Genomic DNA, 144179 nt, shown 5'->3' with positions numbered 1-144179 from the left:
CAGCTCCCAGGCAAACTCCCGCTGTTAGCCTCTGCTGTTCGCCGCTCAGCTGGTTCGCTGCTGACTGCCCTTATATACCAGTCAGGCCCACTCAAGGCCCAGCTGGAACAAAGCACTCCCAATTCACACTTTTCAAACAAACAAGCAAGCAATCAAGCACACGGTCAAACTGACCAACTGTCCCAGCAGCAGACACTCAGATACTCACCAACACAGCCCCCCTAATGCAGCACTTAGCGTACCTCCTCTCGGACAGCTCCCAGGCAAACTCCCGCTGTTAGCCTCTGCTGTTCGCCGCTCAGCTGGTTCGCTGCTGACTGCCCTTATATACCAGTCAGGCCCACTCAAGGCCCAGCTGGAACAAAGCACTCCCAATTCACACTTTTCAAACAAACAAGCAAGCAATCAAGCACACGGTCAAACTGACCAACTGTCCCAGCAGCAGACACTCAGATACTCACCAACACAGCCCCCCTAATGCAGCACTTAGCGTACCTCCTCTCGGACAGCTCCCAGGCAAACTCCCGCTGTTAGCCTCTGCTGTTCGCCGCTCAGCTGGTTCGCTGCTGACTGCCCTTATATACCAGTCAGGCCCACTCAAGGCCCAGCTGGAACAAAGCACTCCCAATTCACACTTTTCAAACAAACAAGCAAGCAATCAAGCACACGGTCAAACTGACCAACTGTCCCAGCAGCAGACACTCAGATACTCACCAACACAGCCCCCCTAATGCAGCACTTAGCGTACCTCCTCTCGGACAGCTCCCAGGCAAACTCCCGCTGTTAGCCTCTGCTGTTCGCCGCTCAGCTGGTTCGCTGCTGACTGCCCTTATATACCAGTCAGGCCCACTCAAGGCCCAGCTGGAACAAAGCACTCCCAATTCACACTTTTCAAACAAACAAGCAAGCAATCAAGCACACGGTCAAACTGACCAACTGTCCCAGCAGCAGACACTCAGATACTCACCAACACAGCCCCCCTAATGCAGCACTTAGCGTACCTCCTCTCGGACAGCTCCCAGGCAAACTCCCGCTGTTAGCCTCTGCTGTTCGCCGCTCAGCTGGTTCGCTGCTGACTGCCCTTATATACCAGTCAGGCCCACTCAAGGCCCAGCTGGAACAAAGCACTCCCAATTCACACTTTTCAAACAAACAAGCAAGCAATCAAGCACACGGTCAAACTGACCAACTGTCCCAGCAGCAGACACTCAGATACTCACCAACACAGCCCCCCTAATGCAGCACTTAGCGTACCTCCTCTCGGACAGCTCCCAGGCAAACTCCCGCTGTTAGCCTCTGCTGTTCGCCGCTCAGCTGGTTCGCTGCTGACTGCCCTTATATACCAGTCAGGCCCACTCAAGGCCCAGCTGGAACAAAGCACTCCCAATTCACACTTTTCAAACAAACAAGCAAGCAATCAAGCACACGGTCAAACTGACCAACTGTCCCAGCAGCAGACACTCAGATACTCACCAACACAGCCCCCCTAATGCAGCACTTAGCGTACCTCCTCTCGGACAGCTCCCAGGCAAACTCCCGCTGTTAGCCTCTGCTGTTCGCCGCTCAGCTGGTTCGCTGCTGACTGCCCTTATATACCAGTCAGGCCCACTCAAGGCCCAGCTGGAACAAAGCACTCCCAATTCACACTTTTCAAACAAACAAGCAAGCAATCAAGCACACGGTCAAACTGACCAACTGTCCCAGCAGCAGACACTCAGATACTCACCAACACAGCCCCCCTAATGCAGCACTTAGCGTACCTCCTCTCGGACAGCTCCCAGGCAAACTCCCGCTGTTAGCCTCTGCTGTTCGCCGCTCAGCTGGTTCGCTGCTGACTGCCCTTATATACCAGTCAGGCCCACTCAAGGCCCAGCTGGAACAAAGCACTCCCAATTCACACTTTTCAAACAAACAAGCAAGCAATCAAGCACACGGTCAAACTGACCAACTGTCCCAGCAGCAGACACTCAGATACTCACCAACACAGCCCCCCTAATGCAGCACTTAGCGTACCTCCTCTCGGACAGCTCCCAGGCAAACTCCCGCTGTTAGCCTCTGCTGTTCGCCGCTCAGCTGGTTCGCTGCTGACTGCCCTTATATACCAGTCAGGCCCACTCAAGGCCCAGCTGGAACAAAGCACTCCCAATTCACACTTTTCAAACAAACAAGCAAGCAATCAAGCACACGGTCAAACTGACCAACTGTCCCAGCAGCAGACACTCAGATACTCACCAACACAGCCCCCCTAATGCAGCACTTAGCGTACCTCCTCTCGGACAGCTCCCAGGCAAACTCCCGCTGTTAGCCTCTGCTGTTCGCCGCTCAGCTGGTTCGCTGCTGACTGCCCTTATATACCAGTCAGGCCCACTCAAGGCCCAGCTGGAACAAAGCACTCCCAATTCACACTTTTCAAACAAACAAGCAAGCAATCAAGCACACGGTCAAACTGACCAACTGTCCCAGCAGCAGACACTCAGATACTCACCAACACAGTTATGCTCTGTTTTTAATTATAAGAGATCAGTACTTTAAAAATATGGCTCCTATCGTCGACTGATTGCAATGAAAGAAAGTTCAGCATAAAAGAGTCATTTAGACCAATATATGAAGGCAAAACCTAGAACATTTCTCTCCCACTGGCCAAAAAAACAAAAATCCGCCAAGCACAATGACAACAACAAACAAACAGCTACATAGTACAAGGTCAAATTGCTCTCAGACAGCTAGAATGTATGTGACAGCAGATAAGCCACGCAGACACTGCTCTTAGCAGCTGTACTGGGGCAATATTTGCATAAGGGGATAAACTGTTCTGAACATCTTTTGTTAGTTTTAATACTTTCTTTGAGAATTAGGCATGCATTTCATCTGGATCTACAGGGGCCAGAGCAGAGTGCCAGTTTAGAGCCTTTAATTATCTTTGCAATGAGAAAGGCCCCTTGATTTCTCTATTCCTTCTCTAACAATGTCAATCTCAACGCCCTGTGCAGCTCCTTCTTCCACTTCTGGCTTTGTCCTTGGTTGCATGGGATGTGTTCCCTCTTTTCTCCGTAGCACCACCACCCTTCAATCAGCTCTTAAAATGCCATTTTTCCCCAAAGCCTCCAAGAAAAACTAGACCAACCAAGAGGGAAAAAATCCATATTAAATTACTATCTAATCTGATTTTCACAGTGTGCCCTGTCTTCTATGTGCCTGCATTTCAGACTGTAAACTTCTTGGGGCAGGAACTGGCTATATTTTGCTACATTCTGTAGCACCAAGCACTGTTGTCACTAAACAAACAATCAACGGGTGTGCGAATGTGTAGAGTAAACTAATTCACCAACCTCCAGCTATTATTTTTTCTGTTTTCTTTCAATCTGTAGCAAAGAATATCAGCCAATATCCAAACACTCCTAATATTAGGCCAGATTCTGCCACTTGTACTCATGAGTATTTTACTCCTTGAGTAGTCCCCTTGCTCTTAATTGGATTGCTCATGAAGTAAAGTACAGTACTATTAGACTCATAGACTTTAAGGTCAGAAGGGACCATTATGATCATCTGGTCTGACCCCCTGCATGCTGCAGGCCATAAAACCGTCCCTACCCCTTCCCTGGACTCTGCTGTTGAAGTCCCCAATCCTGTTTTAGGTGACTTCAATTGGCAGAAACCCTCCTGCTAGAGATCCCTGCCCCATGCTGCGGAGGAAGGCGAAAAACCTCCAGAGGCTCAGCCAATCTGCCCTGGAGGAAAATTCCTTCCCGACCCCAAATATGGCGATCAGTAAGACCCCGAGCATATAGGCAAGAGTCTCCAGCCTGACCCCTGTCGGCCATTATACAATTTACCTACCATTTCTTGGTTTTCCTTGACTACTATGTTTTACCATTAAACCATTCCCTCCATAAATTTATCTAACTTAATCTTAAAACCAGACAGGTCCGTCGCCCCCACCGTTTCCCTCGGAAGGCCGTTCCAATATTTCACCCCTCTGACGGTCAGAAACCTGCGTCTAATTTCAAGCCTGAACCTCCCCACGGCCAGTTTATATCCATTCGTTCTCGTATCCACATTAGTACTAAGCTGGAATAATTCTTCTCCCTCCCTCGTATTAATCCCTCTAATATAGTTAAAGATAGCAATCATATCCCCCCTCAGCCTTCGCTTTGTCAGACTAAACAACCCAAGCTCCTCTAGTCTCTTTTCATACGACAGGTTTTCCATTCCTCTGATCATCCTAGTGGCCCTTCTCTGCACCCGTTCCAGTTTAAGTTCATCTTTTTTAAACATGGGAGACCAGAACTGCACACAGTACTCCAAATGAGGTCTCACCAGCGCCTTGTACAACGGAAGCAGGACCTCCTTATCCCTACTAGATATACCTCGCCTAATGCATCCCAAGACAGCATTGGCTTTTTTCACCGCCACGTCGCATTGTCGACTCATAGTCATCCTGCGGTCTACCAGGACCCCTAGGTCCTTCTCCTCTTCCGTTACTTCTAACCAATGCGTCCCCATCTTGTAACTAAAATTTTTATTAGTCATCCCCAAATGCATCACCTTACACTTTTTACTATTAAATTTCATCCTATTCCTGATACTCCAATTCACAAGCTCATTCAAGTCTCCCTGCAGGATATCCCTATCCTCCTCCGAATTTACAACGCCTCCCACCTTCGTATCATCCGCAAACTTTATCAGCCCACTCCTGCAATCGGTCCCGAGGTCAGTTATAAATAAATTAAATAAAATGGGTCCCAAAACCGAACCTTGAGGCACTCCACTAGTAACCTCCCTCCAACCCGACAGTTCACCCTTTAATACGACCCGCTGCATTCTCCCCATTAACCAATTCCTTATCCACCTCTGGATCTTCATATCGATCCCCATGTTTTTCAGTTTAACCAATAATTCCTCATGGGGTACAGTATCAAACGCTTTACTGAAATCCAGGTATATTAGGTCCACCGCATTTCCCTTATCTAATAAATCCGTTACTTTCTCAAAGAAGGAGATCAGATTCGTTTGGCACGATCTGCCCTTCGTAAAACCATGTTGTAATTTATCGCAATTGCCACTAACCTCCAGGTCCTCAACTAGTTTCTCTTTTAGAATTTTCTCTAACACCTTGCACACTACAGATGTTAAACTAACAGGCCTGTAGTTACCCGGATCACTTTTTTTCCCTTTCTTGAAAATAGGAACCACATTAGCTATTCTCCAGTCTAACGGGACCACCCCCGAGTTTACAGATACATTAAATATTATCGCTAACGGGCCTGCTATTTCCCGCGCCAATTCCTTCAATATTCTCGGATGAAAATCGTCCGGTCCTCCCGACTTAGCCCCATTAAGGCATTCAAGTTTTGTTTCTACCTCGGATACGGTAATCCCCCATCCTGAATGCCCCTCTGTAGTGATGCTAGCATCCCTAATACCTTCATTGGCCTCATTAAACACCGATGCAAAATATTCATTGAGATATTGCGCCATGCCTAGATTGTCTTTAATCTCCTCTCCGGCAATAGTCTTTCTATTCAGTGGATTAAGTGAGCATCAGGTTGAATCAGAAGATTAATAATGGCATATAGCCTTTCACCATGAGGTAACAGGTTCTGGAAGAGGCCCACTACACTAAAGTGACTAAAATTGTTTTCATATGATGATATATGTGAAAAGAGTTTGCTACAAACTGGATTGACACCAAGCAAATGTCTCACCACAAAAAGAAAAGCCATCAGAGTTTGCCCTAATTGGTGCAGTCTATTGGCCGCCTGAGCAAGGCCAAGAACCCAATGGAAAGGAAATAAGTTCTCATTCCTACATTTTTCCCTTCCAGACAGAGAGGAAGCATATTTGAAGTGTATCTTGTACTTGTTCTGTGGATAAACAGAGTGCTTCAGTCTCTAGGACCTTAGAAAAACAGAGTGACTGTAGGGTGATGGCAGTCTTTAAACCTTGATACTGGGCATTCGAATTTCCTAACAAGACTCCCACTGCTGGTGATAGACTAGCAGTGCAAAATGGTCCAAAACTTGTACAGCTTCATCTTCAAATTTCACCAAATTGCAACAAAGCTGTATTTTAGATTTTCCCTAAATTGTACTGTACCTTGATAAGTAACTGACAGGTAGCCAGCCTCATTCTAACCTACTGCAAGTGAAGAAGTTGCAGTTGCCCTAGTCATGTCGTTAATTGCAGAGTCTGACAAGTAGAACTGGTCAGGAAAGTTGTCCCTTTTTTTTTTTTTTTTTTTTTTTTCTCTCTGGGTTAAAACATTACAAAGTTTTACTTTTCAACCAGCTCTACTGCAAAGACACTTACAGTTTGTGTGTGAAAGCCCATCCAGCAAAGGGGCATGTCTCCCAGGTGAAGGGTAACCTAACTGCAGGAAATTTAAGCCATTGAATACCCCTCTTGTATTTTTTGGAATGATAACCATTACAATGATACCCTTTTAAAGCTGTTTACATGGCCTAGCACTTCCAGTGGGAGTGAATCTGCAGGAGAGGAAGGAAATGGTTACATGTAGGATAAACAGATTTTGAATCTGTGAGAGGAGCTATATCAAAATAAACAAACCTGGATATTTGTGTGATAATGCCTAGAAGCCCCAGTCAGTGCTTCTTTGTACCAAGATACTATTCAAACAACTAAAACAAGTCTCAGCTGTCACAAGTGGCCATCAGCCTGCCGAGGCCTGATGTTAGTGATTTGTAGACATCCTGGAAGAGGTGTGTTTCAAGAAAGGATTTAAAAGAGGATGAGGTGGTGGTTTTCTGCCCTTTCCTCAAACACTGGGTGCAGTTTGGGAGAAACCATGAAAGTGCTTGAGGGAGAAGCAGCGATGGCCCTTGCAGTAAAAAATTAGAGGTGCGATGGGGCTACATGGCACTCAAAGGTGAAGCAAGGCTTATGCTTGATGATCTTATGTCAAAACAAGCTACAAATTAGAAATGGGTTTAAAGAAATCATTCCCAATTGCCCATTTTAACATTTTTTTTTAAATCTTACAATCAATCAAAAATGGTGGTGATGCTTTGCAATTGCACCTTGTATTATGGATAGCAACATGAAATATACAGCCAGCATCTGATTCTTCTATCCTCTTCTGTCCTCTGAATTTAAAGGCTCAGTTCTCTGGCATTGAAAGCTAGGATTTGTAAAGGAGTTGAAGGGTGTTAGGTGCCCGACTCCTGCTTAAATTCAACTGAGGTGGTCGCCTAAGACTGGTAGGCCAAAGTGAACAGGGGCAGTATTAGGCCCTGGAAGCTTTAGAAAACCAGCCACAATTACATCACAAACTAAATGCACCACTCGGATTATCTGTTGTTTAAACGAGATGTCTTAAGTATGTTATCTATGTGCATAAAAGCATAAACATTTCAGCTATCAACTCATCAGAACTGCTTGAGCAAGCATAAAATATCATCTTGGCACAGGTAGTCACCCCACCCCCACCCCCAAATAGAGAGAGAAATCTAAGTTACTCTTCAGCTGCATGATAATGGGTCCCTCTTAAGATACTAAAGTGATGCATGTTTTTAATACCACTAACGGCTTTCCTTGCACTGGTGAGAGCTGCAGATTTTTAGCTGACAATACAATTTTAGGGCTATATGTCTATATTGTACATATTTGTTTAAAAAAACATGAAGTGAATAAGAATTCTGAACCACAAGTGACACTACATGGATGAATAAACTGAACCCAGAAAGAGTTAGCCCACTTTAGTGTTGCGAATGCAAGTGAAGCAGGCTGCATAATATAACAAAAACCCAGTTCTTACTCAACTGATTATTAAATATCCTTTATTCTCTCCTGTATTGTCAGTATTTGTACTCTTCTTTTCCCTTGGCACCGTAAACTGGAGCAGCTATCCCATGTCTATATTTTTGTCTTTTCATACAATCCATTGGGTTTTGATACATAGCTGTGTACTGGGCTGGGTTAGGCAATGCTTCCAGAGCTGCAGCTGTAGGGTGAGACCCTGGATGACCCCTGGAAACCCCACAAGTTGAAAGTCTAGCGTGCTGTTCACTGCTAATGATCAAGTGCCGCATGGCAGAGAGCTCGAGCTACTCCCTGCTAACAGAACTCATGGCAATAAGAGCCTGAACCACCCCGTGAAATCACTATGACTCCCCCTTAATCCCAGTCCTGGTTGGGACCTATCATCATAGGTTTCTCCTATTCCCACCATTAAAAATCCACTATTTCCATAACTCCCCATACCAGCACAGCTCTGAATTCTGTGTACTGAATTGTGTCTACATCACCTAATTGTGTGTACATCACCCTATATGCACACACTCTTCCCTTAGCTGGAGGGTAAAGGAATTTGGGGCAGGTGAGAGAAGAAAATTACACATTAAATCTTGGGCATTGCGGTGAGCAGGAGGGGTTAATAATGCTTTGTCAGGGGGCCCCACCTTGGCTTGACCTGCCTCTATTTGTGGAGCACGACATCTGATCACAGTTTTATTTTCAACTCAGTCAGCATCTAACTAGCTAAGGACTTCACTAATTTCAAGCCTTACTTTCACACTGTAAAGGACCATTAACTTCGTCTTTATTACCGTGGGTGCCATACCATAGAAGATCAATGAGAAATATAAGAGAAAGCCATACCTATTCTAGGTTACTTTGGTGAGATAATTCCTTCTGGATTTGTATCAAATTCCATTTAATGCCATCCATTTCTGAGGTCTTTTTCCCCTCCCACAGAAGTCTTCTCAGCTGTCCCACTGACAAGTCGGCCTTTTTCTGATGTCCCTAAGTGCCTGCACTGACATGGTATCAGATAAGCAGGGGGATGAGTGACTGGGTTAACTGATAAAATTGCTAATTAAAGCCCTGTTTTCAACACTCCTGAAAGATTAACTGGGCCAAAATTTAGAACACAGAGGAAGTTTTACTTTTAACAATGAACTCTGTTTGGTAAATAAAAGGCTCTAACAATTTCAAAGAAAGTCATGCCAAGAAGCTTGCAAAAACATTTTCCCTCTTGGAGAATTATACAAATGGTACAATTCACTTTAAAGCTTTGTAGGTTTAACTTTGCAAGCCTCTTGTTTGCCTGGTAAGTAAACATTGAGGCTAATTCACTGAATAGCTGCAGTGCTGAAAGCACAGTCATCCTCTCATCCGAACCACTCATTCTGATGACTTATTCCTAACATTTCAAACTGGCCTAAAATCAAAATTGCTGTAAAATTGGAAAGGGGTGAGGTGGATAGAAATAATTTCTTTATCTTGCCCAGCATAAGTCTAGATATAATGTTACTAGTCTGACTATACAAAAGAGATAATAAGGTATTAATATGGCAGTGACTATGGCCTAGATTCCAAAAGAACTTCAGCACTTAAACCCCTGATTTAGGCACCTAAATCCCAGTTTTGGACTCCATTGCAATTCACAAAGGTCCTGTCAAACCTATAAGTGCCTAAACTCACTCGGAGCCTAAGTTTTTGCAGTAAAAAGTTCCATAAGCACCTTCATTTCTGCTTCTGAACATGCACGCGGCTGCCTCCTCCTAAGCATCTGGCTGCCTAAGCCCCAGAGTGACGCACAAACCAGGGGAAGATAGATGTTTGGCTGCCTAAATTGCATGTAGGGCCTGACCTGGCAGGCATGTTCCCAAGGCCGTCTACTGGTTCGAGCCACTCAGGCGTGTTCACACAAAGCAGCCGAGGGGAAGGACATCTTCATAACTCATTGCCTAGTGGTTAGGATAACTCACCTGGGATGGGGGAGACTTCCAGTTCAAGTCCCCTCCACCTCAGGAAGGGAACAGGGATCTACCACCTCTCAGGAGAGAGCTGTAACCATTGTGCTATGGGATATTCTGATGTGGAGTTTCATCAATCTCCTGTTGAAGCTGTTGCACCCTGGATAAATAATTAGTCATTGGAACAGAAGGATTGGAGCCTGAGTGAGTGCTCTAACCACCAGGCTATAGAGTCATTCTCATGCTTGTTCTCACTCTCACCCAAATGACTGACTATTTATCCAGAATGGAACAGCTGTGGCAAGAGATAATGAGGCAGCCTCTCATCAGAACCACTGTCTATTGTAGCAAATATTACTGAAGTTCCAACCAGCTTCATCAGAAACATTGTTAGTGTTACAAATGTTCTGTAATGCCCCCAAAATAGATTTGCACACCTGTTTGTTACTTACATAGTTACCTGTTTAGAATATTCCCATATGATAGATGAGGAGCAGAGGAAAAGACCTATTTTTTAACACTTCACACCAATGCTCCTGGGAAAACTGCTCAGGAAACAGTGTGAGACACTAAATTGAATGCTGTCTTCTAAAGAGCATGAAAGATTCCCAGCCCGTGTTCGATTTAAATGCTGTGATACTGATTATTTATTGTAAAGCTAATTGAACAGACGGTGAATGCTTAGTTCAGTGATATTTACTGGTTGTGTTTGCAGCACATTATACCTTTTACTGGTGTTGAGGTAACAATGCTACATTGCACTTTTGGTGCTTGCTTCCATTTGTAGTGAATTAACACTGGGAAGTTGATAGCTAAGTGGGAAAGGGTTAGTACTGAAGGATTCCACTTATGCCTGCAGCCATACCACCTTGTGCTGTGGTCTGCTCAGATCTCATAATAAGCTAAATTGGGTCAAGCCAGGTCAGTATTTAGGTGGGAGACCTCCCAGGAATGATTAGATGCTGCAAAAAGTAGCATTCCCTTTGAATCGATACTAAGTCAATAAACTAGTACAGGTAGAGAGAGCAAAATCTGGGTTCAGGTCTCCATCTGACAACCCCCCCCCCCCCCCCCCCCCCCCCCCCAATATTAGAGGATGTCCAGATCAGAATTTTTATTTTGGCCCTTTATAAGAAGGCTTGGTAAGTTTGATTTTTTTTAATGATTTCCACAGATAATGCAGATGTTTATTTTTAAACATTTTTTAAATTTTTTATCAATTTAAACTTCCACAGTGGGGTGAGGAGTCAGACAAAGGGAGATCAGATGGATTATTGAATGACAATTGACATTGAGATAAGCTTTATGTCTGTTAAAACACCAATTGTCAATATCACATGTCAAAATATACAAATCAATACCCTTAAACTCTAAGTTCTGAAGCAGCATTTTTCTTATTATGCCTATCTGTAAATGTTGATTATTCTCAGTGGAAATAGTTTTCATCAGTTTGTGTATTCATGGTGAAATCAACATTTACCAATAAAAATCTAATCCTTCCAAGCCTAATTTAAAGGATCAGGTGTAGAATGCAACTCCACCCCCACCATCCCTGCTAAATTCCAAATGTGTTTGAAATAGATCTGTGAGAATAGCAGGATGAACTGAAAAAATGGGAAAAAATATTCATTTCGTCAACCCAAAACAATTTTTTCTATTTTTTCTGCAAACTGAAAAAGTGTAAAAAAAGTTCTTTTGGGGCTGAATAAAATGTTTTGTTTTCTGAGAAACAAAAATTTTATTGACTTTTTTTAAAAAAATTTTTTAAAGAACATTGAAGTAAAATTCAAAATGTCAAAATATTTAAGGTTGAAAATGTCAAAACAAAACATTTGGTGGTGGTTGTTGTTTTTAAAAAAAAATCCAGATGAAGCAATTTGGTAAATTCTAAACAAATTTGTGAAATGTTTGTTGACCCAAATATGTATAGGGGTGCGGAAGAGAGATGAGTTTCAGCCAAAAAAAATTCACACAGCTCTAGTTTGGATCCAAGCTTTTGTTTCAAACCCATCTTGAGTTCAGTGACCCTGTGCTTCTGGAGGCACCATCATTCAAAAGAGATGTAAAATCAAAGTCTTGATATTTGGTCTTTGAGGCCATGTCTACACCAGAGAGTTAAGTTGACTTAAGTCGACAATCATAAATGGCTGTAATTACATCACTTGTGCATGTTCACACAATGCTCCTTGCTCTAGCACCGACAGAGAGAGCAGTGCACGGTGGGTAGCTAGCTCACTATGAAAATCACCACATTCTCCCACTAGGAGTTCTGGGAATGGATTGCAGTTTATCATGAGAGTGGGATCACTGCCCCATGATGCACTTCTCTTCATCCCATAATTCCAAGGGCTTCCGACGGCATTTCACACCATTTTTCAACTGCCCTTGTAAACTTTGTGCCTGCCATCTCTGCCTGAAAGCATGGATCCTGCACTGCTCTCAGTCTTGTGATAAGCATTATGAACACAACGCAGCTGATCCTGCAGTATTTCATGAGTTAAGAATCTGAACAGGAATCTGTGGAAAGAAACAATTCAAGATTGATGTTGGCATTCACAAAGCAGCTGCCAACTGCTATGTGGACATAGCTATTGGGCTCGGGAAATAAGCACCAAGTGCTGGGATTGGATTGTGATGCAGGTATGGGATGAAGACAGGGCTGGCTCCAGGCACCAGCCTAGCAAGCAGGTGCCTGGGGTGGCCAATGAAGAGGGGGGAGCACGTCCGGCCATTCAGCAGCAATTCAGCGGCGGGGCCATCACTCCCTCTTGGAGCGAAGGACTTGCCGGCGATCGCAATTGCGATCGCAGCTTTTTTTTCTTTTCTTTTTTTTTTTGTGCTTGGGGTGGCAAAAATGCTAGCGCCAGCCCTGGATGAAGAGCAATGGTTTCAGAACTCTTGTATACACAAAGCCACCTTCCTTGAACTCTGCGGAGCTAGCCCCAACCTGCAGTGCAAACCACCAAAATGAGAGCTGCCCTCATGATGGAAAAGTGAGTGGTGGTTGCTGTGTGGAAGCTGGCAACTCCGGACTGTTACCGGTCAGTTGTGAATCAGTTTGGAGTTGGGAAGTCCACCGGGGGGGTTATAGTGATACAAGTGTGCAGGGCCATTAATAGCTTCTTGCTACGAAGGACTGTGACTCTGGGCAATGTGCATGAAATATTGGATGGCTTTGCAGCAATGGGATACCCTAACTGCAGCAGGGCGATGGACATCACACACATCCCAATTTTGGCCCCAGACCATATTGTGACAGAGTACATCAGCAGTAAGAGCTACTTCTCTATGGGATTGTAGGTGCCGGTGGATTACTGGGGTTGTTTCCCTGATATCAACACGGGGTGATCGGGGAAGGTGAATGACACATGCATCTTGAGAAACACTTGCCTGTATAGAAAGCTGCATGCAGGGACTTTCTTTCTAGACCAGAAGATTCCAATAGGGGATGTGAAAATGCTCATAGTGATCCTGGGAGACCCAGCCTACCCCTTACTCCTGTGGCGCATGAAGCCTTACACCAGAAACCTTGACGGCAGCAAGAAGCACTTCAACAACAGGCTCAGTAGGTGCTGAATGACCATAGAATGTGCGTTTGGTAGATTAAAAGTTTGCTGGCGCTGCCTATTTGGTGGGTTAGATCTCAATGAGGACAATATTCCCATGGGCATAGTAGCCTGCTGTGCTCTGCATAACATTTGTGAAGCCAGGGGGGAAAAGTTTCCCCAGAGGTGGAGCATTGAGCTGGAGCACCTGGCAGCTGATTTTGAGCAGCCAGACACTAGGGCTATTAGAGGGACTCAACAGGGGGATGCTTTGAAGCAGCATTTTGCCAATGAGCCCCAGTAATGTGTCTTTATGTAATGAATTGAGCCAGGCATTGTTTGCCACCTTGAATGACCCCTGTAATGATTACTACCTGAGCATTAATTGTAGTCTGCAAATGTGCCAATTGCCACTATGTATGAATTTCTGTTGCAACCACCCTGTGTAGGTCACAGTACTATTCAACATATTCATAAATGATCTGGGAAAAGGGGTAAACAGTGAGGTTGCAAAGTTTGCAGATGATACAAAACTACTCAACTATACATATAAAATTATGGGATATAAATTAGCTGTTACCCCTCAAGAAAGAGATCTTGGAGTCTTAGTTCTTCTTAGTCTTGGAGTCTTAGTTCTCTGAAAACATCCACTCAATGTGCAGCGGCAGTCAAAAAAGCGAACATAATGTTAGGAATCATTAAAAAAGGGATAAATAATAAGACAGAAACTATCATATTGCCTATATAAATCCATGGTATGTCCACATCTTGAATACTGTGTGCAGTTCTGGTCAATCCATCTCAAAAAAGATATATTGAATTGGAAAAGTTTCAAAAAAGGGCAACAAAAACTATTAAGGGTATGGAACAGCTTCCGTATGAGGAAAGATTAATAAGAGTGGGACTTTTCAGGTTGGAAAAGCGATGACTAAGGGGAGGATATGATAGAGGTCTATAAAATCATGACTAGTGTGGAGAAAGTAAATAAGGAAGTTTTATTTACTCCTTCTCATAACACAAGAACTAGGGGTCACCAAATGAAATTAACAGGCAGCAGGTTTAAAACAACAAAAGGAAATATTTCTTCACATGATGCACAGTCAACCTGTGGAACTCTTTGCCAGAGGATGTTGTGAAGGCCAAGACTATCTAGTTCTTTTTTGAATTCTGTTATAAGTTCATGGAGGATAGGTCCATCAATGGCTATTAGCCAGGATGGGCAGGGATAGTGTCCCTAGCCTCTGTTTGCAAGAAACTGGGAATAGGGGACATGGATGGATCACTTGATGGTTACCTGTTCTGTTCATTCCCTCTGGGGCACCTGGCATTGACCCCAGGTCAAAAGACAGAATACTGGGATAGATGGACCTTTGGTCTGACTCAGTTTGGCCATTCTTACATTCTAAAGAATCACTGTCTTTGTAAGACTAAATTTTTATTAAACAGCAATACACAGATTTACATTTCTTACAAGGGATGACAGTGAGTAGCACCCTCTAAAGTGAGGATCTCACAGGTGTGTGTGTGTAAGTCCAGCTGTCGTTATGGAAAATGTCCTTGGGGTGGAGCGCAAGGGGTACTGCGACGGGCCAGGAACATGTGAGGAACATGTGTGGGGAGTTTGGGGAGGGCAAGGAAGGCAGTTGCGTATGGGCTGCACTGGGAGTTGAGCATGCATGTGTTCTGCTTACAGTGCAATCAGGGATCTCAACATCTGTCTGATCCTCCATGAGCTTTATTATCCACTTCTGACCCTGTATTATCCACTTCTGGCTCTGGCTCTGGCTCTGGCTCTGGCACTGGCTCCTCTCCTGGCTGTTCATTTCTAATTTTTCGTTTGTCTCTCTCCATGTTTCATGCTCGCTATCAGCCAGATTTGATGATTGCAGCACTTTGTGAAACATGTCCTCCTTACTCCTCCTCATTTGCCTCCTTATCTGTCAGGCGCTTCACCTGTGTGTAGAAGCTGGCCCTCAAGGGCACATCTGAAGAAGCAAAAGAAATAATACACAAAGGCAGTACTGTGTGTGTATTCACAGTCTTGAATCATAAAAGTTACATACATCTCCTTCTCACTTTCCCTTGGCAAGCACGCAACATGGCCAGAGCACTAAACATAGTGAATTTGTCCCAGGAGGGGGTGGTGCGAGATGGGACAAAGGGTCTGGGTGGGTTCAGAAGGGGATCAATACATACACCTAGGGACAATATTCTGAATACTGGCACCGTTTTCCAGAATCAGGGGAGATTGAAGCTGAAATCACATTACTGAGGATAACTGAAGATGCAAGGGTGCATCTCCTGCATGCATGCAGCTTCAGACTGGGTCCATATGCTGCTCACCTGTGTGTTGCTTTGGTTCTTGCAGAAGTAATTGACGATTGGCATAGCAAAGTTTCCTACAATGGGGGAAGAAACAAAGCAGCTCTGTCAAGGAACCATTGGCAGAGGACAGCAGAGTATCTGCAGCAAAGTTTCCTAGAGATCTCTATGGAGGATTCCCGGGAGATCTCAGTGGACAATAAGAAACTTCTCTGCAAGGCTCTCATTGTTTAGCTGCACAAGGGAATGTGAAGCAGATACAAACAGTACCTAGTGTTGTTAATTTCAATCCTTTCTCCCATGTGCACCATGTAACAAAATAAAGGACACCTCTACCTCATATCATCAGGCACTATCAAAGCAAAATGAGCTCCCCTCTCCTGCTTCAGGCACGCCAAAGCTGGATTGTTGGGACTAGCTAGACCCCTCTGGAGTGAAAAGAGGTCCTGGCTCACCATGCCATCGAATGAGCCTGTAGCCTGTCTCCTGTCCCATATCCTTCTCCAACTCAACCTCCTTGTCCACCACTTCATCTTCAGGGTTAACTCCACTGGCTACTACCTCCAATCCTCCCCTCGCGAAGTATCCATGGAGTTCTTGGCAGTGGAGGTGGGGTCACCAGCAAGGATGGCGTGTAGATCCTTGTATCGGTGCCACACCAGAGCAATATTTGGCCTCAATTGCCTTCTGGTACACCTGCCTCAGCTCCTTGATCTTAACACGGCACAACTGCGTGTCCCTTTCGTGCCCCTTCTCATCCATGCCATGAGCAATCTGCTCTTAGCATAGGTGGCGAGTTCCATACCCACGTGGTGCTCGGGCACCAGCAATATTCAGAGCCAGGGGCCCAGCTCCAGCAATACTTGGGGCCGGGAGTCCCCCCTACCCGGCCCCAGCTGCGCCCCGCCCCCCACGCCTTCCCCGACTGTCCCCTGGCCCTGACTTGCTGCCCCCGGCCCCCGCTTGCCTTTCACGGGCCCCTGGAGCAGTGTCCCTCTCTCTTCCGTGTGCAGCTCCATGTTGCCTCCCGGCAGCAACTGCTGCCGCAGGGTCCTAGTACCCCCCCCAATCTCCACTGCCAGGGCAGACTGACTCTGAGCCTGCCCTTCCCCCTCAGACTCTTTCATTTTCCGGCAGGACCCTCCAGCAGCACAGGGGCCCCCTGCCTGCAGTCACCGCTCCTGCCCTGTGTTGGGCAAGGAGGCAGCCCCATCTCTCACCCCCAGTGAGGCTACAGTCAGGGGCAACAGCAGGGGAGGAGGCTCACGCAGCACCCCCCGGCACCCACCATGGGGGAGGCGAGGGAGATTCCTGGACCTGAGAGGGGCCCTACGAGCACATGCAGTGACAGTGGTGGGGGTGAGTGTGCTGATGGGGGGGCAGGAAAGGGGGGCTCCTCCCCCAGAGCTTGCTGCTGCCGGCAGGGAAAGGGCTGGGGGGAATCCTCCTCTCTGGACCCTGTCCCGGAACAGCATGCCTGCACCCCAAACTCATCCCCAGCCCTGCCCCACCCCAGATCCCACACCCCCAGTCAGAGATTTCACCACCACACCACACCCTCAACCCTCTACCCTAGCCCTGAGCCCCTCCAGCACCCAAAACACCTTATCCCCAGTCCCAGCCAGAGCCCTCACCCCCTACACCTCTACTCTCGCCCTGAGCCCCTCCCATACTCCAAACACCTGATCTGCAGCCACACCCCACAGCCCTCACCCCTGCACCCCTCCCATCCCCAAACTCCCTCATAGACTCATAGACTCATAGACTCATAGACATTAAGGTCAGAAGGGACCATTATGATCATCTGGTCTGACCCCCTGCATGCTGCAGGCCGCAAGACCCTTCCCTGTACTCTACCGTTGAAGTCCCCAGTCCTGTGTTTTAGTGACTTCAATCGGCTGAGACCCTCCTGCTAGTGATCCCTGCCCCATGCTGCGGAGGAAGGCGAAAAACCTCCAGAGGCTCGGCCAATCTACCCTGGAGGAAAATTCCTTCCCGACCCCAAATATGGCGATCAGTAATACCCCGAGCATATAGGCAAGAGTCTCTAGCCTGACCCTTGTTGGCCATTATGTTGTTCATGTACCATTGCTTGGTTTTCCTTGACTACTATGTTTTATCATTAAACCATTCCCTCCATAAACTTATCCAACTTAATCTTAAAACCAGACAGGTCCGTCGCCCCCACCGTTTCCCTCGGAAGGCCGTTCCAATATTTCACCCCTCTGATGGTCAGAAACCTTCGTCTAATTTCTAGCCTAAACTTCCCCCCGGCCAGTTTGTATCCATTCGTTCTCGTGTCCACATTAGTACTAAACTGGAATAATTCCTCTCCCTCCCTTGTATTAACCCCTCTGATATATTTAAAGATAGCAATCATATCCCCCCTCAGCCTTCGCTTTGTCAGACTAAACAACCCAAGCTCCTCTAATCTCTTTTCATACGACAGGTTTTCCATTCCTCTGATCATCTTAGTCGCCCTTCTCTGCACCCGTTCCAGTTTGAGTTCATCTTTTTTAAACATTGGAGACCAGAACTGCACACAGTACTCCAAATGAGGTCTCACCAGTGCCTTATACAACGGAAGCAGGACCTCCCTATCTCTACTAGATATACCTCGCCTAATACATCCCAAGACCGCATTGGCTTTTTTCACCGCCACGTCACATTGCCGACTCATAGTCATCCTGCGGTCCACAAGGACCCCTAGGTCCTTCTCCTCTTCCGTTACTTCTAACCAATGCGTCCCCATCTTGTAACTAAAATTGTTATTATTCGTCCCCAAGTGCATAACCTTACACTTTTTACTATTAAATTTCATCCTATTTCTAATACTCCAATTCACAAGCTCATTCAAGTCTCCCTGCAGAGTATCCCTATCCTCCTCCGAGTTTGCAACTCCTCCCACCTTCGTATCATCCGCAAACTTTATCAGCCCACTCTTGCAATCTGTCCCGAGGTCAGTTATAAATAGATTAAATAAGATGGGTCCCAAAACCGAACCTTGAGGCACTCCACTAGTAACCTCCCTCCAACCCGACAATTCACCCTTTAATACGACCCGCTGCATTCTCCCCATTAACCAATTCCCTATCCACCTCTGGATTTTCATATCGATCCCCATGTTTTTCATTTTAACCAATAGTTCCTCATGGGGTACTGTATCAAACGCTTTACTGAAATCCAGGTAAATTAGGTCCACCGCATTTCCCTTATCTAATAAGTCCGTTACTTTCTCAAAGAAGGAGATCAGATTCGTTTGGCACGATCTGCCCTTCGTAAAACCATGCTGTAATTTATCGCATTTGCCATTAACCTCAAGGTCCTCAACTAGTTTCTCTTTCAGAATCTTCTCCAGCACCTTGCACACTACTGATGTTAAACTAACAGGCCTATAGTTACCCGGGTCACTTTTTTTCCCTTTCTTGAAAATAGGAACCACATTGGCTATTCTCCAGTCTAACGGGACTACCCCCGAGTTTACAGATTCATTAAATATAGTCGCTAATGGGCCTGCTATTTCCCGCGCCAATTCCTTCAATATTCTCGGATGAAGATCGTCCGGTCCACCCGACTTAGTCCCATTAAGGCGTTCTAGTTTTGTTTCTACCTCGGATGCGGTAATCCCCCATCCCGTATGCCCCTCTGTAACGGTGCTAGTATCCCTAATACCTTCATTGGCCTCATTAAACACCGATGCAAAATATTCATTGAGATATTGCGCCATGCCTAGATTATCTTTAATCTCCTCTCCGGCTATAGTCTTCAGCGGTCCCACTTCTTCTTTCTTTGCTTTCTTCCTATTTATATGGCTGTAAAACCTCTTACTATTACTTTTAATTCCCCTCGCTAAGTCCAACTCTTCCCGGCCTTTGGCCTTTCTCACTCTATCTCTACATTCTCTGACTTCGCTAAGGTAAGTTTCCTTACTGATCCCTCCCCTCTTCCACTCTTTGTACGCTTTCTGTTTTTTCCTAATCGCCCCTTTCAGCCGGTCGCTCATCCAGCTCGGTCTAAGTCTCTTGCTTAGTAATCTTTTTCCCTTTTTGGGGATACAGGCCTCTGACAGCTCTTGCATCTTTAACTTAAAGTAATCCCAGGCTTCTTCTGCCTTTAGGTCCCTTAATACGTTTGCCCAATCCACTTCCCTTACCAGTCCCCTTAATTTGTTAAAATTGGCCTTTTTAAAATTATAAACCCTAGTCCTTGACTTAATTCTGGTACTCTTTCCATTTAGTTTAAAGCGAATTAGCTCATGATCACTGGAGCCCAAGTTGTCCCCCACTACCACTTCCTCAACAAGGTCCTCACTACTTACCAGAATCAAATCTAAAATGGCCTCCCCCCTCGTCGGCTCAGCTACCACTTGATAAAGGAATTGATCCGCAAGCACATCTAGGAACATCTGAGCCCTATTATTGCTACTAGCGTTTGTTCCCCAATCTATATCCGGGAAGTTAAAGTCCCCCATAATTACACAGTTTCTATTAGTATTTACCTCCCTTAATACATTAAACAATTCCTTATCCATATCCTGGGTCGATCCCGGCGGTCTATAGCACACCCCAAGCACTATCCCCGGAGAGGCTCTAGTAGTACTTTTACCCAGCTTGAGTATTGCCCAGACGGACTCTGTATTATCTATTCCATCCACTATTATTTCTTTACAGCTTATTTCACTATTGACATACAATGCCACCCCCCCCCCCTTTACCTTTATCCCGGTCTTTCCTAAACAGCGCATACCCCTCCATACCTGTGTTCCAGTCGTGACTGCCATTCCACCATGTTTCAGTTATTCCTACGATATCCGGTTTCAATTCTCGGACCAAGAGCTCCAATTCCTCCATTTTATTACCTAGGCTTCTCGCATTGGTGTACAAACAGCCTAATATATGTCGTTTAGCCTGTCTCCCATTACTAGCACTGTATGTTGCGCTCCTCTTTGTGTTCGTCCCCCCTGTCCCTCCTATGTCCAATCTCATTTCCCCGGCTATGTCTCCTCTTATTACACTCAGCTTTTCAATACCGGAAACTGGCGTGGAGATTAACTGTGCATCTCCCAACCATCTCCCCAAACTTCCTAGTTTAAAGCTCTTTTGATAAGATGAGCCAGCCTCCCTCCCAGAAGTCTATTTCCTTCCCTACTCAGGTGAAGCCCATCCCGCGAGAACAGGTGTCTGTCCCCGAAAGCCTCCCAGTGGCCATACATCCCAAAGCCCTCCTTATAGCACCACTCCCTTAGCCAACTATTTATCCTCGCAATCCTATCAGCCCTTTGGTGCCCTTCCCTCGGAACAGGCAGAATCCCACTAAAGATAACCTGAGCCTCTATCTCCTTGAGAGTCTTCCCCAGCCTGGCATAATCTCCCTTGATTCTCTCTAACGAGAACCTAGCCGTGTCATTCGTTCCCACATGAAGGATTATCAAGGGGTTCTTACCTGCTCCTTTCAGGATCCTTTTCAACCGCAGGTCCACATCGCGTATCTTTGCACCCGGTAGACAGCACACCCTTCTGTTCTCCGGGTCCGCCCTGGTCACAGGCCTGTCCAATCTCCTCAGTAAAGAGTCTCCAATTACATACACCTGCCGTCGCCTGGCAACAGCGCGATCTAGTAATCTAGTCTCCGATCCCTCTAGTCCTGACCTGTGTCTGCTCCTATCTTCCCTTATGCTCCCCCTTATGCCTTCCTGTATCCTCTGGTGGCCCATAATTGGTGCTGTCTCCATCAACTCCTCCCCCCTCTCTCTCGGACTAGCCGCTCTTCTCTTCTTCCTCACCCTCCCACCTTCAGTCATCACCTGCTGCCCCTCTACCTCGTTCTCCAAACACTCAAACCTATTCCTGAGTTCTATTCCCCCCTCACTGGCCCTCCTTTTCCTTGGCCTACTTCTCACAGTCACATGCCTCCACTTCCCTGGATCTCCTCCTTCCATTCCCCTCTCGCTGTCATCTACTACTGCCTCCTCCTGCACCCTAGAGCCTTCCTCTTCAGCCCCGCCTTGCCCATCCTCCATCAGCTGCTCAAACCCCCGCCTAAACTCCACCAGGGTCTCTACCTGCATCTCCAGCCCCTTAATCTTTTCCTCCAGTAACACTATAAGGCGACACTTCATACACACATACCTTTGTTCCGGGTCTCCTGCTAGGACTATATACATACCACAGCTTCCACATGCAGCCATCTGCATTCTGTCTGCTGCTGCTGCTTGGCTCATGGCTGCTGCAGTTTCTGCCCACAGCACCTGGGGCCACGGAGCACACGACACGACACGCCCTCCTGCCTCCCCCTGCAAACTCCCTCTCAAACTCCCCTGTTAGCCGCCCTGTTGGCTGCCGCTGCTCGCAGCTGTACCGCTGCCTGGCTGGGCGGCCGCTTTTATGGGCCCCTTGATCAGCCAAGCCTGCACCCCAATCCCCTGCCCCAGCCTACGGCCTGCACCCCAGACCTCCTCCCTCACCCAAACTCCCTCCCAGAGCCTTGGGCAGGTGGGGGGCGGAGTTTGGGGGGTGGAGTTTGGGCGGGGACGGGTTTTGGGCACCACCAAAATTTCTACAAACATGCCACCCCTGGCTCTTAGGTGTCAAAGTTCCTACGGCTGGATCAGAGCTGCGACTGCACAGCCTCCTATCCCCACAGTCCCAACAGATTCAGCAACTCCAGTGTACTCCAGGTGGGAGTGCGTTTGCTGCAGAAAGTCAGCATGGTCAGCTGGGATTCAATATGAGCTGTCCATGCCCAGCAAACAGGAAGTGAAATTTCAAAAATTTCTGGGGCTTTAAAAGTGGAAGTGTGCATGCCTGTGTACCTGGCTGCACGGCAGCCGAGTAGAAACTGCTTGCCAGAGCAGTCATGATGGACATTGTGGGACACCTCCTGGAGGCCACTTAGGGTGACATAAGCAAGCGCAGTGTCTACACTGACACTGCATTGCTCTACGTTTGTTGCAAAAAGCTCTATGCTGCTCATCGAGGTGGTTTTATTATATCGGCGCAGCAGGACAGTTAAATCAGCAGGAGGAGCATTGTTCTATGTACACCTCCACTCTTTAGTCGACGAAACCTGACTTTTGTTAATAAAACTGTGTACTGCAGACAAGGCCTATATCTCATGGTACTTTTCCTAGAAGTTGGGTTGCTAACTCTGGTATTCTGATCAAATTCCAGCTCAATTAATTACACTCTGCCCATAGCAGAATGCAATAACAGTCACTTCCTGGCCTAATGAGTTTGGTGGACTAAGTCCAGAAACCACCACTACAGCTGGCACTAATTTGCACTCTGGTTGGTAGTCTTGGCCGAGAGACAAAAATGTGGAACTAGCCTCGTCTCATCCCTAGTGGTGAAGGCACCATTAGAGTGGTGAATGAAGTGATCCCACCCGAGAGGAAGATGAGTTAAGTTTGTAAAGGACAAAGGGCAGTATTATGCAGTAAAGAGTAAGATAGTATTCATTTCTTTAAAATATTTTAAAACATTTATAACTAGCGTGTGTGAAAGGTGCTCTCTTGACAGTTATGCGGGCGGGAATCTCTTGTTTATCTACACTAGAATAGGTACAGCACAGGCAGCATCAAGGCGAGTTCCCTTTCACTGCCTTGCCAACTTCCTCAGCTCTGACCCAACTTGAGAGGCAAACCTACCTTTGGCTGACATACATGTAAACTTGTTTGCTACTCTATAGTTTTCACTAAGTCTATGGCCTGTAGGAGTTCAGCATCTCTCAGGATCAGGACCTAAAATCGTAATCTCCCTTTCCTTCTTGTCCTTCAGTTATGCATCATCATGTGCAATCTGATTCCCAGCATGACTGACATGCAGTTATTAGGGTTTAATCACCAACACCCCATGTGTTTTTTGTTCTGCTAAATTGCTAAGAATATAATTGCATTAGACTGTTAGAAGTAAATGGCTTATGGAGCTTCACATTGGTAATTGGATCAGAAGGTTCTTAAAAGAAGCACTAAGAAAAGCTAATGAGCATAAACTGTATTATTACTCAGTTATCTATGTACTATAAGTTTGTTCCAGCAGTTCTATAGCTGAAAGAATGCCAGAGAATAGCCTGCCACGGAATCAGACTAGAGCTGGGTGAAATTTTTCAGATTAAACTTTTTTAAGGGGGGGGGGGGAGGGAAGTAGATTCAGCAACACCAAAACATTTTGTGAATTCACATCCATGTCTCCAAATGGTTCCATTCCAAAAGATATTAAAATTCTGAAAAAGTCAAAATGCTTTGTTTCAACCTTTTCTAAATGAAACATTTCAACTTTTCAGTTTGAAACAATTTTGTTTAAAACTTTCCTTTATTTTTATTTAAAATATAATCAAACCTTTAAAAATGGTTGAAAGTGAAATAAAATATTTCAGGTCAAACAAAATATTTCATTTTTGATAAAATTTCAGGTAGAAAGAAACAATTTATTCAACTCAAAGTAAAAAAAATCAACTCTTTCAATTAGCCAAAAATTGCTAATAAAAAAAATATTTGGGGGTTGACCCAAAACAATTTTTTTAAATTTTGTGGAATTGCTCACAAACCAAAATATGCATTATTCACACAGCTCTCTCAAGGACCTAAAACGAGGCAAGCTACAATAGGAAACTACCTATGAAGACATGAGACAGAAGCTGGCCCTGGTTGACAGGGGATGGATCACTCAATAATTGTCCTGTGCTATTCATTCCCTCTGAAGCATGTGGCACTGGCTGCTGTCAGAAGCCGTGATACTGGGCTAGATGGACCATTGGTCTGAACCAGCATGGCCGTTCTTATGAGTCTGTTTCCATTCCCCACTGCTCTTAATTTTTCTTTCCCTATTAGGATCGAAGTCGATAGAAACTCTGTTACTGGCATTCTAGTCTATACTCTATTGCCCTCATCACTGTAGTGTCTGAGTGCCTTCCAGCAGTGCATTAAACAACATGACTATATATCTGTCATCTGTTGTTTGTTCTCTCTTCCTCTCCCCAGAGGGAGAAACATGTGCAGAGAAGTGTCTTGTTTTGGTACACCATCTGTTTTGTTTTGTTGTTAAATATACCTGTTGCTATGTGCTTATGTTAGAGATGGTAAGGTCAAAGAAATGTGACATGCACTTGGAGCAGAAAGTGGTAAGGTTTTTGATGGTCATTACTTCCTGGGGGAGTTCATTACATGGTCTCAGACCATCCCCAGAGAGAGTTTTGTCTCCTGCACAGATGAGTTTTACACTTATCATTGAAGATTTCATTGTGGCAGAGGAGTGTAATTGTTAACCATGGTCTTCATCCTGGAGCAGTAGAAGGGCTTTTAGGGTGTCCTAGGCCCATGCCATAGAGCACTTGGAAGATAAGGACCCAAACCTTAAATTTGATTAGATATTCTGTGGGAAACTAGGGTAAAGAATGGAGGACAGGGTTGGTGTGCTCACAGTAGCCTGTGTTGCCAAGGAAAAGAGCAGTGTTTTGTACTACTTAGAGTTTCTGCCCAGGTATATCACATCACTGTAATCCAGCCAAGAGGTAACGAAAACATGAATAACTGAGGCTGGGTCTTTGTCTGCCAGGATGGGATGGAGTCTCTTAGCCAGCTAGTGATGACAGAAAGCATTACTCATGGTCATTTTGATGTGAGAGCTCAGAATCAGTGGGAAAGCCAAGAGGCCTCTGAACTGACCAGTTGTGGGTATGTGCCTTCAATCACAAGGGATTGCATCATGGCTGCAAATTCCTCAAAATACTTTCCTCTGCCACCAGCATCAGCTTTGTTTTGCTCAGGTTCAGCTTTAGCTAGCTGTTCCTCATCCCTATGAGCTGATCTCATCTAAGCCATCTTGGTGGTAGTGGTGTACTTGTGTGTGGTGAAGGATAGGTAGAGCTGTGTGTCATCTACATATTGCTGGCACATGAGTCCATCTCATCTGACTAGTTCACCTAACGGGAGCATGTAGATGTTGAAAAGCACTGGGGAAAGAATTGATTCTTGTGGAACCCCACAGGTGTAGGGTCTAGTGGTACAGGTGTAATTTCCCCATCACTGCTTGTTGGGTGCATCCCTCCAGTATGGACTCAAACCATTTCAGAGCTTTACCTTGGACTCCTGCGCCCTCTCTCAGGTGAGACAGCAGACTCTCGTGGTTAACATGGATGATCTCCTCCTATCAATAGGCAGAGGACAAACATCCCTTCTCAAACCTCCTGACCTCTCTGTAACTTTCAACACTAAGTCCCATTAAAGCAGTTTTAGTTCCATGTCCTGGCCTGAATCCAGAGTGTGCTGGGTCTAGAATGCTGGCTACGGTAAGATGAGCTTTTAGTTGGCCTTTTGCTAGCTTCTGTATGAGCTTGCTCAGAAATAACAGATTTGATATAGCAGGTGAGTTGGCTAGGAATGAAGTATCTAGGGCGGGTTTCCTCAGACTATTGCATGTTTGAAAGAGGAAGGAAAGATCCCTTCTCTGAATGAGGCATTGGCTATTTCAGTCAGGAGTACCACCAGTTGTTCATGACTCTCCTTCACAAGCCAGGGAGGGCATGAGTCAGGACTTGGGTCAGGACTTGGGTCAGGACTCGTTTAGGGTTCCCATATGTATAATATGTTGTAATGTGTTGAGTAAACGATACTGAAAACAGAGAAAAATATACAGTGGAATGGAAAATACATTCCCTGGCTTGGAAATTGAGTGTTTAGAGCCAGAGAATAGAAGTACGGAGAAAGTTCACTGGCTTCATTCCCTTAATAAATAAATCAGGGATGAGAATGGTTGGGATTTGTAAATGGCATAAAATAAATGTGAGAGACTTGGAACCAATTTGTTTTTAGAAAGATTCCAAAAATGGAAGAATTCAGCAAAATCCCTTTTTTTCCACTTCATATTTTTAGTTGACACCTTGTTGATTTTAAAATGTTGCACAGCATCTTTTAGAGCTGGCAATAGCAAAGACATACTCTGAATTGGGCAAAGATTCCCTAAAGTAGTCTATTGGGTCTGAACTGGTTCTTTTCTTCTGGTTTCTACTACAAATGTCTTTTCTGAAAGGGAGATTTTCTTTTTCTCTCACCCCCTTGCCACTGAGTTAATCTAACCGTAGCTAGTGGACAACCGCGCTAGAAATTACGTCAAGCATAAGTAAGTAGCACAGGCAGGTGCTGGTGGCAGCAATCAGAAGGAAATGCCATACCCAAATAACAACAGAAGACTGAGCCAAGTGGACAGCATTGGAACAGAGACAAAAATCCTGGCAGTATAAAGAGGAAATTAAGAGACTAGAAGCACAGTACCTTTGATATCACACAGAGATTTGGAGTGAATTCTGGAAAGGTTGTCACTCCCTCATAACCTTCATCCCCACACTCCTGCCTTGTGAGTAACCTGATCCAGATCATGTGGATGGGAACAGGAAATAAAGATGGATCTCCTGCCATCACTCCAGACCCAGGGAATTTCTGTAATCCTTATGAGTCCTGGTGCCCTCTGCCAGTTAGCACCAAGAGGTCTCTGGGACACAGTGGATAATGCAAGGCTTCAGCTTTATTAATTGTGTTTTTTTTTCTTTTTCAGAGAAGGAAGCTTGTTAGCTTTTATTTTCCCCCCATGCTTGTCTATCTCCTCTGAAGATTCACTTAGACAATTTCTAGCATACCTCTTTTCAGTGGGGAGCTACTTCTTTTTAACCCTTACAACTTTGTGCTTTGCCTGACAGGAATACTTCTTCCTAATAAGATGCAGTTACAAGCAAACTCTAACTCCCACACACACACCTGAGAAGCAGCCTCCTTCCTTTGTCCCTCAATTGGATTCGCTTCATAGCCACCTCACCTTATGGAATATCACTGTCCACCCCTATCAACTAACAAGGGCTGGTACACAATGTTAAGGACCTCACTGACACAATGCTCCCACCTCTTGTCAAGCTAGGAGAAATAAAGGACTCAGGTCGGGTTTGAAACTCGGATCCTACAAGAGGGACTGGAGGTCACTGCACTGGAATGGCTCAACAATTTTTAATCAAATAATCCAGTTAAGACTGCTACCCAAAGCTTGAATCCATTACATTAATACAATAAAGCAGTAATTCTTATGGCTGCCCCACTATGGCCAACTGTTCTCTGGCTACCAACACACTGAAGTTTCTTAACAACTCTCCTCATTTTATAATGCACACATTATTAAAGCCCAGATTTTGTCACTTTACCCATGCTGAGTACTACCTTATTTCACAGAGTATTTCCATTAATTTAAATTAGATTACTCCTGGGGTTAGGTAGTACTCAATAGACTAGTAAAATATAATCCTGGATCAATCACGTCTGCATCCCTGCCACGCTCCAACAGAGAGACAACTCTGTTTGTCAGCATTTATGGGCTTCTGATTAGATCTTTAGAAACATCTCCTTTCCTTAGTGGAGTTGTGTAGCCAATAGGTGACCTAGCAGAGTTCATGCTACTACAGATAGCTCAACAAGGCCCCAGTGCTACTATGGGCAACGGAGCTACCATAGGAATCATTCACCTCAACAAATCCAGTAAAGGGATATGCTAGGCCTGTCTTGGCTGAAAGTTGCCCTTTGTATATCATAGAATCATAGGACTGGAAGGGACCTCAAGAGGTCATCTGGTCCATTCCCCTGCACTCATGGCAGGACTAAGTATTACCCAGACCATCGTATACCATGGTACAAGTTTGACACTGTCTTACACTCCACATAAGTCAAGGGTTGCAGGAGATGTAAATCAGGACAGAGTATTTCCTGTAAAAAAACACCTGAAGTATTTAAAGTAATTCTTAATATGACAGGGTGGTTATTTTCCAAATAATAATAGACAAAATGGATAGTGTAGAAAGCTGAATTTCAGATAATTCTGATGTGTGTAATGTGATCATCTTTGTTTTGATACTACTGCTATTAAAAAGTTATCCATTTTAGCTTTCATCATAGAAAATTAACAAGTTCAGGGGCTAGTCATGAATGAGACAATCATTTTAATAGGTACACAAAATAACTTTGAAAAAGAATTTACAATATATGCTGTTTTCCAAAATATGCTCTCCCCATCACCCCATCCGTACACACGTCTCCCCCATTCACCAGATATTTTGATCTAAAATATTTCATGATGGGACATGCTGTTAAAATTAAACTCAGCAGCATGTATGGAAAGAGGAAAAAACTCAATTGTTTGCAAAATATGGAAACTTCCCCCAAATGCAGTAACTAATTTTTCTACCAGGCATGACAGAATACTGGGGCATTTTCATCAACTCCATATGAAACAGCAGTGCTTTTTGAGTGTTGAAACAATGTAACATTCAGATAATTCCGACATTCATTCCAGCAGGCGCCACTCACCAAAATTCTGATAACTAAATCTGGCAAAATGTTGTTGGTTTTTTGTTTTTTTTTTAATGGGATGCAATCAGAGTCTCAAGCTTCTTTCCCAGATTTTCTTTATAAAACTGCAGCAGTAAAGCATAAAATAGCCCACGTGTAAACTCTCACAGTAAATCCAGCATTTTTCATGCAAAGCCACATGTTCACATATCACACTTCCTTCATTTCATATGGACCCTGGTCCATAATGACTTTGGATCACACTCTTCATTTATCTCAGACAGTGACAGAGTTTGGTCACTGTGTTTTAATTTAGCTGGATTAACATCAGGAACTAGAATAGATAATAAATAGAAACATGAATTATTACCTGTAAAGAGATTTTAGGAAATGACCCTTAGGAAAAAATTACATCATTGGTCCAAACCACTATTGCAAAATGTAGCGTTTGGGACCAAGCAGTAAAATATTGTAGTGGGTTTTTTATGAGAAAATTGAGATAATTTTTAATTGATTTTTTAAAAATGTAGTTAATTTGCTGCTTGTAAATGGTGCCAGATTGATAGCTTTGGATAAAGTCCTCTATCTGCTAAGTAGAGACCAAATCCAGTGGGAGGTAAGGGGATAGTTCAGTCTCCAGCCCCAGTTAATCCTCTTTCCTCAGTCTGCCAGCATGGTCCAAATCAAAGCCAAACCTGGTAGCAATGGTTTGTGTGAGGTGAACACATCTGGACTGAAACAACCAAACTGATTTCATGACAGCCACAGAATTAGTATCTCCATTCTGCAACTTTATCTCCTCACAGTGGGAAGAAAGAGATAAAATGGGCAAGGACTGCAGTGCACAATGCAGGTGTGATCGTAAAGTTCTGAAGAACAGGAGCGCTTCTCAGCATTCTGGTTTCTCAGAAAGAGCCAGTGTCCTGGGGAAGAGATTCATAGCTGACTAACACAAAACAACTTGCAAATACACTAGCAAGCTGTGATTTTTTTGTGAGCTCCCTTTTGGGGGGTTGCGGAGGGTGGAGCAGATGGGTTGTGTGGGTGAAAGTTTGCGCTGGTAAAAATTATTATATTTGGAACAATAAATTCCTCTTTATTTAATATGCAGACTAGATAAAGTGGACATCTGTAGTGTATTCTTCCCCAGTGTCCGATGAGTGACCTCTGCCTGGTCCATAGGTTCCACTTACTGGACCTCTTTGGAATACCGTTTCAGGTAGTTGAAAGCAGCTATCAAATCCCCCCTCATTCTTCTCTTCTGCAGACTAAACAATCCCAGTTCCCTCAACCTCTCCTCATAAGTCATGTGATCCAGCCCCCTAATCATTTTTGTTGCCCTCCGCTGGACTCTTTCCAATTTTTCCACCTCCTTCTTGTAGTGTGGGGCCCAAAACTGGACACAGTACTCCAGATGAGGCTTCACCAATGTCTAATAAAGGAAATGATCACGTCCCTCGATCTGCTGGCAATGCCCCTACTTATACAGCCCAAAATGCCATTAGCCTTCTTGGCCAGAAGGGCACACTGTTGACTCATATCCAGTTTCTCATCCACTGTAACCCCTAGGTCCTTTTCTGCAGAACTGCTTTCTAGCCATTCGGTCCCTAATCTGTAACAATGAATGGGATTCTTCCATTCTAAGTGCAGGACTCTGCACTTGTCCTTGTTGAACCTCATCAGGTTTCTTTTGGCCCAATCCTCTAATTTGCTTCAGACACTATCTCTAGTAATAAAATGTCTGCCACTTCATTCCCACCTGTTACACTGTGGAAACTCATTACTCAGAACATCCTTGAAAGACAAAATTATTTTTACTATTCAAGAAGCTCTACATATCCATTTAAATAGAAGAAACAAAATGAGTAAATGAGTTTGCTCACTTTTCCAAGTCCTGGCACAATAAGATGTACCTACTCCTTATCCAGCCTGGAAAAAGATTAAAACTAATAGAGTCACAAATAACATTTATCTTCAGTATGTCAGATTGGGCGGGGAGGCGGGTGGGAGGGTTGTGTCAAACTGTGAATTCCATTTTGTTTTGTGCATGCCATTTTGATTGTAACATTCATTGTAACCTTCACTTTGTATTATAACCTCTGTACTGGACTAAGGCCTGGTCCACACTAAAACCTTATGCTGGCATAGCTGTGTTGGCTAGAAGTGTGAAAAAAAATCACACCCACATAGACAACTCCCAGCATAGATGCAGCAATGCCAATAGAAGAATGCTTCTGTCAGCACAGCTAACGTCATCAGGGAGGTGGTGTTTCTGTACTGACAGAACTCCTCCTTCTGTTGACATACACTATATCTACATTAGGGGCTATGCTGACATAGGCTCTATAGTGTAGACATGGCCTAAGACTTTCTGTTTTTTTGGGGAAAAAAACAGTCTAATTTTGATGAGGCCAGTCTATTCTACACACTGCCCTGCTCATTCTGGGTCGTGGGACACCTCAAAGAGGGCTAACAATGAGAGGGCCATAAGCACTGAATGACTCTTCACTACTGGAACAATGGCTTTGGTTTTTTTACTAGTAAAGGTATCACCATGGACACAGAAGCCAATGGGAGGGAGAAGGATTGGAGCCTGGAATTCCCCCATCTAAAGTACATGGGCAAAAGAGGAACAGAGACATTTTAAAAGTGTGTACTTCTCTGAGTAATGAGGCCAAATTACTGCCACATACAAGAAGACCAGGATAAGAAGAGAGATGGCAGGAACAGCTGCCTAGCCTAAGGACACTGACTAACCCCAGGACTCCCAGGAGGAGTGAGCTCAAACCAAAGGTTGAGCGCAGGTTGCATTCTGGATTTTGTTATCTTTCAAAGATCTGTGACTCTCTGGTGCTTTCCAAAGTAAAATTGACTGTGGTTAAGAACTTCTTTTGCTAAGCCTGTGTTCCTTCCTCTCCAGACACATTGTCCATGAAGGATTTGACTAGTAACCAAAGTTTCCACAGCCAAGTGGACTCTGGGGAAATATGTCTATGCAACTGGGGGGCTCAGGAGGGCTGAGGCATTTATTTGGGGGTCTCAGGTGACAAGACAGCAGGGTCCCACTGACCAAGAAGGGTGTCAGACATAGGGAGTGAGCCTGAGAGACCCATAGCTAGAAATATTGACCCAGGGGCTTAGAAACATGTGGGGCCCAGGATTTGGGTCAATTTAGAACAGACTGGTGTCTGGCCAGAGGGAAGACAGGGCCATTTATAAAATTCAATATCCAAGCCAGATCTCTATTAACTGCTAAGGTAGTTAACTCCCTTTCTTGGTGAATTTGTGAAATCCTGTTCAAAATACAGGTAATTTCCCCCCCACACACACATTTAACGTAGTGCCAAATCTGCTGTTTAAGTATTTCCAGACTCTCTATGCTGAATTCAAATGTGCAGCTTTATAGTTCTTTGCCACCTCCTCACGCCCCAACCCCCTACCCCAGCCCTGATCCCCTCCTGCCCTCCGAACCCCTTGGTCCCAGCCTAATGCTGCCAGTTTCTCCTTTTTACAAATACTATACATGTTGCTTCTTTTCCTTGGGAAGTTTGTAACAAATTCTACCCAGTATGTTGCTAAATTTAATTTCAAGGTCTCTATCTTAGGGCTTGTCTATACTTACGTGCTGGTTCGGCGGCAGGCAATCGAACCCAGAAGTGCTCCCCGTCGACTCCAGTAATCCTGCTCGGCGCGAGGAGTACACTGAGTCGACGGGGGAGCCTGCCTGCCACGTCTGGACCGTGGTAAGTTCGAACTAAAGTACATCGACTTCAGCTACGTTATTCACATAGCTGAAGTTTTGTACCTTAGTTCGAATTGGTGGGTTAGTGTAGACCAGGCCTTAGTTACTTCCAAACCATAAAGTTATTCACGTTGTGAAATTTTTTTCCATGTTTTCTTTGTAAAGTTTGTAAAATAGAAGTTTTTCAGATGTCTGACAGGTGTTTGTCTAACCCACTCTTAAAAATCACCAATGATGGAGATTCCACCACCTCCCTAGGCAATTTATTCCAGTGCTCTAATACCCTGACAGTAAGGAAATTTTTCCTAATGTCCAACCTAAACCAACCTTGCTGCAATATAAGCCCATTGTTTCTTGACCTATCCTCAGATGTTAGGGAGAACAATTTTTCTCCATCTTCCCTCTAACAAACTTTTATACTTGAAAAGTGTTATGTCCCCTCTGTCTTCTCTTTTCCAGACTAAACAAACCCAATTTTTTCAATCTTCTTTTATAGCTCATGTTTTCTAGACCTTTAATCATTTTGTTGCTCTTCTCTGGATTTTCTCCAGCTTGTCCACATGTTTTCTGAAATGTGGCACCCAGAACTGGTCACAATACTCCGGTTGAGGCCTAATCAGCATGGAGTAGAGTAGAAGAATTACTTCTCATGTCTTGCTTACAACACTCCTGCTAATATATCCCAGAACGTTTGCTTTTTTTTGCAACAGTGTTACACTGATCACTCCTATTTAGCCTGTGATCCACTATGACCCCCTGATACCTTTCCACAGTGCTCATTCCTAGGCAGTCATTTCCCATTTTGTATGTGTGCAACTGATGTTCCTTCCTAAGTGGAGAACTTTGCACTTGTCTTTATTGAATTTCATCCTATTTACTTCAGAGAATTTCTCCAGTTAGTCCAGATCATTTTTAATTTGAATCTTATCATCCAAAGCACTTGCAACCCCTCTTGGTTATCATTTGCAAACTTTAAAAGTGTATTCTGTGCCGTTATCTAAATCATTGATGAAGATATTGATGAGAAACGGACCCAGAACTGATCCCAGAGGGACCCCACTCGTTATGCTCTTCCATCTTGTCTGTGAACCACTGATGACTTCTCTCTGGGAATGGTTTTCCAACCTGGTTGTACACCCACCTTATAATAGCTCCATCTAGGTTGTATTTCCCTAGTTTGTTTATGAGAAGGTCATGCAAGGCAGTATCACATGCAAATTATAATTAGCTGTGGCCAAAGTGCTCCATATTATCATTGATAAAAGCTTGAAGAAAAATTTCACAAGCTACAGAAATCTCTGAGGATCCTCCTCAGTTTTCTCCCATTCCATCTTCAAGATGTTGCATCACATTCATACCAAGAATGACTAGATAGGTCTTCAAAGCCCACTGGTTACATTCACTCCTTAGGTGGCTGGAAATGGCTATGAGACACCCTATTCCACTACAAGCAAACTGTGATGCTTTCACAGCATTCCCAACTAATGCTGCCCGAGGGAGCAATGAGAGACTAAGTTCAAGAAATAAACTGCACTGTGCCATGTGACAAATAACGTTATCCCTGGGGTGCTGAGCTGTCTCCATAATTACATGTTTGACTGTAAACTAGAAGAGAAAAGCTAAACATCTTACTCTGGACTAAGGCCTCAGGGTCACCAGTGGGCTAGAAGCATGAGCAATGGCAACAAGTGCTGCGAGCTGGTTTTTTCCAGCTGACTTCCTAAAAACATGAGGAAGCGGCACAAATACCTTGCTAATATGATAGATCTCGAGACAGAACATCCAGATGTATACAGTGCATATGAGGACAGTCTGTATCAAAGAATGCAGTAGCTTACACATCATTAGGACCAGACCATGCGTGTAAGCACCTAAATAGGTGGATGAAACAACACAAAGGGATCACAGGAATATTAACTAATCCGTATGAAGACAGCATTTTTTCCAGTTGTGCCTGGACTCTGTTGCATGCTACAAGAATGCAAAGAGTATTTTTGTCCAATAGGAAGTGTATGTAAAGATCATCATGACTTATCTACTGCTGTACCCTATTCAGCTGAAGGTAATCTTATGGTGCCATTGTAATCCTTTCACTATTAAACATAGGTGAGCTTTGTTTAAATTCATAACCCAGGCTATTGTACCAGCCTGAACTATTGCGGGACTGCCACAAGGGACAATAACATACAAATATTGTATGAGCAGTTATGTACATCACAACATATAAAAAGAACAGGCTACAAATATTGGTATCTAACAGCAACATAAAAAAGGTGAAGACTTGCCATACAATTAAATCAAAGAGAAATCGGCTCCCTTGGGAAGTCAAAGCTAGGAAATAAACCCAATATTTTTAATAATAGGAGTCCAAAGGTAGGTTCACAAATCTATACTCAGTTGACTGCCTGGTTTTCAAACATTCTGGATGCCTAGCTATGCCTGTTGAGGACAATGGAGAGAGCGAAATTTTATGGAGAGCCATTTTACACCCCCTCCCCAACCTTTATACGATGAGAACAGTGTAAGCAAGCTGCAGTGTGCAGCAGAATCCAGCCCATTGATTTCTATTTAATTTATCAAGACATAGTAATCACTCATTATTATTTGTATTACTGTAGTCTGTAGAGGCCCCTGTCAAGATCAGAGCTCCATTGTACTGGTCACTGTACGTACATATAGGAATGGACAATCTCTGGCCCAAGGAAATAGAGGCACAAAATGGGAAAGTCACAGAGCAGGCCAGCAGCACAGCCAAGAATGGAACCCAGCTCTTCTGAGTTCCAGAGCACACTGTGCCTTTTAAGACTCATGGTGCTAAACCTTTGACATAAGAGAGCTCATTAAATCTAAAAAGACTGCATAATTTTCCTATACTATGGTATGGTTGAGGCAGGTCAATTATAAAGGTGAATGGACTGCCATATATTTGAATACTGATATGACCATTTTGTCTACAAATAGAGATTAAAATTTTGAACAACATTTTATTAATTTTTTTAAATAAAAAGAAAGAATAATGAAATAGGAATTAAACTTTTTAACTCTGAAGATAAGAGAGGAATTTCACAGATACCAAGTGTTAATGCAGGACCTTCCATAGGAAATTCTCAGCTTGAGGTGCAATAAACAAATTACATCCATTAAAATTCTGAATGTTTTAGAGTTCTATACCCACTATTGCTAGAGGATATGTCTGTAAAGTGTTTCCATACTCTTGGTGCTAGATAGATAGATAGATCGATAGATAATAGAACTGCATTAAATGAAGCCAACAGGACACAATGTACTCCCTTGTGTAAACTTGAGCAGCCCATGAACTGCTCTGACTTTGTCCCAGCTGCCTGTGGCCCCAGGGTCCTGATGTGGCAGGCAAGAACAATGAAAGCATGGTGGCACTTCAGCCAGAATCTAGACGTATTGGCAACCACCTCGCTATGCTGATGTGCTGCCCCTTTGCTACCCAGGGATTCCTCCAGCTCTAGAGGAATTGCCAATGAGGCAGTTTTGCCAGCTTTTCTCCTGTTTGCACCATCTGTAGATGGCATCAAACAGAAATGGGGTCCAGAATTGGGTCCATTGATTTCAATGGAAAGCATCAACAGTGTGAGTAAGGACAGTGTAGGGTATTTTTGCTATTCTGCATTTACTTCTCCCAGAAACTTGCTGATTTTCATCTAAATGGCTGGTCTTCTTTCATGCTACCTGACCTCTTTATGTTGCATATGCTGCTGTGCATCTCTAGTAACTATGATTCAGTGGCCTGAAAATGGAAACATTTTTGGTATTTGCAATGTACAGTGTGCACGTTTCTCTCTCATCTCTGGGTGCCTGAAGAAATTAAAACAGGTCAAACAACAGAGCATAATTATAGCCATCAATGTATCAACTATAGTGCATACACTGAGATTAGACCAGACATGATGCTTTCATCAGAGGCATCAATGTCAAGTATGAATATAAATAATAAGTAAATAAAGCCTGAATACTCACCTGACTGTCACAAAAAGGGATTTTCCCACTCTCAAACATTTGTGTCATTAATGTCTCTGTGGGAATCAACCAACTGGAGAGCCCTCTCCTACAAAGCCTCATCAAGTGTAATTAGTTGCCTTAGTAGTGAGTCTAACTGCTCCAACATCAAATTCTCTAGTAAGTTTAACATACTGACAAAGATAGTAAGGCACCATTGGAATTTGTGTTAGGACTGCTGAGAGTTTATTTACAGTTCTAGTGATGGGCAGTCTAATGATTTAAAGCAGTGGCCTGACAGATGAGCCTACTAAGTTTTATTCTCAGCTCAGGCAATGACTTACTATATGACTTTTGACAAGTCACTTAGTAGTTCAGTGATCTCTCTTTTAACATTGGTATATTTGTATTTGATATACCTACCTCACAGGGATTTGGGCAGGCTTAATTATTGTTGGTAAAGTGTTTCGGGATGTTCAGATGACAGGCTCTGTTGAAGTGCAAAGTGTTATCAGATGTGTTAATGTTGCTTCCATCTGTCTTATGCAGTGTTTTCTGAGCTTCTCTACAAAGTCATCATTTAAAGAAAATTCCAAATGACAGTAGCTGAGCTGAGAACACTTTGTAGGCACATTTTTTTAACTTGCCAATAAGGCTAACATAAAGCACATCAAATAAAACCGTGTCAGTGTGGAGAGGCTTAGGCTCAGCGATCAGAATGGTTGTATCCACAGTTTTTGAAGGGGTGAAAACGTGTCTCCTTTATTTGTCTTCCAGTTCATGGCTAAGCAAGTGGCATAGAAATTCCCTTCAACATTTGAAGTGTCTTCTAAAAATTCAACCTAAAATTGTAAAGTGGACCAACACATTCTTTTTCAGAAATAAGGGTATAGGAACTTGTCTGGCTGCCCGATGGAACCGCTATGTGCTACTATATTGAAGTCCTGGGCAAGTTCCAGAGATGAAGCTTTTGGCTGCTTGATATTCAAATATCAGCTATTGATCAGCTTAAGCTGGCTTTCTCTTGAGTAAGGTAACTCACCCAACACTCCCAGCTAGACAGAATTATGAATTTTGTGTTCATCAGAAGAGGGCAAAATAGAGGACTGGATGGCTCAGGAATTTGGTAATGATAAAGTGGTTACCATTTTAAAAGCAACTTTTACCACTTTCCGGCAGTTTCCACTATCTCAGAAGCTGTGTTGTAGTATCATTTCCTATTCTAAAGATTGAGAACTACTATTTAATAGAACCTAGGCCTTTGGCTCAAGTATGACCCAGGGAAATGGTGACTGAAAGCTGCTACTGTCTGATGGCTGTTTGGTAGTGGTCTCAGATGTCCACATCACAATGGAAATTAATGATTTGCTTCTTTGCTAGGATTGCCAGGAGTGTGCAAAAGAATTAATGGGTATGGAGAATGATCTATGCTCCAACCTCTAGTTACGATTCAGATATTGATATGGCAATGTGGGGAAACTTCCACTTCTATTTGTGCCATAACTGTTCTACAGCTAGACGGTGCTGTCACTTGTACGATCTTTCCCTAGAGAGAGAAAGAGGTAGGAAAGGGTTTAGCGATGATGAAACTATACGGAGTCTGCCTCCAACTAAAGGCATCTCAGTTTGACTTTGTGCAGTCATAGAGACATTTCAGTGAGAAAGGAACAGCTGAAGACATACCACACCCAACATTCTGCTGTGTTTATAATCCCATTTGCTAATAAGATCTCAAAACACAAACTGATAAGAACAGAGTTACTGATGTTGAACTTGTCACTGTTTATCTATAAAGGTGTGATGGGTTAATTGCATGAAGATGGGCGTGTGCCCATACAAATCTCTCTGGGGGAGAGTCACACTGTTGTGAAGCATTTGGAAATCTTGGCTGATCTGGAAATTTATAATCCAGTTGTTCCATATCACAAAAGCATACCATGCCCTTTTGCAAATAAAATGGGAACTCAGAACACTGTTGGCTCCTGTACAACAAAATCATCAGCCTTTTCAGCCAACATCACAATACAGAAATTATAACTTCATGTCCAACCAATCAAATTTGCAAGAATGCTAAGATGGATTTTGTGAAACTTTTGATTTTTTTCCAGTGTGTTGATTTTCCACAGAAATTTCCTTATGGAAGTAATACATGAATTACACAATTACATTACCAGATAACAGTTCATAACACTAGTAGTTTCCAATCCAATAAAAAAAATAAAGGGGACTAGTATGGCCTCCACTCAGGCTCCTACATGCTATTCCAGTGGTGTAAAGGAGATACTACTAGCCTGGGGATAATTCCTCTGGTGCAGGACAATGTAGGCTTTACATGAGTAGCCTGACATTGCCTCCTTTCCAGCCCCAAGTATAGGGTGTGCCCTGGTTTTAGGAGGGGGGCATGTATACAGTGATCTGCATTACAAGGAGTTCTGGGCTTTAAAGCAGCCCATAGGCAGTCACAGTAATGCTGCCATAAATTAGACCAGTCCCTGGGGCCACAATGTGCATCGGGGCCACAATGACCCCCACCCAGTTCAGGCAGAATCTAGGTGGTATAAAAATACGTTTGCCACTCTCCCACCCTGCCTCTGAGCTATGCCTTTTTGGTAGGACTATCCCTGGAAATTCAGTACAGAATCAGCTTCAATATTTTTATAGGTACTTTCTAAACGTTAGTGAGCAACACATGAATGTGAAACCAGCTTTATATTACAGAATTGAGATAGGGTAGTCATTTTTCTTTTGCGGTATAGACAATGCAAGCTGTGTCCTGCCATAGTGAAATTAAGGTGATCAGTTTGATCTAATCCCACATGCGCCAAAATCACCCTGGTGAGGGGGGCCCTCTGTATTATTCAGGACTTATGGCAGTGTTTCACAAGCAATGGAGACATAGGATCAGCCACACAGGGCGTTCTCTGTACCCATTGCACACACGAAAGGCACTTTACTGAGGGCAGGCTGAGGGGCAGAGGGCCTTAGATCTGCAGTTGTGTGGAATTCGTGGCCCTAATATGACCCCAACCAAAATCACTTTGTTAGTGTGTGACGGGGCATGCCTCAGCACTGCAGCACCTCCTGCTGGCTGTCTGGGGAATTAGCGCTGCACCCTCTTCTGGTGGTGTCTCGCCTGCTGTCACCTCTGTTCCTGGACCCATGTCCCTCCCAGGACCGCGGCATCCTCTTCAGTGACACTGCCCTCCAGCTGTGCCAAACTCTATGTTCCCCCCCTTCCGGGGGGACCTGCAGTCTACTGTCCAGCCATTTCCTTCAGTGGCAAACTGCAGTCCACGGTCTAGCCCCTTCCTTCAGTGGCTCCAGCATCCTCCTCGCCCTTGTGATCCCTGCAGCCTGCCAGGAGCTGCCATTAACTCCTTGGGTCTCTGCCTGCAGCACTGCTCTGCCCTTCTATGATTGGCTGCCTCCTGCGCAGCCTCCCCAGAGCTGCTTTTAACCCCTTTTCTGCCAGTGTGGGGCAGACGCCCCATCACACTGTGTTAAAGTTATGTGTTCATGAGTAGCGTTGTCAACTCGAGATTTTATCGTGAGTCTGGCAATATTTGGCAAGTTTCAGAAAGCCCCAGCTTTTGGAGTCAAGTGATTAAATGAGAATCTCAGCTTTCATTTTTTTTAAATGTAAGATTCTAGCAAAGAAAAGCTTGAAAATGTGACCTCAGTGCACTGTGAAGGCCCAAAACCAGGAGATGAAGAACCCAACATTTATTTATTTTTAACTTCATGATTTCAAAGCCAATCTCACAGATTTTTTTAGGGCTCACTCAATTCTTGAAATCATGAGATGTCATGTCCTGAAGTAAAACCGCTTGTAGCTTTCAGGGAAGCTTAGGGAGCTGACTTCTCCTCACCACAGAAGGTGTGAGTATGAAAGTCAAGCTACTTGAGAGGATTTGGGGGAACAGGGAGGTGTTTGTGTATACATATATGCAGTTGTGTCCGTGTGTGCATGCACTTCTGACCTAGAAGCTGGGGTGGAACTCTGGTGTTTGGATAAACTGCAGTGGTTGACGTCTGTGGTTTGTGCTGTGTGAAGAAGCAAACTGTGGGTTAAACATGAAGGAATTTTCTGCTGTAACATCAATGTTGATTATATAGACTGTTGTAAGGTTGCCATGTGGCTGAGCGAAGGTTCTGCTCTGTTTATTATGAGTGGGTGTGGCTGTGTATACATGTGCTTTTCTGGAAAATATATCAAAAAGACATTTTCTTTCTCTGTAGAATTTCAGTGACCATTGAGCTCACAGGGGCAGCACAGAATATGCTCAGACATTCTTCTCAATTGAATTGAATTTACAGTAACTTCAAAAAATAAATGGTAAATAAGACAGTTTTGATGTGCACACTGCCTGTCCAGTTACAATGGTCACAACACACAGTAGCTGGAAGCACATAACTTCATGGAGAGAACCTGTGAGCTGGTGGATCTTGGCTGGAGAGGATACAGGCTCAGGGGGACCAAGGGAGGGGATCTGGGTAGGGCAGACTCATGGGGGAGGCAATAGAGGATCAAGGCAGAGCCTTGTGCTGAAATTGGGCTTGGGTACACAGGCAGAGGAAGCATCTTTGGGAGAGGAGGATGAGGTGTGATTGGAAGAGGGAAAGGCTATTTATGGGAGAATAGGTCTGTGGGAAGAAGGAGAGGAAACTGAGGGTTGGGAGAGGCAATGCTTTTTGGGTGATGAGGAGAAACTGAAATAAAGGAGGAGGAGTGAATGAAGGGTGGTTGGGAGAGTGAGGAGTTTGTGAACTTATTGAGGTGGGAGGTAGGAGGGAAGAAGGAAACCTACTACTGGGGAGGACCGTGGGGGTGCTCATGGTACTATGAGGATCTGTGTGAGTGTCCACTTCTGACTTCTAATTTTTTTATTAAAGTTATTCGAGTGTCCTTTTTACACAAAACATACCTAACTTATATTGCCCTTAATAATCTACACACAGAGATACAGTTTTAAAAATGACTCTACAAGCTGAACTGAAATGCTTTTTGCTTAAATGACTCAGTGATGGGCACACTAGAAATACCTGGATTATGGCTAGGAAAAGGGCTTTCTGCCTATAGTAGTTTCAGTGTGAAATATTCTCTCATTCTTTTCTTTTCAGAGTATGAAGTCTTCCCACCAGAAGTCTGGGACATTGCGAAGAACTGCAGTGTTTAGAACAAAACTCGTTGTGTGCTATGAGCCTTGAAAGGAATTTTGGAACACAATGTTTACTGGATGTTAGCAGCTACTTGAAATTGAACTTTTTCTATGTGTATACATTACTATCCTTGAATCCCACAGGAATTATACACAGATATCCAGCTTTACTGATGGAAAACATAACAGGGTGCATTTGGCCAAGATCTGTCATTCAGAACTGAGTTCACTGCTGGGGTGGGGGGGGTTAGAGGTTCATATAGTGTTGACTGGACGTTCATTGGATAACACCCCCACTTCTACAAACCATCGGTATTGTAGACAAAGCCTACCTCATTACCTCACCCTACTTCATTTCTTTTTCATTTGGTATATGCTTCCTCATGATGACAAAAGGTAAGTGGAGGTTGCCTCAACTGCATAAAATATTCTCACACAGGACCTGATCCTATTCCCACGGGAGTTATTGGCAAAATCCTATTGAATCTAAGGGGAACAAGATTGGGCCTAAATCATCAAACCATATAGGGCTAGCTTGCTCATGTGGTGGAGCATTTACTTCCACAAGCAGACCCATTGAAGCTAGTGAGTAAATGTTCACCAGAGTGAGTAAGGGATCTCCAACCTGGCCTCTGATTACATTGGCTGAAAAGGGTCTTCCTCAGCAACTTGAACAAAGGTCTAACAGAAGTCAGTAAGATACCAATACACTATCAAGGCCTAAAGAGTCCTGAAGAGTTTTATTCTATAACCTTCCTTTTAGACTCTGCCAGGACTGCAGCTGTGTGATGCTTACATGATTTCATCATTTGATTTCACCCCTCTTCTGCATTGCTGAGATATATTCAGCTCTTCTCCCTTGTTCTGCGTGGCTGAAATATATTCATCTCCTTAACTTAGTCCTTCACAATCATTACAGATATCCCTATACACACCGAAGCAAAGTGGACTTTAAGTTGTGCATCATCCCCAACGTCTGCTGCTTATCATTTGGAAAATAACAATTTGATTTTGTTCTTCAGGTCTCAGTATTTTAATCAACTCTTCATTGTTCTCCAACTCCCATGACTTTTTGCTTCCGTGAACTTAGACCCATAGTGAGCATTTAAGTAGCCATTCATTACATGTATGAAAAAGTGTTTTCAATCTAAAGAAAGAGGTAATTATCTAAATGCATCTCAGACACAAGAGAATGGCAATTCAGTTCCATATGCACATGCCTTGGTCTCGAGGAAGTGTCTATCAGATAAATTGGGGGGTTTTCATTATATTTCAATTCCTGACAAGTAAGGAGGGTTCTCACCTGCCTTAATTTCTGCACTGCCTGTCTGATCAGGACAGCACAAACCCCCCTATGCCTAGGGCCAAAGTGGCTTTACATTTCTGGATCCTGGGGTTTCCATGTGCCAGTCTGGACACCAGGATATGTTAGAGTACCCTGATCTCTGCTCTGACTTACACCCAGCTGCCCACAGAACCAAGAAGGTGTTCCAGCAGCTGGGGATAGCAAAGCAACTTATCCATGCCTCGCTTCTTGCCTCCTGGAAACATCCCATGAATCAAGAACCTAGGAAGGAGGGATGGCAAAATGGTGCTATGGCAACTATTTGCCACCCAAGAATTGCCCTTTCACCGGGGTATCCTCAGGCCCCCAGTTAGCCAGTTTTCTGCTGCTTTGCAGCCCCAGAGCAAGAGTCGATCAGTGCAACGTGGCTAAAGTTGGACACCTGGAATTAGAGGTCTGGCCCTAAATGACTTCCATAAGGTCACATAGCAATTTGTAATGCTGAGGATAGAATCCAGATCCCCTGATTCCCAGTCCACTGGACTATATTGCTTCCTGAAGGAATAAAAATCCCTAGATAACTTACTAATGAATCAAAAATAAAGAAAAGGGAGTATTTCCAAATATTCAGTACTAAATTACATTTTTTATATTTAGTAGTGACTAATTATAGCCTTATATCACTAAATAGATACAATCAGTATCTTTAAATATAAAAGCTAACAATATTACAGTTGAGGTTTTAAGACACACAGTTTTGCTTCCACTAAAGTCAAAAATAAAACTCCTACTGACCTCAATGGGAGCTGGGTTGAGGCTTTAAACAGAGGTGAGCATAGGGTCATATATTACCCTTCTTTGGGCTTTCTTTGCTTTGCAGGTATTTGTTTCTTGTTTGTATTTGTGTTTACATTTTCCCAGGCTCTTTTAGTGCCTCAGGAAGTCATTTATGGGGCCATGATAATATAACACATTATTATAGCCCCATAAATTACTCCTTGAGGCGCTACAAGAGCCTGGGAAAATGTAAATACAAACACAATTATACAGATACAAAGAGTGCATTTGATTGAACAAAAGTTGGGAAATACTGATGATGAAAAATGCAATAATTAAAAAAATTGGAAAAGTACTTTGCAATTTATTTGCTTTGTCTTTAATTCAAGAGAGAAAATAACTGTCCTGCAGTCAAGCCCTCCCAGTTATTTTTTGTTCGTTTGCTAATGGACGACAAGTAGTGCCCTCTTGTTGTATTGAGAGTTCCAACTGTTATCTGTACTGACATGAAGACCCAATGAGATCTATATGAAAAACCAGTGAAGCTAGCTAAATGACAACAATATATTTACTTATTGCATTATTTAGAAAACCTAAATATTTAAAATCTAGGTAATGAATATTTAATGACATCTTAAATCTTACACAGACCACATAGTAAAGAGAAATACACTATCTATTGTACTTATATAACCCCTGTTACCATAGTATCTGAGAGCTTTACAATCTTTAATGTATTTATTACAGCTAGTTAGAGAATCAAAATCCCCTCAAAAATTTCTTTTTCTAAACAAATTCCCCCCCCAAGGCATGAGAAAATGTCAAAAATATGAAGTTTTTCACAGGAAGGGATTTCAAGAAAAACTGCTTTTTGGGAGAACCAAAACAGAATGTTTCAGCTGCCTGCCTGGAATGCCTCTGGAAAATTTTGGTTTTGAAAAAAGGGTTTTTTTTGGAGGGAAGAATCATTCCTAACAGAAATTCCTGCCCATCTCTAGTACCCCTGTGAGGCAAAGCAGCACTGTTATCCCCACTTTGCTGAGGATAATAGAGCTCCATCTCTAGTACCCCTGTGAGACACAAAGAGATTAATTGTCTTGCACAGGATCACACAGGAAGTCTGTAGTAGACCAGGGAATTGAACCAAGGTCTTTAAAGTGCTAGCATAGCATTGCAGCCACAGGACCATCCTTTCTGTCTTGGACAGATTTCTGTCTCTGCTACAGTTCCTGCAGGTTCTACCAAGGGAGGGCATGATAGATTCATTCTCCTCAGCCAGAACCTCTCTCCTTAACTTGGCCTGTGTTCCCCGCATGACCTGAATCCCATTCCCTCTTTCACACTGGAACATGACAGGTCACCTTGAAGAATGAGGCCAGGGAAGATGTAAACTATACTAACCCTAATATGTGGCATTGGTTCAATATTGACTCAAAAGGCAGTATGCCACCTAATGACTCCCACACCAACTCCCATCCAAGTCTGGCCCTATTTAGCCTGTGAGATCTGAGGCAATCCCAGAAAAAGGTTGTATTGCCATAAATAGTCTCCATTTTAAGTTGTAATCATGTTATATTAGATCATAAGAAGTTTTGTACTCAGAAGTTAATCTCTGAACACTCAGACTAATGTCTACAATAAAACAAATGTCTCCATGTTAATCCCAGAAACAATAACAACAAAAATAGGCCCATGTCAGTTGTTTCCAAAAGTTTCCTTGACTGCTTGGTCCTAGAGGTTATGGATTTCAGAGGGAAGTGTTGATGTCAATTACATTAACACTAATAACGGGTGCTCTGGGACTGACCCCTGGTGTATTCATCAATAGGCGGTGCTCTTGAGCCTGAATCTGTTATCAATCAATACACAAATCAAACATTGGGAAAGGAATCCTAGGATTTGTCTTGTATAATGTTATAGAATTAATTATTAGTTATAAAATATTACCCTGGCTATGCTGCTGCTGTTGTAGGGTTTGGGAAAGGTATTGTTCCACCTGCAGAAAAAGACATGAAAAGTAGGTGAGACACAATTTTGATCAGATGGGACATTCAAGGATGGATACAGCTGCTGGAAACAGATGAGGCAGATTGTCCGCCCCACAGTGAAGAGGGAACACTGAAGGGAGCTCATTGTGGCTCCTTGATCTTCAGTCAACTGGCCACAATGCAAGTTAGAGATACACAGGAGCAGCTCTGACTTACACCTCCGATGTACTAATGTCTACAAGGGGAAGATGGAACGTCCATGATGGGCATTCTGGGAGAGGGAAATGAGCCCGACAGGGAGGAGAATGGGGTGTGGAAGAGCAGAATTCCACTAAGCTCAACTCTCCACTAATGTAAGGTCCCTGATAAAAAGGAAATGGTACATCCTCAGAATTCTCTAGACACATCTCCTCCGATCCCCTTTTGCCAAGAGTGGGGTGAAAGCAGGAAGAATTACTGTCTCTGCCAATGGAGAATTCCCCTGCAAAGGGGCAGTTCTTCAGTCACCACCGGATGACCATTCAGTGCAAGCTGGGCTAAGCAGACCAGAGAATCTGACCCAGACTTATTTAGGCCACTAAAATTATGGGCCCAAAACTATAATCCTTATACTCATACAAGCAGTCCCATTGCCTTTAACAGGGTTACTCATGTGATTTAGGATTGCAGAATTGGACCCCCTTACTCTAAAAGCCTTTACCAAGGTAGTAATACAATCCAAACTCCCCCCCACACACACTTTTTTCTGAAAGCATTTCAAGTAGTTAAATTAAAACAATGTATTTTTCTAACAAGTCATTTACTCATCCTGATTTATTAAAAGGCAAGGAGGTGAACTGTTAAGGACATCATAAATTTTATACTATCAATATAATAAGCATAAATCCACTTTAATATTAATTTAAACTGTGCTGAAATGATAAATATCAGCTTTTATTAAATGGCTGTTTTTCTAAAAAATAATAAATTTTAAAGAGGATATTACTTTCCAAAAACTGAGAACAATGAGGGTTTTTTTTCTTTGATGAGGATATGTTCAGTAACATTTAAACAAGTGAGACATTTGATTTACTGCAGACTGTAGACTGAGCGTTTTAAGTGATTGTTTTCATTTCAGAGGTTTTATAAAGAAGCTACCTTACCATTAAGTTCAAAAGCAGGCATGTGATTAATTTTAAACAAAGTATTGGCAAGTTAAGAGACTGGAGCTGGATAGATATATACACAACTTTAAAGCTAAACCACTGGTTTCAGAACTTCTTGCAATAGACCTGCACTGATCAGCTTTCAAAACATATATTTTGCTACAAGATTCAAATAATTATTGTTATTGTCAGTCTTGTCACTATGCAAGACAATAACTCCAAGACCCTACCATGAGGAGATTTCAATCTAGGATCTTAAACATTATTATGCCATGCAGATTCTTAAAGCAAATTATACCAACCTAGCAATAGTGTAAGGTAGAAAATTTTAGCCTTTTAACATCTGGGCACATGTGTGACAGTTGGTTCAATTAGTCAATGGATTCATTTAGTGACACAGACTGGATGTTCTGTAAATTTAATACTTCCTAGATAAAGCATCATAGATTTGAAAAGGATTCATAATTGGTGTCTATGATACACACTGGAACACAGAATACATGGTGTGCAGCAGAGGTCTATTCAAATATCTGTGAGCAAACAAGAATGAGACTAGGAAGGGTGAAAATAATAGAAATGTAAATGCTCACTGAGCATGTAACCTTTGCTTTCTCCCTCTCTCCCTCCCTCTCTCTCCCACCCCCCAAAAACTCCTCACCTTTCCTTGTAGTGTCATAATTTTGGGTCCAAACATTCCCACAAAATTATCAGGGTAGAGGAGGCCTTCTGTACCTAAATCCTATGTGGAAGGCAGGTGTTGCCTGCCTTTGTATCAGCATCCCCAGGCCTGGACTCTCCACAGAGACCTCATGGAGTCAAAAGTCCACAGATGTAGAGAGGATGGGCCAAGAAACCCATATCATCCTTCCCTGAAGCCTATGGGAAATCCAGAACAAAATTAATTTAGTCAGAGACTACATTAATATTTGCACAACCTCCCTCTTCATTCCCAGAAACTACCTTTATGAAGGTGTCCTGGGAGCCTGTTTTACACAACATCTATGGAAAACATCACAGAAGAGTGAGGTTTAAATTTTCTCCAATTGTCGTAGGGCACTGGGTATAACACTGTGTCCTGGCTAAGTTATACAATGGTCTCCTCTTGCAGTGATGTCACCTTTTTCTTCACAAATATCTTTGTGATAGTGGCAGTGGACAGGTCCATTATCACTTGACTTGCTGGGAGTGAGCCCATTGAATTGCACTGAAACAACCTGAGGTTTTTCAGTCTAAATTACATGTCATATCAGAACTTTCTAAGAACCCTCCAAGCTATGGAGCACCACTGTTCAGATGCTCCTGGCACAACCATGCATAATAGCTTCAAGGGACAGAAAAGCTACTGCCTACATGGATCGTGATCCCTTTCCCTCCCAGCTGGTCTATGGTACAGTAGGGCCACAAAACCTACTTCAGCTCTTGGGGTAGGATCTCCACCAGCCAGCTGGGTTATTCAGGTTGGGCACTGGACAGAGAATTTGGGCCTATAAACAAGGGCTAGAATATGTGCCTGCTGTGTGGTCTGTCAGTATCATGGATGTGAAGAAGCTATTCTCCTTGAAGACAACAGTGAGGAAATGGTTTGCTAGGGTACAAAAGTAAATATTACTGACTAAGCCAGAACATCAAACTCATTCAATGGAGAGAGAGAGAATTTTATTTTAAATTATAGTTCAGAGGCCAACATGCAAATATAGGATGCCATACTGTTCTTAATCCTCAATGGAGCTCCTACTGATATCAGTGGAAGATTTGCAGAGACACCCAGCATAGAATCTTGCCTTTATGTAAGTAACTATACTTTTAGTTGCTTTCATTATTACTATTAGCTGCTCGGGATCTTATTGCTGTATCCAGAACCACTCAGAAAGAACATCTGCTCTCCTTTAGGACCACTGCCCTTTGTTTCACTTTCTTCTCCATCCTCCTTTCTCTGTTTCTCTCGCTCCTCTATATCTTTGTATATAGGTGTCCTCTGTTCTTCCCCTGCAGCAACTCCCAAGTCCCACCTCCTCCTAGATCTCATCTGTTAAAATGATCAGCAGTTAATTTAACATGAGCATTAGCTATTTATCATTAATATGCCAATCAGATTATTGGTAGTAGAGAAGTTCACACCTTTTGAAGTCATTGTTTCAGGCTGTCTGCAGATTTAGGAAGACAGCGCTGCATCCATTACATTCAGATCGTATTAGAAGGTTATTTTTGCAACCACAAGGACTAAAAACTGAATTAATTTAAACAAAAGTTAAAAATCAGTCAATCAGGATCAGAAAAGAATGTATCTTTTCAGCCACATAAATACATCAAGCCAGCTGACATCTACCCTGTGTGGTGAGCATTAAGCTTTTTTGCACTTTTTAGATTCCTACAGTTTCACTACTTGGATTTGGTTAAACAGATTTAGAACAGCTTTGCTCCAAATGTGTGTTACCTTTACAACCACAATAGAACCAATCTTTGTTAAAACAAACATAATACCATGTGAGTTAAAAACTTCAGATTAAATGTCCTAACATTGTACCACATCAGTCCCCAAAGTGGGTCTATTCTTTCTTTTTATTTGTAAAACAGCTCTAAAATCCTATTGCATTTCTGTACAAAGTAAACTGATTTTTATTACATTCTTTTGATCTCCCCTTAAAGGGAGGAATCCCAAGAAGACTATTTTTTCCTGCGATACATTTTTGTAATACTTTCTTTCTAGAGATCATCCAAATCTTCTAAGTCAATACTTCAGAGTTCAACAGTGCTCATCTTCTATGATAATTATAAAATATACAGTGATTTTAGCAGATGGCAAAATGTTTCATGAGAGAAGATACAGTACCACAGCCCCCTTACTCCAGCTGGTTCTGGTTTATATCTAGCTGTCAGTCTTTATTTGTGTGCACTCTTTTTAATACATTGTTTAAATATACAGTAAGGTTGCAGCTTGTGCAGTGGTATAAATATCAGACACCTAGAGTAGGTGACCACAGCTCTGTTCCATTACCAAGTTTTCTACTCTGGACCAGCACAGAATTTCAGCTCAACTGGGGATGTAATCAGAGTTTTAAAAAATTTGATTTGCCTCATTTTTTGATAATGGTGCATAAAATGAAAGAACAAAAAGAAGCATCCACTTTAGAAAGTGTTTTCTAAATTGTGGTTGGGGAATTTGATTGAATGTTCAGTGAATTCAAAATGGTAAAACTCTAATTGAGGAAAATCTTTCCTTGCAGAGTTGTGGGGAGGAGAAAAGGGGGTTGTTTGAGGTGAAAGGTGGTGAATGCTCCCATCAGCAAATACTCTTCCAGAAAGCATCCTCCCTTCAGGCAACGGATCTTAAAAAAGCATAGTTAGAGAAAAAGGGTGTGCAAGGATATTTTAAAAATCTCACAAGGAATAAATGAAAGAGATTTTATTATATAACAAAATGCCTGGTCTTTACTCAAAGTAGTTTTATTGATCTCAGAGGGATTTACTCATAAAAAACTATTCACCTATTCACATGACTTTGGGTTGCAGGATAAAGCCCTCAGAGGGCACTCTTGTTAGGTAATGTACTGTAAAAATGAAAATATGAATATGAATTTCTGTAATGTTATGTAATGTTCTCTAACATACTTCCCTATGAAGTTCAACGCTACACAACCTTTTTTTAAGCTTTTCTATAGTATCACTCCGTTGGTTACTAAATAGTCTAGAACAGTTTATATTGACTCCAGAGACAGCTGTTGGGGGGGAAAATTCCTCATTTCAAGCCAAATATGGAGTTCGTGGCTTAGCTAAGGAATTGGCTACAATCCAAGAATTTGCTACAACCCAAGAATTTGCTAGGTTTTTTTCCTCACATATGAGTTGCCCAATACCCCCACCCCCAACTCTAAAGTAATAAAAGGTAAAGCATACCCAAAGAGCTTTCTTTACATAATCATTTCTTTAAATGGACATTGTCAGATCAATCTAGGCCTAAAATTTAGGTTTTGTAAAACTAGGCTTTTACAAAGTATAAAACGAATAGAAAATGTATCATGATTTTTTTAAAAAAATATTCCACTGAAAATAGCTGTTTGTATTTAAAGGGGCCCCTGTAGTATTCATGACTCCATGTAATGTCTCATTATGCTACTACATAAGAACCAGGAAGTGAAACTGACTAGAAACAAAACTCAAACAGATTAGTCTACTTTCATTGTTCAAGCAGAGAGAAATGCAACTAATAAACAGCTTTAATCATAGGACTGGAGGGGACCTCAAGAGGTTATCTAGCCCAGCGCCTGCACTCATGGCAGGACTAAGTATTATCTAGACCATCCCTGACAGGTGTTTGTCTACCCTGCTCTTAAAAATCTCCAATGATGGAGATTCCACAACCTCCCTGGGCAATTTATTCCAGTGTTTAACCACTCTGACATAAGGATTTTTTCCTAATGTCCCACCTAAACCACCCTTGCTGTAATTTAAGCCCATTGCTTCTTGTCCTATCCTCAGATGTTAAGGAGAACAATTTTTCTCCTTCCTCCTTGTAACAACCTTTTATGTACTTGAAAAGTGTTATCATGTCCCCTTTCAATCTTCTCTTCTCCAGCCTAAACAAACCCATTTTTTTCAATCTGCCCTCATAGGTCATGTTTTCTAGACCCCCTTAATCATTTTTGTTGCTCTTCGCTAGACTTTCTCCAATTTTTCCACATCTTTCCTGAAATGTGGCACCCAGAACTGGACACAATACTCCAGCTGAGGCCTAATCAGAGCAGAGTAGAGTGGAAGAATTACTTCTCGTGTCTTGCTTGCAACACTCCTGCTAATATATCCCAGAATGATGTTTGTTTAGAGTAGCTCCACCTAGGTTGGATTTCCCTAGTTTCTTTATGAAAAGGTCATGGGAGACAGTATCAAAAGCCTTTCTAAAGTCAAGATATATACCACGTCTACCACTTCCCTCCCCTCCTCCCAAGGCTTGTTACTCTGTCAAAGAAAGCTATTAGGTTGGTTTGACATGATTTGTTCTTGACAAATCCATGCTAACTGTCACTTATCACCTTATTATCTTCTAGATGTTTGCAAATTGATTGCTTAATTATTAGCTCCATTATCTTTCCAGGTACAGAAGTTAAGCTGACTGGTCTATAATTCCCCAGGTTGTTCTTATTCCCCTTTTTTATATATGGGCACTATATTTGCGCTTTTCCAGTCCTTGGAATCTCTCCCACCTTCCATGACTTTTCGAAAATAATCACTAATGGCTCAGCTATCTCCTCAGTCAGCTCCTTCAGTATTCTAGGATGTATTTCATCAGGCTATGGTGATTTGAATACATCTAACTTGTCTAAATAATTTTTAACTTGTTTTTTCCCTATTTTGGCCTCTTATCCTACCTCATTTCCACTGGCATTCACTATATTAAATGTCCAATTGCTACTAAACATTTTGGGGAAAACTTTTGAAACAAAAAAATCATTTAGCACTTCTGCCATTTCCACATTTTTTGTTATTGTTTTTCCTCCCTCATTGAGTAATAAGCCTACCCTGTCCTTGGTCTTCCTGTTGCTTCTAATGCATTTGTAGAATGTTTTCTTGTTACCTTTATGTCTCTAGCTAGTTTAATCTCGTTTTCTGCCTTGGCCTTTCTAATTCTGTCCCTACACACTTGTGTTATTTGTTTATATTCATCCTTTGTAATTTGACCTAATTTCCACTTTTTGTAGAACTCTTTTTTGAGTTTCAGATCATTGAAGATCTCCTGGTTAAGCCAGGGTGGTCTTTTGCCATACTTCCGATTTTTCCTACGCAGTGATGTAATGGTGAACAGTACATTATATTTTTAAAATTTTCATTTTTAATAATTTGAGGTTCTATTAATGACACATACCAAAATTTAGTTTTAAATATATAACATTTACAACCTGATACTGTGTCCCTTTCAAAGAAAGTGCATTTGTCCTAGTGCTTGAGTTACAACTATTAATGAAGGTGGTAATATAGGACCTGTTTTTCACTAGTCAAATGTCTAATCTATATCTGGTTGCTGTTGTTGGCATACTCATAATCATTAAAACAAAGAAGCATTGACCAAATTCTTCTCAAGTCAGTAGAAGGATATATGTTAATGAGAAAATCTATATTTGTTACAATAAATATCTCAAATTGAAATTTGTTTGATGGAACATGGGTTCTATAGATTTGCTTTATTGTGCCTGTGTTAGCTCGTGTATGAGAAAAAAGCAGCAAAGCGAAAAAGAACAAAATGTTATTACAACATGACAGAAAATGCAGCCTTGTTAAGAAAACATTGCTCTGCAGGTAGATATAATCAGATCTTGCAGCAAATAGTTTCAACTGATGAGAAACCTGCTGGCAGGAAAAAATGGCTACCAAATAATATTCAATAAAATGGGGGGGTAGTGCTTAAGGTTAAAAGCAAATCCGCAACTGATAACTTCAAAAGCATGGAACACTGAAAGCAAATAATGCTTAATCCCAGTGATATGAGAGGTATTTTAAAGATTTTTTTTCCTTCGACTGGGAATATCTGAGGGGTTATGAATTTTACAAAATATGTTTCTTGAGTGTTATGGAAGATTCTTGATAGAGGAAGTGCGCCTGACTGATGTTGGTCAGCAATAAACACTAATTATGATCAGTTATTGTGGAGGGGTGCCCCCCTCCCTGCTGCGTCCTGATTCTGGAAGACTATTTCTTAGTCATACACTAAAGCCTCAGAAAACTACCTGATAACTAGAGATTGTGTCTATTCAAATTTGCATGGATGTTCTCAGTTCCTTTAACAGGAAATGAATGTAAGCCCTTTATGCAACTAGCAATACAGAAACAGCCCATCTGAAACTGTATTAGGAAAGGATGGCCCAATGTCTAGGGTATTAGCCTGGGATTTAGAAAATCTAGGTTCAATCAATTCCCTGTTCTGCACAGGCTTCTCCTGTGATGTTGGAAAAGCTGCTTGTTCTCTCTGTACCTCAGTTCCTCATCTGCTCAATGGGAATAACAGCAGTTTCCTATCCCACAGGTGTTCTGTGAGGATAAAAGCATTAAAGGTTATGAAGTTCTCAGATACTGTGGCAAAGGAGACCACCCAGATTCTTACTTTTGCCTGAGATAGAAGCATCACTTGTACTACACCCTCAGACAATGGGTTAATATGAAGGCTGTGCACTTGGCTTTCCATGATAAAAGCATGTTGGTTGAGGCTAAGTTAACAGTGGGTTTTTTAAAATGTTTCACTCAGTTTTAAAACACATCAGAATGACAATTGTTTCATTTAAATAATAGCTTAGTGCCAAATTCAGGGTAGGGTGGCGATGGTGAGAGCCTCTGAGACTTAGACTTCCTTTTGCCTGCGTATGTCCATACACTTTACTTCTATGTAAACCAGCCACTGTTTGGTCTCCCTGCAATGTCTGTGACACAGCTTGCATCCATACATAAAATTGCTCCCAAAGGTACACACATAAAATATGTCTTAGCCAAAAGTAGCAAGTTTCCCTTAATGGAAACTGGCCACTCTTATCAGGTATCTTTTAAATGTTACTTGGAAATTGATGCTCGTGTGAGTGAGGAATGGTGGTATATACCTGTTGTTGTCCTTGGCCAAGTTCTGAAGGTTCTCATTTCCTCGGTAAAAGATGATAAATTATTTACTAGGGTCTGAGCATGTGTTTGTAAAGAATCAGTCTTCTGTGATTCAGCAGTCTTACCAAGATGGCCATGATGGTCCCCCCCTGCATTTAAAATGTTGGATTCTATTTTGCTCGGAAACACCTACATTGAATACATTCTCACAGGTAAATATGCTTCCAGCTGTTGCATTCACTTCATCACTTCTACTCAAGTGACGCCTCACAGATACAGGGTATCATCTTTGGGCTAAAATGTACTCATCATATGTGGTCAGCTGCTTCTGCTTATAGCCAAGACTGGGGCAATCAGCCCAAGCTGGGCGGAGTAAAGACATCGATTTTTCAGACCAGAGTGAGAACCAGGTAATGGAATAACCTGCACAGTTACTGTACTGCTGCCTTTGATTCTCCATAAAGGAAAATAAAACTAATGACATGATAAATCAGACCCATGGCGGTAGGGATCAACGCTGGCAGAGAGAGTGGAAAAGGGTAAACCACTCACAGGTACTTTCACTTTTGGGTACAAGCTCCATAGGATGTTCTCTCACCCTATCTTCATTCAGTTTGATGCTGCAGTATTTCTTGATAAACCTTTTTCTATTTTGCTTTTAATGGTCTTTCTCTCTCAGTCAGGAAGGTCTGATAGACTGACCAATGGAGTGTCCTGCTAAGAGAATTCTGCTGTGCACAGCACTCATATCCATGGAATTGTTATAGCATGGACCCATTTGGCTCTTTGGCAATATAATAATTGGTTTGCCCACTGGTCTGTAGAAACCCTCTCTCGCTACACATGTGAGTGGAAAAACCTTACTAAACCTCCATAGCAATAAGCAACAGATACTAATGGTGAGTCCACCAATATTTGCTAGGTTGGCTGGGTTCTGGGCCTGGTCCCTGGACTTCTAATAAAAGGAAATTGATCCACACTAGTTGTGCTGCTGCCAACCTTCCCATCAAAGATGCTTGCCTTATCACTGTACATCACATTGCACTGTACATTGGAATTACACTCCACACAAGATTTGATGCTCCCCCATGTGGTATATTGAGGACTGTGTAGGAGTTGCCAGCTGTCACTTTGCAGGGAGGAGATTCCTGGTCTTCCTTGCAGGCTAGGGAGCTCTATAGTGAAATGTGTAATTCGAGTTACTCTGGAAAGAACCAGCATAGAACAAGGGGGAGTTGTGCCTCTCTGCCTTAGGAGTGTGTCTACTCTGCAGCTGGGCATGTGCCTCCCAGCCTGGTAGACACACCCTAGCTCTGCTCAAGCTAGCATGCTAAAAATATCAGTGTGGACTTTGCAGTATGGGTGGCGACATAAGCTAGCCACCCAAGTATGGATCCGGGGTGTCAGGTAGGCTTGCACTTGGGTGGCTAGCCTATACCACCACCTATACTGTAATGTCCACACTGCTATTTTGAGCATGCTAGCTCAAGCAGAACTGGCATGTGTCTTTCTACCTGGGCTGGAAGGCACACTCCGAGCTGAAGTGTAGACATACCTTAGGGAGCAGACTGCTTCTTCTCTCTGTTTTTAGGTTTCATCATTGAGTCTAAGAATAAAAGTGTTATGTCATGTCACAACCTTCCAGCAAGAGTATTTTATGTTTTTATATAACCTCTCTAGGTGGGCACCTGAACATAACACCACATCTCTGCATATGGCTTATGAGAGCCATTTTCTATTGATATGCTGGAAAACCTTCCACCATTATAGAGAACAAAGGGCACACGTTACATCAGGAGTGTCACTGTGTTTTGGGGGAAGGGGAACATACCACATTTTGATTCATCATATGTAAGAAACTCAAACATATTCAGTGCTGCTGATTCTCATTTCTTGTACGGTGCATCAGACTCATCACCACCCTCCTTATCATGTCCTGTGTCCTTTCTGCTGCCTGTTCAGTCACATTATCCCTTCTCCCCTTTGGATGACATGACTACTTTGAGGTTAGAGACGTGTGAACTAGAACATGAAGGTACTGCACATTCCTCCTACTCAGCTACTATGGTCACCTGGTGTTCCCACTTCTGGCCACTCTGTCCATACCCTCTTTCTCCTCCTCCATCTCATAGTCTAGGTGGCAGCACTCTCATCTACAGCATTTCCATGATCATGGGATCTCTAGGGTCCTTTATGTGTAGCATATAAATATATTTTTATATGTCTAGAATCAGCATCAAATCAAGTGATAAGTGTTTCTGGGCATGTGTGAAGAGACTCTAGGAAAAAGTTGAGCTTACAAGATTTGTTCTTGTTCTTTTAGCTGGAGAAATGGAGCACTGACTGAACAACACTGGGTTTGACTCTGAAGAAAGAAGAGATGGTAATATTTACAAATTATAGTACCACCACTAAGAGGGATTAAGAAATGTATTAAAATATTTGTAGAGTAAATCCACCTTTGCCTGTCATTAACGCGTATATTTTTAAACATAATTGAAATGGCTTTGCTGGGTTAAAGAGGCAGTACTACCCTCAGCCCCTAAGAGAGAAAGGAAGCTTCTTGAATCACACTTGAACAGATCCCTTTGGCCATATCTCCCAACAGCTCTGATAAGCTTTGGAGACTCTGTTACTAAACTAAGCCAAAGTTATAAAAGACCCTACCCGGAAAAAGTTTCTGCCAGTTTGGTCATTTTGCTTCCTTTGTTAAAGGAAAGCAGAGTTTTATTTGAGCTACATGTTGCTACTGTGATCACATTTGCCACAGTGGAATTATCAACTTAGCAAACTTTATGCAATTGGTTTCAAGCATAGCGTGCCCCTCAACATTAATGAAATATCTGCACTCAGAACAAAGATAGAAAGTGCCCTGGATGTATCTGTTCCGTAAAGCAGTTAATCCTATTCTCACATCAAACTTTTTCCTCATTCCCATTTCTGGCCTGCTTATCTCAAATTTTGAGATAGTAGAACCAATGGCATTTTCTCTAAAGAAGCTTGCAGTGTCCCTGTTTACCAGAGGACTTTGCGTAACACCTATAGGTTATCACACTAGTTATTTGGCTTGTACAATCATGGGGTCCTCGATAAAGAGGTCATAGTTTGAACCCAAGGGAAGAGAGACGCATATGTGTTGCTGCAGTTCTTCTAAAGTGGAGTCCTGGAAAAATTCATGTAAACTGTGCATAGCTGTAATGTGAAAGGGGCCATTTGTTTCTCAAACAGGAATTAGTATGGTGCAAGAATTATCTTGGCAGATAAACAGAACACAGGAAAATGTGTAAACAATGTTTTATTCTGTAAAACTTTAAGCAAATGAGCAACCTCTTTTAAAAGGAAAAAAAATGCACCCTCTCTTTACCTTACACACACTCACAGCCACACACCTTCCCTTTAAAATCAGTTGACTTTTGTTGACACTTTTGACCTCAGTTGTTTGGTTTGATTTACTGATGGGTACAAAAAGTGTCAAATGTCAAACTGAAGAAAATCATTCATGCAAAAACCTATTGGCACAGATAACTCTCCCTATAAAGACCACATTCTAGGATTCATAGTGTGGGAAAATTACTTGTCTTCCCCCATTTCCTAAGAGATTATTCATATGAACATTTTTTTAATTACAGAAAGCACAGCACTCATGACTTTCCCTATTGTAATGTATTGGTTTCCTCTACTGGATGGAATGCCTACCCTTTTTAAATTGTAGGCAACTAAGTTCATCTCTATTGATTTGACACACAGAGTAGTGTAAATTCCTTAAAATTACTGCATATTAAAACTAGTAACAGAAATTCTTCTTTAGCTCAAGTCATAGCAGGTCTGTGCTTTTGAAGCAGACAGTAGCAGGTTTAGGCTCAGATCTTCAAAAGTATAGGTACCTAACTCACACTGTAGTTCAGCACCTAAGCACCTTTGAGCATCTTCCGCACAAGTGCAGTTTAGCTGTTGACCATATCTATATCAGCAACACATTTATTATAGTGTCACATATTCCCTGGTTATTAGAACTGGCAAAAAAAATGCAAAAATGTAGTTCAAGTTTTGGCCTCCATTTTTGGCCAAAATTTGAAATGTTGACAAAATAATTCAGGTTTTTGACCAGCTCTATTAATTATCTACAGTAAGTAAGTCTATCAACACTAGGGTGCGCAATATTTTACCCCTTTCTTCCAAATATTTATTTGTAAATTGTTAGGTGCATGGATGTGTGTTTTTAGGGGAAGTTTGCCAAAAATATTCATGAGCAAGCCTTTGATGACAAAATTAATGAATCTAACAAAGGAAATATGTTCAGTAAGAGAAAATATTTGAATTTCTAGCTTCCAAAGAGTTGCTATGAACAAAGGGTACCAAATTCTAAAACAAGGACTAAAAACAAATGAATAAGACCCTGCCATTATCAATTACATTATTATTTACTATTTGTATTACCATAGCATCTAGGACCCCATTATGTTAGGCCCAATACAAACACAGAACAAAGACAGCCCTTTGCCCCAGAGAACCTGGAATCTAACTAAACGCCAAGAGACAAGAGATGGATATAGACAGGGGAGTACAAGTAAACAATGAGATGATATTGGTCACCATGATAAGCAGTGGTGTCCACAAACCCGCAGCCTAACCATTGTTAAGTTTTTTGTAGGTGTCACAGGATGCATAGTCAGTGATACTGACTAGGTAGTGACACACTTCATTCTTTTCTCAGGTTTTGCCAATAGGTCCCTTATGTACAGCATTTAAAACATCTATGTATATCATGTTGTATAATACTAAAAAGCTCTTCATTCACCCTACTCAGATTTGTTTGCAATGCTGAGAAAAAGAAAAGCCTGGCATGCCCAGTGTTTTTTGTTAGCACTTACTGTTCCCAAACCCTGTGTGTTAGTTCAACGGGGATTAAACATGAAATTTTACTATGACAGTTGGCTCTCATGTGAATATCGTATAACTCCCCTAAGGATCTATGAGGATTTTTTTACAGTAACATGATTTTCTGTTGGATGCCACCCTTTGTGGCATCATGAATCATGAACTTTAGTTAGAGTAACATTTAGTAAGGCATTATTATGTTCAAGGAGTGGGAAAGTTGGACATCTTATAGAATTAGCAGAAGAGCTCATAAGAAGATACTGGTATAGGTATAGCTGATTAATCTTTGTTTGCTTTATCTATGGTAGTAGATACCTACTAGTAATGGGGGATTTTAACTACCCAAACATCAGTTGGAAAAGTAATAGGACAAAACAAAATTTCCAATAAGTTCATGAATGGATTGGGGACAACTTTTTCTTCCAGGAAGCAGAGGAAGAAGTCAGGCCATTTTAGACTTGAATCTGAAGATGGAAGGTAATTTGGGTGAGAGTGAGCATGAAATGAGAGATTTCATGATTCAAAGGAAAGGAAGGAGTGAGAGCAGCAGAATAAAGACAATGGACTTCAAAAAAGAAGACTTTAACAAACTCAGAAAACTGGTAGGTAAAGTCCCAAGGGAAGGAAATGTAAGAGGAAAAATGAGTTCAGGAAAGATGGCAGTTTCTCAAGGAGACAATATTAAAGGCAAAACTGAAAATTATTGTGATGTGAAGGAAAGAGAGAAAGAACAGTAAAAGGCCTATATAGCTCCATTAAGAGTTCTTTAATGATCTGAAAATCAAAAAGGAATCCAACAAAAAGTGGCATCATGGTTAAATATCTAAGGAGGAGCACAAAAGGATATGTAGGAACAAAATCAGAAAGGGTAAGACATAAAATAAGTTTCACCTATCATGGGACATAAAAGGAGGTTCTATAAATATATAAAGAGCAAGAGAAAGATGAAGGAAAGTGTAGGACATCTACTTAGCAGAGAAGGCGAGCTAATAATTGATGGCATTAAGAAAGCTGAGGTGTTTAATGCCTATTTTGCTTAAGTCTTCACTTAAAGGTTAATGCTGACCAGCTACTCAACAGAATTAACATTAACAACCAGAGGGAAGGAATGCAACCCAAAATAGGGAAAGAACAGGTTAAAGACTATTTAGATAAGATGGAGGTATTCAAGTTGGCAAGGCCTGATGACATTGGGTTACTAAAAGAACTAGCTGAAGCAATCTCTGAATCATTAGCAATTATCTTTCAGAACTCCTGGAGGACAGGTGAGATCCCAAAAGATTAGAGAATGGCAAACATAGTATCTGTCTTTAAAAAGGGGAACAAAGAGGACCCAGGGATTTATATACCAGTCACAGCCTCACTTTAATACCTGGAAAAATACTGGAACAAATTGCTAACCAATTTGTAAAGCACCTGGAGGATAAAAGGGTGTTACGCATGTCTAGAAAGGGTTAAACATCCTGCAAAATAAACGACTCAAATTCAACCCTTAAAGACATGTGGTGAGGTAATGGTTGTGTTTTTGTGTATTTACATATGTATGACTAGGGTTGACAATGTAATCAACAGTCCCTGTCTATGCTGTATTCTAATAATTCAGAGATCAAAAGAACATCCTAGTATTTAAATTAATTGTAAACACGTATTTCTGTATTCATCTCTCTTTGAAATGTATAGCAAATAATCTGTGAATGGTGGAGGAACAAGCAAATTCCTTTATGTTAATTCTAGGGATAGCTCAGTGGTTTGAGCCTTGGCCTGCTAAACCCAGGGTTGTGAGTTCAATCCTTGAGGGGGCCATTTAGGGATCTGGGGTAAAAATCTGTCTGGGGATTAGTCCTGCTTTGAGCAGGGGGTTGGACTAGATGACCTCCTGAGGTCCCTTCCAACCCTGGTATTCTATGATTCTATAGATAAGTACCAGTGATGGACCTCCTTCAAAGTCATCCTAATTACCTTTTGTTCCCAGAGGAACTCCAACTTGTCAAAAAGGACATGAAATTGTATAAAAGATCATTGGGTCCTAATCCTGTTTATCTCAGATCTGCTTAAGTTTCCTGCACTTAGGACGGAAGAATCCCATGCACTACTACAAACTAGGGACCGAATGGCTAGGCAGCAGTTCTTCAGAAAAGGACCTAGGGGTTACAGTGGATGAGAAGCTGGATATGAGTCAACAGTGTGCCCTTCTGGGGCCAAGAAGGCTAACGGCAGTTTGGGCTGTATAAGTAGGGGCATTGCCAGCAGATCGAGGGATATGATTGTTCCCCTCTATTCAACTTTGGTGAGGCCTCATCTAGAGTACTGTGTCCAGTTTTGGGCCCCACGCTACGAGAAGGATGTGGAAAAATTGGAAAGAGTCCAACGGAAGGCAACAAAAATAATTAAGGGGCTGGATCACATGACACATGAGGAGTGGCTGAGGGAACTGGGATTGTTTAGTCTGCAGAAGAGAAGAATGAGGGGGGATTTGATAGCTGCTTTCAACTACCTGAAAGGGGGTTCCAAAGAGGCTGGATCTAGACCAGGGGTAGGCAACCTATGGCACAGGTGCCGAAGGCAGCACATGAGCTGATTTTCAGTGGCACTCACACTGCCCAGGTCCTGGCCACCGGTCCGGGGGGCTCTGCATTTTAATTTAATTTTAAATGAAGCTTCTTAAACATTTTAATAACCTTATTTACTTTGCATACAACAATAGTTTAGTTTAGTTATATATTATAGACTTATAGAAAGAGACCTTCTAAAAACATTAAAATGTATTACTGGCACGCGAAACCTTAAATTAGAGTGAATAAATGAAGACTCGGCACACCACTTCTGACAGGTTACCGACCCCTGATCTAGACTGTTCTCAGTGGTAGCAGATGATAGAACAAGGAGTAATGGTCTCAAATTGCAGTGGGGGAGGTTTAGGTTGGATATTAGGAAAAACTTTTTCACTAGGAAGGCGGTGAAGCACTGAATGGGTTATCTAGGGAGGTGGTGTAATCTCCTTCTTTGGAGGTTTTTAAAGTCAAGCTTGACAAAGCCCTGGCTGGGATGATTTAGTTGGGGATTGGCCCTGCTTTGAGCAGGGGGTTGGACTAGATGACCTTCTGAGGTCCCTTCCAACCCTGATATTCCATGATTCATGCAGGGGAGGCCTATGCCATAAGGACTGAGATCCCAGTTCTAACTGGATTGCCCTGAAATATAAACATTGGACTATAACGTATGGACTATTTCTGAAAGAACTCCTTGCAACTACAAAGCTCCCAATCTTTGCTATGAATCTCAATCTTTAGAACAGAACTCATGTCTATATGTATATTGATCTTTTAACATACTCGCTCTCATTTTTTAATACATGTTAGTTTAGTTAATAAGAATTGGCTATAGTATGTATTTAGGTAAGATCTGAAACATTCATTAACCTGGGAGGTAATGTGACCTATCCTTTGGGATTGGTAGAACCTTTTCTTTTATATGATGAAATAAGATTTTCAGAAGTCATCGTATTTGACTTAGGTACCTGGATGGAGGCCTGAGTCTGGATCACTTTAAGGGAAATGTGTTTTTGGATTTCTGAGTAACCAGTAAGATAATAAAGAAGCTGTTTGTGCTGGTTTGGTAAATCTAAGTATTGGAATATCCACTAGCTTTTGGGAGATTGTCTGCCCCATTCTTAGCAGCTCACCCTAATTGAGTGACCACAGCTGGCCCGCACTGGGGCCATGGTCACAAAGGATTATAAGGAATAGTACAGGATAGATGGGTCAAGAACAAATCATGCCAAACCACCCTAATTTCCTTCTTTGACTGAATTACTGGCCAAGGGGGGTGAGGGGGAAAGCAGTAGCTGTGCTAGATCTTGATTTTAGTAAGGCATTTGGATACAGTCCCACATGATATTCATATAAGTAAACTAAGGAAACATGGTCTAGATGAAGTTACTATAAGGTAGGTGCATAACTGGTTGAAAAACTGTATTCAAAGAGCAATTATCAATGGCTTGCTGTCTAATTGGGAGGACATTATCTAGTGGGGTCAGTCCTCGGTTCAGTACTATTCAATATTTTCATTAATGACTTGGACAATGGAATGGAGAGTATACTTATAAAATCTGTGGATGATACAAGCTGGGAGGAGTTGCAAGCACTTTGAATGAGAGGATTCAAAATGACCTTGACAAATTGGAGAATTGGTCTGAAATCAACAGGATGAAATGCAATAATGATAAATGCAAAGTATTTCACATAGGATGGAAAAAATCAAATGCACAAATACGAAGGGGGAATAAGTGGATAGATGCTAGTACTGCTCAAAAAAGGATCTGGGTTTTATAGTAGATCACAAATTGAATATGAATCAAAAGTGTGATGCAGCTGCGAAAAAGGCAAACATCATTCTGAGGCGTATTAAAAGGAGTGTCAGATATAAGACACGGGAGGTAACAGCAGGGCTGACGAGGTGGGGAGGGAGCCGGTACAAATTACCGGGGTCTGGTGGTCCAGAAGGGGGCCCAGGGCCTGGTTTCCCCGGCTGTTTAGTTGGCTCGCCCTTGCTGGGGGGCCCGAAAAAAAATTTTCACCGGGGCCCGAACCCGCTCTCGGCTGCCCTGGGTAACAGCCCTGCTCTATTCAGTACGGATGAGGACTCAACAGGAATACCATGTCCAGTCTGGGCACCAAACTTTAGGAAAGATGTGGGCAAATTGGAAAGAATCCAGATAAGAGCAACAAAAACCATAAAAGGTTTAGAAAACCTGTCCTATGAGGAAAGGTTATAGAAACTGGGCTCGTCTAGTCTTGAGAAAAGAAAACTGAGGGGGACCTGATAAGTCTTCAAATATGTTAAGGACTGTTATAAATAGGATCAATTGTTCTCCATGTCCACTAAGGTAAGATCAGAAGTAATGGGCTTATTCTGCAGCAAGGGAGAATTAGGGTAGATATTTGGCAAAACTTTCTGACCATAAAGGTAGTTAAGCACTAGAATAGGTTTCCAAGAGAGGTTGTGGAATCCCCATCATTGTCCAACCTGTTCTTAAAATCTTCCAAACACATATCAGGGATTGTCTAGGATTACTTGGTCCAGCCACAGTGCAGAGGGACAGATTTGATGACTTCTCAAGGTCCCTTCCAGTCGTACATTTCTATGTTTCTACGCATTTCCTCAGGATTAGACAGATTAACCCCCTCACCAATAGTTGGGATCCTGAAGGGAGGAACACTCAATGAGTGACTCTAGGATTCCCTGCTCCTTCCCTCTACTGCTGCCTTCACTACCCCTGTCCATGAAGAGTGGAAGTGGATTCCACACAAAGGGCACTGCAGAAAAGGGAATATTGCTTGGGGCTCCCTTTATGGTAAAATTTACCCTGCCTACTGGACGTGGATTGGAGATGAAGGAAGGATACATGCCTCCTCACCCCCCACTCCTCCTCTCCCCCCCCCCCCCCCCCCACACACACACACTTCCCCTCACATGTGGAGACCAGGATCGATGGACATCCATATCCAGACCCAGCATCCAAAGTAGGACAGGACTTTTAAGGGTGGCTTCCTCTGCAAAGGAGGACGGAGGCTGGCACATAGAAGGCCCCCTCCATGAACAGTTCTGGTGGGAATGACCTTCTCCTCCTCTCCTCTGTTTCCAGAACGTATCTGGGGAAGGGGAAGTTCAATTTGAAATTTCACAGTGGCCGTTTGTTATAAGACAAAAATGGTGTTGAGGAAGAAAAGTGCACAGTGGTAGGAAAAAAGAGTAAAATATGAATCCTTAATTGCTTAGGCACACACTTGTGGTCAGTGAAAACGCTAACATATTTCCACTTACATTTGCTAATTAAAACATTCAGTGCAGAAAGTGACTACATTTCACAAGAAAAACTGTTTACAATCCTTGTAATCTGTTGCTAATTCCTTTAGGGCATCATTTACCCAAATTTGACCAATATGCTTAACTGTTAAAAACAAAATTAGTACAGGTTTGTGTTGTACAGTACTTGGATTGCATGTAATTAAGAGTGCATGAGCTACATCCCCTTGGCATGTAGTATGGTTTTATAGTTAACATGGAGAGGCAAATGTCACCCTGGGGTCATTAATATTGTATAAAGTAATGAGAAGCAGGGGCAAGAGACACAACAAAACTGGAGGGTCAAAGCTGTTCACAAAAGATGTGAACCTCTGTGTGATAAAGCAGCAGATCTGAAATGCTTGTAATGAGTAGGCTCTTTGGAAAGGGAGTAGTGTTTGGCTAAAGCTAGAGAAGTGGATAACCACCTAACCATGTAAAGTACTTCTTTCTAAGTATACTTAGTATAACATGAAAGAGTCAAGATGATGAAAGACAAAAAGAAGGAAAACATACTAATAACTTTCAATTAAGAATGACTCATTTAATAGTTGTTTGCAATGTTGTTTTAGCCGTATTGGTCCCAGGATATTAAAGAGAAAAAGGTGGGTGAGGTAATATCTTTTATTAGACCAACTTCTATTGGTGAAGGATTCCACATGCTTTCAAGCTTAAAACACAACTGTTTTTCAGATCTGGGAAAGGTACTCAGAGTATCACAGCTAAATACAAGGGTGGAACAGATACAGCATTCATCTTAAATTGTCTTTTGCAAAAGGTGTTAAATCAGCAGTTTATACCTCTACAGGTGATATGGCATTTTTGTCTTTTACTATTTTTCTGTGAGAGTTCATTCAAGAGCACAGTGATTGTCAGGTTTTTCCCACTTTGTTGTTGTTGGGGCATTTGATGCATTGGTTGTGACAAGCATGCGTAGGACCAATGGATCTTGACAGGTGCGTTGTGAGGGGTACTGATCATCATAGCAGTCGAGATATGTCTGCAGGTTTTGCATTTGTTGTTCTGGCAAGGACTGGTGCCGCTGTGAGTTGGCGTGTCCTGGTCTGTAGGGAGCTTGCTTCTGATGATGAGCTTGGCAAGGTAGGGAATTGTGTGAAGGCCAGAAGAGGGGGTTCAGGAAAGATTTTTTTCAAGATGTGGTCACCATCAGTATGGGTTGTAGTTGTTTAATGATTAATTCCAATGCATTTGATCCCCATGCTTCTATATATAGCAATCTAACTTATTTTTTCATGTACAGTTTGGTTCGGAATAAAATGAGGGCTAATGTTTTGGTGCGTGGAAAAAAAGTGAATTTCGATTTTGTTTCCTAGATGTTTCTAGATTTTTGTGTGAATTAAATGTTTTAAAATTCAAGAACAATTGAAAAGGGTGAAATCCTGCTGTTATTAGAGTCAACGGAAAGATGGCCATTGACTTTATTGAGGCCAGGATTTCACCCCAGTGCTTGTGTAGCTAAGTGCCAATGGAACCTCTTAAATAGGTTTCCCTGCAGTTTCTAATCCTGCTGTTCTATCAAAATAAAATGGTCAGTAATATTGCTCAAGAAGATGATGAGATTTTCACTTATTAACTAGGACACAGGACTTATCAGTTCCACTTACTCTAGTGCGTGTAGGGAGCCAGAGCAACTATAGCTCCTGGAATTCAGCAAGAGAAAATTCAGGAATACATTAATTCTCCTCCGTGATGTTATAATTGAAAGTCATTTTCCACCATTACTCAAGCTATTTGGTTATGAACTGTTTTGTACATTCATTGTAAAATGTGAGAAATAATCATCATCTTGGTCATGACTGGGGGATTGAACTGGGTATCTCCAGAGATAAAAGCATGGGCCTCTACAATTTGAGATAAAAAAGATGAACGTCTATAGCTAGGAACTGTAAAAGAGGGGATGAGACACACCACACACTGAGTTACATATGCATATACTGACTTCTGCCCAAGAGAAACTTAACCCAGCTCCTGAGTGCTTAACCAAGAAGAGACTCTCCTGTTTTAGATCATCTGGTACAGCTGCTGGCATACAATTCTGTTTTAACTGTGGTAACTAGCACGCTACAAATAGTGGCTCCGATTCCACTCTCTCTTCCCATGGTGTAGATCAAGAGTAACTCTATGGATGTCAATGCACCTAAAACCACTGTGAGATTAGAATTGAACCTAATGCATCCCTCCAAGATGGGGAGTTTAGTTAATTAAGTCTGCTTTAGTTACTGGCTGGTTGAAGATACTCATTACTCCTTCCTATTTTTCTCCCTTCTTTATCCTCTTTGTTGCATTTCTCCTTTTAGTCTTAATTTTTCTTCATGGCTTTCTGCCTGTTTTTGCTTTGGGGGTGGATTCTCTCTCTATTTGCACATCTTTCAGTCTCTGCCTTCTGTTTCAGCAAGGTCTGCAGCTGCATGAAAACTAGGACGCTTTGGTGTCTCTAGGTCTATGTTCTGAGACATATTCATGCAGCAAGGCAAAAGCTAGCTTAGCTGCATGGCAGGTTTAGAGTCCTTCTGCAGCTGCTAGTCCCACAGATGCCAGTTCTGGAGAGGCAAACATTAGCATGCCATTCAAGAAGTGGTGTGGCAGGGTGGGTTCACAATTGGGTCATGCAGGTGACCATTTGCTGGAGATATCTCAGACTCTGAGCTGACACTTAGATACACAGTATCCCACTTTAACAGCTACAGAGGGAGAGAAAGAGGATAGTCACTCTGAAGCTATCTTACTATCTTGAATAGATTCTCTCAACTTCTCTGCTGCCAGACTATTAACTTCTCAGGTATATTTGTGTGAAACAAGTGACATCCAGTGGCTGGTTCAGTTAATTACTATTTGTATTTCAAGGCTTCACTTTCTGAGCCAGGTTCTCTGATGATCCTTCCCTAGCTCTCTTCTTTTATCGACTTCCTGCCCAGGCTAAGGGCTTGCAGCTTGTTAACCTATCCTTCTGGCTGAAGATAGCTAGACTTCTCCTTCAAGACCTGGTCCACAAGGGCACGCTGAAGAGGGACACCAGGATTAAGGAGGCAGATAAAGAAGCAACAACCTCACTTTATCGCAAACTGGAATCCCAAATTTTGTACTACCATTTGACCATCAGGTCAGTCACATCAAAGCCTGTTTGAATCTTAAAGCAACACTGACAATGTTTTTTAAAAGGGGTCCCTCTAAAATTTTCTTGTGTCCATATGAAACCACAAATCCCAGGGGGATGCATGGCACTTTGGGTCATAAGGAAAGGAAGGGAGGTAACTGCACTTGGCAAAAATCTAAAGCCGCACTTGTGAGCATTTATATTTTGCTCCTGAAAAATATATAAGTATATTGATAGTGTAGCATTGCAACAGCCTACATAATCTCAAGTGGGGATAAGGGGTGAGACCTTGTGGAGGGGGCTGTAGGGTGGATTCCTCCCCAAGGAATATTTGTAAACACTTGAAATTAAGTGCAACCAAATTCAGAGACATTTTTGTGGGTTCCAGAGATCAATCATTTCTGTAATGGACAGTTCTGTCAAGGACGCCACCTACAGAGGTAGGGAAACCATCTCTGTTTTCTCAGTTGGAAAGAAAAAATTTAACAGGGCACCTCTGAGAATCGCATGATGTGGAAGGAGTTGTTTGAACAGTATTTGGCAGATCTCTAATTTGGCCATTCTGGAATGATTCTAAAAGGTAGATCTCCTAGGGCAGACTCAGGAATAGGACAACATTTTCACACAGCATGAGCTGAATTTATGTTGTTCCTTTTGAGATATGTCTGATACTAAGATTTCTTAGAAAGACCACAAATAGCTGAGACTCTTCATAGCAGCCCTAGCAAATCCTATGCCATTTCAAAACACTGACAGAACAAACATGTAAACATACAATTACCAAACCACTCCGGAAATCCAAGACAAATTCTGCTGCTGAAAGAGTGAAGTAAAGAGTGAGTACCAGGAAAAATAGATTAACGTGGCCTATGTGGCAGAGAGACAACAGGACCATCTCCACAAACAGGCTTAACAACAAATGTTGGTAAGGAAATTTATTAAATGGCTTAGATTTTTAATAAACAATCCAATTAGATAATGGATGAGCATTCCACACTGTGTAATTATGTTACAGATTTAAACTCATTAACCAATAATATTTAAAACAAATGTCTCATAAAACATTTTCAGTAATTTCTTGGGTGCTTAGTATGAACATATGGACACATGACACATACTTCTTCTTACTTATAAAATGTCTTGGATAAATGGGAGCAATCTGTTTGTCAATGAATCCTGTGATCTCCCTGGTTGAGAACAGTATACATGTTCATATTCCACGTCATTGACTAAACTTCATCAGTTTGTTTAGTTTCTATTCTGTTCAGGTTCTTATACCCTGCCTATCACTGAGGTTTATGAGCATCTTGTCTAAATCAGTTTATAAAACCATTGTTCTAACTCAAACTGGAGTCAAAGCTCTGCAGGCTGAATCATTATGTTCAAGCATAGACAAGTAAAGAATGATCATGTCTGTACTGACCTGCCAACATGCTTCAAACATGGGCTTGAAGACTCACCAACAAGCAGACTTAGCCATCTCCAGCGTCTCCGTTTTGATGGCAGATATTAACTGAAAACTACAAATCATTTAATTATGTAGTAGACTTTTACCTACTATGGACATGGGGTGGATTCAGTCCAATGAGCTAGAGCTAACAAGTGTTCTCTAATTCTGAGACACCAAATCCTACCTAAGTGAAAATCTTTTAAAGACCTTTTTGTAAAATTAATTTCTGCTTTATTCTACTTTTTTTAAATAGCTTTTTTCAGCCTTACACCACATACAGTCTCCATATTCTTGCTATACCTCTTGCTTTCATATAATCATAGAATATTAGGGTTGGAAGAGACCTCAGGAGGTCGTCTAGTCCAATCCCCTGCTCAAAGCAGGACCAACACCAACTAAATCATCCCAGCCAGGGCTTTGTCAAGCTGGGCCTTAAAAACCTCTAAGGATGGAGATTCCACCACCTCCCCAGGTAACCCATTCCAGTACTTCACCACCCTCCTAGTGAAATAGTGTTTCCTAATATCCAACCTAGACCTCCCCCACTGCAACTTGAGACCATTGCTCCTTGTTCTGTCATCTGCCACCGCTGAGAACAGCATAGCTCCATCCTCTTTGGAACCCCCCTTCAGGTAGTTGAAACCCCCCTCACTCCTCTCTTCTCCAGACTAAATAACCCGTTCCCTCAGCCTCTCCTCATAAGTCATGTGCCCCAGGCCCCTAATAATTTTTGTTGCCCACTGCTGGACTCTCTCCAATTTGTCCACATCCCTTCTGCAGTGGGGGGACCAAAACTGGACACAATACTCCAGATGTGGCCTCACTAGTGCCGAATAGAGGGGAATAATCACTTCCCTCGATCTGCTAGCAATGCTCCTACTAATATAGCCCAATATGCCATTGGCTGTCTTGGCAACAAGGGCACACTGCTGACTCATATCCAGCTTCTTGTCCACTGTAATTCCCAGGTCCTTTTCTGCAGAACTGCTGCTTAGCCAGTCGGTCCCCAGCCTGTAGTGGTGCATGGGATTTTTCCTTCCTAAGTGCAGGACTCTGCACTTGTGCTTGTTGAACCTCATCAGATTTCTTTTGGCCCACTCCTCCAATTTGTCTAGGTCACTCTGTACCCTATCCCTACTCTCCAGCATATCTACCTCTCCCCACAGCTTAGTGTCATCTGCAAACTTGCTGAGGGTGAAATTCATCCCATCATCCAGATCATTAATAAAGATGTTGAACAAAACCGGCCCCAGGACTGACCTCGGGGCACTCCGCTTGATATCGGCTGCCAACTAGACATCGAGACATTGATCACTACCCATTGAGCCCAACAATCTAGCCAGCTTTCTATCCCTAGTGTTTTACTCTTGGCTGTACTACTGTTAACATTCATGCTTTATTATACATTTTCAAATGATGATTTTCAACACTTTAGGTTAAGTTAAAATCATTGTTGCCATAGAGGGAAATAGCTATGGAAGCCAGAAATGTGCCAATGCCAGGAAAAACATGAGCAAGCTAATGCCAGCTCTGAGATTCAGTAACAGGAGAATTTTAGGACCCCCACCACTACTACCAATGAGTAAGGTTTCTCAATACAAAAAGATAAAACCCGTGATGGGCTTGACTGACATATTACTGAAAGCCCTCAGTACCTGGGGAGAGCAGGACAATCTTTCCTAAGGAGGAAAGATCCTTTACCAAAGAACTATGCTGTAACCATCCATTTCACATTCTGCAGATAGCGTATCCTCCCATTAAATGTTCTTCTCCCTCGTATTTCCTACTGGCTAGCCTAGGCAGCTCCCCGCTCAGTTTGCTGGCTTCTGTGAATCCCTTTTTTAGACTCCTAACTCTCCCTGTGCATTGTATGGGAAGCCTAATTCAGGGTTGTGAATTTCACAAGGCAAGAGATCACTTAAAAGTTAGGCACTGCAATGCCTAAGTCCCCTTTGTGAATCTAGCCCTGTGTCTTAAATGCTGTCTTTTGCAGCTTAACTATGAATTTGTTGAACGCATTGCCACGGGAAAAACCTTTCTGAAACCAAACACGCCTTCACCCAATGTGGAAAGCAGACTCCTTATCAAGATGACCATTTACTTTTTAATTACAAAGATGAGGCCATTATAAAATGCTACTTCAACCCAGCACACCAAGAAGCCAGAGCTCCCTTGCTCATGATCTCCATTCAGCCCATGCTCACTCTTCAGCCAAAGACCTGAAAGTAAACAGAAAAGTTTATAGTATCATCTCAAACTGGCTTATGTACTGTGGTAATACAGTGACACAACATGTCATGAAAGGCAACAGATTGTCTCATCTAGACTGACTGTGGAAGCTAATTCTAGAGCAGAGTGCTCAACAAGAACACAGGCCACCAGTCTGCAAGAGACTAAATCCATCTGCTCTTCTGAGCTACCCATGGGATACACACTCAGAGTGTCGTGGGGTAGTATCTGTCCCCTCTAAGTATTTCCTCTATATGTACCAACAATATTGTCATTTTGTCTGTTTTGGGGTTCAAACCCCCACTCTCATATATGCCTCTGTGGCCAAGCACTAGGAACCCAGACACATGGCTGTCCCTCAGTCTCAGATGGTACAGGTAGTGAGATTGGGCTGCAATGTGATTTTCCACAGTGGTCTCCAATAGGGTTACCATATTTCCACAATCAAAAAAAGAGGACACGGGGCGGGAGTCCCGCCCTAGCCCCGCCCCCACCCCATCCATTCCCTCCCACTTCCCACCGCGACTGCCCCCCTCAAAACCCCCAACTCCCGCCCTGCTTCTTGTCCCCTGACTGCCCCCTGCTGAGAGCCCCCCACCCTAACTGCCCCCCTAGAACCCTATCTGTCCCCTGACTGCCCCGACCCTTATCCACTTGCATGCGTGGCAGGGTTGTAGAAATTTTGGTGGTGCCCAGAACCTGCCCTCCCCCACCTGCCTAAGGCTCTGGGAGGGGGGTTGGGTGGAGGGAGGAGGTCTGGGGTGCAGGTCCTGGGCTGGGGATTAGGGTGCAGGAGGGGTGCAGGCTCTGGGATAGAGTTCGGGTGCTGGGTGCAGGCTCCGGGCTGGGGCAGGTGTGGGTGTGCAGGAGGGGGTGAGGGGTTCAGACTCTGCGATGGAGTTTGGGGGTGGGAGGAGGTGCAAAGGGAGGGGGTGCAGGCTTTGGGAGGGAGTTTGAGGGCAGGAGGGGGAGGGGGTTTGGGAGGGAGTTTGGGGATAAGAGGGGTGCAAGGTGAGGGCTGAGGATGAGGGGTTCATGATGCAGGAGGGGGCTCAGGGCTGGGGCAGAGGATTACAGTGTGGGGGGATGAGGGTTGGGGCTGAGGGGTTCATGATACAGGAGAAGGCTCAGGGCTGGGGCAGAGAATTAGGGTGTGGGGGGATGAGGGCTCAGGGCTGGGACAGAGGATTAGGGGGTGGGGGAATGAGGGGTTCATGATGCTGGAGGGGGCTGGGGATGAGGGGTTTGGGGCATTGGAGAGGCTCGGGGCTAGGGTGGAAGGGCACGGTAAGGGCAGCCTGTCTTGCCATTAGTGGATGGGGGGCACTAGGATCCGGGGGCAGCAGACAGCAGTTGCTGCTGGCTCTGGCAGTACAAGCAGGCAAGGGAGAGGCGAGACCTACAGAAGGGGTGGCAGGTGGAGGCCGAGGACCCATCCAACACTCCCCCTGCTCCCTGACTTCCCCCCGGGACTCCCCTTACCATGCAGATGTCCACGTGTAGGCAAAACACGCTGCAGGCAACAGGGGAGGGGCTCTGGCTGCTGGAGGCCAATGGGAGCCGCCCAATCAGGTCCAGCCGCCCAATCAGCAGCCGCACACTGCATGGAAGGGAGGGAGGGTGGGGAGGGGAAAAACCCCAGACCTTTTAACTTTGTTACCAATTCCTCCCGGACGGCTATTTAGAGACGCAAAAGCCGGACATGTCCGGGGAAAAACGGACGGATGGTAACCCTAGTCTCCAATACACACTGAACGGGATGGGTTCAACAGGCAGCTGGGCAACTGTGCAATAGCATCCTCTAGGGAAACAGATCTCCATCCACTCCAATGGTCTGCAGGCAAGCTTCATGGTCAACCCTCATGGATGGTTGTTCACAGATCTAAAAACAGATATGGATGCTTGACCTTTGTTTACTAGCAAGGAATTCATTGACCAATGAATCAGGGAAGTGTCAATACCACAGTCAGGCCAAAAACCACATTGAAAGATGTCTAGGAAATCAAAGGACTACAAAACCAGCAATTTCTCAGGATTAGGAAATGCTAGAGACATGACATAACTGGTGTGTGGTAAAACTGTCTCTATCCAGAGACAGAGTGTGCTTATTGAGGGAAGCTGGCACCCTGTCCTCCCCTAAAGTGGTGTTAAATCTGTGCCCATAATGGTCACAATGCTGCCGCTCTTGCTTGCACTAACCACAAAAGGCACAAGTCTGTCTTGTAGTTGTGGCCTAGAGCTCTTCCTGTACTTCTAGGAGTCCCCTCTGAGCCAGGGAGACTACCTGAATCTCAACCAAGGACCTAATCACTGTTGCCAGCATGTCATACTACCTGTCCACTAGGGTGAGATGGCCCTGGAAACCTCAAAAAATCCCAAGGCCAAGAAATGGGAGCAGGGAGTGGAGAGAGATTCCTGCTGATGACCACTGTGGGCCATGCTGTGCAATTCAAGGGTGATTTTAGCAATACTTAGCACTTATATGTAAATACATTAATTATAGCTTTTAAAGTTGCATGTAGCACTAAACCAGTTCTAAACTGACACTTCAAAAGGAGAATGGTGATGTCAAAATAAAGACTCGTGTGCCTATAAATCAAAGGCAAAATTCATCTTCCTATGTTGTCTGCATGTTAGTAAATCCCTCAGAAGCTATAATAAAGATAAAACTGTGATTTTCTGATTTAACATTTCTCAAACAGTTCTTCCTATCCACATCTGTAATATTTTAATAAAGAAAACGGGAAATTGCTATTATTGCATGGGACAACTAACATCTGCTAGGGCTTTTTAAAATGTGTGCTAGTTGTTAGTTTCTATGTCCCTGGGAATTTTTTTAATTATCGGTTAGACTATTTAACAGAATAACAATTTTATACTGTACTAGAGAACAACCACAATCTTTTTTGTACACATCTCTTATTGAGTGTAAAGCCCTGTCAGCCCTTTTGTTCTTCTGTGGCTTCCTTCCCATAAGAGAGATGGGGCTGGACAAGAACCAGCTCTCAGGGTCTAGTCAGCACAGAACTGGGGAGATGGACAAGAGGGTCAAGAAGCAGAGAGACCTTGTAGGGCCTTTACGAGCCCAGATCTAAAGCCTGAACGCAAAATATCCGCAGTGCTAGCAGATTCACACATCAGAGTATTCAATAAAAGCACATATGCTGCAAAGAGCAGAATTTTGTCCTACACGTAACAACTCTGCTATTCATAAACAAAACTGAGATGTATAAGGGACAAAGCTATCTCTGAGACAGTCATTCATTTTTCTTTTATGATTACTTTAATAACCTTGTTTGTAAACAACTTATTCTCTTCATGAAAAAACATTGGCTTTATTATATGACACATCACATAATCATACACCAAAAGCCAACATGGTTCTAATTTTCTCCTTGTTCACATACTAAGAATATTGATATGAGCACAGCAGTTAAATATGGTTTATTAGTGAGTCTGCTTCCTTTGCTGTTTCTACAGCTGCCTTGCAAGGATTAAAATACAACCTATATAAAAAGGACTATTTGAAAATTTCAAGAGGGGTGGATTTAAAAATTAGAAAGGGGATAGCCTCTTGGATTTTATAGAACAGTTTCTTTAAATTAGGTAATAAGATGGACCCAAAAATGCCAGTGTCCTAAATCATTGTTGTGTGCAAAATTGGACTAGAGGTTCCAAAGTTCAGAGGGAGGTAAAGACAGATTAATAGAACAAATGGTTTAAAGTTTTATTTTAATCTTTTTCTTCACTGGCTTCTTGTTATCCAAATGTTTCAGATCCATGCTTATGGAGATAAAGGTCCCACATCCAAAAGGCCACTGTGATCAATGTCCTGGGAGCAGCCATTCTTCCATTTTAAAATAATTTAATTCCAAGCAGAGAGTTTTTCAAAACAAGATTTTAGGATAGGTGCTGGAGCAAAATATCTAACTAGACATTTTTAGGAACTTGCATCTTTGAAAGTTTTAAACCAGCTACAACAGTGTGTTCTGTTTCTTTTATACAACACTAAGGAACACATGAGAATAGTCTGTAACCTAATTAATGTAATATTTATTTCCTCTGAGTGACTACAGAGCAGCTGGATTATGCAAGTCACTGCCATTTTAGCAGAGGAATTTTTTCACCATCCTACACCAAACACAGTTGCTGGAACAATACCCAGTAAACTGGCAAGTCCCATAAATTGAATATTTGAACTACTCTGCCTAGATATACAAACAGAACAACCCAACTTTCCCAATACTCAAACTTATTGAATGCAATAAGTTCTCCTGTGGGAATGGAAAGTATGCTCCTCTGCCGTGTGTATACTTTGAGCAAAAAGTTTATGATTAAGTCATTACAAAGTAAATCTGCAAGATTGCAAGTGAATTGCAGCCTATGGTGCCTCTTCTGATTCTTTGAGTTTCCATCACTTTCCACCTCTGAAGGAATTGGAGTCCCACTATACTTTCCAGGTGAAAAAAAACTAACAGTTGATACAACAGGACAGGAGTTATTCATTGCATTATCATCTCATTTTAAAAATATTAGATGTGATAGACCCAGGCTAGTTGGGTACAGCAGAATAGCAGAAGGCAGATATACTGGCCACTGGATTAACAGTTTTCTGTTCCCTGACTGACCAGAGCAGGGCCTGCTCCAGGCTAATGAGAACACCTGACTCCAATTAACCTGCAAAGAGTCAGGTGAGGGCATTAAGCTAATGTGACCACCTGACTCTAATTAAGGCCCCACTGATACTATAAAAAGGGCTCACTCCAGTCAGGCAGAGGAGAGCCAGGGAGCGGAAGTGTGGCTGAAGGGCTGGTTAATGAAGACACCCTCAAGTTATTGATATGGGAGCCCTAAGGGAAGGGTGAAGAAGGGAGAAGCAGGAGACCTGTGGGGAAGTGGCCCAGGGAAATATAGCAACTCTGGCAGTGAAAGGTTGGCTGCCAACAGCTGCTACCATTAGGGTCCCTAGGCTGGAACCCGGAGTAGAGGGTGGGCCCGGGTCCCCCCCCAACCCACCACTACAGGAACACCTCCTTGGAGGGGAAGTCAGGCTCCTGTCAGGACAGGAGGCTAAACTGTTCTAAAACAAGCCCTAGGGACAACAGAGACTGTGGGAGTTCTCTCACCAACCTCCTTGCTGGCTTATGATGAAAAGGGCTCAGTAGACTGTAACCCTGGCCCTAGAGAGAGAAGGGCTACGTGGAGGGTCACAGAGAGCCACTGAGGCTAGCATATACCGCCTAGAAGCGCAGGACCCGTGGGGACAAGGTCAGAGCTCTGCCACACAGAGCAAAACCCAAGTTTGATCCCTGGAGTCACAGGCCAACATTTCATTAAGTATTCCTTTTTAAGAGCCATGTTAATACAATTTACACTATGCCGTCACTATGTAAGGTTGAATATAAAATGCAAGTTATTGTGTTGCAAAGTGCTTTCATTCCAGAGGATTGCAGAGTACTTTAACAATTTATTCATACGAGTTATATACTGGAATAACTTCACTCCTCACTGAAATGCAAGCCATATCTAAACTAAAAACAGACAGTAACAGTAGTGTGCAAAACAACACACAGTTTTGGGCAGAAAGTGAACGTGATGCTAGATAGTAGAAAGTGCAGGAGAAATGTAGGAAGGCAGAATTTAGTTTCTGAACTTGGAATGCGGCCGGGGATATGGTATTAACATAGTTTAAAAAAATAAATCATGGACATTTTATTCACTACCAGGTGCAGGGACTCTTACAATTTAACCAAATTTTGGCACCACAAAGGGTCCTGGCTCCAAGTTAGAGAAATCAATCAAGAGGAAGAGAAAGCTACCTATTGAATCAAGACCTCTGACTGTTGCTCCTGGAGAGGATACTTCTAAGAAACAGCTAAGTTCTGACCAGATCCAAACTTGAAGAGAACTGCTTCCTTTTTATCCTGGGAGACCTGTCTGCAAGATTGGCTGAAGTTAGATTGTGTAATTAAGTAAGCAAACATATGTCAGCTCAGGACTGGTAACTATCTGTGAAAAATAGATGCATCCAAAGAAATTTTGCTACAAAGGGCATAAAACCAACCTGGCCTGCCTTCAGTGTAATTTTGATGCTGTAACTCCCAAAATGGAGCATCAGGCTAGTGACCTTTTTAGGCCACACTATACTGGAGAGGAGATGAACAATGATTCTGAACGAAAACTACATTTTTTTAAGCTTTTTTAATAATTCTCTGATGTTTCATGATAAAACACAGTTCTAAAGTTAACACTGGCACCTCTGATCCATAACAAATTGCATTTTTCATTTCAGATACAAAGGAAAAGGCATTTTAAGAAAAGATTAACTTTTAGTTAGCTACATACAAGCAGAAATAAGTTGGACACTGCAGCCAATAATACTTAAATCAGACTTGGTCAAGGAAAAAAAATAATATTCCATGATTACAAAATTGCCCTCTATTTAAGTCCCTTTTCTCCCCCTCAAGGTTTTTTTTTTTTTGCGCACAGACCCAACAGAAATATAGCTATCAATACAATTATATTAAGAGGCCATACATACTGCATTCAAACATAGCTGCCCCAATGTGTTAAGTTAGAATTTAACGCCTCAAGTATTCCTATGCTGTGTAACAACATATTAATGCTTATATGCTAATGTTATTTTTGAGCTATAGAAAAGACAGATTTCTAAAAAGGCTGTTTCTTTCATACATTATTACATTTCTTGATATACTACCTGTTCAAAAAATGGATTTTAAGTTATCCTTACATAAAAACAGAGGTAGCTAAGTGGTAATATTTCTCAAATGCTATTGAGTTATTCAAGGTCCCAATACATGATGTGATTAAAAAAAGCAGTTTTATAAACAGTCAGGATGGATTAATTTTAAACTTGCTTCAGAGTAGTTTGTTTTTCCCAGATGTTAATGCTTTCTAACACAAGTATAGCTATTTGTATTTAGCTTTTGTCACCAAAGACAGCTGCTACATCATTGTGCAAACATGATAAATTCATTTTATTAGGCAAATATTTGAGTTCCATTCAAGTACTCTTAACATAATAAAAATAAAATAGCACTATATGCCAAACTGATTTACTGCTTAGTGGTACTTATGAAAATTTAAATAGTGCTCTTAATTAGATTAAGGGAAAGTCAAATATTCAAAACATTGATTGTAAGATTGCATGCTTTTACGGTCCCCAAATGATAGTTGATTCATTTAAAAAAATTGTGATAAAGAAACTCTTGATTTGCATCTTCTCCAGCATCTTAAATATGTTGATTAAGAAAGTGCCTTCTTCCAGCATTACAAAAATGTTGATTAAGAATGCATCAAAATGAAAGTAGCAAAATATCATTAAAAGTCAAAAGTGAACCGAAATTGAAATGGCCTGCAGCGGCCAAAGATTTTACAATCAGGTTAGTGTAGGCAACCGCTGGTGCCCAAACACAATAGATTGCGGGATTGGGGACATCGTTTTCTCAGAACAGTTAAAATGGCAACAACTGCAGGGGGGATAAAGATTTGAATTAGTTGCATTTGCTGAAAAATATTTCAGCACTTTAGGTGTATATGTTTACATCATGTCATACTTGGAAGTTAATGAAACAGGTCCATGAAATCCTACATTTCAATTTATATTACCTGTCTGCTAGGGGAGAGGAAAAAAATTCAGCCCCACTAGATTCGTCTAAAGATGGACTCATTCTGCTGAAGTGTTCCTGATTCATAGCATCCATAAAACCCACAAACACAATTCAGGTTTTTCTAGACCCTTAGCAAAGTATTGATTTTTTTCAGATGTCAAAATTATATAAGCCAATTTGTGCACTTGTTTTTTTTCTCATAACTTTGCCTTACATTCTGATGTACAAAATAACGGTTTTTGTTTTTCGTACTGGCCAAATATTAACTTTGATAGGTGTTTCAGTATTTACATCTGGTAGGATTCTCTGACTTTGGCCTGCAGGGCATCACAGGTCTTCTTGGCATCTCCTAAAAGCATAGCGGTGTTGGGTTTGTAAAAGATTGGATTGTCCACAGCTGCATAACCGACACCCAAAGATCTCTTCATAACAATGATCTGCAAAAGGAAGAGTTTATATTTGACATAGCACATATCAATCTTCTCCCTTAGTGCAGGAGATTTGAATATAATCTCAATACACAAAATAAAATAAGGGATTTGATATTATGCCCTGTAATAGATCACTTTATGGGTGCCAATATATATATTCAATGTACTACTTGCAGGCCAATGTCACTGTGCCACATGAACAGGGTAGATAGGTGGTCTCCAAGTAATGTTCCACATTCCCATTCAGGAAACATAGGTTTGATTCTCAGTCTCCACCTCACCCCCGGCATAGGTAAGGTATGTTCCTAGATCCCAGGGAAGGAATGGCTTGCTTTAATCAAAAGCAAGACCAATGGCTGACTAGGGACTGTACTGGCACACACAAGCCCTAACCCAATGGTCTCCAGCCACTGAGGGTATGAATACACTACAGCTGGGAGAGAGCGCCTCCCAGCCTGGATAGACAGACTTATCCTAGCTTGGCTCGAGCTAGCATGCTAAGAATAGCAGTATGGATGTTGTGACTTGGGTGGCAGCTGTGGGTCTGAGTGTGGCTAGCTAGCCCAAGCCTCTGCCAGGTCCACACTGCTAGTTTTAGGATGTTAGCTCGAGCCAAGCTAGCATGAGTCAGTCTACCCAGGCTGGGAGTCTCGCTCCAAGCTGCAGTCTAGACTTACCCTGAGGACGACTAGGAGTGTGAAGAATTATTATACAGCAAGGGTACACTGGATGCTGTACAAAATACTAGGAGAAGCTAACTATACAATGAAAATGGATGTAACGAAATGCAGAACGTGACACCTTAATTTCAAGTGCATGTAGCATCTCAGATCCACAGCCTGTGAGATTGGGCAATAATGATTCAGTTAAGTCTTATTGCACACACAAATTACCTATGGAGACTCTACTTTTGACCACCACGTTTAAGGTTTACTGTGCAGGGGAGAACACATTTAATTAACCAGGCAGAAAAAGCTGACTACAGAAAGATGTCAGGCCCTTAAAGCATGATTAAAGAATCCCCTGACATCACTCCCTAATGTTTGATTGCAATGACTGGGAAATGGATAAAGTGAATGATCATCTTTTAAAGGTGAGTTACCTAAAGTCTATCGTTGGCTGTAATATTGAGGTGATTCAATTCTCAAGAGTCTTCCATGCTCTCAAAGGTACTTAGTTCCAATCCACAGTTAACCATTTCAGGCTGTGGAGCTCCAAGAAGCAGGCATAGCTTGGCAAAATGGTGCCACCTTAGTCACTACAGTTTAACTGATTTTCATCCTCTAGAAGTTGAAAAATTTAAGACTATGCCAGCTTCAGGAGCACAGGTTTTTCCATACCTCTAGTGAAGTCTCTTGTTCGCCACAATCTTTTCATCTGACGTAGGACAGCTCTACATTATTTTTAAACCTTGTCTATCACAAAGGAACCAAAGCAAGACTTTGGGACTCAAGAATATTATACAAACAAAGCAACTGCTCTCTTTTAGAACCCAGCCTCTCAGTAACAACAACAACAGAAATATTTGAGTGAAAGTCCAGCACCAATATTTGATAAGATCACATTATTGGTAAATATTTTCCAAGATAATATTGTGAAATAATGAGCTGTCAGTTCTGACATGGGTCTTTTAGAAGAAACAAATAGGTTTGGGATAATTAATGCTAGAGCCAATTAAGGAAATTAATCAGCAGACTTGGAGGTAGGGAAGTTACTGGACCATTCTGCTTGCTTATATGTATTCCTCCAATCATGCTAATGGGCTATTGAGAGAACACTAATAATAACCCCATCACTCTAAGCACTTGAGTGTTTCAGGATGGCAAATCTGAATACTGAGAATTCACAGGAGTGATGAAGAATAATTGATAACATTTGTACTGCTGCACAGATAGATGCAACTCTGCTTCTTATCCACACCTCACCCAAACAGTATCTCTAAGAATTTTCTACATGCTAGATCTTTTTTCAAATCAGACTAACTCCTTTGGCTGCTTTATTAGTTTCACTATCTGAGGAAAATGATAGCTAATAAGGAAACTACATGGCTGTCTGTCCACTCCACCCTTCCCCAGGCCAACAGTGCCAAATATACTTGCCAACAGAATTCTACTCTTTAGCCTCATGAGTTGTAGCCACCATTAGCTTCACTGGATCAGAGCACAGCAATACGCTTCTATTGCAACATTACTGATGCTCTGAAGTGCACTTCTGAAGTACAGAATATTCTGTTGTGCACAGCGCAGTACATGATGGGAAAACTTTGTATGCAAATAGAAAAAGTAGGATAATCCTATTAGCATCTCCAAACCAAACCGTTTTTGGAAAAGGTGGCTAAATGAGATTGCTACTATGTTTTATTTGTTCGCCTTACCTGTTTTGACTTCCAAACTTCTAGAACTGGCATTCCAGCAATGATAGAGTTAGGATCTTCTTGAGCTGCTGAATTAACTGTATCATTAGCACCAATTACAAGGACCAGGTCAGTTTCTGCATTAAAAAAATAAAAAGGAAAAAACAACTTGAAAAATCAGGAACAATACAGAAGTTACTACGAATATTGATTTGCATTTTGATAGAACCTACAGTGCCAACAGAGTGTACAGTGCCTCACACAATGGAGCCCCAAACTCATCAGGAGAGTTCCTGTTCTGAACAGCTTACCACTTAAATACGGAAGACAGACAAAAAGCGAGCATGGACACTGGTATACAGAGGTGAAGTTTCTCATTCAACTGATCAGTAGTAGAGCCAGGAATAAAACCCAAGTATCCTGACTACCGGATCCAGTACCCTATCCATTAGTCCATGATGCCTCCCTAAGTTAAATCCTTTTACATCCACATAAAGTTTCACAAACAAACTGAAAAACAGAAATTCTAGTATGTGGAGCCATATTATCCAACGGATCAATAGTAGCATCAAAACTTTTAGATACCCAGCCACTTAAACTAATGGAGTATCTAGTACCATCATCTCCTGTTGACCAGCCACTACTGGGAGATGAGACACCACATGCCACTGGTTTCACAGCTATTAGGCCTTCACAGCAGAGTAATGTATAGATCAGAAATCCTGTGCTGAATTTTAGGTTCTGGAGAGGGGTGTTCTCTAGTGGTTAGAGATCTTTTTGCCCATTCCCAGCCTGTCTCCGTCTGTCCCTATCTCTTAACACAGGGGTCGGTAACCTTTCAGAAGTGGTGTGCCGAGTCTTCATTTATTCACTCTGATTTAAGGTTTTGTGTGCCAGTAATACATTTTAACGTTTTTAGAAGGTCTTTCTATAAATCTATAATATATAACTAAACTATTGTTGTATGTAAAGTAAATAAGGTTTTTAAAATGTTTAAGAAGCTTCATTTAAAATTAAATTAAAATGCAGAGTCCCCCGGACCAGTGGCCAGGACCCGGGCCACTGAAAATCAGCTCGCGTGCTGCCCGTGCCATAGGTTGCCTACCCCTGCCTTAGCATATCCCTTCCAGCCTGTTTCTCTCTGCTCTTATGTTTCCCACACTATTTCTGTCCCTCCCCCGCCCATCCTGTACTTCTACCCTTCCCAGTCCGTTTCTGTTCCCCTCTATTCTTGTTCCTGTTCCTCCCCATCCTTAGCCTGTCTACATCTCCTCTCTGCTCCTCAATTCTCTACTTTTGAGCCAGCCTGCTTCTTCCTTCTCCTCTATGTTCCCTCAGCATCAGCAGGGGAAGCAGTGAGAATACAGAAGGGGTGAGGGGGAAGAGACACACTGCCCTCAGTTCTAGTACTTGGTGCCATGGCCAAGGGAAAGTCCTGCTCAACCCCTGCAGCCTTGAGTTGGAGCATGCACAGTGCAGATGGAACTTCGCAGAATGTAGTTGCCAACCTCTAGCAAACCTCTACTGAACATGTGACATGGCAATTTTCTGAAGCTTATACCTTGGCCAAATTTGGGTGAACGTTCATGAGGACAGTAAAAGGCACCTTTCTGACTCCAAGGTAACCCATCTGCCACATTTCAAATCCCTGCTCCAGAGCATAAAGGCATTAAAATTTGTTAATGAAGCATATGCAAGTACATTTTAATCCTTGGCAAAACATGTTTCTCTAACAATGTTCACAAAACAGATGAACTGTTTTTGCCAAAACGTTCCAAAAGATTCAGCCTGAATGGTTAAAATTTGGTAAATATATAAAGCATATAATAAGAAAGTCTTGTAATAGAAAGCATTTAGCAGACATGGAAACAATGCGTATTGTTGCCTATTGTTATAGACACGTGCGTGGCTCTATTTTCATTTGAAAATGAAGCAAATAATGTAGTTTTCAAGTTATCACTCTCTCTAACCTGGGAAGTCTTCATTGATCTCATCCATTTCCAGCACAATATCATATGGCACACCTGCTTCTGCTAGGAGCACATTCAGCTGACCAGGCATCCGACCAGCCACAGGGTGAATACCAAACCTAGCAAAAAAAAAAAAAAAAAAAAAAAAAGGAACATACCCATTAGCAGATATAGCCTGTTTCATTTCATACTTTAAGGATTTGGCCAAGTATGGGATAGAACGCTAGTTCCTAACTGTGCTAATACCTACAGAATTACTCAAAAAAAATTTAAATCTCCAAAGACAAATCACATTTATTTTCCAGCATTTCCTGGGAGTTTGGGGAGACAGAGTGGGAGGGAAGGAGCTATAGAAGAGGAAGATATTTGAAATCACATAAAACCACTAGATTTTAAATCTCAACCCTTCAGCCTCAAGGACCACAGATTAAATCCATCAGAATAAAGTTGTGCCAAAACCAAATTCGTGTGTTGGAAACCACAGGCAAGAAAAGCCCCTAAATTAGCCCCTTCCCTGAGACAAGATGGCCATTTATAAGGTTAAAGCACCATTGATGCATCCAGGACAAGAGAAAAGGTTTCCAATTCTCACTGATTTTATTGGAAATTGAGTAGATTTTAACTTTTATTTAATGGAACTAGCCCTTTTAGTATGCTGATCCACAAGGAAGCTGCCTCTGGAGATCCTGCAGCAATGAGAATGACAGAGGCACTCCCAATTACAGCGGTGGAGGAACTAGTGGCAGAGGCTTTTCAGATAAGTGAATGGGGCTGTCAGGAAATGCATGGCTGGTGAACAACATAGCAACAGTGAAGTAAAGTTTCCACGAGGTAATATTCTACTTCAATAGGGTGGGGTTTTTTAAATAGTTTTAAAAATAATTGCCTTTTTCCTGCTCCCTTTTGGCTGACAAATCCTTCTGTCACCAGCCAAAGTGAGACATATATGCCGAACATTTGTGTCTACCTCCCAAACAATACTAGAAGAATTAAAAACATATGAACAGCATATTTGTCTTTGGCTCCCACAACAGATGTTGGGAAGGCCCCTTAGGTTATCAAGAATTACAAGTGCCACATATCGTAAAGGGTGTGACCAGAATCAACAACTCTCCTATGAAAAATGGAAGACCATGTGGGGTGTTCCACAACCAAAAGGTATCTCCCAACTTTCTCCAGAAGAATCTTCAAGGCTAAGTTAGAGAGAGAATACTTTACTCTTGATTACAAATAAAATGTATCCTTTCAAGAATTCAGACTCGAACAGTTTTTCCTTAAATTAAAGTTTGTCCCAATTATCTAGGACTTCAGCTGCTTCTGGATAAAATTATTTTAATTTCTGAAAGATGGGAACCATTGAATTTATCATGGTAACAAGAGTAATTGCCATAAAATTATTCTCATGAAATGGGAAGATTAAACTGGGGCGAGGGGGGAAAAAGGCTGTGTGCTCTTTCTTTATTTCATGTAATGAACTCAAATGGGGCATTAGAAATCTGTTTAAGAAGTTGGCATGTAGCTCTTTGCATCTTTTCAAAGAACATGACAATCTCCTTAGAATGAAAGAGGCCACTCCATCTCATGGCATGTATCCCTCTAATCCCTAGACTCTGACATTATTAACAACTTTATTCCAGTGAGAGGAAGACAAGAGTAAAACAAGTCATCTGTACTTTGCTTGATGTATTATGCTGTAACTTTCAGGCAAAATATGATACTATAAAAATATAAGATTGGTGACAGGTTAAATCTACTTTGTTACAAATGAACTTTGTCAAACAGAATTATGACCATTTCATCTGGTAGTCATTAAAAGAAAAATGCAAGCAATTAAGGTCTTTACAGTAGGAACAGAAGTCTGGTCTCCTTAATGATGATTTAGTATTTACTCGAATTTTTTTATTTTCTTAGAGTGCACATTTTGAGAGATCTCCTTTTCTTCTCCACTCAATATTTTACCATATCAAAACTTTGACAAAATGTACAAAGTTAGCATTGCAATTTTTTCTACCTAACAAAGCCTTACTTAACAGTTTATCTCTTCCCTTTCCTCCAACACACATTCAGGTGACACCAGAGGATACAATTATAGGTATATAATTAGCACCTTATATCTAGCAGTGCAGCAAAACTACAAATAATGCGGGCCAGAATATTAAGTCTCTACCATATATCCTAATGACATTGCAGGACAAGTTTAGATAGCCAAAAGGTTATTCCCAAACTGGAATTTAACCAGGACACCAGAGATAATATCCATTACTCTGGGTGAACAGTAGATGGAGTTTTAGCCATAGAATTTTTGGTGAAGGCACATAGGTTTTTTTTTTCATCTCATCTAAATGACGGCACCTCCACAGAACAGTTCCTCCCAGCATCACTAAGGCTACACACACAGGTTAATTGCACCTCCCTAATCCTACTTTATATTCCCCTGCTTATGAATCAAAGATAATATGGAGAGATTTGTTTCTGTAAAACTGAAAAAAACTGTCTTAATTATAAGGCTGCTTTTCACCCTTATGTTTGAGCCCTGTATAGCATAGAGTCTCAAATATTTCCATACTGAGGACCATTATCGTATAACAGATTTTCTCATGGTCATTTCCTTCCCACATTACTAGTCACAATCCAACATGTTCCCCAAAGAAGCAACGGTGATCAGCACATGAGAGTAGTACTAGGACAGAATTCAGGAGATAGGTGCTAACTTGCTTTAATCTCATGGGTATGACCACTTAGCTGCAACTCCTCCCACTATTTTGATTTCTTCAACGGGTGCAGGTATTTACATTTATCAGACCCAAATCACCTCCTTGTCTGCAGCTCCTACTTCTCTAGTCTCTCCTCCAGGCCATGCTGTAGGTGGGTTATGTTGTCCTATACGTTTGATACCCTCCAGTTTTGGAGTCAGCAATTTTGATCATGGTTGAATTTACACAAAGAAATGCCAAAAGATAATTAAGTGACTTCAGTTCCTGTACAGCAAACCAAAGAATCAGAGGTATGATAAAGGAGTTCTTAAAGAAATATAAAGGAGCTCTGCTTGAAGACTGATGATTAAGCAATTGAAACTTGCTAGGACAAGAGAATTGTCTTTCCATTGTGCATATTTCATCATTACAATGGAATCAGTTCACAACCCCCACCAGTGGTCCACAAACTACAGTTTTTGAACCACTGACGTGTAGTGGATACTAATTTTCACACTGTACAAATATAAATTTAGAATGAGAATAATCTGTTTAACTACCAGTAGTAAGGTTAAGGCAGCTTGAACATCAGCTAATTTGAACTCCACGTTCAAAACCAGACATACTGAATGATCACTCCACTCAGCACTATTAGATGCTGTGACAAGATGCAAGTACAGTAACTCCTCACTTAAGGTTGTAGTTATGCCCCCCATTCAACCCCCCTGTTCCCCGCCTTCTGACCGCCCCAACCCCTATCCACACCCCCATCCTCCGACTACCACCCCAAACTCCCCTGATCTCTATCCAATCCCCCAGCCCCCTTACCGCGCTGCCTGGAGCACCGGTGGCTGGCGGTGTGGCTCAGAGCACCAGGACAGGCAGCCGTGCCGAGCCAGCCATGCCACCACGCAGCACAGAGCACCGGGTCAGGCCGCGGCTCTGCAGCTGCGCTGCCCCAGGAGCTCACAGCCCCGCCACCCAGAGCATTGCACAGGCAGCGCAGTGAGCTGAGGCTGCGGGGAAGGGGGAACAGCGGAGGAGGAGGCGGGGGCTAGCCTCCCGGGCCAGGAGCTCACGGGCCAGGCCGGATGTGGCCCGCGGGCCATAGTTTGTCCACCTCTGGCCTAAAGTTACACACCAACCACTCAGTAATGTAAACCATGTGCAGCAGCACAGCTGCTTCCAAACTGCGCCCAAATGCAATGATTTTTAGTACTTTAGAAGAACTCTTATTTTGAAACATGTTAGAAAATCATCACTATTTTGGCCAGTAACAAAGATTTCTCAACAAAATTCTCTTTAGTTACTAATAAAATTCGAGCTTCTTTTTGATTAAAGCTGGCTTACAAATTAAAAAAAACAAAACAAAATATGCTTGAGGTTTCTATTAAATACTAGATCACAACCTTGTTTCCAGGGCTGATCCCCAAACCGACATATAAGTTGCCAAGTGAATGAACTTTCACCTTCCTGAGGGAAGGGGAAGAAGAGGAAAGAAATATTTTTGGTTGGTGGGAGAAGTTATGGTATGGACCATCATCTCTCACAGATTTTGACAAACACCACCAGAAACCATACGCTACACATTTGGAAGGTTTATGAACTGTTTACACAAAGTCTATTTGACAAGAGACATTTAGAGGACTCCCAAAGGGAGTTTGTTTCTGAGAGTCTTGATGACCAAATATGACAGTAGCTTGCCAGTACCTCTTGGAACAAAATGCGTGCAAGATTGTCAAACTGTGTGTGTGTGTGTGTGTGTGTGTGTGTGTGCGCGCACGCGCGCATGGATACAGACACTCACCATGATAGTGTTGATAAAGATTTCATACAGGCAACATTTACACAGATAGTTAGTGAACTTATCCACTCATCTCAAAAAGGAAGATCCTACCAGCCATTCAGGTGAGCATGGCAAGGCTGAGAAGAAGCAAGAGCAGACCAAGTGCCTCATAAACACAGAAGAGATTACACTAGAAACACCGGGGGGGAGAAAGAGGAAGGACACTCTTAAAAATGCTCCATCTAAACATCGTATAACCTTGAAGAATTATTTTTGTAGTTACAGATTTGCACTCAACTTGAAATCCCCTCCAGTTTATGACAACCTCTTGATTTCACCACCATCACATGCAATGGGTGCGACATGTCCTATTCACTGCACATTACAACAGCAGTTCTTGAAAACGACAAGCTTTTTTAAGGGCATAATATATTTGCCAAATCTATTCTCCCACAACAAGTTTTAAAATAAATCCTTTTCCCCCCCCCCTACTTATTCATTCCATTCTGGAAATACCTAAAAATACAACAGGAGACAAACTTTATGGAAGAAATTGAAACGATGGAGAATTATTAATAATCTTTAATTGCTTAAGAAGCATTCTCTTTCAAGTGTCTCTAATATTAGTAAAAAGAAGAACAGGAGTACTTGTGGCACCTTAGAGACTAACAAATTTATTAGAGCATAAGCTTTCGTGGACTACAGCCCACTTCTTCGGATGCATATAGAATGGAACATATATTGAGGAGATATCTAATATTAGTGCTGCAAGAACATAAGATTTTCTCCTCAAACAAAAAAAATTGAAGGAAAATGTTTTTAAAATTTCTTATTTTTTGGTCAAACACTAAAGGACCTTATATCACGAAAATGTTTGCATCTCCTCCTGCTGAACTTATACGTGTCAGGCAAAGTGTGTAGGCTACAAGTTCAGTCCAAAAAACTAAAATTCATGACCATGCTCTACTTTATCAGAGGAGTTGGCTCAGTGCTGTACTGAAACACAGGTTCTTTTTGGACTTCAAATAAGTCAGATTATACAATTCTGGGCCCTTTTTCAAACTAAGTCTCTAGTTTCAGAGGCATAATCTTGTGCCCAAACTTTGTAACCACGTGCGTTACCAGGGGAAAAAAATACATGAATACATTTTAGGTGCAAAACTATACCAAAAAATAAAATAAAATGGGGAGCTGGTTTGAAATCCAGCCCTTTATATGGGTTTCTTCTAGAAAAAGCTAGTCTCTGTGGGCAAATCAGAAGCATTTGGATTCATGAAAATTGACTGGTAGAATTGTTTACACATGCTGATGTCTTCTGTTGCGCAAAAGGCCTTTGTCTATACATTCTCTGCATATATGTAAAATTAAGCAGTGGGATGGGGGGGCATATTAGGCTGAAGAAGTCAAACCCACTTGTAGAGATGGCCCAATATTTACAGTACAATGCCCACCCAGTCTTATCACCTCAGTGACATGAATAAAGGGTTACTGTTTCAGACTCTCTGCCGACGCAGGAAGACCGTACTGCATCTGTTACAATCAGCTCACATTTGGACTGTCTTCTTCACAGCCCTATTGGCTAGAAACTTTCCTTTTTCAAAATGAAAGCTTAGATTCTGCAAAATCTGAAGATGCCATGTAAGCCTATAAATACATCTAGAATGTTAAACATTCCCCTACAGTACACACCCCATCACGAAGAAACAAACCCATCCCAAACTACAAAACTAGATACTACCAGTGCTAGTGGATTAAAAACACACACACACGCACACACACGAACAGACTATGTCAGGAATCCTGGGATAAGTTTTCAGCACTGATAAAAGAGCTTTAATGATTTGTGCAATTTTATCTGTGTTGAATTTAAACTCAGTTGCCTAGGATGTTATTACAGATGCAGTAGTATTCTATTTTTAATGCTTACTGAGGACTAAAGAACTTCAGAGTGGGATTTACTATTTGCGGTTAATGTAGTCAATCTTTTTACTCAAAACAGATAAGAAAACAATACTATTTTCCTCAATCCTGAATAATCTTATTTATATTTAACCCATTGCAGAAGTGGTTCAAGATTATTTCATGGTCATGTGGCTCTGGTGTTTGCACTGAAAGAATGCATAATGCATGAACGTTAAACGCCAACACACAGGAGTCAGTGTCCGGCAATCTTCCTCCGAGAGCACTTCATCCATGTAAAAATAGGATTTCTGTAACTATGCCAAAGTTGATGAGACATAGGGTGCTCTAAGTAAGTTACATCTGCTTGGTGCCTATTTTAGCTTGCTCAACAAGTTTTTTTTAAATGTCTGAACATTTATAGAAGTTATACACACACAAGATAGCTTGCTCAACAGAGCCCAATTTCTCCCCTCTTAACTTTCTATGCCCTCTGTCCCACACGTGCAGCCTCTCTGTTCCCAGTACATACACATCTGCCAATTCTCTTAAAAAACACTCTAGTTTCATGGAGAGATAACATGAATGACAATTTAAGTACAAAGGGCATGCAGATACTCTAGCACTTGTTTATTGCTCACAAAAATCTGAGTTACGAAAAACATAAGGCCTGATTGGAAAAGATTTTAAACTGTCCATTTTTACAAAATAGAGCTTTTGGTCAAGAAAACACTTCCAATTTTTCTTCTAGGAAACTAAGACCTTCCCTGGGGCATGGGTCACTTGCCAGGATTTTCTGGTTATATCTCACCTAATCAATTCCTGGACATTGCAAGGGCCTCAGGCATTGATGCAACTTGGTCCCTCTTATTCCTTTCCCTGTGCACGTAACAGTATTACAGACCACATGAGACCACACTGTCGTCTAATTTCTGTTGTTGGGTTTGGTGTGCGGGCTCTGGTTGGTGTTTGTGGCCAGTGATATACAGGAGATCAGAGTAGATGATCTGGGGTCCCTTCTGATCTTAAACGCTATGACTCTTTAAGGCAAGATTCATGTAATTTGAAAGAATAATGTAAGAATTCGAACTAATTAGTTTTATTTACTTAAATGTAAAGAAAAGTTAAAGATGGCATCCATCCATATGTTCTAGAAACCCTTGGCATAATTAGAATGCAAGACCTAGTATCCTACATGCAGCAATACAATTTGACTACATCCCAACACCCGTAACCTAGGTAAATTTAAAAACTCAAGTCCACCTACCTTACAATTTCTCCCATTTTCAAATGCCTAGGAAAGAAGATAGGAGCTTTGCCTTGTGTCCCAAGATCATGAGACACTAGCACATAAGTCCTTCCAATATATTAACCTAAAAAAATTAGTCAAGACCAGCCATCTAGTGATTGAAGTTTGAGAAAAATATTCAGACAGTAATGTAGATTTTCTCTCACAACTGCATATTCCACTGACTATGGCAGCTAAAAAGTAAAGAACCCACATGCTTAGTCAATAGATTTAAAATTAAGTCTGTGCGCTTTCTTCGAATACTTCAGCACTTGCATGCAACTTCCTTAACCTACTGGAATTGGTTACTATTGCACCTTGTGCAGAAATTTTAAATACACACATTCTACAAGAATGGCTATAAAGTCACACAACTGATATCATGGCCAAAACATAATGAATCTAGAATGCCTGTGGACAATGTTCAATATGCTATGTATTTAAGCATTTCTTTATATTAAACACACCATAATAATATATCATTTAAGAGATTAAATTCATACCCTACCTTAATCTGAATTAAATTCAGTGTAGGCAAGCCCTCAACATCCATCCATAGAATTTTAAAGTGGACTAGCTATTCCTGATTAACTCTCTATGCGGATGCTTTTGCTGTAGATTAAGGGTGCCTTATTTTGAATTAGTTTAATGCACTTCAGAAGTGCATTAAGATCATTCGGAATCAAGCCCTTACATGCATTGTAATGAACCATTCGAGATATATGGTAAATGGAGAGTCTTCAATGACAGCTCTGTAGTACTACAAAGGCAGTAACAGAGAATAAAACTGCTTGAAGACCAAGTGTCTTCCCTTGGCTCCTAATGGATTCTGGGAACTTTCTAGTCTATGACACTTTTTGTAGCTCTACCAGTCAATAACAAGAAAGGAAAAGCCAGCAGGAAGGTTGAGTAACATGCAGTTTTCTTACATGATTCTACTAATACATTTAATACGTGATCTGCTGCAAGATCATTTCAAGTCAGTGGTGATGTTAGCAATGCATTTTAATGACTAAAGCAGACTTAAATTTGCAAACCCTCGTGTATTTCTGAATTTAAGACCTGGTCATAAAATGCTATACATCATGTTATATAATCTATGCTCTTCACTGAGCATGTTATGGCTACAGGCAAAGTTAAGGAAACAGTGTCTCTGAATCAATCATGAGCCGTGAAGAAAAAAAAGACCATATGACAAATGCAATTTTTCTTGGCACAGCATGGGCATAACAAACTGATGACAATCGTATGTCCATGCTGGCACGCTTCCAAGGCGAATGTGTGTGTGTGTCACTGCATCTGGATGCTGAGCGTGCTTGGGTCCTGAGGCACTTCAGACCTACTGAAACCAGAGGGACAGCAGCTGCACTCAATGAACACTGTGGGAGCTCCACAAAGTGATGAAAGGCCTAAATGACCACAAACTGTAAATACAGATTTATTTCATTAAAATACTAGGTAACCACTGCAGCAATCTCTTCCTGAAATTGACTCATTTTAAATATAATCCAGTTACTTCACAAAGCTTCGGTCATATTTTTCCCATACAAAGCTGACATGCAAGGTGAAATCAATAATACTTTATATCATTATGAAAAAAGGAAGCTAGCCCTCACAGAAGCTATAAAAGGAAAAATCAAAGAAAGAACAGGACACTCATCATATCACCCCAAATGAGGTTTTTTTGTTACATGCCTAATGGGCCTTCAGGATCTTTAACACAATTTGGCAATGAAACCAGCTTCCACTAATGGTGAGAAAATAAGGGATGAAAAGAATTGCCATGGGAAAGAAAGACATCAGGGGCCTCATTCAGCTTTCCTACATGTAGATTAAACTGCTACACAGAAGTATATTATTTTGGGTGATTGCTAATGAACAATTTTACTAACTGGTATTCTTATCCATCAAATTATGTACTACAAACACTGCCGGGTACTATCAATATTGTTTCTATGAATGTGGAAGATACTGGAGAAGAAAACACACATTAATTGCTAGAACGTTGACTCCAAAGCAACGTCACTATGTATTTAAAATAAACACACAGAAATTCGAGAATGAGTTTGGCTAACCAGCATCTGTCAGAGTATCTTTTTTTTATATGACAACTGAGACTTGACTAATTTTTAAGATATTAAATTACCATAATTAAAAAATAGCTTCCAAAACAAATTGTGATGGAGAGATGACAGGTATTGAAAGCACTGGAAAGCTAAGTCTTGTGAGGAAGGAAGAATGAAAGGACTGAAGTTTCCATGTTTGTTAGCTTCATTGTGAATTGCTTCCCCTTTTTGTAACACTCTATTGGGGTAAATTCTGTGGAATTTAACATTTGTTTTGAGTTCCAACAGCATTTACCTGTAGAGCTAGAGGAATTGATGTAAATATGGAAGTGAAAATATAGTCCAACTTGCAATGGCAACTACAGGATAAAAACCTGGCCTCCAAAGTCTTATGACTGGAGCTACAATGGCAACAAACGCCCATCTCTTCAGAAAGTAGCTAGTGTGGGCTGGGCAGGAACGTTCTAAACAAATCAGAAGCTAGATGCATTTACACCCAAGGGCATGGGGTGTAAAAGACTCAATGATGCAGCTCTGTCGTTTGGGAGAGTCCAGTGGTGAGCTGCAAAGGGACTAGAGGGCTCAGGCAGAGCTCTCAGCATATCCTTTGCAAGTTAGTCTCTGCCACAGACAACAGAAAGAAGACCTTACGAGGACTTTTAGGAACATGCCAGATCAGAGAGCTAATCTTAACAGAGGGGACAGCCTGATCCTTCCCTCCTCAGGACTAGAAGTCCTTGAGAAGGAAACCTTTTGCCACAGTTTAGAGCAGGCTCTACCACTTCACTGTTAAACACAGACTAAGGGGCTCCTGAGAGATCGCCAACCGTTCTTGCTGCTCTGTATGCCTCTCCTACCCCATTACAAGAGTCTCCCAAGGGCCCCAGTGTCTGCAAGCCTGCCAGCACTTGTGCAATTAAAAATGAATTTGCCACCAAGTACTCGGCATTCTTAGCTAACTCATAACATGTTGGGGGGGGGGGAGGTTGGAGAGGAAAAAAAGTGGGATGACATTTAGTGGGTGTGTGAGAAAAAGTTGAAATGTAGAATTCTTTAATGCTGTTAGCCTGTGTGAGTGTGAGAGAGGGAGAGATTTATCCAATATTTTAAATGCAGATTTTTTTTACCCCCTTTTTAGTGTAAATAAAGCCACTCAGGGTGGGCTGCCCACCTTTTGTGTGTTTACTGGCTACTAGTGTGTGTTTTATTTGCTCCTCAGATTGTAAGCACTGATTCCATTAGTATAAATCAGTTAAAAATGAAATCCAGAGTAAGTTTCCTGAGGGAAATAAAGCCTGTATTCATGGTGTGAAGACTGCTGCCTCAGGTACCTTAACATCCTTCCATCTGGTATTGGATTGATTTTTCCTGGCATTCCCTTCCCCTTCTCACTCCCTTCCCCGCCCTCCCCTCCCAAGTTCCAGGAGTGCCACGTCCTCTCCTACTTTAAACCTCCCCAGAAGACAGTGACAGTGCAACAGGCATGAGACTTGATTTCCCGGGAAGGAAGCAAAAGTTAGGAAACAGGAATGATTTGAACAGGATCCTGTACTATATTTCAGTGAAGCAGCTGTTCCTGAACAGAAGTCTCCTCTATACGTTGTGTCTTTAGAAAACCAAATGACTGTACTTTGAGAGATACTTCCAAGGGAAGGGGAATATTTAAAAAAAAAAGGAGAGAGAGATTCAACTTTCCAAAGATTTCATGAGCACTTACACTGAGCAACAGCAGTAAAAGGTTAGAGTGTTGTAGCCATTGCTTGTAAGGATGGAGCCCAGCATGACAGACCAAACAAAGTAGTACTAAGCTTAAAAAGATTAAAAATTAACTGCTGAAATAAATGAATGCAACTCCACTGAAGTCAATAAATGGCACCAATACCTGTGTGATTAAACAGTATCATGAAATTATTAGACTGTTTGATACTCTGTGGTAGGTTGATAAGAGTAGAACATTCCTCCAGTTAGCTTGTTCTCAGATATCAGCACAAACATAATTGGTGACAGCAAAAGGCAGACTTCTAGGGCATTTTCATACAATGAAAAATCCTTTGTTATGTCTCCCTCTACAAACACACACATACACACACCCCACCACACAATGGTACTTACCTGACATGTTTGCCTTGTTCTTTCAGCATCTTCACCAGATCAGCTATGGGGTACTGAGCTTTCGCTGCACACAGACCATAACCTGAAAGAAACATTCCCATACTTAAACAATTGTTTCTCCAGTTCAAAGTAGGAAAAGTTGCTTCATTTCCTTTACGTGTACACCAGAAGCTCTAACCATAAAAAAGCTGAACTCAAATATCACGATAACTCATGAGAGTTTCAGCACAACCTAATTTTTTCTTCTTCTTTTTTGCTCTCCAGACTGAACTACAGTTGTGATATCAATACATCCGTTTGGACAACTAAACTTCAACTTTACAGAAACATACATCCTGTTGTGTTGTACTGGAACAGGCGGTTTCACACAAACATAGCCAAAATCTGGTGCAGAAGCTACTGTCATACCTTCAAACTTGAATATCTACAATGCAAATCCAGGTGGGATACAGCCTTTAGGGATATATAATTATTTTACTTTCATTAACTTTGTACAGAAATAATGCATGGGAGGAACATGCATCACCCTTAAAACCCTCAAGAGCATAAATTGTAAGCAGCATTCTTCCAGTAATATAGTGCCGGAAGTAACAACGATAGCAATAAATGCCAAACACCAAAACAATACATCTGTGTGCCTGTTTGAAGCAAAGGTAACTCTTATGAAACAGCGTATTTGCCTAAATTGGCATACATAAAAGGATACTAAGAGTGCTGGTGGAGTTTTATACATTAATAGTAAGATGCTGTCCTATGCAGCCATTGGCATCATGTGGTTTAATGAAAACAAATCTTGAAATATAACTAATGACCAACTTCTCTTTAAAAGGATACTCTACTACGGAAGTATACAAAACCTACATTTTTTTGGCCAAGAGAGAGGTTTTATAAAACCCTATGAGAAGTGTTTTCAAGATTTTTATTATCTCAGTGGTTGGATTTAGATATTTATCAGCTGTCCAAAAAATAGAACATTGAGCTAGTGGAGAAGAACCACAAAAATCTTCCAGTTCTAATAATCCAAGGTAGAGAAATTTTATTACTGCCACTAGCTGTATTATGATCATGCCTAAAAGCCCCAACAAAGATTATAACTCTGTTGTGCTAGGTGTTGGCTGTACAGACAGACAGACAGAGTAAGAGACAGCTCCAGACCTTAAGAGTTTACGAACTAAATAAACTAGATAAACGGTAAGAAGAGACACCAAGACACATAAAACTGAAGTGACTTGCCCAAGGAGGCTACACAGTTGGTTAGTGGCTAAGTTGGGAACAGAACTAAAGACTACGGACTCCAAATTTAGTACCTTAACCTCTAAACCACATGTCCCCTCTTAGGTTATAAATCTTCATGATTCACAATCATATGTCCCTTTAGTATCTTACAATATCCACTGTCACTGCCTCTTACCTGGAGTAATGATAATACTATTGGCCTCCCTTATCATTTCAACTGCATTGTCCAAGTTGACTTCTGTGTGAGTACCAGTAATTTCCATAGGTTTCCCACCAGCTGTTGAAGTGGTACCATATCCACCAAGTATGACATTGGCAAGAGAACGATTCATGGCCTGAAAAACAAGGTGTTTTTGTCCAGCTGATCACTAAATCCAAGGATAACAGAAAAATAGTTTTACAAAGCAAACTTTCTTCTGTATCGTGTTTTTTTGAAAATACTCTTCTGGTTTTTTTTAAGACATTTTTTTACCCCAAATTAAAACATTTCAACCAAAAAAAATGGACATTTCAACAATAAAAGGGATCTGGGGGTAGGAATGATGAAATTTCTGCAAAAGATGTTCCTTGTTGTTGACCAGTTCTTCTTGTAACCATAGAATCTCTAAACCATAGTATGACCATTAAATGGCCCTTATAGGTAGCTTTATAAGCTGCCACCACTGCTTCAAGCTGAAAAATAAAATAGAACAAAGCAAAATACACAAGCCAACCTAACCAAATGCTAACTCATACAACGCGTTAGGGAACTGAAGAGGACCGAAACCAGACACTGGTGGACCACCAAAAAGGGTTCTAAAAGCTGAAAAAGCTACTCCTCCTGAGAATTCAGTTCCATGGACTGACAACAAGAACACTCTAGCTGACACTAACTACTATGATGCATGCTCTTTCTAATAGCTAGGGTCCCAAAATATTCAGGTACTACCAGGAAATAGGCAAAATTTGTTGTAATTACAGTCTGACAAACTTTAAAGGGGAATAAAAGGGAAATAACTTTGCTCTTAGGTTTAAGAGTGTGCATGCCATACCAGGTTATAGCCCAGAGCAAATCTTTTAATAAGAACGGATGTTAATCTGCACACATGCAAATGAGAGGAAAACCCACAAGGAAGTGTACAGTGCCAAATTAAGTGTTTAAACAAAATCAGCTACAGCCTTAGAAGATGTGCCACTCTGGAGAATTCAAACACCTGTCAAAAGAACAAAGAAAGAGAAACAAGGATGTTACAAGTGGAAGGCCTTTGTTCACAAGTGATGTGGTAGCAGCATTTCAGATATCTTGAGGACAGATGTTGGGCCTGACCCAAAGCCCACTGGAGTTAATGGCAGTCCTTCCCTTGACTTAAATGTGCATTGGATCAGACCCATTCTGAGACCTACAATTAGTACACAATTTTGGATATATGCTATGAAGCTTTAATACCTCCCCTATTTCAAGGGGAGAAGAGAAAAATAGAATTTATTGGCAATTGCACTGTAGTGGCTAATTACCAGATAATGTGGTCTGGAAAGAGGAGAATGCTCCCAACAAAACTCAATTGCCTTAAAGACACTGGGGCTGATACTGCAAGATATAGAGCAACCTCCAATCTTGTTAAAGCTTGTGGGGGGTGGGGGGGGCTGGAGGAGAGAAAGCAGCAGCTCCCTAAAGATACACAGGCCAACTCCAAAAACTTGTACTTTACTTGGAAGGTCTTTACAAGGGAAGTTAAAAGGAAGGAGATACCTCATTGTGCAGGAAGACCACGAAATCAGAAAAGGAGACAGTGCCCCAAGATATTACCAGAATAGTTAAGTCTTCTTACTGTCTAAACTTCACTGTGCATTCCACAGACAGGCAATTTGCATGGTGCTTAAATATTAGTTAATGGTTAAACAGCCTGTCCATCTATATGTGTAAACCAAAAGCAAAGGGGAAGGGAGTTCTCCTAACAAAGCAAAAACTTTATACGAAAATAGGCCTGTGTTAAGGTTGTAAATAAAAAGAAACCAATTCAAGTAACAATAGGGTTACCATACGTCCGGATTTTCCCAGACAGGTCTGGCTTTTTGGGCCTCAAATCCCCGTCTGAGAGGAAATCCCAAAAAGCCGGACATGTCTGGGAAAATAGGGAGGGAGGGAGGGAGGGGCCGGCAGTGCTCGGCCGGGGGCAGCGGTGCTCGGCCGGGGGCCGGCGCCCCAGGGCTCGAGCCGAGCCGGGCGGGAGACGCCGAGGCCAGAGCCTCTTGGCCTGGGCCGGCCGGCCACCAGAGGGAGCCACTGGGCCGCGCCCCGCCCCAGCTTACTTGCTGCCTCTCTGTTTCAGGCTTCCCGCAAATCAAATGTTCGCGGGAAGCAGGGGAGGGGGAGGAGCAGGGGGCGGAGCGTTCAGGAGAGGGGGCAGAGTTGGGGCGGGGACGTTGGGGAAGGGGTGGGGAAGGGGTAGGGGTGGAGCCAAGGCCCTGTGGAGTGTCCTTTTTTTTAAATTAAATTATGGTAACCCTAAGTAACAAGAAGTCTCTAACAGCAAGGTGTTTTTCTTTTTTGGTTTGGAGGTTAAAACTTTGTCCTTAACTCACCCTGTTCAAGGCACAACAGGGTAAGTCAGTCAGATTCATCTATGAATGTCTTATAAAATCTTTAAGAGATTTGGAATGTTTCTTGGGATTAAGTTAGTTTTAATCACAAAAAAGTTATTAAAAATCCAGCAGAATGAACCTTCCAACCATTAAGACATTTCCACAAACACCTCCTCATCTGCAACAGATAAGTTTCAATAAATATATTGTTTTGGATGGAAGTCACATTGAGAAGAATGTTGTTTCACTGGCACAGTTTGAGTCATGTTTGCATTATTAGAGTTTATATCATCTTAAATCTGACTTTCCCTACCAGGTCATGGGAGTGACGTTTCTTTTTCACGATAGAGCTGCTGAAGAATAAAAGCTGTTCAGTCCCATGGATTATAGTAATGCATTTAAAGCTACATTTTGGAAAGCAGTTCATAACATGGAACAAAGTCCCTTACTTAGGGGAGGGTAGAAAATTGACACCTGCTGAAAAATATCACCACATTATTGTGTTTATTGCACTTCAGTAACTCAGTGCAGTTATGCTGATTGACTGTTATCTATACTGGGTTAAAACAGCACAAGAGAGTTACTGAGCATCATCTTAAAAGCTAAACTCTCCAAAGTTTGCAAATATAACATGATTGCCCCTACTCTCCAAACTTGCCCATGTACAGACCTAATCAGGCCATGCATACCATACCTTTTTATTTAATCTTTCTTGAGCAACAATTGAAACAAAAGTTTACATTAAATTATACAGGACATTTTGCACGATACCAGCTCTAGTTTACCAGGAACAGAGTAATGGAAGACAGTCGTAGTTGGTAACAGGGAAATATCAGGAGGGGAACAGATGGCAACATTGATATGAAAGAAGGCAAGAGTGGGAGGAGAAACGGAAGGTCTGAAAATTATATAATGGGAACAGACAGAAATGGCAGTTGTTGCTCAGTAAGGGCACAGTTTTCTGCTCTCTATCCCGCTTAGAAAACGAGAGGGAGAGGGAGGAAGAGAAAAAAAGATTAGTGTGGAAGCATTCCAGGAGCACAGTCCATTACTAATACTAAAATATGATTACACATGACGGGATAAACTTAAACTCATAACATTATTCCAGATTTGTCAATAACAGACTAATGTGCATCTGCTGCCACCCAGTGGAGATTCAAATTCATCGAACTCTGAACAAACCATCTAACATTACTTAGGACTGTAGATTACTAACTCAAATGGTAAGTAAAGCCATCGTCAGATTGAACCACACACATTACAGGCTTTATAAAGGTTCATAGCCGAGTTCACTCATGACAATAGGTTTTCCTGTGAACACAGACAGACAAGTCTAAGCCTAATTTATACTGCTAATGGATAAAGATTACAAAGATGTTCAAGTCTGAGGAGTCAGCCTACTTGGGTATTCATGGCATGATTCTTAGCCCACTGAAGTCAATGGATTTTGTATCAGATTCCAAGGCTCCAGTTCTGCAAAGCATTTAAGAGCATGCTTAACTTTGAATTGAGCACTGAGTCAATGGGAATTAAAAACAGAGTGTTCACTACTTTGCTGCCTAGGGAAGGGTTGTTGAATTGGGACTTTATAAAGGGGAAATGTTTCAGAATTGCAGAAAAGTCAGGCATGTTTAATCTCGGAACTGCTGCTTCTACTTTCACAAAAGGTTCAGTCTGTCCAACCCAACAATTTGAATTAAGACCATAAAGAAATTTACCAGTCTCTAAACAACATTAACTGGTCATAGCAGTTTTGCCTCACATCCCTTCCCTGCCCAGTGCAGATTCTGAGCATGGCTCCCCAGTTATTTTGCAATACAATTTCAAGTATGAACACAAATTTCTATTCAATTCTTACCACACACATGATGTAAGAGAGGATGGCACCAGAGGAACCAATGAGAGCACCAACAATGGTCAGCAAGTTGTTGTTGAGCAGGAAGCCTTCAGCACACAGAGCCCATCCAGAATAACTGTTCAGTACAGTAATAACTACAGGCATGTCAGCACCTCCTATAGCCGCTGTTAAAGTGACACCCTGAAGATGAAAAAATATATACATTTCACCATAATCTTACAAATTGTAAGCAACACAGAGATATTGTATTTAATAGTGCAAATATTTACTAAAAAGCATTAAATCAGATTCCAAAATGATTTGATCCACACACTAAAGTATGTTCTATGTAAAAGAGATTAATAAGAGATTAACCTATAGGATTTCTGATCATTTCTGCCTTCAAAGATTAGACAGAAAAAACACATTACACAGCTTCATAAATAAGGTCTTTTGTTAACACTGGCCTTGATTAAAAATAAGTGATTATATCCCTAAAAGCAGCAGGTTTATAATTCAAAGAGAAACTGTGCTGCTGATGTACCAAGGTGAAGAAATATGATCATTAAGAAAAAAAAAAAAGACTTGTAGAAGATCTATAAATATGTTGTGGCGTCATTAAACAGGTCTCTCTTGATCTACTTCATTTTATCCTATTTGTGAATAGTTCCATTAATTCATGATACTTGAGTTAAAAAGGTGAATTGCAATTCTACTGTATTTTATTTTTAAAGTGAACTAAAAAGGTATTTGTATGGTGCTGAATGCCCAAAATAGCAGAGGCAAGAAGGATAATTCAGCACAGTAAACTAGCTTTTTCCTTACCAAGGCCCAGATTCAGCAAAACTAAACATATGCGTAAGTACTTTACTGAATCAAGGCCCAATTTCAGATCCTTTAAAGTCTCACGTCAACTCCCATTCCACTCTAGTACCATCGTTTTTACCAGAGCATCACAGCAGAGTTGTCTAATATACGTGGTAGGAAGTAACTTATGATATAGCATACTTCAGCAAAAAGGTGATATTTTAAAGGGATATAAAAATTACACACCTTGCAAAGCTAGATACTAAACCAGTCCTTACCAGAGTTCTTACAGATTAGCTTCATCTGCCCACAGGGGTTCATGATACAGTAGCTCTGGTTTATGGCATGATAACCACTGTATCACAATATATTGATGGGACAATTTTAGTATCTGGGGAAAAAAACAACTGACAATTCTGTACATGCTGATTCCCCCCAGACTCCCTTGCTATGTGGGCATTCAGCATATATTGCAGCAAAACAGATATTGCAACAAAACAAAGTCTATATGTCTGTAATTGCTGTTCACTTTGAGTATTGTGCAACTCCCTGACTTACCATAATAGCAGAGAGTGCCGACACTGAACCTAAACAGGTAAGTCCTGTAGTGTAACTAGGATCAATCATATATGGAATCATTCCACCAACGCTGGCGGCCAGCAAACTTGCATTCAGTAAGTGCCGTCCTGGCAGAAGGAGCGGTGCAGAGTTCAGGACACCTGGAATCAAACATAGGATCACATTTAAAACTTAAAATGCATGAGTGACATCTGACTCCCCCTGTTTCCCTAAGAGAGTAAAGGAAAATAAAACACCCAAAACCAAAATGAAATTCAAAGTTAAGGCAGAAACTGGCAGATATGGCAGTTTCCTAGACAAACCTTATTGAACTAAGTTTCAGTATCTTAGGAGCTCATTGTATTAAAAATGCAAGTGTGTATCGTGGGATTGTGTGTAATGTCTCTAGGGAGGAGACATAGCTAATGAATATCCAGGGCAGTATTATGAGCTTTAGAGAACTCGTTGAAACAATGTGCTAGACAGATAAAGTTAAGTAGGACTCCTAGGAACATCAAATCTATTCTTGCTTGAGACTTTGGGGGGGGGGGGGGGGCGGCCCTCAGAGATGAGTATTTTGACTTTAACAGGAGGAAGGAACAAATATATCCTTTCTCCCAAGTGCCTTATGATGTTTATTAATTTCTAAAGTTCTCCAGTCACCACAGAATATTCCAAGGTAAATCTGACCTGAATTTCTCATGATAAAAACAAGTGGGTTGGGCTCGGTTGGAAGGGGGGGGGGCGGGGGAGAAAGAGAGAGAGAGAGAGAGAGAATGAATGTGAAGGTAGAGAGGAACATGCATTACATAAACAGTTCTAGCTCTGAGGTGAAGACTTACTTGTGCTATCCATAGCAGGACCAGAAGTACCACATAATGCCAATCCCCATTTAGGTACGGATTCTACATTCGTATATATTTCATCAGAAAGTAACAAAAAAGGGCTCTGTGACAGGGTGTACCAGACCTACTGAAGGCTTTGCGGTCCTCCACACACCAGGAAAGGAGCAGTGAAGGTGGGTCCTTCACACCTAGAAAGGCTACAGGGAAGCAGCCAATCAGAACCCAAGAGTCTCAGTTAAAAGGACCTGCAGTTCCTGAGCAGGTCAGTTACTGGCTGAGACCAAAGGAGCAAGGAAGGGTGCTTGTTGCTGATTATTGAAGCTTGAGAACAAAAGAAAGGTTCTGGTGGTACTTGCATTCAGTGAGGAGAAAGAGGATTTGAGAACTTCAGCCCGGAGGTCAGGGTGCAGAGAAAGGAGCTACAGGGGGAAAGGACCAGGCAATAGCAGCAGCAAACTGAACGAATCAGTCCGTGGCTGCAGTGTGTAGGGGTCCCTGGGCTGGGACCTGGAGGAGTGGGCCGGTTCCCCCACCAGCCACTAGCAAAGTGGCCTCAGCCCTGAGAAGGGGACAAGATTCAGTTGAGCCCCCCCAAGTGAAGAGCAGGACTTAAAGGGACCCAGCGGTGAAGACCCTGGTGAGGGTAGACCACCAGTTCCAGTGGGACTCTTTACCTCTAGCCCAAGAAAGGGGCTAGATTTAAAGGGTCCCAAGACAGTGTTGAAGACCCCAATAGCGCAGACGGTGTGTTGAACTTCAGTTACCCCAGAAGGGGTTCATTCATCAAGTTTGACTGTGTGACTTGGCCAGAGGGCTGAGACTCTGGAGACCCATCCAGCAAGGGCAACAACCCACAGGGGGTGCCAGAACCAAGAAAAATTGCAGCACCTCATCCAGCAAACAGGAGGCACTCAGGAGGTGAGTGTTTCCTGTCACAGGCCAAAGCCTGTTTATTCGGAAGGAGGACCATTCTCAGGGGGAAGGCAAGAAATGGGCAGTCTTCCAGTGCTAGGAACAAAGAAGAGTACTCTGGTATCTGTGGCTCAGTCATGGAAACAAGAATGTCCCAACAATGGTACTACAGAGGTGAAAAGGGAGAGGTGGGAGAGGATTGGGGCAGGCATCTTGGGATTTGAGCTCATGAGGTAGCGAGAAAAAGCAGCACACATTGAGTGGCTGCTCAGGGTAGCCGGGTACTTCGCTTGTGATCTCCACTCACAAGCTGCCTTCTCCTAAAGCTCTCTACCAGAGAAATTGCTAGGGCAAACCACCTTGTTTGTATATTCTATTTCCACCTTCTCTGTGAGGCCTTGTTTATACAGAGAAATTTTAGCTAAAAATTCCCAATGGTGCTACTACAAGCTATACCAGGGTTAGCACAGGTGGGAATTTTTAGCTAGAGTGCCCTACTATGGACAGGTCTTAGATTTCTTGTACCTATGCACTAAAGTGTTCACTCAATCACTTCCACAGCAATCAACTTATGTCAAATAAAGGATTAGTACTTCAGGTAGAAAATAATCATCAGGTGTTGGTGAATCTTTAAAGATTCTATGTTTCATAGGAATGTTTATAAATGTAAAAAGAAGAGACAGATTTCATGTGGTATGTAAGCAGAAATGCATCTAAATAAGATAACTTTAATGAATTTGACTGTATAAAGTAGGGTCATGTAACATTTGCAACAGATCTAGTAAAAGAAATCTGTACTCTAAGTCAGAAATCCTATGGAAGTCAGTGACAGAACCCCTATTAACTTTAATAGAACCATGATTTCACCCTAAATTGTCTACTCTGCCAGATGACATATGTACTTTTAATTTTAATACATTTCAGTAAAAAAATTATGTCCAGACAGAAAGTATGTACAGTACATTAAATAAGAAATCCAAATCAGTACTAAGTTTTGGATAATGTGGGCTGGGGATTGTTTACATTATTTGGTGATTAACATGAGAAATACTGTCCATAAGCACACTGAATGCAGATCATCCATAAAAAAGCACTATACAACAAATAAAAAAAGTGCAAAGCAGCAATTAAAAAAACCCCTCAAGTTAAGCCTATATTAACTCACTTGATACATTTTCTGTAAAACAGAATTTTTTTTAAGCTCTACACACACAGTTTATTAAATGGGTGCTAGAGTCAAAGAAAAATGACAAAAACAAAATAAATTTAAAAATTAGCTTTTGCCCAACATGGACAACACTCACCTTGCAGTTTCCCATAAGCTATGAGGGAGCCACTGAAAGTCACACCACCAATGTACGTGCCAAGATACGCCACAATCTTGGTGAGGTTTGCAGCTGGATCAGTAGCGAAGTGAGGATACTCAATCATGTACTCTGCTACGCAGGTGAGCACAGCAGCCAAACCTACCAAACTATGGAAAGCAGCCACTAGCTGAGGTAAATCTGAAATCTGGATGCGTTTAGCAATTGTCAAACCTGGCAAGAGTTGGAGACAAAGAATTAAAATATTAGAAGGTACTGTTTTATGTGATCATGAGCTTGTGTATTCTGTTCGATATAGTAATGTCAGTAATTTTGTGCGTTGGGGACATTGTGCAAATAAGGAAATCAAAAAGTCAGGAATGTATTAGTATTAGACTACAGCCACCTGAGAAGCTTCCACTGGACTCAGTATTCTTTTTATATGAGGCAGCATAGTCCAAAAAGAGAGGGAATCTGACTAGACTCAGGAGACCAGATTTCAATTTTTCAGTCAGTAACTAACCTGCAGTGTGAGCTTAGCCTCTCTGTTCCTTAATTTTCTTACTGAGCGAGCTGGGCAACTACAGATCCATTAGTCTGACCTCAATAGAATGCAAGCCTTTAGAACAAATTTTGAAGGAAATAATAATTAAAGACCTGGTGGTAAATGGAAAACGGGATAAAATGCAACAAGGTTTAACAAAGGTCAATTGTGCCAGACTACCCCAAAATCCTTCTTTGATAAAAAAAAAAAAAAAAAAAAAAAAACAGTTAAGACAAGGGAAGTGTGGTAAATTTAATCTATTTGGACTTTAGTAAGGCATTTTATACAGTAATAAATGGGAAATTATTTGTTAAAATGGAGAAAATTGGGATTAGTACAGCGATTGTGAGGTGGGTGGCTAAAGATATGACACCAACGATTGTGCTGAAAGGTAAATTATTGGGCTGCAGGAAGGTTACTAGTAGAGTTCCTCAAGAATCAGTCTTTGGACTTGATCTCATTGAATATTTTCATTGGTATAGAGCCTTGCAGCAGGACTGGGATCCCACCCATTATTATGGCAGAGGGACGGAAACTGATAAAATGTACTTCATTGTATGCAGGCAGCTCCTTATCTGCTAAGTGGGGATCACAATTTTTATCCCACCAGAGTAAAGTGCTTTGATAGATGGATAAAAGCACTCTATAGCCACTAAGTTAGAGTAAAGATATCAAAAGTGGCATGTAACCATGAGCTATTAATTTCACCTGTAAGTTATAAAATTGAATTTTACATGGTGCTGTACTCACCTATGGTGCCACCAAGGGTCATTGCACCTGACATCTGAGCCAACAATTCTGGTGATGGTTTAAGGCCTCCAAGAGTAGCCGCCAAACCTCCAGCAACACCTATCATACCCAAAGCGTTACCCAGGCGAGCAGTTCCTTGAGTGGACAGACCAGCCAGAGCACCAACACAACACAAGCCTGAGCCCAGATAGATCATCTTTAAAATAACAGAAACACATATATTCATTAAAATCTTTCTGATCATTACATAAAAAAAAAAAAAAGACAGATTTTTAGTGCTGATGGTTCACAAAGGTGGATTTGATCTTAACGAATGCTACTGAGGAGGAGTTCGAGATTTTACTGTGGTGTGCAAATTTGTTGTTGTAATGTGACTGTGGTCATTTTAAAAGGTTACATTTAAATCAAATTTGAGGATTTTTGCTTTATTAGTTTAGTTCACCTGCTTCTCATGACATTAATTTTAAGTTGAGACGACTTTCCAGAAGTTTTCCCTTCGTAAGCACAAGATTTTCTTAGCATAACACCAATTAATGTTGTCAGAGTTCAACTGTCCTAATGGGTAGGGAAACAATTTTTGATGTTTACTTATGATACCTTTGGCTTCCTGTTTACAAAAGAAAAAATGTATCTTACATGCATATATTTAATTTCAATAATAATTTAAATAGCATAAAATGGGTGTTTGTAAAATACTATGTTACAAATCCCTGAGACGGTTATTTTAGATTGTTACTTCAACAAAAAAAAAAAAAAAAAGGTAATTGATTTCCATTTTCTTAACTAGTATGATCTGAATCTGAACAAGCAGCACTATAATAAGAGGTTCTACATTGTGAGAAACGGGATTATTTTCAAAGACCTTATCTCTTCTCATTCCTTCTGGGCTGAAACTTTGTAGACATGGCCTTAGCTCAGAATCCCATCCATCCATCCCTCTACAAATATGGTTTACAAGTTTTAAGACTTAGGTAAAAGAACTCCTACCTTTTTTGCCTGGTCTCTGATTTAAACTTTCAAAAAACTCTTAGCTCTCTATTTCGTTCTTAGGTATTGTTAGAGCATCCATTTCAATAGCATTTAAAAATGAATAGCAGAAATAAAGCTTAAGAGATTTGTCCATAATGCGAAAAACCCTGCTGCTATTTTAGAAATATAAAGATATTTTAAAGGAAGTTGTTATTTAGAAACTTTGCAACACTAAAGTCAATGTCCAAGGTTCATTTGCAGTTTGGAGCTAGCTCGTGGAGTTAGCTAATACGTGGCTGCCTGTGTGGAAATAAGCAGAGGATGAAAAGTCATTAATAGTTTGTGTCCTCCAAAGCCCATCAACAGAAAAGTATGCCATGTCACTAGCAGTCAGCGGATGCTTGCTCTAAAAGCCTGTACTTGACATACAGATAAGCTCCATATCCCAGCCATCAGGTAAAGGGAGAGGGAATTCATAATGTAAACTGGAGCGTGACACATTGCCACACTTTCCACTTGTTGGGAAAGCACAGAGAAGAAAGTAATACTGAAAGAATAGCAATTAAGTGTGTGGGGGGAGAAAGGGAACAAGACCGACAGAGTGAATTTTTCCCTTTCCCACAAAGAAGTTAAATGCCAAAACTACTATAGCATCAAGTTACTTACAAACCTGCAAATGTCATAAAAGTTCTTTGACCTTGTCTTGACCGGTTTTGATCCCTTGCCCATGTCATCTTTACCAAATGTATAAATAAGAGGTAAAACTAGAGGCAATTCGAGAAAGAGTTGGGTGGGAGATGAAGGACAGTAGGATACAGCCCTTTTGTAGGTTTATTTCAGAACCTGTTTGATCAAAGTGATTTGAACACTGTGTACTTTAAGTCCAGTTGCCAAATGGGAAAGAGACCTGGTGAAAGCTGGATCAGCAAATGACTGAAAATGAAGGATCTTCTTACCTGTTCAATATTATAGCCACCCTGGAGAGCAGCTGCATATCCCCCTACAAAGACACCAGCAGGGAGCAGGTACAGGTAATTGTATTCCGGGGGATCAGTAGGACGCTTGAACATATCCAGCATTCTCTGTGTAACCAGAAAGCCACCTTGCCAAAGTACAAAAGAAAAAAAAAAGCTGAAACTAGGCCTTGGCCAACCTTCTAGGAAAATATTTAGTTAATCCTAGTACCCATTGGAACATGAGTAAGAGCTTTGGAAAGCTTGGAATCTGGTGTACTAGCCAGTATGCAGATATCTAGGATTAAGGTCAGATATAACTACTTTCTTTAGACTACACAGGGAATTCATCCAATTGGAGGGAGGGGTTGGTGGGCTGGCAACCACATATAGATACCAAGACCTGTCAGACACCCCCATCGATTTGCAAGGTGGCCTGCCCATCTACCATTACTCTCAATTGTCTACCTGTTCAGCAGCACAGCTCATTGATGATCACACCACTCATCATCCATGCCTGTATCGTACTTCTCCTCCCTACTGTGGGATAGAAATGCACTGACACACACTGGAGTTTCCAATGAAAATTCTGCAGTGGATGTCCTCTGTTTCTGCCACCTAATCACGTGTCAGAGCTTTTACTAGCACAGGTATAGGAAGGGAGATTATGCCTGTTCTCTTCCCTCCCAGTCACAGCCAGGAACAGTCTTCATAGGAGTCAGGTGCCCTTCCATGTTACATAGTGGAAAGACTTATGTTCCCTATTTTTGTTCTGAGTCTTTTTGTAGATTGGCCACAATTTTGATCCTGAAGAGGGGAGATGGATAAATACAATACCATCTCAAAATGCAGAGGAATGCATGGAATACATGCAATCACTAAAGTGATTAAACTATAAAAAATAACTGGTATTCTAAGACTTTCTCCAATGGAAAGTCACATCATAGAAGGGGCACACAAGAATGCCACTGTCAACAACCATACTAGCTTGTTTGCTTTTTAAGAGATCCCAATCCATAAATTAGGGTCATTTCAATCTATACCACTAGAAAAATGGAAGGCATTAATGGACTTGGTCACAGTGTGTTTTGATTCATGTTCATAGAAAGTTAACATGCTCATACCTGCAATGTTGACAGATGACACAAAAGCAGCAAGCACAGCAAGACCTTGAGGAGTACTTTCAGGGAAATAGTTTCCTCCCATCAATGCCAACCCACCAACTGCAGTCAGTCCTATTAGAAAAAGATACGAGTAAGCTACTGAATATAAACAGCGGATTATATACCAAGCAGCGATCTCTAATTCAAGAATCAACAGACACCACTTGATTATAGTTTTGCCAAACACTGTACACATTACTGTAGTTTAATCCTTCTGAACCACGACTGCAGTGAAATAAAAATTATTGGCAAAGCTATCCCAGTGTGCCACAGAACACATTAGTAAAGCAACAGACCAATACATTTTTGGAATAGAACACGTCATATGTTAATTTAAGCAGCACTGGCTGTTCATCTATAAATGAAAGGCTGAGTTATTAGGCCACAAATGTGACCGGCTTTGTTGTTCCTGAGGACCGAGAACAGCAGTTATTTCCAAAGTGAGGGCCAGTTTACTGTCTATCCTAATTTCATTATTAAGCTGGCAGTAATTGCAACTCTGTATGCTGCTGTACAAACATTAAGAGGAGACGGCCCCGTTTGAAAGAGCTTACAGTCCAGGAAAGACAGACAGAAAGCTGTTCAGACTTGTACTAGCTCAAGTGCAGGTGTAATTTTTTAAGGGCAAGGAGAGGGTGATAAACCTCATGGAGGTCATTAGTGGGAGACTTTCCAGAAGTGAGTGTGAGGAGGAACATGAAAGATGGCCACTCCATGCCTTCTTCCATGTTACTCTTTTATACTTGAAGATGAGAACAGGAGAAGGAGAGAGAGGGGGCAGTGAGGAGAGAGGCTTAGGAGGCGTGAAGGGAGTAAAAGAGGAAGTAGGAAGAAGAGAAACCAGAGATGTAAGCACAGTTTGTTTATGACCTGAAAGGTGAGGACTAAGAGACTTGAATATGATATGGAAGGGGAGGGAAGCAGAGAGCAACAAGCCTGCCAGAAGGGAAGGAGAGGGAGATGATTTTAGTAGCAGGATTTTGGATAGATTGGAAGGGAGAGGTGTGGTATGCAGGAAAGAGGTTGCCATGTCCCAAGCAAGAGACAACCCAGTTACATGGTAAATTGCTTTTAAAAATATGCAGTATGTTTGCCTTTATAGATTTGTAACTAGTTCTCTTTGAAGGAGGCTACCAGTAGTAAGAACCACACATGAAGTCTGTTATCTTTGCTATTTATAACAAAAGGTTCAGTTGGAATAGTCCCAAATCTGGCTCCTTAGCATCTTAAATACAGAGGATTAAACTTCTACTAAAAGCTCATAAAATATCATAACTACACCCAATGTTTCCTCTACACAACACAAATAGCTGCAGGGCAATCACCTACCTGAGATGGCATTAGTCACAGACATGAGTGGAGAGTGAAGAGCAGGGGTCACACCCCAGACCGTGTGGTACCCTACTATTCCAGCTAAACCAAACGTTGTCACCATCTGTGGGAATGCAGCATTAGGAGCTGCAATGCCCAGTCCCAGCAAGCTAGTCAGACCTAAGGAGGACAAGGTTAATGCAAAATTGTGATCTCTAAATGGTTTGTTTACATTTCTCCACTGAAATTGTAAGACATATTGAATATGTAAATCAGATTAAGCAGCTGATGAATGTGTCCACCCCATTACCCTAACGTACCCAACCATATTTCTTGAGACTTCTAGGTGCTCCGATACTATGGTGAAGATACAGCTTGGATTAAAAACCCTCCCTCCTCCTCCATCACAGCATTTTACATTCATTCATTATTACCTTAGACAAATGAGTAGTACACACCTGATGCCAACATTACATTACTCTGAGAACAAAACACAGAGGCTTGAAATGCAGGCCTACACTGAAAAGTGACTAATGGAAGCATGTAGTTCCATTTTGGTGTCCAGAATAAATCTGCACAGTTCACAGAAATAAAAGGTTTTTGTAATGGTCAATCCAAGCAAATGGCACATGGGACGTGAAAATCAGATGGCTGTCAAAGAGAACTGTGACAGAGTGTTGACCTAGGCAGTACAACGAGAGACCCGCAATCAGAAGGGACAAGGGAACATCACTCCCAATCTGACCAGACCATGAATGCCACAAAAGATGGCTAACTATGTCACCCTTCCTGCACAGGTCAGCAGGAGTGCGTCAAGTAGCACTGGCTGTGCACCCCTTGTTTTGCTGAATATTAGTTCTTGTGATTAAAGACAACAGGAAATGCCAAGGTCTGAAGACCAAGGAAGATTGCTGCTTTGCAGCGTAAAAGGTGAATGAAAGTCCATTATTCCTTCTGGCAGATCCAGCCCTAAACACGAGCCAAGAGGAGAAGGTCCAGAGGACCCTCACCCATCATCTCCCTCCCAGTGCTAAAAAAGACATGGCAAACTCCCATGAGGAAAGAGAGGGCGAAATGCCATCCTCTTCAAACTTTGCTATTTATGACAAAGGTGCCACAGGACCCTCTGTTCCTCTTCAAACTGACAGCCAGAAACAATGGAACAAGTCAGTCTGAACCAGACTGCACTGGGCTCACTATTTAAATCAAGTTACTCAATAGCTTGTAATGGCTCTCTCTAAAATAATAATGCCCACCTGGAAACTCCTTGATTAGTAGATCATTAACCCAACAGTTATAGTTATATGGGAGCAATTATAGCTTATCAGCTCAAAGCCTACTTTGAAATTTGAGTTGACAAATTCAATAGACTTTAACTGTCTGTGTCAGCCCAAATGTTGGGTGGAGTTCATCTCACATTTCTACTACTGTCCAGATTGCAAATGTACTTCTAGCTTTTAATTCTGTACAATGGAATTAAAGCATTTGTGACAGATATGACAATATCTTGGACAAACCTGACTGAATTAAATTAAAATTAATTCAGTAAGGTTTAAGTACTGTAGGAGCTCATTGTATTAAAAATGCAAATACTTATGTACTATTGTAGGATTGTATGCAACTTCTTTTAAGGGGTATGAAAATACCCTCACTCCAATCATGTAAGAAATCAGCCTTCTGAAATTTCCCCCTGGGGGGGAAATCCATTGTCTGGCTGATTATCTATTCATGGTGTCTTCAGAGACCCAAACTGGATCAAGGAGGGACTCCTTTGTTTGCTTGTTCTGAGCTGAAGCTGTGATGAACCTCTGACCACAGGAAAACCCCTGGGTGGGGTCTGAAGGACTGTTCACCAGCCAGAGCCCTTGTTAGAGTAAGGGGGTGATCTCTGGTAAGCTTATTTCCATGCATGTAGGTTCTTTTATTATTGTTAATGTTTTCTCTGTAATGCTTTTACCTTAAGAATAAATGTGCTTGCTTAGAAAGCCCTGTGTGGTAGCTGAACTGTAGGCAATTATATGGTCTACTGTCTCTGAAGCAAAAAATAAAGCAGGCCAGCTTAGGGAGCTTCAGTTTCCTGGGGAGGTCACAGTACAGGAAGAGACCTGCGCAGTCGGGAAATACCCCAGTCAGGACAGAGAGAGACGTGGATCTCTGCCTAAGAGAGGTAACAGCTGAGGAGCAGGGAGCCTAGAGCAAGAGCTCTTGCTGGGCCATGAGTGGGAATACAGGTGCAGCCGCCCTGAACTGTGACAGCATTGAAGTAAAAATCAAGTACAGTTTTGTGTATGAATTTATCAGATCTGTGGGCCTGAAGAGAGGCTCTGCAGGTGCTGATCTTTATTAATAAACATGCTCTCTGGATTTTTCTTATGCACACAGACAAAGCTACACTGGTAGAAGAGCTTTCTACCTTAGGAAAGATAGTGCTGAATGTGGTCTCTCTCCTGTTTTGATTAAATGCAAAAGCTAAATAAGAGTACCACAATCATGCTGAAATTCTGTTGCAATACTTAAACCATGAGTTTTAAAGAAGAAAAGAAAACAGACATGCAATTACATTCTGAATTCCTTAATAGGCTAACTTACAATATTGGTGCATGTAAAATGCTAATTGAAAACCTACTGGCAACTCCTATTGCCTGCTGCTTATTCTTCAAAAGCAAACACTTGTTCCCAATACTTCGCAAAGTTGTTGGGCAATTAGTATCTCTTTTTGTCCAGTAAAGCGTAAAAAAATCCACTTCCTAAAAAGAACTCAAACACACATACTTCAAGGACTTTGCTGGAATACTAAGTATTTCACAGATTCTTAATTAAATACACCAAACAGACACCCATGCATGTCAGATTACTCTGGACTTTTTGAGATGTTGAAATACCAGCATTTCTGGTGAGATTATTTAAGTTTTGCTCTCCAAGAAACAATTATTGCATTGTTTTTACACTAAGTCAGTAATCAACCAGTGGGTTTCTCACACACCAAAATAGGGTTAGAACTAGTTACTAATGGAATGATTGAAGTTACTATTTTTCATTAAGAACTTGTCTACATGGCTATGCCCAGGAAAATTCATGTGAATTAACTTTTAAAGTGGATTAGCTACAATGCATCCTGTGTGATTGCTCTTATTCAGAATTAAAGTGATCTTAATTCAGTTCAGCTTGATTTACTTCCAAAGTGAATTAAGATAAGCTACCTTCTTGCCCATATAGACAAGCCTAAGTTTCCAAGAGGCTGAATTTAGCACACAACACACAGTCACCTAACTCTGGATGTAGTTGCAGTGTCAGAGTTCTCTCACCTGCAGTATATGCAGATGCAGCAGTCATCGTTTTTCTAAAAGGTGTGATCGTGGCTGCTTTCTCAGCTTCCAGCTCAGCCACACTCTTCTGTTTCACAGGGACTCCCTGAGGAATGTTGTTTGGTGGAGGTGCTGGAAAAATCACCTTGCCATCCTGACAATACAAAAAGTTACAGTTACCCCTAGAATGACAGATGGCTTGCCCAGCTGGTCATTGCTTGTTCTTCAAAAATAAATTCTTCAGACAAGAGTCAAGATCAAAATCAAAGAATGATGGGTGAAAATCTGGTCTGTGGCTTGTCAAATAAGAGCCATAATTATGAGTAGAATGTTCTTCATAACATCTCTTTTCAGTCAAAGCTAAAGATTATTGTTCGGGACAGCGAACCAGAGGTGGGCAAGGGCTAGCACCCCTGCAATGGAAATATTGAAGGGGCTGATATATGTTTCTGGTCTCTCCCCCGAATATCTCAGAGGCAAGGGCAGGATCCAGCTATGTTTCTGACCCAGAGGAGGGGCCAGTACACGAGACTGGGCCGGCCACCAGGAAACAGGTAGGAACAATTCTCCTCTCCCCATCTTCCAGCCACTACAGGTCCTGGCAGGAATGTGTGTGCCAGCCACTGGGGTGGGGAGCCAGGGCACCAGGCACCAGCCACTGGGGAACTGCCATACAAACAGGAGTAGGAACTTCCAGGTCATCCCGCGCCAGCCTGGAGTCTGTTCCCCCGTCACATCGTCCCTCGCTCCCCCTCTTGTCCCTCCCCTTCCTTACTGACAGTAGTATCTCACCCCACCACCCCATTATTATTTATTTACAGAATTAACATTGTGCTAGGCACCTGAGGGAGTATTATTATACTAGCAGCTAGAATCCCCAGTCAATATCAGGGCCCCACTATGCTAGGCACTGTACAACATAGAGTGAGAGACAAGTCCTTTGCTAAATAACTTACAATCTAAATACACAAGACAAACAAAGGACAGGGGGCAAACAGAAGTACAAAGAGATTAAGCAACCTGCCCAAGGTCATACAGCATGTCAGTGGTAGAGCGGGTAATAGAACTCCGGTCTCCTGACTATCTGCCCAGTGCCTTATCTAAGCCATGTTGTCTCTCAAACATATAGACAGACATATTTCCTGCTCAGAGGAGTCTGTCTTGATTATGTGAACCGTTAAGCATACGTTAGGACAAAAAGCACAATACAGTATCTATATACAACCCACTCCCTTCCCAGCTAAAGTTGGAATACGAGGAAATTAATTTGAGGTCTTATTCCAAGTTCTAGTGGACAGACACCGATATCACAATGAACTATCCCTCTCACTTAAATGTTCCATAAGATCACAAACGAGGCACATTAATATGGAAAGAGAGGAGAAATTTGTATTACCATTGCCGATGCTGGACCTGTTCTATGAATAAATTAAGACCTTCAAGTTTCCTTTGGCTTTGACCTATGCTAAAAAACAAACAACTTGAAAGGATACTGTCTACTTGATCTTTTTTAAATGTAATGTTAAAATTATATTTCTGCTAGAGCTCCCTTTAAGTACCATCTCCTGATTTTTATTTGTTTAAATTCCTTGAAAATAGATTCTAGAAGTGTTTTTCTGCTCCCTTCGGGATGCTTATAAGGATCTTTTCAGCAAGGGGAAAACTGACTATATATGGGAACAGCATAAATGTCTACTCAGAAAGTGTTGTCAAAATTCACAAAGCAAGCAAACAAAAAATACAGAGACATTTTTGTTTTTTGCAGTTACAGAAATCTTAGGCTTTTCTGTTAACTGTAGTAGGCACAGCATTTTCAGATAAATGTGATTTTCACATTGACGGTGGCCCTTTAATAAAAAAAGTAGTGATAATAAAAAACCACAATCACCACAGAGATCAGAGGAATGTTTAACATGAACACAAAAACAAGGCTTTGTTTCATAAGCTACATATAAATACAAGCAAATATTTACCTCCTAAGGATGGATTTAAAGAGATTTCAATTATAGGTCTGGAAGTAAACAAAAATACAGTTATAAAGATATAGCATGCTGACTTACCTTCATTACCACAGTGCCTCTAACAACATGGTCCAGAGTGCCATAGTCAAATTGGTCCTTCAGATCAAAGTAGAAGTTTTCCTTGTCAGGACTTATAGCCTTTAGAAGTTTGGTAACATTGTTGGAGTACAAAGTACTGGCCTGGGTAGCCATTCTACTTGGAAGGTCTGTGTAACCTATATGTGTAACTCCCTAAATAAAACCAAGTGAAACATTTAAAAGTCCAGTACAATTCTCAGAAGAAACAGTGTTTCTCAACATCCAAAACCTTTCTAGATATGCACATCAAGTAGCAAGTTTAGTTTTAGTACAGGTTTGTATAGATTTTAATGAGTTACAAAATAAACTGTTTCATTAAGATTTACACTTACTGTTTGTGTTTTTTACCAACAGTGTTTATATCACAAAATGAGTAAATCCATTCACTTTGCACACCACTGGGATTAAGCCTGAACATTAAGAGGGATGCACTATGTGAGCATTTTTCCATCTCTAATTTCAAAAATACTCTCTTACAACTTCAGGTACTTTAAAACAGCCAGATGAGAGGTGGACAGAATAGCCTATTAAGTCTTTTGGGAGAGCATTAAGAGCGTATTCCCAGACTGATGAGGGAATGGAAAGGAGCTTTTATGTAGTTGGATGTCTGGCTGAGTCGAGTTATTTGTCCTTGGCTATATTTGCTTTTTTAATCACAATCATAAAAATGGGGGGCTGAAAGGGACCTTAAGAGGTCATCTAGTCCATCCCCCCCACGCTCAGGCAGGATCAAGTATACCTACACCAGCCCTGACAAATGTTTGTCTAACATGATCTTAAGAACCTCCACTAATGGGGATTCCACAACCTCCTTTTCCAGTACTTAACTATTCTATAGTTAGGAAGTTTTTCCTAACATCTAACCTAAATCTCTCTTGCTGCAGACTAAGCAAATTACTTCTTGACCTACTTTCAGTTGATATGGAGAACAACTGATCATCATTTGGTGACAGTATTTGGTCCTGCCATGCGGGCAGGGGACTGGACTCTATGACCTCTCGAGGTCCCTTCCAGTCCTAGAATCTATGAATCTATGAATAAACCATTGTCTTTATGACAGCATTTAACATACCTGAAGACTATTATCAGGTCGCCCCTCAGACTTCTTTTCTCCAGACTAAATATGCCCTCCCCCCTTCTTTTTTAACCTTTCCTCATAAGTCAGGTTTTCTAAAAAAAATTATATTTTTTGTTGCTTTCCTTTGGACTGCCTTCAGTACGTCCACATCTTTCTTAGAGTGTGGCACCTAAAACTGGACACAATACTCCAGCAGAGGACTCACCAATGTCTAGTAAATTACCTCCCATATCTTAGCTACAACACTCTTGTTAATTCCCCCCCGAATGATATTAGCCTTTTTGCAACTGTATTTCATTGTTAGCTCATGTTCAATCTGTGATCCACTATCATTCCCAGATCTTTTTCTGCAGTACTACTGCCTGGCCAGTTATTCCCCATTTTGTATTTGTGTATTTGATTTTTCCTTCCTAAGTGTAGTACTAAATGTTGCAATGTTTAAGTTAGTTTCAGGGTGCTTAGAACCTCTGTATATGTATCATTTTATTTTTCAAATGTAAAGAAATAAAATAATTTAACTTCTAAGACTATGAAGACATATTTCTGTTCTGTGAAACTGAAGTCTGCCAAAGAGATGTAAATTATATTCACTACCAAAAGAAAAAATTGTTACTATCAATTTTCAACAGAACATAACATTTAACTGGTAATTTAGTCTTTTTGAATTAGGTATCCCAAAACAAGTTGAGTTAAATACAGAAGAGGAAAAAAATATCAGGCCATGGCTACTTTACAACTTATGTTGATATAAGTTATATCACTTAGGGATGTGAATAAGCCACCCCCTGAGCGACAAGTTACACCAACCTACACGCTGGTATGGACAACGCAATGTTGGCAGGATAGCTTCTCCTACCAACACAGCTACTGCCACTTGTAGGGCTGGAGTAATTAAGTCGACAGGAGAGCTCTCCCATTGGCACAGAGCATCTACACTAGCAGTGCTACAGCAGCGCCCCTGTAAGCTCTGTAGTGTAGCCATAGACTTTGTCACAGCTGGATCAGATCAATCTCTACCAAGTCTAAGAAACATGATCTGTTAAGGCAATCCTTCCTGAGCAGGCCTTGAATTACATTTGTCTTTTAAAAATATGACTGGTGACAAAATGTTAGTCTTAAAAACAATAAAATAAAATAAAACGATTTAAGCCTATAAGGGTAGACCAGGAAGCTACACATTTTTAAGTGTTTCGTTTAAAAGCTATGGAGTCCTCAAACAATGTGCACTCTTATAAATCCAGAACTGCTACTTAAGAAACCCCATACCTTGTGAACGTAAAGCTCTCCTGGCTTAGTAGTTTCAAAGTTTCCTCCTGCTTCTGAAGCTAAATCCACAACAACTGAACCTTCTTTCATTGATTCAATCATGTCTTTACGAAACAAGATAGGAGCTTTTTTACCTGGTAAGACAAGAAAATATAGCAGGCTACACGCAAGTATCACATCCTGTGGATAATGTCCAAGGGCCAAATTCTCCCCTCAGAGAAATATACACTATTTGCATATAGCTACCACAGAACTCACTACAAATTGTATATGAACATTGAGAGAATTTGGTCTCTAATTTGAATGTTTTCAACTCATATGTGACCTACATTTGTGTGTCTTCGCAGAGAGAAAAGATAGTATAATTTTTTCCCCAAATAAGTGGAAAACCTCTTCTTGACCCCTCAAGAAATAATAAAATGATGTTCTCCCAAAAGCACATTTTTACTTACATAAAAAACAATGTTAGAAAATGCTATTCTGCATTTACTTTTATTTATCTTTAGGATATGACCTGCAAATTTACCTTTGAAAAAAACCAAAAGTATTTTTAAAGTGCCTCTGGTCTCCAAATACAAGCAGCAATAGGATCTAAGCCCATTATCATCCCTATTCATTCCAGAAAATGAACCTTCAATATCTTTCTGAAAGGGTATATGGTTTCTGCAGAAGTTGGACCTGGATCCTGCAAAGGGATTCAGCCAGTAGAATCCCAATGAATCCAGCCAAACTCTGTGCAAGTGAGTGTCTTTATGCAATAAAGGCCTTAAAAGAGCAACTTCAAGCTTGTTTAAATGAGAGCATGCATTTATTTCTGGATTTTTCTTATGTAAGCAAACACTGAAATACCCTATTGACAAGAACTGAAGGAAAGAAAGGTCTATGAGGAGAAATTTCAGATCTCACGGCTGAAGTGATACCCAACAATCACCAATGCCACACAAACTGTTAAAAGAATATTAAGGTTGCAAAACAAAGCACTCAGAAATTGCTTGTCCATGCAACCTTAAACTCTGATTCCCCCCCCCCTTGTTTTGATTCAAATTTTAATTACATGGTCACAAGTTACTATTGCAGCACAATTTGTCTTATTCACTGCACATGTTCTAGAGTCAATTAAGCAGGAGTCCTGCGGATCCTTACCTCATTTAATGCACATTCCTTTTATATTTACAACAGCATAAAGATAGTATATACATTGAAGTCAATTGACTTCATGTTTATACCAGAGCATAATTTAACCACCACCAAGTTGGATAGTATAGAATTTAAATAATTTTAGTTATGTTATATTTACAAAGAATATGAGGGTTGTATTTAAAAGGAGAAATATTTAAATTAAAATTTAATCTGCACAGTTTTTTAAATTCTGACTGATAAGTAACAGTGTACATTTTCCCCAACACCTCATTATTTTCTAGCAAGACTGAAGGAACTTCACAGAATCAAGAGACCTGGGGCTGCTGAAGAGTGCTGAGTGAGTGGCATAGTAGTACACAAGATAGAATCAGGTGAAAGAGAGAACCATCCCAGGAAGGTCTAAGGACCAGGAACTCCAACAGCAAAGGAGGCCTCTCTAACAAGAAAGTCCTTGATAAGAGAGGAATAGTGCAGCATGACTTGCTGGTTACTCCCCTCTGAACTGAGCATCTGTTTTACACAAGGCATCAGCTGTGGGAAAGCAAATATGGCAACCTCTTCAAAAACTGGAACCCACCAAAAGAAGAAGAGGGACAGATTTATGTAAAGCTGAATTACCAACAGCTTCTCTGCCTTCTGCTCCCTCACACTGGAGTCAAGATAGCCCCAAAGATGCACAAACTTACCTGAGCTTAGTGGAGATGAATATTAAAAGTATTCAGAGCAGAATAGGAAAACATGTCTGGTGCATTGGTGACATACCAGGAATAAGAGCTGTACTGATGATGATATCAACTTCTTGGCATTGTTTGGCAAAAAGTTTCATTTCAGCTTCAATAAACTCTTTGGACATTTCTTTTGCATACCCGCCTTGCCCCTCTCCAGATTCCTTTAAATCCACTTCTAAAGGCTCAGCACCAAGAGATTTGAATTGCTCCAAAGCTGCAGCTCTAAAGGTTTAGACAAAACACAGACCACAGAAAAGTCAAGTCTGTTTTTGTAGTGATAATTCAATCCATCCAGGATTTTATTGGAGACCCTTACAGTAGCAATCAGAGAGGAAGAGCAAAGAGAGAAAGTATGGTCCAATGACCAGTTACCCCTCTGTAAAATGGGCATAGCAGCATTTTACTACTTGACAAGGATGTTTGAGGATACATACATTAAAAATCGTCAGGCACTCACACTATGATAATAGAAGCTATAATCACCCCAGGTAGATTGCAATTGTTCCTGCACCCACATACTCTTCTTATTGCAGGATTTTATTAAGATCAGGTGGCAGCACTGTGCAAAATATTAAGTTTTCAGAGACTACTTTCCAATTTCAATATAATCTCAACATGCACGGAATTATGCACAAATCCTTGCACATCAAGATGAAAATATTCAGCTTGCTGAGCACATGCATTTTGAAAACTTGGAAAATTTAAGATGTAATTTAATTTCTGCCTCTGAGAAACATAATCCATTGCGAAGAATGCTTGCTTCCCTCCCCTCCCCTTTCCCCTTCCCACACACACTTTTATATAATCAATTGTTATTTTTAAATGTAATGGATTGAAAGCTGTTTCCATATTCAGAGAGCTTCTGCCAGAATTTTTGCAGCATTTCACTCCATAAAAAAATTGATATGTATTCATTTTTATTTCTTCAGATTTGACAAAAAAGATATATCCAAACCCTAAGCGCTTGAAAATATAACCAAATACACAGTATAACTACCAATACAACATATAAGGTCTAGAAAACCTATGAGAGAAGACTGAAAAAATTGGGTTTGTTTAGTCTGGAAAAGAGAAGACTGAGGGGACATGATAAGTTTTCAAGTACATAAAAGGTTGTTAAAAGGAGGAGGGAGAAAAATTGTTCTTCTTAACTTCCTAACTGTCTGGGTGGTTAAGCACTGGAATAAATTGCCTCGGGAGGTTGTGGAATCTCCATCATTGGAGATTTTTAAGAGCATTTTAGACAAACACCTGTCAAGGATGGCCTAGATAATACTTAGTCATGCCATGGTGCCAGGGACTGGACTAGATGACCTCTCAAGGTCCCTTCCTATCCTATGATTCTAAGATATGCACACAATAATTGAATAAAAGCAAATTCTTTAATGAGAGAAACAAACATTTAAGGCTCATGAGGGAATTTTTTCTTGGCCACCATTACCCCATTATTCCTGGCTTGCCTCTTAAAAATGCCTTTGGGACAGGGGAATGATCTCTGAGGCAGAGGAAGCAGTCTTAGGATGGTAGCATTTAAAATGGCTCATACAGCTGACTCCGCTTCCCCCTCTGCAGGAGCAGAGTGGGTTGGATCTCCGCTCCCCATTCAATGGCAAGGAAAAAGCCTTGCTCAGGAATTCCTAGATGCCCTTGCTCTGGGATACAGGATAGCAGGGTTTCTGGGAAGCATAGTGGGGTCTGACACAGCCACTTCTTATGAACAATGTGTATGATCGTGGATATGATTTCTCTATTTTGGGGTGAACTGAAATAAAATCCTTGGCAGGAGGATTTGTTTACACTCCACCATTTCATGAAAAATGAAAGATGAGCTTGAGTTGCCACTAAGATTTTAAACACCCACACTTACCTGGTATCAAATCCACGAACCACTGCGCCCATTGATTTAGCTGCTCCTGCAGAAGCTAGCCCCGCAACTCCCCCTCCAATTATAAGGACCTAGAATAATATTTGTTATTAGAGATCAAGCTACATACAAAGTGATCTGGAAAAGCGGCACCAATTCTGTTTGACATAGTACAGAATTTCCCATAGGGACTATGGCTCATTGACCAGATCTATTTAACAGATTACCTTAGAGTACAGGGTCCAAATTGACTAGGGTATAGTTCATAATATCACATTATTTAATTAAATTCATTTCTAACATCTAATAATTTGGGAGTCAGCCCATATATAGTATGGAGTCTACATAGACTGACATAAGGAATATACATTTCCCCCATTTTACATAAACTTTGGATTCCCATTCTCAACTGATTTTCTCTCTTTCCCCTCACTAAACCCAACCAAGGGCCACTTCTATCAGGATTCTAAGACACCAAAGTTCCAGCCTGACAATCCCAAATAGTTTCCAAAACCCTCCCCATCCTGCCAATGCATGAACTGATTTTATATCAGAAGCTTGAATTGAAAAAGTTAAGCATAAATGAAATTTATTAAAGTTCAACATTCTTTATATTCAGAGTAGCTTCCATTGCAGACAATGGAAACTTTGCCTGAATAAGGAGTGACTCGGAATTAATAAACAGGTTCTAAACTCTGAAACTAAACACAAGTCTATCAACAAATATTTAACACGCATCAACAGTGGTTTGCTATACTCATGAAATCACCTCTGCTCTTAGTCCACATACCTTGGCAGGAGGAACTTTACCAGCAGCTGTGATCTGACCAGTGAAAAATCGACCAAAGTGATTTGCTGCTAGTACAACAGCCTTGTAACTGTCAACGGAAAAAGATGAGACCATAGTATCAGTATTTTTCCATGTCCAACTCCCACCCAGCCATTGCAGCAGTCAAAGTGGCACACATTTAAGCATAGGCATAGTTTGACTTCTATATTGGGGAGGGGGGGGCAGGAGGAAGAGAATGACAGCTCCAGTAAGGCCAATGGGGCCACACGTGTGGGGGCCAATTCCACGGCTTGCAGTCGGGGGTGGGGGGGAGGGAGGAGAGAGAATACCCCCCTACCTTCCCCCAAACAACACCCATGCATTTAAGTGAAACATGCAAATTGATGTGAAAGCTATACAGTTATGCTCAAAAAACATTTGAAAATGTAGCCCAAACAAGCATTTGTCATATGCCATGGAGAAGTGCTAGCCAGTTAAGGATGCAACTAGCTTATAACGAGCTACTCTAAAGGCTTATTTTTGCACCTCTAATTTTGATTTTGATTGAAACTTGCCCATATTTATTCTGAACATAAATGTTCTTTAAAAATGTTTGAGTGTTTTTGTAAAAGTTAAAGTTCCAGATCATTACAAAAATTTAGTCTGAATTAAATGTCTGTATGCATCCCTTTAGCTCAAAATGCTTATTATTTCTTTCTATACAATTAGCACTTAAATCTTCTTGAAACCTTACAATGCACTTCTTTGTACTTAAGAGCATGCATTTGTGGGGCAGTGGAAGATTTCTGATGTCTCTAACCATTCATTCTCTTGCTTAGGGTTTTAAAATGTGATAAATATACTGAAACTTAGCAACTAACTTTAACAGTTTACAATCTTGGAAGGTAAGGTCTGCAGCATCAGCTCTGTTATGCATGCATAATGTGAGGATCTGCACACAGGGAAACTGCAGAATCAAGCACAGTAAATGTGGTGTAAAGGTAGCACAATCTAGGAGAGTAAGCACAGAGCTAGGAGTCAAGAACTTTCTCATCCCAGATGTACCAATCCTTGTGTGGTTTTGGACAAGTTGCTTAATCTTTGTGCCTCAGTTGCGCCATCTGAAAACAGATAATACTCCACTTGACCGTAAAGGTGTGTTTGGAGGCTTAGTTAATATTAGTACAGCAGATTGTAAATGTAATATGCTTATCACTAGGTGCTGCCTCAGTAGGTCTTTCCCTTGGCCAAGTTGCATTTCTGTAAATAACATGTTGACTAGTGTACTCTTTTCCTATTGTGCTCAATCTTCCCTTTTTTCCAGTGATTTTGCAAAGAGTAAACTGTAAGAAAAGGTGTGAATGTCCTTTTAAGTGCAGGGACAGTATTACTAACTTCTCCAGTGTAGAATGCAGCTTAGTCTAGCAGAGAAGGAAACAAAGGAGCCTTGGGGCCTCATTAAGGGACTAAAGTTCTTCTGGTGTATGCTTTACGCCTGATTTCCCAATTCTCTTATTTTGGTCTCTTGTTTTGTTAAAAACAAACTGGGACTTATTTCCTGATCACCATGGGTCCAAACATTTTATAGTAAGATATGGGATACTGACAATCCCATATCTGTGCTATATAGGCGTTTAACAAATTTATTACAGCATAAGCTTTCGTGGGCTACAGCCCAGAAGAAGTGGGCTGTAGCCCACGAAAGCTTATGCTGTAATAAATGTGTTAGTCTCTAAGGTGCCACAAGTACTCCTGTTCTTTTTGCAGATACAGACTAACACGGCTGCTACTCTGAAACCAAACATGCTAATTGTTCTGGATACACCAAAACATTATTTTAAGTGTATATTCTTTAGGAGGTCTTATGACTTTCTCTAGCTCTGTACACAAAAGAATGTCTATTCTTTGAGTCAAAACTTATAAATTTTATAACTTCCTGTCATATTCTATTAAAACTATACAAGATGAATGAGAAGACGCAGAATAATTATTCAAGCTATTACCTTGTTTTCTCTAGTATAATTTAAAAAACATCATCAGCTATATACATCCACAAAGAAGCTGGTAATTTGCCAAGAGGCTAAATACATTTTGAAGGGCACAAAATGTTTTCTTACTTTGAAGGGTGACACTTTCACACCTGTACAAAAAAGCAAATGCTCATAATACTTGCTGACAGCCACTTTACCAACTAAGTTGCCACCACAGAAGCTACAGAGAATGCAAATCCTAGGGAAGTTTAGACTTTCAGTCCCATCTTCCATGCTGGTGGGTTTCATTTAGAGCGCTTTATACTGTGTTATCCCCAACCTCTGTGTTGGGCATTAGTCACTCTGTGCATCTTAATCTATCACTATCTCAACTATAGCTTAAGCCCATTCTGATCTAATTCATTGGGTGAGGCACTACAAACAAGTTCTCAGATTAAGAACTGCCTTCCAATTAAAAAAAAAAAAAAAATATCTGATCACTGCAAGGCTGACCATAAGAGACTAAAGTTTAGACAACTCAGACTGATTCCTCTTGAAACAGCTGCATGAAAACAAGTGCAAAATTGTTTTGGACACAACACATTAATACCAGAATGTTAGGTTACCTTTATCTAGCTATATTTACAGTCAAGGTGAAAAAAAGTTAGTTTCATACCCAGCAATGTTGGCCATGGAGCTTAGAGCATCATATCCCTGAGCAATGGTGACCCGTGGAACCTGATCCATAGCCAAGACAGTAGTTTTCCTTTCTGCAAGTTTATTCAGTAGGTCTGGGTTTTGAGCTGGGTAGATAAAACTAATCAGGGTAGCAGCTGTCTTAAAAAGATCTGCCTCATGTACTCCTAGTGCAGGGTTAACTATAGGAGCCCTCACCTGAAGGAAAAAAGAAGGGTTCAGATTAATCAATACAAACAAATCAGTGCATGTCCCATGGAAAAATATAAATAGACAATGAGGTTTATTAAGGATTGTTTACCCAACTAAACTAATGAAAGGTGCCTTTCACTTGTAGGTCACTTGTTAAAATCAGACCTAGGTAATTAAGTGGCAGTACAGCAGGACCTATTAACTCTCCTGGGTGCCCGGGGCTATAGATTTTGTGGGGTCCCTGTATACAAGTCTTTTTCTTCCTAATTTAAAACAAAATTATCACAATTATGGCATCGAGGCTATTGACGCTATACTAAACTTGCCTTTTAATTAACATAAAGCCGTTTTGTGGTTACATTTCAGTCTTAAAACACATAGAATATAGTTAAGTTAATTCAAAATAGCCTACTTCTGACCTTAGAACAGCTGTTATATTTGTTTCTTTCTGGGAGGGAGTTTGGGTGCAGGAGGGGGCTCCAGGCTGAGGCAGAGTGTTGGGGTGCAGGAGAGGGTGAGGGGTGCAGGCTCTGGGAGGGTGTTTAGTGCAGGAGGGGATTCTGACCTGAGGTGGGGGTTGGGGTGCAAAAGGGGGTGCGGGGTCTGGGAGAGAGTTTGGGTGCAGGAGGGGATTCTGTCAGGGGATTGGGGTCCAGGAGGGGGTGTGAGGTGCAGGCTCTGACCGGGAGGCACTTACCACAGGCAGCTCCCGGCCGGTGGCACAGCACGGCTCAAGCAGGCTGCCTGCCATAGCCCCACGCTGCTCCCGGAAGCGGTCGGCTGCTGGCACATCTCTGCGTGCCCCTGAGGGGAGGGAGGCCCCCACAGCTCCCATTGGCCAGTTTCCAGCCAATGGAAGCTGCAGGGATGGTGCTGGGGGCAGGGGCAGCACACTGTGCCTCCTCCTCCCTGCCCCCCCCACCAGGGGCTGCAGAGACTTGCCAGCAGCCAGGTGCTTCTGGGAGCGGCGTAGGGCCATGGCATGCAGGCAGCCTGCCTCAGCCCTTCTGCACCGGGGCCCCAAGCTGCTGCCCCTAAGCTGCTGCCCCTAAAGCCCCTGCATTAATCTAGCCCTGCAGTACACAAATAGAATTCAAGGGACCTGTGTGAAATGAGTTAATGGCCCTTATTCAATTGGTAATAGTTTTTGTGAAGGCCATTTGGATTACTGTAATTAACATGTATGCTGGCAGTCTCAGAGCTACTCCTGAAGAGATCAGGAAACCAGGCTACTCTTAACGATATCACCACCTCTAAAGGCTGAAAAACATAAAGAAGCTTGTACTGCTGGTGACTGTATTAGACTCAGAGGGCTTAGATGTCCAGATCTGTTAGCTAGCCAGTCCCTTTTTTGAGCATATTTTTAAGATGGCCAGCATTCCATTATAAATCCCCACTTTTCTGAAGGGTTGATAGTTTGCCCATAAAAATTCCACTGTGCCATATCTAAATCTTGACACACACAACTAAGATTTCTGAAGGAAGTCCCACCATCAAGCTTAAGCTTCTCTACTTTATCTCCAAGGCTCTATGCAACTTGGCTACGACCTACATTTCTTAATACTCCTCATGCTTCTTTGTTTTTCATGTTCTCGCCATATCAGCTGCCACTGTTCTCCTGTCTCAACTCCACTTCAGAACACACTGTTGCCATAAGGTCTTTGAATGACAACTGGAGGATGGTGCGTGGCATTCATTCTTAGCTAGCACTGCAAGTAGAGCTATTACAGGAGAAAAATAACTGACTTCTTTTCTATTATTAGTCTTAACATTGCAGGTTCCTGGGGGCAGGGATCCTCTCTACTCAGTGCTCTGAACAGCACTCTCCTACTTTGCTCTGGGAAATGCCATTACTCCGAGTGTGCGAACTGTAGATAGTCGTCCTCAAACCATTTCAAAACTGCTGTTCAAAAGTTTAGTTCTATTTTCCAGCTTAGTAGGGTTTTTAGTGCCCAGATGAAAATTAAAACACAGGTAAAACCTGAAATGTGTAAGATGTGAATTTAACAATCGCTCCCTCTTTAAAAAAAAGCCAGCTAGACGTTCAGCAGACTATATGAAATGGTTTGGAAAAGTCATATATTAGCCCTAAAACATTTAAAATACTCTATATTGAGGAAAAAAATAATTACTTTGAGTACTAAATCAGAAGCCAATACTTCCTTGGTCCCTTGGATCTTTGCTCCTGCCTCCCTGTAGTGATCATCAGAGAATTTGGAAGCTTCTCCAGCACCTGATTCCACTACAACATTGAATCCTTGTTTAATCAAAGCCTGAACACCAGCTGGCGACAATGCCACCCTCTTCTCGTTCTGGAATATCTCCTTAGGAACACCCACAGTCAACTGCTTATATGGGATTCCTGTAAATGCATAGGAAAAGATGGCATTTAGTTTAGCAGTAATAAGAACTACTGGACTGATGTTCTGTTACAGCATTTTCCTATACTTTGTATTGACACTTAGATACATCCCACATTTAACAATTCTTTTTTCTCAAAAGAGATGTAAGAGGCTAAGAAATTTTTTCCAGAAATGTAACATCTTACAGTTCTACTCCCAAGCATCACTTCCCCTTAATTACCAACAGGTGGCAGTAGTAGTACAATGTAGTAGGAAAATCAGCTCACAAACAGCAACAAGTCTCTAAAGGTTCAGATGGGTATACAGTAACTCCTCACTTAATGTTGTAGTTATGTTCCTAAAAATGCAACTTTAAGTGAAACGATGTTAAACTAATCCAATTTTCCCATAAGATTTCATGTAAATACGGGGGGTTAGGTTCCAAGGAAATTTTTTGGGGGCAGCCAAAAGGCATTATATACTGTACAGTAGGGTAGCGTGGTGGGGAGGTGCCCCTGGCTTACCCCTGGGACTCAGGGCTGGGGATGCAGGGTCTGGGAGGGAGTTAGGGTGTGGGAAGGCACTCAGAGTGGGGGTGCGAGAGGAGGCTCAGGGCTGGGGCAGGCAGGAGGTGCAGAGCACTTACCTGGGGCAACTCTTGTTTGGTGCAGAAGGTGTGCAGGTGGCTCTGCGCAGCGCGGCACCGCCCCCATGGCCACGATTCTGGGAGCCTCCCCCCCACCCCCCCCGGGCAGGCAGGGCCACCCGGAAGGCAGGGGCTAAGGGAGCCCCAGGGCCCTGGCCTAAGGGAGCCCCAGGGCCCTGGCCTAAGGGAGCCCCAGGGCCCTGGCCTAAGGGAGCCCCAGGGCCCTGGCCTACAGCTCCAAAGCCCCTTTTGGAATGCGGCTCTGCAAGCACGGGCCAGAGGACTCAGGAGGGGCAGGGGCAGCTGCGCAGCCAGCGGCTGGAGAGAAGCGGCGCTTTCACCTTCAGAGCCGGCCAGAGAGAAGTGGGGCTTTGTTTGTTCCTCCGGCCTGTGCTGCATTCCGAAAGGGGCTTTAGAGCTGCAGGCCAGGGCCCCGGGGCCCCCTTAGCCCAGGACCCTGCAGCCCCTGCATTCTGGGTGGCCCTGCCTGTAGGGAGGGTGAGGGCAGCTTCCCCGCTTGCTCCCCCTCTCCCTCCCAGAAAGTCCTAAGCGCTGCCAAACAGCTGTGGGAAGCGCTGGGAGGGAAGAAGGGAGAGGGAGGAGGCGGAGAAGAGGAACTTGTGCAATGCTTCCTTGTAAAGTCAGCCAAACGACGTTATAAGGAAGCATAGCAAAACTTTAAATGAGTATGTTCCCTAACGGAGCAGTGACGTAACTTCGAAACAACGTTAAGCGGGAGGACGTTAAGTGAGGAGTTACTGTACACTAAAATATGTGGGCTTGACTGGCTTAATGAAAGTACAATAGAGCCTGGATGTGAACACATACTAATCAGTGCTTGAGTCTACCCTTTTTACAAATGAGCGTAATACTTACCTACCTTCCAGGGGTATCTTGTGAAACATAACTATTTGAAAAGCCGTTTGGGATCTTGGATGATGGTTGCTATAAAAGCTGTTAAAGACTAAGTGAATATTTTTTTTAAAAAAATTGGGATGCCAGCCTATTAATTTTAATCAGCTGGAAAGTTAGTCATTTTCAAGAAAAACAGGGGACTGAAAAGTCAGCTTGGTAGTCTACAAAGCTTAGAAGTTGTGTTTATTACTGACAACTTTGGTTCTCAAATTATCAATCTCTGATTTTATTTATGCGCAGTTTAAGATCCATAGTTGAGTCTCAAATCTGAAATAGTTTAAAACTGTTCTTATCTAACTGGAAGTGTCTAAATATCCTCCAGACTGATTGATGTATGTATTATATAAATACATCTCTCACAGTGTCAGTCAACCCTCACCATTTTGGTACAAGCACATTAAAACAATGTGTGCTCTATCAAATCTCAGCCCAGTCCTGCAAACAGTTACCACTGAAGTCTATGGAATTTCCACATAGGAATAAGAATGTGTGTAGTGTTATTTGCAGGAGAAGGTCCTACATATCATTTGCATTAAGGGTATGGAGATTTACAATTTATATAGCCTATTCCATCCATAAAGATCGATGAGAGGGACGTGCCAGTCATACTCAATTCGTTTTTTTTTTTTTTTTTTTTAAAGTGAACTTCTGTTGCAAAATTAGTTTACAAGGTTTTCAATTTGACCATGAATGTTACGTCCTTTGATACAAGATGGTGGTAAACACAGTTTGTAACAGACTTTATACAACTTAAACATTTGATACAAAAAGTGTGTGTTTTGGGGATTTAAGTGTTTGCTTCCCTATTCCACTCCCATGCTTTATTTATAGACCTTTTTCTTTTTTTTTAGGGGATGCTTTGACCCACCCTTGAGCACAGAAGTATCTTATAGCTATGAACTTGAAACACCAAGCATTTATATTTAATCTAAAGAGACTTTTTTTTAGATTAATACTCACGCCAACTGTTACAAACTTTGCAATTCTTAATAATTATCTGGCACTGCTGCTCCAAAAATCTGGATTTGAAGAGCTAATTAGATTAGCCAGTCGCCTGCACCCTTTAGAACTGATGCCAAAACACACCTACCCAGGAGTGTAGTAGAAATTAAAGGGAAGGAAACAGACCAACAGCCAGAGGTGTATTTCATTTAATTATTTCAGCTCTTCCTTTGATATTGACTGTCTTCACCCAAAATGTAATTGCTGCAATGGTGGAGGACAATTTGAAAACACCAGTATGTAATGTCTAAATACTAAGAGTACAGCTACAGTTCTTTATACAACTCCTCCCCCCTTACCAGACAAAACAGAGTTATCAAAAGAAGCAGTGTTTAAAGAATGCTACATCACTGTACGAGCCATGATTTGTATCTAATAGAATTAGTCACATAAGTACCTGAGAGGTACTTTACAAACCTCTGCTTCATCAATATACAGCCCTCCTAGACATCACTGTACAACTGGAACAGCATCCCCCACTCCCACCATAGGCAAGTAGGAAGCTTTCTGTGCCAACCAAATAAGTGTCAACAGTAGAGGTTACAATTCTATTCTCTTGCTGCTTGGAAGAGGCACCTCTTCCCCTGCCTTTCTAGCTACCCAAGTAGTGGAGGACCCAGTCCTGCCTCTATCTGATTCGACTCAGTGAAAATGACATGCTGTTTAGAAAGCAGAAGTGAAATTAAGCAGATTATTGTCAAGTGCACTCTGTGGCTCAGGAAAGTTCTGAACAGCACAGGCTGAAGGTGATTTGGGGAAAGTGGACACAAAATGGCAAAAGGAAGGGAGAGGGTGGAAAACTCTCCCCCACACACACCTTTTTACAAAACCAGGAAGAAGGAAGAGGAAGCGCCACAGTGCAGTGGCATTTGGGGAGCTTGGGGGGAAATAAAACAAAAGGAGAAGAGCATGATCAATCCCTTATATTGTTCTGACACTGGAGGGAGGCTGCTAACTTAAAAGAACACAAACTTAATCTAGACAACTGTCAATTTCAATAACTGACTTTAAAGCATTTTCTGCTACTGCATGTTCAAGCTGCATTGCCAATTGATTGGAATTAAAAAAGAAAACTAATAAAACATTTATTTTCCCCCTGTTGCTGTGTGGAAGGCTCAGGGGAAAATCCACAGTGTGACAGCTGCAAAGTTTTCTCATTTCTTTCACTCATTCTGTTAGATGTTACTTGCATGAAAGATCTATTTCTCCGGATGTTTTAATCTGATTTAGTATCCTTTCTAACAGACATTACAATCCATCGCCAATATGGAAAGGTGTGCCCTTCACCAAGACACAGGGAAAGCAGGTCACTGAGAAATACCCAGTGACTTTCCTGCTCTCCACCAACCCCACAAATGCATCAAACGCTTTCCACCAGCCATAACACTCCACTTCAGTACAGTGCTGCCCACTCACAACCACTGTTATCAGCCTCTAGCTAATAGTAATCCAGTACGCTTTTCAAGCCCTGTATCTTGATCTGCAGGCATTTCATTACCCAACAAAAAGGAGCAGCTGTTTAACAATGCAGAGCAAATAACTAAATTAACGGGTTAGGGCAGGACACCAAGGTCACTACATCCAATGGAAACTACAGGTGATATTTTACACAGGCAGAATTTAAATATAGTTGAGCTGGGACTTGTGGGTTATCATCACTCTTCAAATGAAATTTAAAACCCAGAAGTATCTCCAGGAGTGCACTGTCCACTCATTCTGAGTCATGGGTTTAAATAACAGGCTACATCTACACCTGGAGCTGGGCTGTGATTCCCAACTTGAGTGGACATACTCACAGTAGCTCTCATCAAACTAGTGCCCTAAAAACAGGTATAGCCATGGACGTATGAACAGAGCACGGGCTAGCCTCTCTGAGGGCATACCCACAGGGTCCAGGCGGGTTTATACTTGAGGCTGCTAGCCCACACCACTGCTGGCCATTGCCCACGCTACCACACCTGCTACGCTATATTTTGCACACTAGGTGGATGACAACTAGCATATGTTTACTCAAGTTGGAAATCACACCCCGAGATCCAAGTGTAAATGTAGCCTAAGTTGCGCAGGGAGGGGAGTGTGAAGTGTTTCCTACTGAACTACCAACAGCACTTCCTGCAGAACCTAGCTATTCCATATAGACGGCATAGTCTGTGACATTAACAAGATTCTACAGGGAATCAAGTACAAGTGGAGACTGAGCCTTTCAACTCTAAGTCACTAGTTCAAGAGCAGCCTCTGGCAACAGCAGATGTTTTGATGGCTTATGTGAAATTGGGTTTATTCTGATCCTGTTCCCAGCAGACATGTGCAAACCTCACAGCACAGGGCCTCTCCCTCCCTTCACCCACCAACCTAGAGGGGCAAAGGACTGAATAGGCATGGAGGCGGACCTGCCCTCTTACCCTACAAATGGTCTCTTCACGACAGAATTGAGATAACTTGGGGAGGGAAATGTTGTGAAGGTTGAACTGCTGCTTCCCATGCCATGGATAAAGGAATTCAGTTTCCTGGAACCTCACAGGCACTGAACTGCCATTAAACTTTTCACTCATTTTGCATCCAAGTAATAGATACATAAAAGCTTGCTGATGCACAACTATCTAGCATGGGTAATGAGAGGCACTTAATCACCTGGGTATCTAAGGTGGGATCCCAAAACTGCATAGTCCCACTGACCTCAAGACCAGGATACACAAACTGTAACAAGTAGAAATATTTTTAATAAGGCAACATACTTTTTGCAGCATCACAGCAGCAAGAAAACAGCAAAGTCAGCTGCTCATTGATGAGACTTTCAAAGCACACATGGCTTTAAAAAAAAAATCTCCTCCTAACACAAAATAGGTAGACAAATTAGATTCCCAAGCTTTTAAAGGTACCTAACAATTGAAATTGAGCCTATTAAGAGTCTATTCTTCATTTAACTTCCACTTAAAAGACTAAATCCCTAACAAGTCACTATATTAAACTAACAGGAAAAGTTAACAAGAACTGGGTAGAGAAATCAAAAGAAAAATAGAAGCCCTTTTCTTCATAGTACTTTAACTTCAGGGAGTGCAGTGATACAGGATACCTCTTCACTACCAGCCAGATCAGCAGGTAGTAATCAATCTATCGGGGATCGACTTATCCCCATCGACTCCAGAACTCCACCAGAGTGAGAGGCAGAAGCGGAGTCGAGGGGGGAGCCACGGCTGTCGATCCCACGCCGTGAGGACCCGAGGTAAATCGATCTAAATTACGCAATTTCAGCTACGAGAATAGCGTAGCTGAAGTCGACTTAACTTAGATCGATCCCCCCCAGTGTAGACCAGCCCACAGAATGATACCAATAAATGTTATCAGAGAGGAGAGTAAGACAGTTTGCTGGGGAAAAGAGACTATCAGACTATGTGCTATGTCTTTAGGATGGGAAGGAAGGAACAAAACTCAGCTAGTTACCAACTTTAACATCAGCTTCAGAAGAAGCTGCACACCTGTTCTCAGAGTTCTGAAGTAAGACGAGTAGACACTCTGAAGGACAGTGATGTGATGAACACAAATCTAAGAGCTTAGCAAGATTTAGAAATTATTAACAGTTACAAGAATATGAAATATTACAAAGGAAATATTTTTAAAAAGCTAAAAAAAAAAAGTTTAGGGAGGGATATGCACCATCACACTTCAGGGCATAAACCAATCTCTAAGGGAGGGTGTAGGAAGAAACTCTCTTTGTGAGCAAGTTACTTCATAACTGCCTACTGCAGGGTTTTTGCACCTTCCTCTGAAGCATCTGGTAGTGGCCACAGATGGAGACAGGATACTGGACTAGATGGACCATTGGTCTGCTCCAGTATGGCAATTCATATGTTCCTAAGAGACGAAGAAAATGGCAACCAGAACAAACAGTGACATGAAAGAATCCTCCCTTCAAGTTTACCTTTAATTTCAACTTTTCTACTGAAGTCCTTTCACTAACCTCAGTCTTACAGAGCGAACATTGAATGCTATAAATCACACAATGTGGAAACAATCTCTAAATAGATGCAAGTATAAACATCTTCCACTGAATGATTTCTCAGTGGTAAATCTCTTCCCCATTTTGCTTGGACTATTTAACCTCAAATGGAAGAAGGGAATCAGCACAAAGTTTCCCTTAAAAAAAAAAAAAAAGGCTAAGCCTCTTCTGCAATACAAAGTGAGATATGGGGATATAGTCTGAGGTAGCAGCTACAAGCCTAAACAGCTAAACAAACGTACTAACATTTTTCGAAGTATCTTCTTTATAATAAGCTGATTCTGAATGCTAAATAATGTTAAATCAAATGCAGTTTTACATCACAGCAATTTACTAATTTTATTTTTAGAAATTGTGATTTTGAGGTTGCAGTGAAATTTAGTAATTTATTTCATATGCTGATGAACTTCTTTATAGAACCCCCAACCCAAAGGAAAGTATTCAGAAATAAAAGTATACCTAGTCAATAATAGAGAAGAGCATGACATTTTGTTCAGAAGTTTACCCTTCATTTGCTTTTTTTGTTTATTTATTGAATCCCAATGTTCAGATTACCAAAAACAAAAAAGTGGGCCAGTTTAATCATCAACTAACAGAGTTATCAGTTTGGTTACTTTCAGTTTTAAATACCGGATGGCATAAAAGTAAGTGTCACACTTACATGATATTTCACATGAGTTGATAGTTCTGAAGACAAAAGTACTGTGTAGTTAGTAAATACTTTAATGTGTAACACCAAGTATCATATGAAGATGTCCATCCTAATCTGTAGCAACAATAATTACTGACTACCAAAGAAACTGTCAAACTGCAGTCTGGTCTGTGGACTACCAGCAAAGTCTTTTTATGGCCAAAGGCTAAATTCTGTCTTCAGATTTTAATACACTAAATTCCCATTAGGCCCAGGGATGTATCCAGATTCAGGGAAGCATTTAAATATGTGCTTTAGTCTCTTAGACCTCATCTATAGTAGAAAGGGTTTGCCTATATAGCTACATCAGCAAATCCCCTTAATGCAGACACAGTTTATGTCAGCAAGAGTTCTTTTAATGGCATATCTCATACTATTCCCTGAATTAAATAAGCTATATTCTCAAAAGAACACTTGTTGGAATAACTGCATCTAACCTAGGGCATAGTTACATCTGTTAGGGGTGAGGGTTTTTTTCCACAGCTATGCTAGCAAAACATAAGTATAAGCCAGGCCTTAGATTGCAATGGAACCCAAGCATATGCAGAAGTACTTTCCTAAATCAAGGTCACACTCAGTAGAAGCTCTGAACATACATTCAGGAGCATAACTTGGCCCCAAGGTGTTGGGAATTGGGAGAGGAGGTAGTTAAGGAGAAACTCTGTTACACAGTGGTCTGTGAAACAAATGTAAAGTTGTACAACTTCTGATGCACTAGAATTAACTCATATGATTCAGGGGCAAGTTTTGTATATTTTCATCTTAGCAGTAGCTTTTCAAAATATACCTACTTAGGAAGCTTAATCTCCAAGTTTAGAAAGGAAAACCTAGCTGTTCTACAAAATTGTTTTCTTAAATTAACTTACCTGGTTTTACAGGTGCCTGACACCAGAGTATCTGATGGGTTTGGAACATTCGCAAGCATGGCATCTTCACAGTCTGCACTTTTCGTGACATCACATTGCTGAAGAGAGGATTTGAGCAGCTGATAACTGCTGTACGTAGGAGGCTCGCCATGTTGCCTGGGATCTAACAGCAAGGACTGCCACGTGTGGAATCCCTGCCACAGCCTTGCTGTGCACAAAAATCACAAACAGAGGCATAAATAATTAATGGTATAGAGAGATGAACAGTGTAGAGTCAGATGCTTATTTCAGTTAACAAAAACCACACCAAATGCCCATCTGTCCAAGTAGAAAACAAAGGCCGCTTTTTTCTAAAAAGTCTGAGCAACCATCAAAAATAGACAGATTGATGGCAGGAATAACAGTACAGTCAATTTACATAGCATTTTATAAGCACTAGTTCAAAGTTACAATACTCAATAGGCAGGATAGATATCAGCCCCCTTTTACAGAGAAACAGAAAAAGCGTATGTGACTTGACAAAAGCCACACTAAATCAATGACATTGTGGGTATTAGATCCATTTCCTGACTCAGTCACATGCTTCATCAACTGCCATGCTGCCTCTCAAATATAAGAGGCATTTACAACCCTCAATGTAAATTTGACCAGTAACACTAAACCTTTAAGTGTTACAAACAAATGTTGATCCAACTAGTGAGAACTGGTCAGTGACCCCCCCTCCCCGAGAAATCCACCAACAATTAATCACATTTGCTTTTACATCCATTTTAAATATAGACTGATAAGCAAAGTCAATTGACTGTAACAAAATATTTTACATTACCTTTTTCTGTTGCCATGTAAGATGCAATTATTACTTAATTCCGACATTTGTGTTGCTTATCAAAAAGTAGAGACTATGCTAATGAACTTAAGGTTCAGCTTGAACGTATACACCACTATACAATAGCTATCAAGTAGGTCACTATTGTCATTAGGATGCTGTCCTGCAGGATTAAGTCAATTTTACTGAAATTAAACAATTAATTAGTCAGGATTTATGAAATCTGGGGTACATGAAGTTCACTCCATATAAATATAGATTGTGAAATCTGATAAATCAAGACTGTAGTCTAAATCTTCAATTATAAAAAAATTAAAAAGTGAGAAAAGAGAGAGAAAAACCAACTTGCATAGAGATGGCATGTAGACTTTTGGCATAGGTCTTAAGAGAGTCATGGTACAATTTCTTCTACTGAGAATTTTGGCATCAGCCGTTCCAATTTTGGACTCTAACCACAGCTAGCAGAGACATTTGCTAATTTTGAAGGATTGGAGCCAGTGCATTGCACATAGATGAACCTCTGCACCTGTGTGGCCAGAAGCCTTCAATGAGGTCACATACAACATCTTGCATGAATGGTGCCTTTCTGATGTATCTGTCATGTTTGCTACCATAATTTGTTGATCTCCTCTTTAGTGCCAAGTATAGCTCTGAAAGCCTACACCAAATGCTGGCAAAATAAAACAGCCATGAACCATGTGCAATATGATTCACATGAAATATTTTAATCTTTAAAAAACAACAACAGGCTGAGATATGCTAGGACAATTCCGCTCTTTTGGAAAGACATCACAGCTCTCCTAGCTGAAAAAACTCCACCCCTTTCCCCCACTCGCTTGCCTAAAGTACACACAGCGTTCAGCAGGCTGCTATGGTTTCTAAAGAAATTACCATAAATAGAAAACATTGTAGCACAGTAAGTTACAAGTGCTCATGCCACGTATTCAGACAGGCGCTTAGGATAAGAAATCTATCCCCTAGGGGTAAATAGTAGGGATCAATAAACATGAATTGTGCCTCCTCAGGTTACTAACATTTGCCTGCGAAAAGGTTCCCCTTTAAAGGACAATCCTCATCCCAAACCCAGCGATGCACAAACACGCGCTACCACGTCTGCAAACTCCACAAGCAGCCGGCGTCCCGACGCCACTTTCATTAGCGGGTTCTCATTGGCTGCTTGCATTGAGAAATGCTATTCATACCTTACCCCAAGGCCTGTATGATTGGCCACCGCTCCTCACCTCGTCAATCACTCTCTCCTTGGAGTCTCCAAGTCCACTCATTGAAACAGCATTGAAATAATTTGAAATTCCTTGCCTAGAACTTCTGCACGTTTAACTACCTAGCCTGCTCCTACCTTCCAGCCACTCGAAAAGACATGCACATTACGTGAGCAGCATGATCTGATGACTGGAGCACAAGAGTGGAAGTCAGCAGTTCAGAGTTTTATTTCTAGTGCCATAAATGACCTTCTTTTTGACCTTGGCCAAGTCATTCAAGCTCTTTGAGCCTCATTCTGTCCATCTATATTTGCATTCTGTGCCAAATGCCTTGAATCTAAGAACTATTTAGCACATGTAATTTCCATTAACTTCAGTGGGAGTTGCTGGTATGATCAGCTCTTCATCTGTCTATATGTAACTCACAGCTAACACCTACACGAAAGGAGTGTTCTACAACTTTTAATGAAAAATGCTACAGCTGTGCAAGCATGACAATACATCAGGCAGACTGTATCTTCCTTCTCCTCCACATAAAATACATCCACGCAGCAAGCTCGTCACTTAATCTCACACCTTCCTTCTCCGTTCTATAGCCCCTCCCCTAATCCTTTACAAAAACTAGATTTCCATGAAAGCTACATTGTGTCTAGGTAGCACAAGGTCATCTATTCCATTATACTACTGTAGATCTGCCCTCTATTGTTGCCAAAGTCAATACATTATCCCTCGTTACGACAGTGAAGTTACTGAAACTCAATCCTTGCTTCCTGCAAGTTTTATTCTTCAGACTTGATTTTTCCAAAATTTTTCTTGATCACCAAGTTTAACTCACTCCACTGGGCTGCGCTGTAAAAACCCATCTTTAAATGTGATAGAGAGTTCAACAACCACTGCTGGGATTTTCTCATGCATTGTATATACCTCATCACTGTCCTGCTATTGTAAAAGATAGAAACTTCCTTTTGTTCAAGTTTTTTTCCTCCTGAAAAACCTTCTTGCATCCAAGTTCCCTCGAATCAGCAAATTGTACTGAGTCTCCAGCCTCAGGATCTAGTTCCATTTAGTTTTGCTTGGTATCACCCACACCTCGTGATTTAGTGAAATGAGGGTAGAGTGGGCAGCAGCTGTTTTACCCGCTGTTGCAGTTCCAAAGAGAAGAGAATAGCACCTACTGTTTCATTCCTCCCCTGCTTCCCAACCACTTGCTGCAATTTCAGTAGAAGGGGAGGGAGGGGGAACAGAGAGAATAAAATCAGCCTTTAATCCCTTGTATGCCAAGCATTTGCTACAATGGTATAATAGAAGGATAAAACCAGCTGCAATTGCAACGGAAAGACAAAGTAAAAAGCAGCTGAATTATCCCCTAGCTCTGCACGCAATCGCATCTGATTAACCCACCCTTTTGCTAGAGAATCAATAAGGCACCTCCCCAGCCCCATTACAGGAGACAATAGCACCCACCAGCCTCCACGCTGCGCTCCCCCGGCCCCTGCTCCCGCTGCGCTGACCTTCGGACATGAACCGGCGCGCGCCAGGGCTCAGCCAAAGGGGAGGGGCGAACGTCCTCCAACCCGGAAGTACTGGGAAGAAATCTAGGTCAAGCGCTGCAGGCAAAGCGGGTCACGTGATCTGGAGAGTACCGTACCTAGGCCTCCTTCAAAAAAAAAAAGGGGGGGGGGAATTAGCGGATTTCATCACGTGACGCTCCTTGAACGTCTGTAGCACAGAGGGGGCGTGCGTGTGTCTGTAACTTTTCCGCCAGGCTCGTTCCCACGCTGTACGACGGGGAGGGGCGAGTGTCTGCGGGCTGCCCTCCTGGCTGGCTGGTGCGGGCCGTGTCCTAGTGCTGCCAGCTGCGTGGGGTCAAACACCAGGAAGAGTGTTTACAGCTAATAAAGGGCGGGGTCTTTTTATTTGCCTTGTGATGTCTCTGTTCCTCCGGGTCAGGTTTCCAGGCTTTTTTTTTTTTTTTTTTTTTTTGACAGCCCTACAGTATAGAAACTTCTGAAAGCTGAGAGCCTCGTGCAGTGTCCCCATTTCAGCAGTGAGGCTTCAAGAAAAACTCCAAATACTGTGATTGAACTCACAACTCTGGGTTTAGCAGGGCAATGCTCAAACCACTGAGCTATGTGAGACTCACCAGAGCTGGAGAACACTGGAATCTAGGGGAGGTGTCCTTTGTTCTTATTGTTAAGGGTAATAATAGCTAGATGTAGCTACATCTCCTTTGCTGTGTGTAATATTATGTTGTGATATGTGTGTTGCAGATTTCCGACAGGCACATTCAAGAAGGCTAAATTTGGGGTATAAAGAGCCTTAGGCATCTTGCTTAATTAATTAGTTAGCTGAGTATTGTTCGGGAAGCAGTCAGAACACGTAAAGCATTGAGTATATAGTACATTTTATTTCTTGAAATGTGTGAGCTGTAGCAAAAGATCCTCTTTTGTTTGTCAATCTATACACCACACAAAGGAGTGACTGTATAGATTCTAATTATTAGGATATCAGTAAATTAGGTAACATGGTGCTTTACAGAGGACTGCTCACAAGGAACAAGTATCAGGGGGTAGCCTTGTAGTCTGTATCCCCAAAAACAAGGAGTGTGGTGGCACCTTAAAGACTAACAGATTTATTTGGGCATAAGCTTTCGTGGGTAAAAAACCTCACTTCTTCAAATGCACAAAGAACAATTTATCTGCCCACATTATCATCCATTTTTGTAGTCACACAATTCCTTTCTAGCATAGACAACTTATTTCCAGGTGCAATTTAGGCATTTTAAAAAATGCCGCCTATCTGTAAGTGCAAAATACCCACCACCTCAGTACTTACTTTTGTTTGTTTTAAACCTGCTGCCTATTCATTTCATTCATAGCATTAATTTCAAATTTTTAAATGTTAAATTTAAAGTGAATTTGAGCAGAGGTGACTATGATTTGTAAGGAGATTTTAAAGAGGAAAACCTTAACCCCAAATCGGAACAAGTGGATCGTGCTCAATAGCAGTACTCAGAAGTCCAGTAACAGTACTGAAAATAGTAACCTCGTCAGGTCAGCACTATACCCCCATCCTATAGCTGACCTTGTGTAGTTGACCTCATGGTAAAAACTACAGTGCCTTTCCTCCACTAGCATTTTACAACAGGATAACTAACATGTATTAAGAGCAACAAGATGACTAATGTGGCCAGAATGAGGTGAGAGGCAGATGAGTTGAAAGTCTATAGGTAAAGATCGGGTGGGGGGGGAGGGATCATAGTAGGGATCTAGTAGAGACCACTGAATCAGAAGGAGGAGGTGGATGAGGTATAACAACTAATAGCAATATCTAAAACACAAGAGCTAGTAATAATGGGGGCTTGTGATGGGGTGGCTGCCCCTGACTGGCAGAAAAGGGGTTAAAAACAGCCCTAAGGAGGCTGCACTGGAGGCAGCCAATTCAAAAGGGGCTGAGAGGAGTAGCCAATCATGGCCGGGTAGGCTCATATAAAAAGGGCTGCAGGGCAGAGTGGAGTTCAGTAGATGACTGGAGCTCAAGGGGAGAAGCCTAGGCTCCTAGCAGAAGGAAGAAGCCCCAACACCTGGGACAATTCAGTGCTACAAGCAAGAACTGAGGGATTTAGAGAGAGCTCCTGGTGGGCTGCTGGGGTCTACAGGCTGAGACCCTGAGGTAAGGACAGAAAAGGGTGCTGGGAGCCACATAGGAAGTGACCCTGGGATAAAGGACTGTAATTGCCACTGAGGTAGTGGCTGGACAGAGATTGCAGGTCCCCTAGAAGGGGAGAACACAGAGTGTGGCACAGCTGAATGGCAGTGTCACTGAAGAGGATGCCGCAGTCCTGGGAATGGTGCAGGTCCTGGAGCGAAAGTGATGCTGGTGAGGCACCGCCAGAGGAGGGTGCCCTGGCAAGCAAAGCTAATTCCCATGACAGCCAGCAGGAGGCACCAGAGTGGTGAGTCCTACCTCATCACAGGGCTGTTAACTGTGACATCTGTTGGAAAAGTAATACAGTAAAACACAACATTCTCAATACATTCTTGGAATATATTAGGAATAACTTGTTTCAGAAGGTGAAAGAAATAATCAGGGGGACAGCTATTTCGGACTTGAGTCTGATCAGGGAGAAATTGGTTGTGAGTCTGAAAGTGGAAAGCAATTTGGATGAAAGAGATCGTGACATGATATATTTCATGATCCTAAAGAAAGGAACAAGTGAAAGCAGCAGAATAAGGACAATGGAATTCAAAAAAGCAGACTTTAACAAACTCAGGACTAGTAGGAAAGGTCACATGGGAAGAAAAGCTAAGGGGAAAAATTCAGGAGAGCAGGCAGTATCTCCAAGAGACAATATTCAGAGTGAAACAACTAACTATTCTAATGTGACAGAAAGATAGGAAGAATAGTAAGAAGCCAATATGGCTCCATCAGGAGCTCTTTAATGAAGTGAAAATCAAAAAGGAATCCTACAAATGGTGGAAACAGACAAATTGCTAAGGAGGAGTACAAAAGAATAGCAAAAACATA

General features: G+C 41.7%; 1 protein-coding gene across 1 annotated transcript; it reads right to left on the bottom strand.

The window, feature by feature from the left end:
* Positions 1-78243: 78243 nt before the first annotated feature.
* NNT (nicotinamide nucleotide transhydrogenase) lies at positions 78244-141249 on the bottom strand. The gene is made up of 22 exons (XM_034773300.1): positions 141117-141249; positions 137607-137814; positions 129280-129509; positions 126936-127153; positions 124311-124398; positions 123524-123612; positions 121691-121878; positions 119789-119922; positions 117406-117597; positions 115346-115499; positions 112059-112220; positions 110691-110801; positions 109570-109715; positions 107645-107840; positions 106351-106584; positions 103290-103450; positions 101946-102125; positions 97698-97857; positions 96287-96368; positions 84443-84561; positions 82494-82609; positions 78244-80125 (listed from the first exon to the last, which is right to left on the bottom strand). Exons 2-22 carry the CDS (start codon positions 137755-137757, stop codon positions 79976-79978), a joined length of 3261 nt encoding a protein of 1086 aa, XP_034629191.1. The 5' UTR covers positions 137758-137814; positions 141117-141249; the 3' UTR covers positions 78244-79975.
* Between the last annotated feature and the right edge of the window lie 2930 nt (positions 141250-144179).

Source organism: Trachemys scripta, chromosome 6, assembly GCF_013100865.1.
Source record: "Trachemys scripta elegans isolate TJP31775 chromosome 6, CAS_Tse_1.0, whole genome shotgun sequence".
Taxonomy (NCBI): Eukaryota; Metazoa; Chordata; order Testudines; family Emydidae; genus Trachemys; species Trachemys scripta.
Note: the sequence above shows the minus strand (reverse complement) of the source record. Positions and strands in the feature narration are given on the sequence as shown.

Excerpts from the sequence above, each read along its gene's own strand:
- NNT (XM_034773300.1), bottom strand. The coding sequence starts at position 137,757 with ATGGCGAGCCTCCTACGTACAGCAGTTATCAGCTGCTCAAATCCTCTC. Across the intron at positions 129,510-137,606 it reads TCAGGCACCTGTAAAACCAG|GAATCCCATATAAGCAGTTG; the intron begins GTAAGTTAATTT and ends ATGCATTTACAG. Across the intron at positions 106,585-107,644 it reads GACCCTTGGTGGCACCATAG|GTTTGACAATTGCTAAACGC; the intron begins GTGAGTACAGCA and ends AACTCTTGCCAG.